The sequence below is a fragment of the Solea senegalensis genome, linkage group LG10 (assembly GCF_019176455.1).
Source record: "Solea senegalensis isolate Sse05_10M linkage group LG10, IFAPA_SoseM_1, whole genome shotgun sequence".
Taxonomy (NCBI): Eukaryota; Metazoa; Chordata; class Actinopteri; order Pleuronectiformes; family Soleidae; genus Solea; species Solea senegalensis.
Window position 1 is genome coordinate 24,764,986 of NC_058030.1, and position 133,608 is coordinate 24,898,593.

The 133,608-nt window shown below is 42.5% G+C and overlaps 10 protein-coding genes across 23 annotated transcripts in view; 6 read left to right on the top strand and 4 right to left on the bottom strand.

Annotated features, from left to right (window-relative positions):
- Positions 1-11,794: 11,794 nt before the first annotated feature.
- Positions 11,795-36,310, bottom strand: LOC122775614 (NLR family CARD domain-containing protein 3-like). 7 transcript variants are annotated; one of them, XM_044035643.1, is made up of 8 exons: positions 36,231-36,310; positions 31,947-32,036; positions 31,594-31,780; positions 22,481-22,698; positions 20,257-22,087; positions 18,915-19,091; positions 14,449-14,622; positions 11,795-12,947 (listed from the first exon to the last, which is right to left on the bottom strand). In XM_044035643.1, the coding sequence occupies exons 3-8, from the start codon at positions 31,740-31,742 to the stop codon at positions 12,932-12,934; spliced, it is 2,565 nt and encodes an 854-aa protein (XP_043891578.1). In that variant the 5' UTR covers positions 31,743-31,780; positions 31,947-32,036; positions 36,231-36,310; the 3' UTR covers positions 11,795-12,931. The 7 variants fall into 7 exon arrangements, with proteins under 7 accessions (XP_043891578.1, XP_043891577.1, XP_043891583.1 ...); XM_044035642.1 differs by having other exon boundaries at positions 31,908-32,036; XM_044035648.1 differs by lacking the exon at positions 36,231-36,310 and adding an exon at positions 35,934-35,948 and having other exon boundaries at positions 31,908-32,036.
- A 1,941-nt stretch (positions 36,311-38,251) lies between these two features.
- On the top strand, positions 38,252-64,203 carry vps9d1 (VPS9 domain containing 1). 3 transcript variants are annotated; one of them, XM_044035652.1, is made up of 17 exons: positions 38,252-38,388; positions 39,357-39,429; positions 39,943-40,125; positions 40,312-40,447; positions 41,334-41,445; positions 43,938-44,000; positions 44,444-44,496; positions 46,654-46,741; positions 47,881-47,966; positions 48,271-48,419; positions 50,532-50,861; positions 53,119-53,248; positions 53,409-53,614; positions 53,687-53,771; positions 59,519-59,623; positions 61,167-61,283; positions 62,040-64,203. In XM_044035652.1, the coding sequence occupies exons 1-16, from the start codon at positions 38,287-38,289 to the stop codon at positions 61,276-61,278; spliced, it is 2,013 nt and encodes a 670-aa protein (XP_043891587.1). In that variant the 5' UTR covers positions 38,252-38,286; the 3' UTR covers positions 61,279-61,283; positions 62,040-64,203. The 3 variants fall into 3 exon arrangements, with proteins under 3 accessions (XP_043891587.1, XP_043891588.1, XP_043891589.1); XM_044035653.1 differs by having other exon boundaries at positions 62,514-64,203; XM_044035654.1 differs by lacking the exon at positions 38,252-38,388 and having other exon boundaries at positions 39,371-39,429; positions 39,948-40,125.
- Positions 64,204-65,768: 1,565 nt separating this feature from the next.
- On the bottom strand, positions 65,769-68,778 carry si:dkey-238o13.4 (uncharacterized protein LOC560780 homolog). Its single transcript, XM_044035658.1, has 6 exons — positions 68,618-68,778; positions 68,031-68,138; positions 67,039-67,178; positions 66,635-66,731; positions 66,335-66,456; positions 65,769-66,217 (listed from the first exon to the last, which is right to left on the bottom strand). The coding sequence occupies exons 1-6, from the start codon at positions 68,700-68,702 to the stop codon at positions 66,041-66,043; spliced, it is 729 nt and encodes a 242-aa protein (XP_043891593.1). The 5' UTR covers positions 68,703-68,778; the 3' UTR covers positions 65,769-66,040.
- Positions 68,779-69,529: 751 nt separating this feature from the next.
- Positions 69,530-73,980, top strand: spata2l (spermatogenesis associated 2-like). Its single transcript, XM_044035655.1, has 4 exons — positions 69,530-69,672; positions 70,748-71,112; positions 71,367-71,660; positions 72,635-73,980. Exons 2-4 carry the CDS (start codon positions 70,756-70,758, stop codon positions 73,589-73,591), a joined length of 1,608 nt encoding a protein of 535 aa, XP_043891590.1. The 5' UTR covers positions 69,530-69,672; positions 70,748-70,755; the 3' UTR covers positions 73,592-73,980.
- A 1,039-nt stretch (positions 73,981-75,019) lies between these two features.
- pdf (peptide deformylase, mitochondrial) lies at positions 75,020-77,256 on the bottom strand. 2 transcript variants are annotated; one of them, XM_044035657.1, is made up of 3 exons: positions 76,882-77,256; positions 75,867-76,491; positions 75,020-75,506 (listed from the first exon to the last, which is right to left on the bottom strand). In XM_044035657.1, the coding sequence occupies exons 2-3, from the start codon at positions 76,459-76,461 to the stop codon at positions 75,349-75,351; spliced, it is 753 nt and encodes a 250-aa protein (XP_043891592.1). In that variant the 5' UTR covers positions 76,462-76,491; positions 76,882-77,256; the 3' UTR covers positions 75,020-75,348. The 2 variants fall into 2 exon arrangements, with proteins under 2 accessions (XP_043891592.1, XP_043891591.1); XM_044035656.1 differs by having other exon boundaries at positions 76,834-77,256.
- On the top strand, positions 77,237-86,354 carry LOC122775616. Of its 3 annotated transcripts, none has more exons than XM_044035649.1 (7): positions 77,237-77,860; positions 78,657-78,880; positions 79,341-79,442; positions 79,552-79,653; positions 81,282-81,395; positions 84,057-84,165; positions 84,581-86,354. In XM_044035649.1, the coding sequence occupies exons 1-7, from the start codon at positions 77,695-77,697 to the stop codon at positions 86,005-86,007; spliced, it is 2,244 nt and encodes a 747-aa protein (XP_043891584.1). In that variant the 5' UTR covers positions 77,237-77,694; the 3' UTR covers positions 86,008-86,354. The 3 variants fall into 3 exon arrangements, with proteins under 3 accessions (XP_043891584.1, XP_043891585.1, XP_043891586.1); XM_044035651.1 differs by having other exon boundaries at positions 77,665-77,744; XM_044035650.1 differs by lacking the exon at positions 79,341-79,442.
- A 5,240-nt stretch (positions 86,355-91,594) lies between these two features.
- On the top strand, positions 91,595-103,845 carry tat (tyrosine aminotransferase). The gene is made up of 13 exons (XM_044035438.1): positions 91,595-91,730; positions 92,166-92,206; positions 93,442-93,734; positions 95,279-95,383; positions 95,472-95,539; positions 96,268-96,426; positions 97,014-97,152; positions 97,357-97,409; positions 100,620-100,772; positions 100,840-100,968; positions 101,059-101,142; positions 101,223-101,321; positions 102,623-103,845. The coding sequence occupies exons 3-13, from the start codon at positions 93,449-93,451 to the stop codon at positions 102,761-102,763; spliced, it is 1,416 nt and encodes a 471-aa protein (XP_043891373.1). The 5' UTR covers positions 91,595-91,730; positions 92,166-92,206; positions 93,442-93,448; the 3' UTR covers positions 102,764-103,845.
- A 3,441-nt stretch (positions 103,846-107,286) lies between these two features.
- Positions 107,287-114,747, top strand: zgc:56622 (uncharacterized protein LOC326033 homolog). 2 transcript variants are annotated; one of them, XM_044036425.1, is made up of 10 exons: positions 107,287-107,526; positions 108,325-108,501; positions 108,582-108,698; positions 110,080-110,157; positions 110,378-110,494; positions 111,046-111,158; positions 111,879-111,966; positions 112,762-112,845; positions 114,031-114,109; positions 114,204-114,747. In XM_044036425.1, exons 1-10 carry the CDS (start codon positions 107,428-107,430, stop codon positions 114,389-114,391), a joined length of 1,140 nt encoding a protein of 379 aa, XP_043892360.1. In that variant the 5' UTR covers positions 107,287-107,427; the 3' UTR covers positions 114,392-114,747. The 2 variants fall into 2 exon arrangements, with proteins under 2 accessions (XP_043892360.1, XP_043892361.1); XM_044036426.1 differs by having other exon boundaries at positions 107,288-107,526; positions 114,031-114,113; positions 114,204-114,326.
- On the bottom strand, positions 114,639-122,075 carry klhl36 (kelch-like family member 36). Of its 2 annotated transcripts, none has more exons than XM_044036424.1 (9): positions 121,475-122,075; positions 120,897-120,972; positions 120,600-120,800; positions 120,061-120,183; positions 119,757-119,978; positions 116,602-116,892; positions 115,708-115,935; positions 115,467-115,624; positions 114,639-115,330 (listed from the first exon to the last, which is right to left on the bottom strand). In XM_044036424.1, the coding sequence occupies exons 2-9, from the start codon at positions 120,954-120,956 to the stop codon at positions 114,748-114,750; spliced, it is 1,866 nt and encodes a 621-aa protein (XP_043892359.1). In that variant the 5' UTR covers positions 120,957-120,972; positions 121,475-122,075; the 3' UTR covers positions 114,639-114,747. The 2 variants fall into 2 exon arrangements, with proteins under 2 accessions (XP_043892359.1, XP_043892358.1); XM_044036423.1 differs by having other exon boundaries at positions 121,494-122,074.
- Positions 122,076-128,141: 6,066 nt separating this feature from the next.
- Positions 128,142-133,608, top strand: part of cotl1 (coactosin-like F-actin binding protein 1) — a 6,729-nt gene continuing 1,262 nt past the window's right edge. Inside the window, exons 1-4 of the mRNA XM_044036493.1 lie at positions 128,142-128,536; positions 129,613-129,695; positions 132,593-132,750; positions 132,889-133,608. The exon at positions 132,889-133,608 is cut by the window's right edge and continues 1,262 nt beyond it. Coding sequence (XP_043892428.1) covers positions 128,460-128,536; positions 129,613-129,695; positions 132,593-132,750; positions 132,889-132,999 — 429 coding nt within the window. The 5' untranslated portion in view covers positions 128,142-128,459 and the 3' untranslated portion in view covers positions 133,000-133,608. The remainder of the gene's footprint in view (positions 128,537-129,612; positions 129,696-132,592; positions 132,751-132,888) is intronic.

Consider the following 133,608-nt stretch of genomic DNA (forward strand, 5'->3'; position numbering starts at 1 on the left):
TGTATAAATATGAAAGATAACTATGGAAATTACTTTATTTAAATAAATATATTACTTCATTGCCATCTGTCTCTGTTTCTAATTAGTCATGGCCTATGACATATATGACCTATATGACATCATGGACACCCCCATGTGATCAGCTCAACTCCTTTGCATAATATGTGGCGATGCTGGAACTAATCACAAATGACTAGAGGACATAAATGTTACCTCTCTGCAAACAGTTGCCTTGCTTAACTTCTCAGCATCACCAACACTGTAGAGAAATGTACCGCTGGCAAAGAACCGCAGTGCAATACAGACTGACTGCACAGTGGTCAGAGACTGGCTGCGGCGAGTGACCCTCATAATGTGTGGTTCAAGCAAACTGCATAAATACACAATGCTTTGCCTGCTGAACCGGTACCTCTCCCACAGGTACGCATCTGTGTGGGTCAACGGGTTGGTCCTGTCCTGGAAGACCCTTGGTGCTGGTGGTGGTAGGAAGGCCCGTCGAATTATCCGGGCCTCTTCATTCACTGGGTTGTCAATGAATGGGCATGCCATGTTGAAATGTTTCACTCAATCTCTCTTTCTCTTTGTCTGTCTGTGTCCCTCTCCCTCTCTTGAATGCACTGCTTATATGTCTTGACCTTTGTCAATTGACCTTAATTGGCTTTGGCTTTGTCAGCCAATAGGAGGCAAGGAGGGTGTGTGGGGGTGGAGATTGGAGGGCATTTACATCTAATTGTGGTTTGGAGTACATATTCAATCTTTTATTTTCAATGCCTCAATTTCCTTTTATCATATTTTTTGGCCAATTATTTTAATTTATTTGTGTCTTATTTTTATTTTATTTTATGTTGGTGATAATGTTCTTTCATGTACTTACATATAATATATAATTATTAGTATAAATCATTTCTTTAATACATTTTATTATATAATTTATGTTTTACATATTATTTTATTATTCCATGACAGTTGTGTGTCTCTGTTTCTGTCTATTGGACATTCTTTGATCATAGATGGTGCTAAGCTTCACTTTTAGCCTGCTACAGACCCGGTTTGCCCTGCAGCATAAGTTATCATGGTTACTTGGCTGGCATTCACATTAGCCACCTTGGTGGAACAAGGTTGAGGCTTAGATTGATGGAACGGAAACCTGAGCCACAGTTATGGCTTAGCCATGGTTGAGGCTTAGCCAGAGTCATAGTTTCCATGGTTACTGAGTTGGGGCTAATCTCAGCCTCTTTGATGGAACCGAACTCTCACTAATATTAGCCAGACTTGGCCATTTAAGCTTGGCTTTGCCTTTAGCCTGCTTGATGGAATACCCCTCTGGTGTCCAGGTGTATGTGCACGTTATTTGATCACTTAAGCGTCAGACGACAAGGTCTTCATCTGAAAAGGTTGGTAAAATACCATACTTTGGGTACTCCCACCTGAGGGCACTCGGGGAAATTCGGGATGGCTCGCCCATGGTACTTGGTTGCACTCGGGTAAATCCGGGAGATTTAAGGGCTTTGGGTAAATTCGGGGAAGGGTTGGGGTTTTTAAGGTCGAGCCCATCCCCTCTGAAGAGAGGACAGGCAGGTGCACGCTCCATGCTCCAGGGAAACTGTATGTGCCCCGAGCCTTCAGGTAAGTAAATGTTGTTTGAGATATTCCCGTAGTTTAGGGTTAATAATTATGTAATAGTGCCTAATTATTAATCTCTTTTTTTCCACAGGTGGTTCCAGCTAAGTGGGTATCAATTAGGTAAGGTAAGTATTTTTGTACATTTCAGGTGTCAATTAGTGTTTCGTGTAAGTATCTCCATACTTCTGAAGAGGGTTTGTTTGACCCTTGAATGAATAAAGATCCGGTTTTTCAAAACATTTGTGTCTGCTTCTGCCTACTGTCTGCGTAAACAAAAACAAACACATTATCGTTGTTATGGCCAAAAGTGTACCTGGGTTGCTCTGTTTTCAACCTGTATGGGACTTCTTCAGGCCCCAGGTACACAAAATTACACACACATCATCACTCAGTAGGGAGGTGTTTCCCCTTTGCCTGTCAGGTGTGGACTGACGTGAATGCACTTTTGTGCCTCTATTTATACCCTCTGGCTTTCCAAATTCCATGGCCCGGATTTTGAATTTTTACGGATTGGAGTTTCAAATTCGCCTAATTTCACCTTACTGGAATCCAATGCCATCCTGTGGGAAACTGTTGAAGAGGAAAATCAAACATGACTTTTCAATTTTGTCAATATCGAATGGGTTATTTCCCTTCGTTATTTTTTGTTTTTTGAGGGGGTCAAAGGTCATTGTGGTTCACGTCAGATACTTTAGTTTGCAAGAGGGTTAAGATTAAGGCCTGGACCCCAACTGGTTAAGGTTAGGGCATATGTTTGGGGCTAGGGCTATTTTGCCTTTTATACGAAGCATTTTCCATTACTCTCGTGCCCCCCTGAGGTCAGTCCAAAGTTTATAGTTCCTGAAGTTGGTCCCGACGCCCCAAATCTCTAAATTCCCACCTCAAATTTCCCCAAAACGGTGACCATTAGACCTTAACCTGGTCTCGTCATCGGGCTGGGGACCCGAGGCGCTGCCCCCGGAGCAGGCACTGGCTGGTAAGGTTTTTTAAGGTTGAGCCCGTCCCCTCCGAAGAGAGGACAGGCAGGTGCACGCTTCATTCTCCAGGGAAACTGTATGTGCCCCGAGCTGTCCAGCCTTCAGGTGAGTATATGTGATTTAAGATATTCCCATAGTTTAGGGTTAATTATTATGTAATTATTAATCTCTTTTCTCTTTTTCAGGTTTTTCCACAGGTGGTTCCAGGTTCCAGGTAAGCAGGTCTCAACTGGAATTTAAGGTAAGTGTTTTCGTAGTTTTAGGTTTTAATTGTTGTTTGAAGTACGTATTTTTGTACATTTCTGGTGTCAATTAGTGTTTCAGGTAAGTATCTCCATACTTCTGAAGAGAGTTTGTTTGACCTTGAAATGAATAAGGATCTGGTTTTCAAAAAATTTGTGTCTGCTTCCGTTTACTGTCCGCGTAAACAATAAACCAAAACACCACACATTTTTGTTGGGTTAGGGTTAGGGCTAGGGCTGGGGCTATTTTTCTGCTTGACACCAGAACCTGAACTTCATCCAGACTGGAAAAAAAACTGACAAGTGTGAGCAAGTGTCAGCACAGGTAGGCCATCATAATATTGTTGTCCACCCAGGTCAGACGGCCCACCTGAGGTTCCCAGTGCCTGCTGATTTCACACACTCCCTTGCTCTCTTTGAAATCTGCCCTGGTGATCCACAGCTTGAGCAGTTTTATATGGGGGATTTTCTGGTCAAAGTGCATCACACAGTGTGGGGCAGCAGTTCAGTTTCGGCAGGGTGTGTTCAGGGAGGTACTCATTGTATTCGGGGATGCCGAAGAAACCTCAACATCACGTCTCTGTCTCTCTTCGTTTGTGCTGTTTTCCAGCTTTCCAGTTTTATCCAGTGAGCCAGAATTTCACATATTTAATTATTAACTGTAAACACGGTCTCCGTTCTGGGACCTGTAACACAGGTTCTGTTGTAGGCACAGAACTGGACAGCCTGACATCCATAGCTGAGCGATGCACACTCAACAGGCTCCTGTCCATCATAGATAATCCACACCATCCACTAAACAGCACCATACACAGACAGAGGAGCAGCTTCAGTGACAGAATGCTGTCAATGTCCTGCTCCACAGACTGAGATCATTCCTCCCCATGCCATTAGACCCTTCAACCTGCATCATACATGACACATACACACACACGTACATGTGCATGCTAACACTCACCTTGCACTGTTTTATAATTCATTTCTTTTTCCTTCCGGCTCAGCTCCTTTTTCGTCACAACCGTGCAGTAAAGCGAATGCAGTACCGCACCAACCGCTCCGATTCTCCGGTCCATCTCCCGCTCCCTCGTCCCCTCACTCGCGAACAAGATCCCGAGATACTTGAACTCCTTCACCTGGGGCAAGGAGTCATTCCCTACCCGGAGAAGGCAATCCACCGGTTTCCTGCTAAGAGCCATGGCCTCAGACTTAGAGGTGCTGATCCTCATCCCGACCGCTTCACACTCGGCCACAAACCGATCCAGTGAGCGCTGAAGGTCACAGGCCCGACGAAGCCATGAGGACCACGTCATCTGCAAAAAGCAGCGACTCGATCTCAAGCCCGCCAAACCACAACCCCTCTCCCTTACGACTACACCTCGATATCCTGTCCATGAAAATCACAAAGAGGGTTGGTGATAAAGCGCAGCCCTGGCAAAGGCCAACACCCACAGGAAATAGGCCTGATTTAGTGCCGAGAACCCTGACACAGCTCATACTTTGGGCGTATAGGGATTGGATGGTCCTAAGTAGTGCCCCCCTCATCCCATACTCCCGCAGCACCTCCCACAGTATCTCCCTGGGAACCCGATCATACGCCTTCTCCAGGTCCACAAAACACATGTAGACCGGATGGGCGTACTCACAGTCCCCCTCCAGGATCCCTGCAAGAGTAAAGAGCTGGTCCATTGTTCCACGACCAGGACGGAATCCGCATTGTTCCTCTTGAATCCGAGGTTCGACTGCCGGTCAAACCCTCCTTTCCAGTACCTTGGAGTAAACCTTACCAGGGAGGCTGAGAAGTGTGATGCCCCGGTAATTGGCACACACTCTCAGGTCCCCCTTTTTGAAAAGGGGGGCCAGCACCCCAGTTTGCCACTCCTTCGGCAGTGACCCCGACCTCCATGCAATGTTGAAGAGACGTGTCATCCAAGACAGCCCCTCCACACCCAGAGCCTTCAGCATTTCTGGGCGGATCTCATCAACCCCTGGGGCCTTGTCACTGTGGAGTTGTTTAACCACCTCAGTGACCTCCCTCAGGGAGATTGACAATGATCCCCCATCAGCTTCCCTCTCTGCCTCCACCACAGAGGGCGCAGATGTCGGATTCAGGAGTTCCTCAAAGTGTTCCTTCCACCGTCCGGTTACCTCCTCAGTCGAGGTCAACAGTATCCCATCCTTACTGTACACAGCTTGGATGGTCCCCCACTTTCCCCTCCTGAGGCCCCGAATGGTTTTCCAGAAACACCTTGGTGCTGACCGATAGTCCTTCTCCATGTCCTCTTCGAACTTCTCCCATACCCACTGCTTAGCGTCTGCCACAGCAGAGGCTGCCGCCCTTCGGGCCCGTCGATACCTTGCAACTGCCTCAGGAGTCCTCCGGGATAACATATCCCGGAAACACTCCTTCTTCAGTCGGACAGCTTCCCTGACCACCGGTGTCCACCATGATGTTCGAGAGTTACTGCCCCTTGAGGCACCTAAAGCCCTGGAGCCACAGCTCTCCACTACAGCTTTCACAATAGAGTCTTTGAACACTGCCCATTCAGGTTCAATGTCCCCAGCCTCCACAGGGATACAGGAAAAGCTTTGCTGGATGTGAGAGTTGAAGGCCTCCCGGACAGGGGCATCCTCCAGACGTTCCCAGTTCATCCGCACACCATGTTTGGGTTTACCAGGTTTATCCAGAGTCCTCCCCCATCCTCTGACCCAACTCACCACCAGATGGTGATCAGTTGACAGCTCTGCCCCTCTCTTCACCCGAGTGTCACATGCAGCCTCAGATCCGATGAAACAATCACAAAATCGATCATCGACCTTCGGCCAAGGACACTTATGAGCGTCCTTATGCTCGAACATGGTGTTTGTTATGGATAGTCCATGACTTGCACAGAAATCCAACAACAAACGACCACTCTGATTTAGATCAGGTAGGCCGTTCTTCCCAATCTCGCCTCTCCAGGTTTCCCCATCGCAGGTGCATTGAAATCTCCCAGCAGAACTATGGAGTCCCCTGACGGAGCCCCTTGCAGGACTCCATCTAGGGCCTCCAAGAAGGCCGGATACTCTGAGCTGCTGTTCGGTGCATAAGCACAAACAGCAGTCAGGGCTTCCCCCCCGCAACCCTAAGGTCTCGTCCACCGGGGTAAACTCCAACACAGCGGCGCTCAGCCGGGGGCTTGTGAGTATCCCCACACCCGCCCAGCGCCTTACACCCTGGGCAACTCCAGAGAAGAAGAACTTCCAACCCCTATCCAGGAATGTGGTTCCAGAGCCAAGGCTGTGCGTGGAGGTAAGGTAACTGGTAGCGCTCCATCTCTCGCACAAGCTCCGACTCTTTCCCCCACAGCGAGGTGGCGTTCCACGTCCCCAGAACCAGCTTCTGCCGCCCAGGTCCAGTACGTCGAGACCCCCGACCTTCACTGCCACCCATATGGCAAAACATTATAATTACAATTTATGGTAAATATAATCATCAAATATTAAAATAAAGTCAGGCCAGAAAACCTGCAGAATCATGATCATATTATTAGGAACAATAACAACGTGTCAAACGTAATTTAATAACTCCAGATTCTTTCACTTTAATTCATGTGCTCATCACATTTATGAACAGAGAGTGACGATAAGACATCAGTGGTGAAGTGAGCGCAGGTCTCAGGTCATCACGCGGTCACAGTTCCACAGTCCACACCGTCATCTGCCCCATCTTCACGATGTCAGTATGAATCCACACAGCAACTTGTTAATACATCGATAATAAGTTTGAAAATAAATGAACGACGAATAAATTACTAAAACCTGCTTTGTCCTAATATTTAAAAAAATGTAAAAGAAAACCCATCATTGCCTTCATTTATTCACATTTCTCATAAAGTTTTCGTACGGTTCCCTGAAAGTCGCTGCTCCCGAGACATCACATGACCGCGCTTTGCTGTGCTTGTACACACCTGTGACATCACTCTGGGGAATAAGATGTTTCTGGGCCGTTTATGGCCTTTAGGAAGGTTTTACAAATGTGAAACTCCATGAATTAAAAATATAGAATATAAAGATCTATACATGTCTGTGTCCATGTCACCAGGTGTCCTGTAAACAGTTTTATAATCGTCTCTTTTACTATTGTGGTCAATGGGAAAATAGCTTTTTGTCCTGCCCCTCGAAAAATCCCACCACACCATGATGATGACTACCAGGGCTAGCCTGCGACATAAGTGAACTAAGAGCATGAATGAATTAATGAATTTTTCAATTTAACTTCGGTAAACCATACTAAGTGCTTCACTTTGAATATGAAAGTTTAAAATAAATGTGTGATCTCAGTTAGGTTAAAAGGTGTCTGGTTTGGTGTAAGTAGTGACTATATTAATACAGGGGACAAGGGCCACAAGTCTAGAGGGGAGCCCCAAAACATTGTTGGCATGTGAGCAAGGATGGATTAATGAATGAGCTGACCAAACCCAAGAGGTCAAGGGGCCCTGAAGCCCAAGTCATGACATTAATAAGTCAAAAAACACATTTATGAACACATTTATGTATTGCCCTTCTCCAGCTCTCAGAAATGCACCAGAACCACTTCCGGTGGTGATGAGGTAGGCGACGGTCGCGCGAAAGAGGTCTCTCGGTTGAACTTTTAATATATACCTGTAAACGCCACACCCGACTTGAAAATTTGCACTGGACAACGATATAGCAGTTATAGTTTTCTCCGGGCCGTGAAATGAGTGGTTCTAAATCTAAAACGAGCAGCACGCCGAGTTGCCCAGTTACGCGGGGTGGTGCGGCTACTGTGGCTAGCAAACTTGCTAAAATGGCGAGTGCTAGCTCTGAGGCTCACAACTCACCTGGACTTGTTGAAGAACTCCCGGACACTTTGTCAATGAGCCAGCTGGTTTCTGAATTAGAGAAGCAACGAGCCTCGCTCCGGAGCGACTTGTCTACATTAATCCAGGAGTCTGTTAAACCGCTACAGACCTCGGTTGACACACTTCACGAGACTGTGACTCACTTAAACGGCCGCCTCGCTGCTGCAGAATCCCTGGCGGGGGACAACTTTGAGCACATAACAAGCACCGAAAAAACAGTGAAGTTTCTGCAGGCCCAAAATAAGTCTCTCCAGGACCGCCTCGACGATCTTGAAAACAGATCCCGTAGAGTCAACCTCCGTATAATAAACATCCCTGAGGGCAGTGAAAAAGGTCGGGACCCGATCGAGTTCATATCTACCCTGCTGATGGAAAACCTTGGTCCCGGTGTTTTCTCTAACCCCCCGAATCTGGAGAGGGCACATCGCTCCCTAGCCCAGAAACCTGGACCGGGAGGTAAACCCAGAGCTTTTGTGATTTGCTTTCATCGTTTTCAAGAGAGGGGAGAAGGTGCTTCGCTGGGCCAGACTTAAGTACTTAAGTGCGACGGAGCAACGCTGCGAGTGTATCCTGATGTCAGCCCTGTCACTGCAAAGAAACGTGCTGTGTTCAACAAAATCAAGCAAGCTCTCTACCAGAAGGGAGTGAAGTTCAGGCTTCTCTTTCCTGCTCGCCTGCAAGTTTCGTTTGAAGATAATACGTTCACTTTTGAGACTCCGGAGGACGCACACGCATTCTACAGTGAGTAAATAATGGACAAATTATAGAGAGCATATTGGCGTTTCCAGCTGCCTTCATGCTGGGTTTTTTCTTTTCTGTTTGAATGAGGCAGTTTGCCCCTTCTACTGTACGATACACTGTGGACTTGTGATTGCGATTACCTTCAATGGGCGTCATGGTATCCATGAAAATGGGTAAGCGCATGTTCTGTGTTTACTCTAGTCATGCTTTTGCGGTGATGTGCTTATACTTCTTGTATTATGCCCTGTTTTATTGGCAACATATTCCCTAATTTTACATTTTTGATGCCTTTTTTTTTTTTTTGTGTACCGGATATCCCACTGCATGAAAGTATTGTAGGGTGTGCTGTTTCTTCATTTGTGCTAAATACTTTTACATTCTTACTGTTGGTCTACTTACGGTGGCTAGCTTTGAAAGCTGTAATTGTTTTTCTATTTATTTTTTTATTTTTATTTATGTTCACTTTTTCATAGTCGGATGTTGTTTGGAGTGGTGTATGAGATTGCATTACTAAGCCGTTTGACCTCTTGAGCGAGAAGCGATTGTGGAAGTAGAAAGTTTTATCCTGTTGGGATTGATGTGGATATGTTCGGTTTGTGTATGGGGAGGGGGGGTGGGAGAATTGTGGAGGGATGCTTTGATAATTTGTTTCGTTCGTGTCTTTTCTCTTTGTCGTTTTGTTTTGTGTGTGTTTCTTTCATTTTTTACATTATTTTTTATTTATTTTTTTTTATTTTTTTTTCCCCTTCCCCTTTGGCTCAGGAATCACATCAGGTTTGGGAGTGGTTGTGACTCTTTTTAGATATGATGACTCAGGGTAAGAATCTTCGCTTTATTTCTTGGAATCTGAAAGGTGCCAACCAACCCATTAAGCGTAATAAAGTTATGGCTCATTTAAAGCATCTTGGGGGGTGATATTTTCTTTTTACAAGAAACTCACCTCTGCTCTTCGGAGCTTAACTCTATCAAACGGCCTTGGATAGGGGAGATGTTTCACTCTAAATTTCCAGTGAGGGCAAGGGGTGCAGCTATCCTAATACGCAAGAGTGTTCCATTTGAATTATCAGATTTTATTGAGGATCCTAATGGTCAATTTGTAATTATTTCTGGTAAATTATCTGGCATGCCTGTGGTTATGGCTTGTGTTCATGCACCTACATGGGATGACAGTAATTTCATTACAAGCTTTTTTTCCTTTCTTCCTAAAGTTGATGACCACTATTTGATTATTGGCGGCGATTTTAATCTGGTTCAAGACCCCTCCCTGGACAGATCTTCTTCTAATGCTCAGGTGCTGTCCAAGTCAGCCAAAGTACTTGATACATACAAAATCAGTTTAGGTTTATTTGACCCATGGAGGGCTAAATTTCATTCGGACAAAGTTTTTTCCTTTTTTTCGCATGTCCACTATTCATATTCTCGGATAGATTTTTTCCTATTGGATAATTATTTTTTACCGGCGGTTCGTTCATGTGAATACCATAGTATTGTTATTTCGGATCATGCCCCCGTATCTGTTGATATTGGCATTCCTGGTCGTGTCCCTCTCTCCAGACAATGGAGACTTAATTCCTCTTTGTTAGCCCAGACTGCTTTTGGAGAATTTCTTCAGGCACAGATCTCCTTGTTCTTTGATACCAATGATTCTGCGGAGATTCCTAGACGCACTTTATGGGAAGCTTTTAAGGCATTTATGCGTGGGCAAATTATTTCGTATATTTCATCACTAAGGAAGATGGAAAAGTTGGAGTTGGAGGCAATTGCTAAGGAGGTTTCTAGAGTTGACAATTTGTACGCTTCAGCCCCTACCCCTGCTCTTTATATAGAACGACTTCAGCTTCAGTCCAAATTTGACTTATTATCTACGAGTAAAACTCAGAAGCAGTTATTCTTGGCTAAACAGCACTTTTTTGAGACAGGGGATAAAGCGGGCAGACTATTGGCACACCAGGCGCGTGCAGCTTCTCTATCTAGATTGATCCCTAAGATCAAATCTGTGTCTGGTGAAGTCACTTCAGACCCCACTGAGATTAATAAGACATTTCGTTCTTTTTACTCTGACCTCTATTCCTCCCAATGTCCCTTGGATGTTTGGGACGGAGAAAACCCTTTGGATAGGATTGTTTTTCCTAATGTAGACAAGGATTTGTGTAAGGAGCTGGGCAGTCCAATCTCTATCAAGGAAGTGCAGGAGGCAATTGTGACGCTTCAGAGCGGTAAGACTCCGGGCCCTGATGGGTTCACTGTTGAGTTTTTTAAACTATTTTCTGCCGCCATTGCACCAGCCCTTCGGAATATGTACAACGAGTCTTTCACTGAGGGTCGTCTGCCCCCCACCCTGTCGGAGGCCTCGATTTCTCTCCTGCTTAAGAGTGATAAAGACCCTCTTCTCTGCGGAAGCTATAGGCCCATTTCCCTCTTGAATGTTGACCTTAAAATCCTGTCAAAAATTTTGGCCCAACGCCTTCAACGGGTCTTATCAAGTATTATATCAATTGATCAAACAGGATTCATGCTTGGGAGACACTCATTTCATAATACTAGGAGGCTTTTAAATATTATTAGCTCCCCTGGTTCTGACACTCCTGAGGTGATAGTCTCATTAGATGCTGAGAAGGCCTTCGACAGGGTGGAGTGGAGATTTCTTTTTTTTGTTTTGCAGAAATTTGGTTTTGATTCTGATTTTATATCTTGGATTAAGTTGCTTTATACTAGCCCAGTGGCTTCAGTCCACACAAATGGACTCCAATCTGCCCCATTTCCCCTTTATCGAGGAACCAGACAGGGCTGCCACCTTTCCCCCCTCTTATTTGCTTTAGCTATTGAACCTCTAGCTATCTGAGCTTATCACCTCCGACAAATGTCACTGCCAAATTATAAATACATCATATCTTAATACACAAACCACATGTTTGAATTCTAAATGACTAATTTCTTGCCTCAAATGATGTTAAAACTTTGTTCCGGGACACAGAAAAATATTTATTTCAGATTTATGTTTCTATTATCTGTTGCTATGCTCCGCCGAAATGTATTCTGGGATACATGGCCATCCCAAGTACGCTTAAGTCACCTCCGATGCATACTTGGTAAAAATGGGCGGAGCGAGAACACTTCCGGGTTTGAGAACGTCCTTGCTGTTCGCTTACTTGAGAATTGGAACAGCACTTCGACTGAGGCTGATGACTTTTTCACAAGTACGGGAGTACGTAAGTACGCACAAGTACGCACAAGTATGGATATTGAGAAGCAGCCAATGTAACATTATAGTGTGACGTGTTATTCTGCCCTCCCTTAACGTTGGCTTTTAGTTTGGCAGTTAAACAGTTCTCCAAATGAGACAAAGAACTTCCAGGTTCAGCTGGTTTATTTACTGCATCCCAAAAGAAGGTACTGTAAAACTAAAATATACACAAGAAAATCACATTTAAATCACAAACAGTGATATACAAAACCATCTACAACATTTACAGTATGACATAAAGTCTAAACCTTGTCAAATATAGCCAACAAAGCTGCTATAGGCATATGAAAAACTCTGTTAGCTTGATGCTAACACATAATGGAAAACGCCATTGACGGGCTAACGAAATTAGCATTGCGATCATGGTAAAATTAAACTAAACAAACGATCGTTTTCCTTAACATGTTTAACATAAAACAACGTGTGACAACATGTTGTTTTATGTTAAACTCTTTAAATGTTCTGTATAACATTTAACATTTAACATTCAACATAACATTTATGTATGTTAAACTCTGTGGGAACGAAGTTATGACTGCAACTTTTCACTGCTTGTCCAGTCTGCTGCACTGCTGCTTCAGCACACAGTAACTGGCTATGGCAGCCTAAAGGTGTCACACCCAAATTGAACATGTATGCCAGGAAAGGGCATCACACATGTCAATAATTGTCAAGCACAGGTGACTCTGCATAGTTGGAGGAGGGGCCCAAATCAAATTCTGCTTAGGGCCCCTTAAAGGTTCGGGCCGGCCCTAGTCTGCAGCTCGACCTACTTGGAGAAAATGGAAAGTCTTCCGGTTAAGAAGGGAGTAATATGGAAGTAGTACTTAGCCAGCAGGGGGCGACTCCACTGGTTGACGTTTCAACTTCACGTGGAACAGCATCATATGACAGTCACACACACACAACATTATGGACAGAATATAAACTTTATAACGAAGACAGAAGGAAAATAAATAGATAACTGAACCACATTATAATAAAGAAATAATCCATAATAAATAATTATGGCACCCAAGACATGGATGAAAATCTCTGATTAATCCAGCACTCCTTAACTAATAATCCAGCATTCTTCAAATCACCAAAAATTCCTCAACAATGTCACAGGTTCAGGACGACAGGACCGAGCTGACCACATTAAAAGTGACGTCACAGAAAAACTTTTGTCCTTCAGATGATGTTTGTTCCAGATCTGCTGAAGCTGCGTCACAGAGCAGGATTTAGGATTCATCATCATCGTCACTCCTTCTTCCACCTGTTGAGAGAAGACGACAGAGGAGAAGAGTCAGAGTCTCAGCAGTGAGTCAGTGAAGCAGCAGAGACTTCAGTCCAGTTCAGAGCTGCCTCACATTCATCACTTTATTTTACATTCGCTCATTCACCAAACACTAATAGTTTAGATGATGTCATCATAGAGTAACTGTGTATTTTTGAATGTATACAATAGTTGGTGTGAGCGCCCTCTGCCTTCAGACCAGCATCAGTTCTTCTGTAGGATTAGAGTCAGGTGTTTGATTCACCCATAAGACTGAACAGTGGATGAGCAACAGCCACACTCTGCTACCAATGTGAGGTTGTGGAAGACGTTTTCATGTCACAGGTCAAACACTATGGCGACACTGACAAGAGCAACAAGACACAAGGTCGTTGAGCGACATCAGCAAAGACTTCAGAGCAGACTGAGGTTTCAACGTGTGCTGTTCAACATCTTTGGAAGAAGCACAAAGACACGGGCGACGTTGACCATCATGGACGCGGTGTGCGGCCAAGGACACTTGATGTGGCAGATGAAAGACACGTCCTGCTAACTTCCTTTTTTAAATGTCCAGCAGTGTCATCAGCTCACAACTGGCAGAATAAATCTGTCTAGACACGTGTGACCACAAGTGGTCTTCATGGAAGAACTGCGTCCAAAAAACCAAACCACAGATGTGTGTGTGAGCAGAAGCCACACAGCGAGCCACGCTAGCTCAAGCTGCTAAAACATTATTTCATTAACCAGCGCCACCTGTCGAATTTCAACAGCCTCCATTTGTTAATTATACCCCAAAAACCAGCCATGCCAAGTGTTTCTGTATTTTAAACATGTCCTGAAGCTCACATGCTAATCCAAAATAGTGAAAACAAGGGGGGTGTTCTCTGAAGACACGCTGTTACCTGTGAAACATAGATGCTCTAAAAACACCAACATTAGCACTTGGTACATTCCTCCTGATGAAATTAACCTGGCCATTAACATGTTGAAGGTTAAAATTGATGTAACCATTGGTTAATAATAAATGGGTCAGTTTGTCTCATACCTACTGTTGCTGACTATTGTTATCTGTTTAAGTAATATCACTTGATCAAGCCTATTCTAACATTCCATACTACAAAATGAGTCATTAAAGTTTGTATGATTCGTGCTGATATCGTATCGGATCAATATCGGTATAGGCCAATATTGAGTATTGGCCGATACCGATATTGATCCGATGCAATATTGGTATATTATCAGAAGTGAAAAAGTTGTATCAGTCTCATCCCTACTACAAACAGCTGATGGACGTCATCATGTCAGGCGGTCAGCTCTAGTCTGTGATCACATGATCACCAGCAGCTCGTGGCTCGTCTGATTGGCCGAATGTTGTCTCTCTGTGTCTTTGTGTCCAACCATGAAGCCTGTCACTACTCTGCTCTCACAGCTTCACTGAGGAAACACTGGATCTTTGTTCTGATTGTGATTAGAACAACACTGACTCTAACACTCTACTCACCTCACAGTCTCCAGTCTGTAGTCTGGACTCTGCACAAGATCACACAGAGGCTTCAGTGCTGAATCATGCAGACCGTTCTCACTCAGGTCCAGGTCTCTCAGGTGGGAGGAGTTGGACTTCAGAACTGAGATCAGAGAAGAACAGCTGATCTCTGACAATCTGCAGCGACTCAACCTGGAAAAACAATAAAACAAGAGTTTTATAAATTCTGGATGACCGCCAGAGACAGTATGAAATACCTGGATATCCATCACGCGCATGCCAAGATCGAGACTTAATACCAACAAATTCACGTGACCTGGGTGACACAAGCGACCTGTATAAAGAAGGTTGGCACCCTGAGATCGTCTCTTACAGAATCCTCTCTTCAAAATTCCGAGTGACAACAAACTCTGGCGGTCATCCAGAATTCATAGTTACATCCGTAACTCTCGTTCTATTTCATTCTTCCTGACCGCCAAAGACGGTATGATATACCTGGATGACCCGTACCAACAAAGTCACAAGGAATCCACACACACTGAAATTCAGTTGCAGACCGATGGAACAGACAGGACAGCCGTCGCCACAGGATGGGGCGTGGCCACATTAACCCTGTAGAAGCGGGCAAAGGTGCAGGAACAAGCTGCAGCACAGATCATTCAGTGGAACACCCTTCAAAGCAGCCCACGACGTGGAGATGCTTCTGGTCGAGTGACATTTCACTGGAGGCATAAGAAATAGCATCAACAACCCAATGCAAGAGCCTCTGTTTGGACAAGGCAGAGCCCTTCCTGTGCCCACCATGACACACAAATAGAGCGTCGAATTACGAAACCCAGCCGAAACCTCTATGTACTGTCTCAGAGCTCGAACAGGACAGCGTAAGCTGGAATCAGAATGTAGACCCTCCGCCCTGACTCCTGGGCAAAGTCTGTCAAACTGATAGGTTGGTTAACATGAAAAGCAGAAAGCCTCTTAGGAAGGAAAGAGGGGTTTGGCCACATGGTAACTCCTGATCCATCAGCATCTAGCAATGAACAGGGCTTGAATCTCACCAACCCGCTTTGCAGATGTAATGGCAAGAAGAAAAGCAGTCTTACCAGACAGCCATCTGTGATCAGCATGTTCCAGGGGCTCAAAGGGGGGAGAACACAGGGCTTCCAGGAAGACCAACACATCCCATGAATCACTCGAACAACATGTGGAGGCTGCAACTGGAGTGCACCCTTCAAAAACCTGTTCACAAGAACATTTGAGCCAACAGGTCGACCATTCACATGGGCATGTCAAGCCGAGATAGCAGCCAACTTTGCCAGAAGATACTGTCTCAGTAGAAGAGGCCAGAGGGGGCTTTTGGCGAGACAGCATATCCACAGCCACGTTCTGTACCCCAGGCAAATGCATTGCTCTGAGGCTCGCAAGGCGAGGTGAGGCCCATTGAAGGAATCTCTGAGCCTCCCATAGGGAATGACTGGATCTGGTTCCCCCTTGGTGTTATCCGACCGGACAAGGACATGCCTTCCTTCCAAAAAAGCTAAATATCCGAGGAGCAAGTGAAAGCCCGAAGGGGAGCACACAAAACTGGTATGCCTGACCCCCAAAGGCAAAACAAAGGAACTGCCAGTGGTGGGGTGCTATTGGCACATGAAAATAAGCATCTTTCAGTCTGACGTTTGTGAACCAGACATCAACGGGGACCAGACCAGACAAGAACATCTGTTGAGCGAAGCATGTGAAAACGAAGAACTTTTATGAACTTGTTCAACCGTCTTAGATCGAGGATGAGGCGAAAGCCACCTTTCTTTTTTTGGAACAAGAAAATACTTCGAGTAGAACCCTCTTGATTGATCTGAACTCTATACACACTCTATGGCGCCCTTCACAAGAAGCACTGAAATCTCCTGCTCTAGAGCCAAAGACTTTAGGGGGTCCTTTACAATAGTCATCCTGACCCCGTTGAACTGAATCAACGTCTGAACTGAATCCCTTGGAAAGAGTTGAAAATAGAACAGAATAGCCTTTATTGTCATTGTATTGTGTACAACGAAATTGGAGGGCAACTCCCTTTGGTGCAATTTGCAGTCAGCAGTATTTAACATTTAAAATTTTGTTAAAATTAAATTATAAAAAAGAAAAAAAGACTGTCCAGGAAGAAAAACAATACATAACTATTTATACACCATTGCAGCAAACATATGTAAACAATTCCAGTGCCAACAAGAAAAATGGCGAATCAAAAAAAAAGTGTAAACCTGAGCACAGAAGTGTAAACATGAGCATAGAACAGCAGTTATTGCACTTTTCAGCAGTTATTGCACTTGGTACACCTGTTTACCTTGTCCATTTATTGCACTTGATCACTGTGATCAACGTGATCAGTATATGTGAATATATGCAGGTTATCTGGTTTTATTTTTGTTTACCTCAGTGATAGCTCTGGGAAAAAAGCTATCCCTGAGTCTGTTTATCCTGGCTTTGTGTGACCTGTACCGCACAGGTCACACAAAGCCAGGACGAACAGACTCACAGTCCCCGTTGATGTACAGTGGGGCCGGGTCCACTCTGCCCTTCCTGAAGTCCAGTATTATTTCTTTTGTTTTTGTGGTGTTCAGTTTGAGGTTATTAACTGAAACCCACGCTGTCAGTCTGTTGACCTCAACTCTGTAGTCAGACTCATTCCCCCCGAGATGAGCCCTACCACGGTGGTATTATCCACAAACTTGATGATGCTGTTTGAGAAATGGGTCGGGGAGCAGTCGTATGTATAGGGAGTGAAGAGGAGGGGACTCAATACACATCCTTGTGGGGAGCCATTGCTGAATCTGATGGTGCTGGAGAGGTGTGGATCAAGTCTGACAGACTGCAGATGATCTGACAGGAAGTCCAGAGGCAGGTGGGGTTGGAGAGACCCAGGTTTGAAAGCTTCTTGACCAGGATCTCCAGTAGGATGTGGTTGAATGCGGAGCTGAAGTCCAGGAAAGCATCCTGACGTAGCTCCCCCGGTGCTCCAGGTGACTCAGCACGGTGTGGAGCGCTATGGTGATAGCGTCCTCTGTGGATCGGTCCAGGGTGGGAGGCAGACAGGCCCTGATGTGCTAGGAGACCAATCTCTCAAAGCACTTCATGACTACAGGCATAAGTGCAACAGGCCTGTAGTCATTGGGGCTGTCCACTGCTGTCTTCTTGGGAACTGGAATTATGGTTTTGAGGCAGGGTGGAATGATGGCCTGCGATAGGGACAGATTGAAGATTCTTTTGAAGACTCCAGTCAGTTGGTCAGCGCAGGCTCTGAGTACCTTACCAGGTACTCCATCGGGACTGGCCACCTTCCTGGGGTTCACTGTCCTCAGCACATGTCTCACTTGCTGGGGGGAGGTGGGAATGCTGTGGCTGCTGAGGGCCTGTCTGTCTCAAAGCGGGCAAAGAAGCTGTTTAGTTCCTATGTCAGTCCACGTCTGCTCCACTGACCCTCAACACTGGCACATCACATATCTGAGCCTGGTTCTGTCAGAGATTTCTTCCTGTTAAGAGGTTTTTCTCCACTGATGCCTAGTGCTTGCTCATTGTGTGAACTGTTGGGGTTCTCTGCTCTCCTTGATGTTGTCTATGTACAGTGCCTTGAGATAATGTATGTTATGATTTGGCACTATACAAATAAAATTTAATTTAATTTAATTTAATTGATGCTGCTTCATTAACACCTGACACATGACCTCGCTCAAATTCTCCCACTCTCCATTTTCTCCTGCATTAGATCCAAAATACTGTCAAAATGACCAGCTTGCATTTTTCTGAGCAATTAAGTTTGTCATCATGTCGCTGTATCAAGCGCTTCGTGCATCACGCAGACAAATTCACTTCCACAGGGGTTTTCCTGGGCCTGCACCCATGGGGCCCGGCCGGGGACAGCCCAAAGAGGCAACGTGGGTCCCCCTTCCCATGGGCTCACCACCTGTGGAAGGGTCCATGGAGTTTGGGTGTAGTGCGAGGACAATGGTGGTCTGACCTTCGGTCCCTGTACGACCAGTGTCAGAGCTTGGTTTGCATTGCCGGCAGTAAGTCAGATCCGTTTCCAGTTGGACTCCGCCAGGGCCTTTGTCACTGATTCTGTTGATAACCTTCATGAACAGAATTACTACACAGTCAGGGCATTCAGGTAGTCCGGTTTGGTTCCCATTCTCACCTATTGTCACAAGCTGTGGGTAGTGACTGAAAGAACAAATTTGCGGATACAAGTGGCCGAAATGGGTTTCCTCGGCAGGGTGTCTGGGATCTCCCTTAGAGATAGGGTAAGAAGTTTGATCATCCAGGAGACGCTAAGAGTAGAGCTCGAGAGGAGCCAGATGAGGTGGCTCGGGCACCTGGTTGCTGATGGCAAATATCGTGATCGATATACGATAATATCAAATAATGACCAAGACTAGTTTAATGTCAATGAAATTAAAGTTTAAAAAAACAACAGCAGTTTCAGTCAGTGAACTCACCCCAGAGTCTTCACTCTACAATGTGGACTCTCCAGTCCAGAACACAGCAGCTTCACTCCTGAATCACGCAGACCATAGTTCTCACTCAGGTCCAGGTCTCTCAGATGGGAGGAGTTGGACTTCAGAACTGAGACCAGAAAAGGACAGCTGATCTCTGACAAACTGCAGCGTCTCAACCTGAATAAAAAATAAAAGATGACAAGTTGCTGCTTGAAACCAGTCAGTGTTTGATCATGTGTTCAGAGCTGAGACCAGGACTTCACATGGAGTCTCTGAGAGTTCACAATGATCCAGTCTGTGATTCTAGAAAAATATTTAAAAAAAACAACACACATGAGAAGACATGTTGACATTTTCATCAACATCTTCTCTTGTTGTGTTTGACATGAAACATATTTCATGTTCTACATCAGGGGTGGGCAATTATTTTCCCCAAGGGGCCACATGAGAAACAAAAAATATTGCCGAGGGCCAGGCAAAATTTGAATCAGTTTGAATTTCATTTTATCTCTTCTGTCTAAAAAAGCAATACATTGTATTGTTTTGGTGTAAATTTGGCAGCATACAAACACACACAATAAACACAATTACTAACCAACTCTATTAAATAATATTAAATTACTACACTTAAAATGAATACTATTATACTATACTACTGTGGTGTAGTGCAGTGAACACAACCCCCTCACCCCCCACCCCGCACAAAGCGCACCTGCAAGGTTACGCACGCACACATGCTGCAATCACACCGGGTGAGTTTACATACGAGTAACGGTGCTTCGCTGGTTTGATAATAAGATAATAAACAGGGCGATAATGATAACTTCTGAACTTAAACCGAGACACTTATAGAAGAAAGGTACCACAGACCTCGTTCTTAACTTTGTCTTCGACTCCTTTACACACTCTTCATCAGATAAGTTCTTGTATGGTTTGGTCACATATTGGCGTTTCAGATTGTTATCCTTAAACACAGCGACTTGTGTACCACAAACTAAGCACACGGCTTTACCTTTGACACCTGTAAAGAAATATTTAGCAGTCCATGTCTTGTTGAAAACACGCCATTCGGATTTAACTTTTCTTTTTTTAATGTGAGCCAACATTTTTAGGGGGCCAGGGGTAATGGCTAGCATCACCTGTCGCTGTGCAGACAGACGCAGATACGTCAGGCTTTTCAAAATAAAAGCAACATAGTTGTATTGCATGCGCAGCATAAATACTTGTTCATCTGTGTTTATGACTGACCTACCGCGGGCCGGACAGGGAACGTGAGAAGAATGAGAAGAATATTTGATAATCATCACTGACTGATGATGTTATTGATCATGTCTGAACTTACACAGCCTTCCTGCAGTTCCTCACAGCTGGAATCAGTCTGTGTTTTCCCTCATCTGTTGTGTAGTACTTGTCCAGGTCCAACTCATCCAGAACCTCCTCAGACATCTGCAGCATGTAAGCCAGAGCTGAGCAGTGGATCTCAGAGAGTCTCTGTTCTCTATCCTTTGACTTCATGAACTCTTGGATCTCCTGATGCACTGATTGGTCGTTCATCTCTGTCAGACAGTGGAAGATGTTGATGCTTCTGTCAGGTGAGATGTTGCTTGTGTACATCTCCTTCAGGTTCTCGATGACACTCTGGATGATTTCTGGACTGTTCTTAGTCTGACCCAGCAGACCTCCTAAGAGTCTCTGGTTGGATTCCAGACAGAGTCCATGAAGGAAGCGAACAAAAAGGTCCAGGTGACCATTTTCACTTTGAAGTGATTTCTTCATGGCTGCGTTCAGGAACACATCCAGAGAAGTGTAACCACCATCATCACTATCACCACCAGCATCTTCATCATCACTGTCATCTTCTTGTCTGAAGAAGTCCTGCAGTACCTCTGTCTTTCTGTTGGTGAAACAGTGGAACATGTAGACTGCAGCCAGAAACTCCTGAATGCTCAGATGAACAAAGCAGTAGACCGTTTTCTGGAAGATCACACTCTCTCTTCTGAAGATCTCTGTACAAACTCCCGAGTACACCGAGGCCTCTGTCACACTAAGACCACACCGCTCCAGGTCTTCTTGGTAGAACATGATGTCTCCTTTCTGCAGATGTTCAAAGGCCAGCCTCCCCAGCTTCAGAAGAACGTCCCTGTCAGCCTCCATCAGCTCCTGTGGACTCGTCTCATGTCCTTTATCGTACTTGTTCTTCTTCCTCTTTGTCTGAACCAGCAGGAAGTGTGAGTACAGGTCTGTCAGGGTCTTGGGCAGCTCTCCTCTCTGCTCTGTGGTCAACATGTGCTCCAGAACTGTAGCACTGATCCAGCAGAAGACTGGGATTTGACACATGATGTGGAGGCTCCTAGACGTCTTGATGTGTGAGATGATTCTGCTGGCCAGATCTTCAGTTCTGGATCTCTTCCTGAAGTACTCGTCCTTCTGGTCGTCAGTGAAGCCTCGTACTTCTGTTACCCTGTCAACACATGTAGGAGGGATCTGATTGGCCGCTGCAGGTCGAGAAGTTATCCAGACGAGAGCCGAGGGAAGCAGATTCCCCTGGATGAGGTTGGTCAGCAGCACGTTGACTGATGATCTGTGTGTGACGTCAGAAACCAGAGTCCTGCTACTGAAGTCCAGTGAGAGTCGGCTTTCATCCAGGCCGTCAAAGATGAACAAAGGTTTACAGACAGCGAGCTTCTCTGCTCTGACCTTCTCTAATGTTGGATGGAAAACATGGAGCAGCGTGAGAAGACTGTGCAGCTGATCTCTGATCAGGTTCAGCTCCCTGAACGAAAGCACAATAAGCAGATTCACATCCTGGTTTTCCAAACCCTGGGCCCAGTCCAGAGTGAACTTCTGCACCGAGAAGGTTTTTCCAACACCAGCGACGCCGTTGGTCAGGACGACTCTGATGCTCCCCTGCTGGTCAGGTAAGGCTTTAAAGATGTCGCAGCACTTGATGGGAGTGTCCTGGACCATCTTCTTCTTAGAGGTCGTCTCCAGCTGCATCACCTCATGTTGAGTATTGATCTCTTCAATCTGTCCCTCTGTGATGTAGAGCTCAGTGAAGATCCTGTTCAGGAGGGTTCTACTTCCTCTTGCATCAGTTCCTTCAGTCACATGTTCAAATCTCCCCCTCAGACTGATCTTATGTTCATCTAGAACCTCCTGCAGACCAACATCTGCTGAAAGACAAGAGACAAAGAATCTGAGCAGCTGAGGATTATTTTCTTCAGTGTCATGTTTTTCTGTGACGTTGTTTTATGTTGTTTGTTGTAAAACTACATTTTCACTGTAATGAAATGAATAACTTTATTCTGAAAGACTGAATCATTCTAGAAGAACTGTGATGATTGTGAAGGAGACTATCATCTGCATACAAGAGAACAATCATGAGAGAAAAGCAGCAAAATGAGGGTAAACCTTAATTTCTTCAACCTGCAGGGGGCAGCAGCGAGTTAAACTCCATCATCGAGTTAACATGAGTAACATTTTTAACTTTTAAACTGTTTTCTCCAGTTTTTCCATTTCTAAAGTCTGCTAGTGCTGATGGGAGCTGCTCTACTTATGAGTCTTACTCTGTACACTGATGCTCTGTGGTCCACGTACTGTCCTGGGTCTTTGTCCACACTGGGGACAGCAGGAGTCTCCTGGTGGAGCAGACTGGTCCCAGTATGAGGAGATGCAGTGTCTGCAGAACCGGTGACCACAGCTGGTGGAGACTGGATCCTTCAGGACGTCCTGACACAGATGACAGCAGGACGTGTGCTTGTCCACAGAAACAGCAAACTTGTCTCTGTGAAGACATTTCTTTATTACTAACATGTCAGTGTTACGACCATTTTAAAGCGGTAGAGGAAGTAACATAAAAAACAGATGTTTTACGGTTAAACAAAGATATTTATTAATTATAATTTCAAATTGCTTCAATTAACAAAAGGAGGTGAGGTATTAACGGGAAACAAAGGGCGAGTGGATGCTGCTTAAATCAATCAATAAATAGAACAAAAGGAGAACTCTCTAACCTGGAGCCTAGATTAACAAAAAAAAAGAAACGAAAAAGGAAAACCTCACTACTATACTGCTCCCTAAAAACCGAAATACACATGAGAACACCCCTAACCTAATGTGGGACACAGAAGAGTCAAAGTGTAAAACAGTGTTTGTCAACTGCGCTTCTCCCTGTTACAAATGAGGCGAGCACAGACACACACAACATGAGCCGCCACGTTGCTCCGATGACTGCAGGTTAAATAAAGGAAGTCACGGCATCACAGCAATTGGGCTCCTCACATATGAAGTCTTCTCGCTATATTGGTCCTAGAGCTATATATGACTTTAATTTGAGATTGCTGGATGTGGTTGGAGCAGTTTTTAGCCAACCTCTTTCATTGAATTGTCTTACTGAAAACCTCAACAAGGCGCTCTTGAATCTTCTTGACGTGGTGGCTCCAGTAAAATCCTGGGGGTGTCCACATAAAAATCCTTCACCTTGGCTTAGTGATCTTTTAATTTCACTGAGAAAGAGCTGCAGAAAACATGAACACCAGTGGCGTAGCACAAAGTTGGAAGTTCACTATCAAATGTGGCATGATAGTCTGACTACTTATCAGTCTGGGATGTCTGCGGCAAAGGCTGCCTACTTTTCCAAAATAATTACATTACATGTAATTTAGCAGATGCTTTTGACCAAAGCGACTTACAATGGAATTGAGTACAATCAGCGAGGGGTGGAGTCGAACTTGCGACCATTGCGACCATGATGTCTTTCGCACTTAGGGTACCGGTCTTAACCACTGAGCCACTCCACCCCACATTCATAATAATCATGAATAACAAAAACAATCCAAGATTCTTATTTGATACTGTTTCCCGGCTAACTCAAGATCAGCAGCCAGACTTCCATACTAATCTCACTTGACCACTTTAATAACAGAGTAGAGGATATTAGTGGCAAAAATACCACAATATTCAGTTGGTGGTGGATTAAATTGTAGTGCCACTATGCCCAGTGTTTAAGGTCACTATTTTTCTGACTTTGAACTAATTTCCTTGCTTACATTAACTAAAATGCTGAATGCTGCTCGAAGTACTACTTGCTCTCTGGACCCTTTGCATGCATGGGTGATCAAGGAGTCTTGGTCAATATTAGGACCCTATGTTCTTAACATCATTAACTTTCACTTTTCAGTGGGGTTTGCCCTGTCTCTTTCAAAGATGCTGTGGTCAAACCATTGTTGAAGAAACCTAATCTAGACACAAACACCTTGGCTAATTACAGATCTGTCCCAAATCTTGCTTTTTTATCGAAATTGTTGGAGGAAGTGGTTTCCACTCAAATTTTAAATTTTCTATCTTTAAATAATTTATTTGAGCCACTCCAATCTGCCTTTCGTGTCCAGCACTCTACAGAGACAGCATTAACCAAAGTATTTAATGACTTACTACTGGCCCTTTCCTGCTTCTGTTAAATCTTAGAAGTGGTCGACAGATATGGGTTTTTTATGGCCGATGCCGATTCCGATTTTTTTGACATCAGCCTTAGCCAATGTCCGATACGTGCTGCCGATTTTTTTTATGCCAATATTGCTTTTTTTTCAGCCATTGAGCCATATAAATGAAACATTTTGTTTGTTTTTCTACATGAAATAAAATGTTTTATTATTTCGCCTTTTATGCAAAGACAACACACTAGAGAGAGACAGAGAGAGAGAGAGAGACAGCGATAGACAGACAGACAGAGAGAAACACACAGACAGAGAGAGAAGAGAGAGAGAGAGCGCAAGAGAGACAGACAGAAATGCGCACACGCACATATACAGCACTGCGGTGGCTACTCCGCTCCGCTCAGCTCCGCTCAGCTCCGCTCAGCTCCGCTTTCAGTTTTCTCTTTGGCCAAAACTCACGTTTCTTTTTACACAGTCTATGGTTTAAACCCGCTAACTTCTGACGGCAGTGGGACCCGTGTCGCGACTCACACTCCAACATGTCACAGTGAGAAAAAAGAGCTTCTCATGTTCCGTGGGGTGAAAGAGGAGATCACCGCTGCAGTGTGGACTATATTTTATGTGAAGTTAGATGCTGTTTAAACATGTAGTGATAGGTAATTGTTTTCATGTGCATACTGATAAATGTGTCGTATTCTGTAGCCATGGCACGCAAAGACACGCAGCGGTGCCATCTCACCAGCTGGAGATCAGACGTGTTTTCTTAGCCAGTGGGAAAGAAAGGGGCCCTATGACGACTGTAAGCAACTCGACCAGAGTTTTTAAAAAAAACAGCTTCGACCCGCGTGTGGCAGAGAGAAAGAGAAAGAAACACACACCAACCGCGGTGATGTAGACCCGGTTGATGTGGAGTGGCTGGATGTTGTGTCTCTTTTTCTTGTCAACAAACAGCTCCTTGGTCACGGCACCACACTGTCAGTCGCTCCACCTCCTTTCTGTAGGCAGACTCCCCTGAGATGAGCCCCACTACTGTGGTGTCGTCAGCAAACTTACGATGGTTTTGCTGTGGTGGGTCGGGAAAAGTCCTTAATCCAAAGGCAGGTGGAGTGTGGTAGCCCAATGTTCGACAGCTTGGTAACCAGTCAGTGGGGGAGGATGGTGTTGAAGGCTGAGCAAAAGTCTATAAGGAGCATCCATGCATAGCTCCCCTGATGTTCTAGGTGAGACAGGGCAGCGTGGAGAGCAGTGATCACAGCGTCCTCTGGAGACCTGTTAGCTCTGTAGGCAAACTGGTGTGATAGCACAGAGGGCCATCTCCCCAACCCTCGAGCATGAGGGGGGGATGAAAGTCATGATGTGGTTCCTGATGAGCTTCTCGAAGCACTTCTTTACCTGGCTTGTAGTCATTGAGGCTGTCAATAGGGAGAGGGACTATGAAGGATGATTTAAGACAGGACGGGACAGTGGACTGGCACAAGGACTGGTTAAAAATCCTGGTGAGGACCCCAGCCTGCACAGTCCTTCAGTACACGCCCTGAGATGCCATTGGGTCTGGCTGCTTTCCGTGGGTTGATGGACCGCAGTGTTCGCCTCACCTCATGCTCCTCCACCCTGAAGGTGGAGTTGTCTGGTAGTTGCCTGGAAAGATGGTTTTGTAGTTTACAAAAAAGCCCTACACAAAGCTAGAGTTGCCTATTATTCTTCTCTAATTGAAGAAAATAAGAATAATCATAGATTTCTTTTCAGCACTGTAGCCAGGCTGACACAGAGCCACAGCTCCACTGAACCATCTATTCCTTTAACACTGAGCAGTGATGACTTTATGAACTTTTTTGTGAATAAAATAACAACAATTAGAGAAAAAATTGATCATCTCCTCCCTCATATTGGGACTGACTCATCTTTTAGCACAAGAGCTTTAGAAGCACCAGGTGCACAGTTAGACAGTTTCTCCCCTATAGATCTCCCTGAGTTAACATCATTAGTTTCATCATCTAAGCCATCAACCTGTCAGTTAGATCCTATCCCCACCAAACTGTTTAAAGATGTGTTTCCTTTAATTAACAACTCTATATTAACCCAAATTAATCTATCCTTATTAACTGGATATGTGCCCCAAACGTTTAAAGTAGCAGTTATTAAACCCCTTCTAAAAAAAACGACCCTTGACCCAGATATTTTAGCTAATTACTGACCTATATCTAATCTTCCCTTTGTCTCTAAAATCTTAGAAAAGGCAGTTGCTAATCAATTATGTGAATATTTGCACATTAATGGCTTGTTTGAAGATTTTCAGTCAGGTTTTAGATTAAACCATAGCACAGAAACAGCACTAGTTAAAGTTAGTAATGATCTTCTCTTGGCGTCAGATAATAGTCTAGTTTCTTTACTTGTCCTGTTAGATCTTAGTGCTGCATTTGACACCATTGATCATGATATTCTACTGCAGAGATTGGAGCAGACTCTTGGTATCACAGGTGCTGCCCTCTGCTGGTTTAAATCATACTTATCTGATAGATTCCAGTTTGTTCACGTTAATGATAAAGCCTCACTACAAACAAAAGTTAATTGTGGAGTTCCACAAGGCTCAGTGCTTGGGCCTATACTTTTTACCTTATATATGCTTCCTCTAGGGAACATTATTAGAAAGCATAACATACATTTTCATTGTTATGCAGATGACACACAGCTATATTTATCGATGAGGCCGGATGAAATAAATCAGGTTGTTCAACTCCAGGAATGTCTCAGAGACATTAAGTCCTGGATGACCTGTAACTTTCTACTTTTAAACTTTTATACTCGGCCCTAAACACCTCAGAGAAAAACTTTCCGATCACATTGTCACTTTAGATGACATCACCCTGGCTTCCAGTTCCACTGTGAGGAACCTTGGAGTTACTTTTGACCAGGAAATGTCTTTTGATTCACACATAAAACTAATTTCCAGAACAGCCTTCTTCCACCTGCGGAACATTATGAAAATTAGCAACATTCTGTCCTTAAAGGATGCTGAAAAACTAGTTCATGCTTTTGTTACATCTAGATTAGATTACTGTAACTCCTTATTATCAGGATGTTCCAACAAGTCTGTTAGAACCCTTCAGTTAATTCAAAATGCTGCAGCACGAGTTCTGACAGGAACTAGAAAGAGAGACCATATAACTCCAGTGTTAGCTTCTCTACACTGGCTCCCCGTACAGTTTAGAATTAAATTTAAAATCCTCCTCCTCACGTACAAAGCACTTAATGGTCAGGCCCCTTCATACCTGAAAGACCTAGTCTTACCCTATCACCCTAATAGACCACTTAGGTCACAAAATACAGGTTTACTTGTGGTTCCCAGAGTCTGTAAGAATAGAATGGGAGGCAGAGCCTTTAGTTACCAGGCTCCTCCTCTCCTGTGGAACCAGCTTCCAATGATAGTTCGGGAGGCGGAGCCTCTCTCTGTATTTAAAGTTAAACTTAAAACTTCCTTTTTGATAAAGCTTATAGTTAGAGCTGGTTCAGGGAAACCTGGACCATCTCTTAGTTATGCTGCTATAGAACTAAACTGCTGGGGGATTTTCCTGTGGTACACGTACATTCACTCTCTCACACTCAGGATATGATTATGACTTTTTATATGTCATTAACCTTGTCTCTCTCTCTCCCTAGTTTGTGTCTTTCCTTCCTTCCCTCTCTCTCTCTCTGTATTCTCATCATGCAGGTTGCAGGATCAAGATCCAGTTTTCGAGGCTACGCTTATCATCACCATTATTATTTTGTAATTAAAAAGTCGATATCAGTAACTGTATAAACTTGTAACCTGATACAGTTGTTGTGTATCTGCTGCTGGTCTCCCTCTCTCTCTTCTGTCTCTACCTCATCTCCCTCTAGTCTTTTCTCTCCCCCCATTTTCTGTCCCCCACCTCTCCACTGTCCCCCATTTTTCCTTTCATTGTGTGAACTGTTGGGGTTCTCTGCTCTCCTTGATGTTGTCTATGTACAGTGCCTTGAGATAATGTATGTTATGATTTGGGGCTATACAAATAAAATTGAATTGAATTGAATTGAATTGTCACTGAACACCTCCAGGTCTGGATGTTCAAAAATACCCCAGTTGGTTCCCCTGAAACAGTCCTGTAGCTGCTAGGAGGCTCCCTCTGGCCAGGTTTTAACTGTCTTTGTAGTAGTGGGAGCAGTTTTCCTGAGTGGGGTGTATGCCAGGATCAGGAACAGTGATACATGGTCAGCCTGGCCCAGGTGCAGTAATGGCTTAGCCCTGTAGCCATGCATAATGTTCGTGAAGACTTTATCCAGTGTGTTGGATCCTCTGGTGGCACACTTCACATGCTGGTGGAATTTGGGGAGCACTGGTTTTTAATCCACATGATTAAAGTCCCCCGTGACGATGTGCACGTCCGAGTGTCTGGTCTGCTGGATGCTAATGCCACGGTGAAGCAATCCGGTGGCTGTGCTGGCGTTAGCATCTGGTGCTATGTAATCAAGACCGCGGTAAACTGTCTAGGAAGATATATGGGCCTGCATTTTACAAAACAACAACTGGTTCTGACCTCTGCAAACACAAACATCATATCCATCACTGATGATGTTCTCTTTAAAGACACTTGGATCAGAAAGCAGCCTCAGTGTCAGTGTGACCTCCACAGTGATGTTGATAGTCCTGCATCTTTCAGGCAAATCATTCCGAAAGGACACATTTACCTCACCGTCGTTGCGTCGATGGGACGCTCACTGTATCCAGCCCGTTCGCCCCCCTCCCCCCAGTCTCCGCTACAGTGCACTTAAAGTAATTGCCCCATTGCAACAGAGCCTCCATTATAACCAATGTTATAACAATAGGTATCAACTTTCCAATACATGCAAATATCCATGGAAACCTTCATCATTATGCGGGAGCCTCTGTGCTGTGCTACACCACAGTGAAACCGCTGCCGCCATTGACAAACGGATTGACGTAATGCGAGTGCTGTTTTGTACAGGGGTCTCAGACAGCAATTTCCTGAACATCAGCTCAATGTGAAAAACATTTAATGACTCAATATCCTTAAATAACTGGTTTCTGCTTCTGATTTAGTGATTACGCAGGATCACATGACCTATATTTAAACACAGAACCAACTTTATGAGGCACTTGACCACTGGAAACAGGTCAAGAGAAGGAAGATGTACACGATGACTTACAAAAAAAGCTTTATTTTTCACTTCGCTACAGTCTTATTTGAACTCTTAATGCACAACAGACTCTATGGAATTAGATTTGTGTCAATATTTTCAAACAACACTTTTCACGAAGCAAAAATATCAATTTAATCATTCAAAAATATTGTATTTTATTGTTTTAAAATACACTTGTTCTTTGCACTGTGGGTTTTTGTTAGTGGGCAGGCCTTAGGAAGCTGCCTGCTGATTGGCTACTGAGTTTTGGAGTGACAGCTCAATGGACCGGACGTCGTCACCGGCTTAACGTCACTGTCCGCCTGGAACTCGTTCCCCAAGTTTTCCCCGTCGACATCCGACAAAATATTTGTCATATCTAACGTTTAGAATCTGACAAATGTTAGATAATTAGACATTTTATCGAATGTCAAAGGGAAAAAACTTTGGGAGCGAGTTTTAGACGGACAGCGACTCCAAGCCTGTGACAACTTCTGGTCCATTATTTCAGAAATATGAAGAATGAGTTGAAATGACTAAGTAAGTCCATGTCAGCTTTATTTTCTCTCTTTGATAATTATTAGTAATTAATTTCACGGATTCTAATTTAATTCATAAGATGAGCCCGACCTTCTGTTTGTATTTGTTCATATTCATAAACTGATCAATGGCAAAAGTAGTGACATTGTTCAAGAAAGGGGACATACACGAATTTACTAATTACAGACCAGTCTCAATACTGCCACAAATGTCAAAAATTCTGGAAAAACTATTTAACGATAGGCTAGACAACTTTATAACAAACACAATCTGCTATACGATAGCCAATATGGATTCAGAAGAAACCACTCGACGGCGCTGGCTTTAACTGATTCTGTGGAAACCATTACTGATGCTATTGACCAGAAATTAGGAACTTAGGAACATACTTTCCCAGGAGGAAAGTATGACAAAAGTGGAAGCAAATGTAACCAAACAAAAACAAGAAGCGAATGTACCCAAAACAACAGCTGACATTGAGAAGCACAAATGTCAACACTTGAGAAGTATTTAGCTGCCCCTGTGAATCGAGTCACTACGGGGAATCAATTGATCCAAGATCGAACTGCTAAGCTGGTCACTGAATGCGATCGACAGAGTGTTCTCAACAAGAAGTGCAGGTTCTGGTGAACCTAGTTGCCCAGATGGGACCTTCATGGCTGGCTACATTTGGGACGGATGGGATAAGTGGAAAGTCGTATGCCTTGCCACACTGGATGTGGAGGATGTCGAGGATGCGTACATATTCACATTCATGACAGTTGGAATGTGATGTGGTGTGGTATGTTCATGCAATATCGGAAACTGATCGGCAATGAGCTGATCAATGGGTAGGTGGAAAGCGCAATAGCACAGAGGGCCATCTCCCCAACCCTCGAGCACATGAAAAGAATGGAGAAGCGAAGAGAGGCGAATTCTACAGATGAGATGGATAACTAAAGGAAAAAAAAAAAACATAACCGGGCTCTCACACCATCCAAGTTAGTTGTTAACCTGATGAATTGACCTCTTTTGGGACGTTGAACATGCCAGGCAACAAGTCGAGACTGTCACTCACGACGGAATATTATGGACACATGTACAGACACACATGGAGTCTGATTGACTACATCTCTGAGTGCTACCTGATGGTGAAACATGTTTTGTCAAAATGTCATAAGAAAAGAATAATTATGCATTGTATGATGAAAATATGTATTCTGTGGATAATGGGGGCGGGACTAGATAAGCTTTTTGCTTCTCCCGCTTTCCCTTTCGGTTATGTATATTGTGTGAACTACACTACGATGATGCGTGATGAGTGATCTAACTGACATGACCGAAATAAAGATATAAATAAATACTATTATTTTCATTTATTCTATTTTTTGCATTTGTGTTTATCACACAACCAAGTGTGTTGTTGTCTTGTTCTAAGTGCATTGATTACAAGTTTCCTCATAATCAAAGTTTTTATGACAGTCGATCAAACAGCTGAATGATGCATTACTGCCACCTGGAATGATCTGCTGCTAACACGCTTCACTGGACACACTGTCTCTTACTTTGTCTCTGAGGCTCCAGGTTCATGACTGAAGCCTGGAGGTTCTCCCATAGACCGGTCACTCTTTACAGACAGACCACTGGGTCCTGGAGACTCTGCTCTGTCCTTGTCTTCCTCCACACAATCACTCATCTGCTGGACTTCAGTCATTCTGAGAGAGAAACAGACTGTCTGTCTGTCTGTGTCAGCTCACAGACAGACAGACACTTACAGAGTGAAATAACTTGTTTTATACTGTACACTGTAAACTGTAAACATTATTTATAAAAAGCATTTTTTTTCTCTTTGTTGTTGTCATTAGTTTTCCTAACTTACTTATCACTGCATCATATTCAAAGCACTTTAAAGAGTTACTTCTCAGTTGATTGAAAATCTCCTTCCTGTTTCCTGGAGGACGTCTGATGTGGATCTGTGTTGTCCAGTGACCAATCACACGAGAGAAAACTGTAACACAACAGCAGTTTTCTGTTAGAGAAGGTGTTTTATCAAATCTGATCAGATGGTGCTAGGCTACTCTGTATGTTATTAAAGGGCTGTTGTCTGCATTAAAGTCAGCTGAATGGAAGATAAAGTTTCATGTGTTGATATCATGGATGTATTATAAGAACTGGATAGAGCTCCGCCCCCTCTGCTTTGAAGACAATAATGTCATGGTGGCCCCTCGTGGTACTGCAACAATAAATACTTAAAGGGGACATATTATACCCTATTTCGCCAAGTTAAACTAGTTCCCTGGTGTCCTAATGAACATGTCAGTGGTGGTCAAAATACCATAAGGATGAAGCATCATAGCAGTTCAATAACCCTGCTAAACCCGCCCTTTTCAGAACCCTCTGTTTTGTGCGTGGTCCCTTTAAATGATCGCCACCGCTGAGTAAGTCAAGAAAGCAGACGGATCGTTCACATAGCCCAGATGCATTATGGGAGTAACACTACTGCACATGCTCTATGAGCCACACAACCAGGACATAAACCAGGAAGTCATATATTTTTTGGCATATATTTATGTGCTGAGTGAGCAACTCCATAGAAATGAACAAGGTTCAAGGGTTTTTTTTAGGTTCAAGGCAGACAGTCCAGGCACATTGGAAATCTTGTGCGGGTTCGACGAGTCAGTTTTAGGAAACAGAAACACAAACTCAAGTATAAATATAAATATAAAGCTCAAATTAAAATCTATACAGAGTATAAAAATATTAAAAGAATGTAAAAGAAAAAAAAATATACAAATATACAGCACCTGTATATATCTATATATATGTATATGTATATATATATATGTACATATACATATATATGTGTGTGTGTAAATGAGAGAGAGAGAATTCCAGTATTGCACTGGGATGTATTGCACATTTATCAGGAAGTGAAATTGCACAGAATATTGCACATGGTTACGGTGAGGTAGTGTCTGGTTGTTTTACAGAGAGTTTAGTGGTTTTGATTTGCCATCAGTCTGACTGTGGCCGGGAAAAAGCTGTTAAAAAAGCGAGTTCTGTGTTATAATGCTGTCCGCTCTGCTGTGCCTCAGGTTGTACTTGCAGCGTTTGTGTTTGAGCAGAGAGTGAGCGGGGTGGAGTGAGTCTCTGATCATTCCCTCTGCTCTTTTCCTACAAAATCTGTAGCTGTCTGTCCTCTCCACCTCGGTCCCACTAATGAATAGAGGCTGTAGAGGGGGGGCTTTCTTTCTGAAGTCCAGGATTAATTCCTTGGTCTTGTCTGTGTTGAGGAGGAGGTCTCCTCTCCATAGACAACGATTTTGTTGACCAGGGCCCTGTATCCTGACTCATCTCCCCCTTGATGAGCCCCAGGATGGTGGTGTCATCAGCATATTTAATGCTGACGCGTCGTCCACTGATCGGTTAGGGCGGTAGGCGAACTGGAGGGAGTCGACAGTATCTGAAACCATGTTGTTGATGTGGGTGAGGACTAGTTTTTCCACGCACTTCATGGCGACTGGTGTGCCACTGGCCTGAAGTCATTTAGGGTGGTTGTGCCTGGTCTTTTAAGGACTTGTATGATGGTGGAGGTTTTGACGATACGGGGGGACTACAGCCTGAGATAGTGATGTGTTGAAGATATCAGTATATACACCGGCCAGTTGTTCTCCACAGGCCTTCAGTACTCTGGGAGGCACTCCGTCGGGTCCCGAAGGCAGTGTCTGTGGGGTCACAGGGGGTTTTTGAGGGTGTGTCTGCGTTCAGCCTGTCGAACCTCACATAGAAGTTGTTCAGGCTGTCTGTGTCTGTGGTTGTTGTGGTCCTCCTGTAGTTTGTGACAGACTGGATTCCCTGCCACATGCTGCGTGTGTTGTGGTTGAGGTAGTAGCCTTCAAGCTTTTGGGAGTGAGGCCTTTTTGCTGCTCTGATGGCTCTGACGGTACTGCAGCTCGTACCGGGCTCTCTTGTACTCCCCGTGGTCTCCTGACTTGAAGGCCTCCCGCCTCTTCCTTATTTTCCGCTTTATGTCCCCATTAAACCAGGGTTTTTGGTTGGGGAACATACGCACAGTCCTGGGGGGTAGCAATGATCCAATATTTTGTTTTCCCTGGTGGGAAAGTTCACAAACTGATGCAATTTGGGCATAGTTTCCCGGAGATTACAGTGGTTGATATCTCCCAAGATAATAACAGCAGCATCAGGATATGTTTCTTCATGCCCACTGATCATGTTATGTAGCTCCTTCAGTGCAGCCTCCTCTTTGGCAGAGGAGGGGATATACACAACACTCACAATAATGCATTGCAGTTCTCTGGGCAAATAAAATGGTCTTAGTCTCAAAGTGAGATATTCCACATTTTCAGAGCAGGATCTCGAGATGATCTTACTGTCAGTACACCAGGATTGTGTACTGACAGTAGGGCGGCCGTACCTCCTCCGCAAATCTTGCCACTCTCTGCAGCGCTGCGGTCCTCTCTGAAGACCGTGTAGCCGTCAGGTATTACCGCCTCATTGGGTGTCCTCAGTCATGTTTAGCAGAAACACCGTATGGAGCAATCCTGTATGTCCTTCTCGGCGGATATCCTGGCTTGAAGTTCGTCCATTTTATTTGCCAGTGACTGGGCATTAGCAAACAGTATGATCGGGAGGGTTAGCCTGCCGATGCTAATCAAGCACGTTCGGGTCGAAAAGTCCGAAATTGCTGCACTCTCTCAGCTGTAGTAAGATTGCCCGATTGTGGACACTCTTTGCAGTGTGTGCCTTAACTCGGCATAAAAAAGTAGCAAGTATAAAGAAGAAAAGAAACAACAGGACTCGGAGAGCTCCGTGACGTCGCACACTGGGGCGCGCCATCTTGGCCACACTGAGCCAAAGATGCGGAGCTACATCCAGTTCTTATAATATATCCATGGTTGATATGCAGAGATATCACAAACATATGAGTCTCTGACTTTATCAGCAAATCCTGCCTTTCCAAATCCTGCCAGATTTTCCATGTGTCCATTTGAAGATTAGAAAATGCCACAGAGTAAAAGTACTTCATGCTACTGTGCATGAAGTAAATAAAGTACTTTTTCCAATAAAATTGAAACCATGAACTATAAATACAAATTGTGAATTTTATCTCACATCAATTTTTGACAAAAAGTCAGAATCTTGTTCAGTTTAAGGAACTTTTAACTTTAAGTTTTTGGATTTTCCAAAAGTACAATTAAAAATTACTACTTGTGCATGAAGTACAAAAAGTACTAAGTAGAATTAGATTTAAATCATAAACTACTAATGAAAATTGTGGCATTCAAAGTACTTCAAATATAGATAGATATTTTAATTTTTGTTTCCAAATGCGAAATATGACCCTGGATTTCTCCAAAACATACAGTAAAAGTACTTCATACTATCTGTGAATTAAGTACTTACAGTACTTAAAACCTATTAAATGATGTCATTATTTTTCCAATTAAATACAACTTTACTAATGCGTTTCATTTGACATAATTATTTTATTTTTAATCTAAATGATCATTTATAATTGTTTGGATTATTTCATCTAATTTAACATCATGTTCGCATTGGACAGGACTTTATTTTGAAAACTGGAAATGCAACACTTGGTACAGACCGTTTAGTTTGAGTAGTTTTGCATCACGTGCATCTCCACAATATCATAGTCCATAATTTCCGAAAATATACTCTGTCAACTAGTGATCTCAACACAAGAACTGTTGAGGAATATTTAGATGATTTGTCTATGTTCAGAGACACTGAACATTGGATTAATTAAATAAAATTAAAATGAAATTAAACCACCAGACATTCTTTAATCTATCTGTCTCTAGTGCGTTGGGCTAATCCAAAATAGTGAAAACAAGGGGGGTGTTCTCTGAAGACATGCGGTTACCTGACAAACAGGCGTGCTCTGAAAACACTTGGTACTTTCCTCCTGATGAAATTATGAAATGAACACGGCAAAAATCAGAATTTTGGTAGAGCCAGAATGTATCGACCAATAAATCGAACAGTCAACGGGGAGTTTACAGCTTTAAGACTTTTACTTGAGTAATATTATAAAAAGTGACTTCAGTCATTTCCTGGTCACATACTTGTACATTTACTCAAGTATCATTTTAAGGTACTTCACACACGCACCAAATCATCATATATAATCATATATTATTATAATCACGTCAACACTCACCATTATGTCTTTGTGCTGCGCAGTTAAAATGACGACTGAAGCAAAGTCACAGAATAATTTCACTTTCACTCTGGAAACCACAATAGTTTCCTGTGCAGTTCAGTCATGAACAGCCTGAGACAACTCTGTCTTAGATAGACGTGGGTGGAGTAGCTAAAAACATTACTCAAGTAAAAGTATGCTTACTTTAAGATAATAATTACTCAAGTAGAAGTAAAAGTACTCATGATAATAGTTACTCGAGTAAGAGTAAAAAAGTATGCAGTGAAAAGACTACTCAAGTACTCAAGAGTACAAGTACTGAGTTTCTTTGGATTTATTTTTGAAATATTCAGAGCAACACAAACAGTACAAAATAGACACAATATAGTATAAAACAGCAATGTTCAAATGAAGATATCTTAAATAATAATATTTTAAATTAAACAATAAATATGGTCTTTATAATAAAATAAATAACTTTTGAACTAAAACAATAATATATTAATTATTTGGGAAATTAAATACATCACCATTTAACTAAAAGTACAATAAATTTGGATTATCCAATTATCGGCACGGTAAAAGTATTGGTAGACCGCTCAGCTGACAGCTGAAAGAACTAAGAGACAGGAGACCAGAAACCGGAGACCAGAGCCTCGGTGTCAGACACATTAACAACGAGCTGCTGGTGTGTATTAAGTCCACTTGGAGACAAAATCTGCGGCGAACAGCTGGTGCCGCGGCACGGAGTCAACTGGCTGCATTTGATCGGTAAGATTTTGTCAGCTATAGCCCACAGGGAGAGAAATAGGTCATGCATGTAATTAAAAAAATAAAGATATTAAAAAATAGTAACGACGAAGTAACGACCGTCACTTAGCCAAATGGAACTGCATAAAGTACAGTTCTTTCTTCAAATATATACTCAAGTAAAAGTATAAGTCAGTCAGTCATCATCTAACCGCTTTATCCTCCACCAGAGGGTTGCGGGGGGTGCTGTGCCAATCTCAGCTACATCGAGCGATAGGCGGAGTACACCCTGGACAGTTCACCAGTCCATCGCAGGGCCACACACAACTAGAGACAAACAACCATTCACTCTCACACTCACTCCTACGGTCAATTTAGAGTGTCCAATTCACCTAATCCCCACACTGCATGTTTTTGGACTGTGGGAGGAAGCCGGAGAACCCGGAGAGAAAACCCACGCACACACAAGGAGAACATGCAAACTCCATGCAGAAAGGCCCTTGTTCCAACCGGGAACCCGGCGAGAGTGCTAACCACTATACCACCGTGTGGCCCCATTTTTAGCAGTATTTAACCTTTAAAACCTAAATAAATTAGGTTTTAAAGGTTAATTCCACCTAAATATTACTGTCTAAATAAATAAATAACGTTTTAAAGATTCATTCCTACGGAGCCCCGGACATGACATGGTTAAAAAAAACAAAAATAAAAAAATAAAAAATTGCATGAATAAATTGTGAACAATTTATTTTATTTTTTACCATGTCATGTCCGGGGCTCCGTACATTCCACCTAAATATTACTGTGTCTAAATAAACAAACTTTTAAAGGTTCTTCATTCCACCTAAATATTACTGTGTCTAAACAAACAAATAAATAACGTTTTAAAGGTTACTGAGCCATTTTGCACCACTTTTAAAAAAATATATTTAGCTTATTTTATAAAATGTTTCACGACTAATTTGCATGCCTGAAAAATGTGATACTTTTTGGAAGACAATAAATAAATTCCAGGAATTTCAACAAGTCCTTGCACCAATTATTATATTATTAAACATACTAAACATATTAAACAAACATTATACATGTTAAACATCATTGTATGTACTTTAATTTTTGATGTGTTTAAAAAAATTGGATCATACATTATTATTATTTTTATTATTATTATAATAACTATAACATAATATGACAAAATATGACGTTTTTTCAGGCGAAGTCGTTGCTTCACTGCCACTCCGGTAGAGTAGGGGGCAGTAGACACGTGTTTACTGAGAGGAGGAGGAGGAGGAGGAAGAGGAAGGATCAGGAAGTGGAGGTAAACATGGCTGCAGCTGCTGCTGACAGTTGTGGAGGAAAACCTCTTCAAAACGCCATGAAAATGGCCAAAGAAGCGATTCAGCTGGACGCGGGGAGCAAATACAAGGTAAATAAAGAGACTCACGCGTCGTTAGACAGGAAACACGGCGGTGTAGTGACGGGAACGCACGGAGGTGGCGCTGTTAGCTTCTTGTCTATGTACTCACAGACTGTAAATACATGGATTCTAAAGAAAAAACAAAGGTTTTAAAAGAATCTTCATAAATATACAGCTTTATCATCATTGAAACGTGCGCAAAATTAAAAAAAATATATCATAGTTTTATTGTAGGATAGGATATTTGTGTTTGTAATGATTTTAAACTAACTTTAAGTACATTTCATTTATATATACACATATTTAAGTATATACATATATTTGTGTGTATATATATTTATGTATATACTTACATACACATATACAGTATATACATATATATATATACATACATATATGTGTCTAAGTTGAGTATAATGCTAATTTCTATCCGTGTAAGTTGCTAAATTGACCCTTAATAAAGAGAAGGACAGACAGATGGGTGGATGCATGGATTTATTTGAATTATTTCACTGTATTTTGTTTTTAACCTTTGTTTTTCTCGAACGTCAGACTGAGATTAGAGTCAGTGGTAAGGTTAGGGTTCATTCATTAATGTCACTCAATGCTGTTTTAAGCCTTTAATGTGAATGAGTGAGTAAAATTACACTGCACGCACATGCAGTAGATGTACTACTGTGTGAAAGTGTGAGTGAATGAGTGAATGGCTGTAAACTGTAGTGTAAAGCAGCTTTGAGTTGTCATCACGCGATATAAATACAGACCATTTATTTATTATCAATGTTCTGGTTAACTTAAGTTAAAAAATCAAATCAAACAGGATTTCAATCTTTGTGTTTTTCTTGTTAAAACAAATGACAAAGAGGTCAAAACAGTTAAATGTGGATCATCGTTACATTTCTGATCATCACATCGCTGCAATTTTTATAGGAAAAATAGCCATTTTAGGTCATTGTGTGTGTGTGGTCTCTCTGCAGGAAGCCTACTGTGAATACCTGCGCACCATCAACTACATCTCACATGCACTTTTGGATGAAGCTGAGTCACAAAGTAAGAAACACTGTCTTTATGTCACTGTTAAACTGAAGTTTGTAAAGCACTCACTCTCCCACACCAAAGCCCACAGAGAACATCACACACACAGGAGTTGTTGATCCACTGCTGCCTGATTCACTAAGTTCAAACATCGTATATTGTTATTTCAGCTTTTAAAATAATCCGTTCAGATTGACCTCAGTCACCCACGCCACACACACTCATTATAAAATCTGAAACTGTACAAAAAAGTACAGAACTTAAACTGCAATTGTTTAAAAAACATATAATACTTATCAAAACTTTGACTTAGGAGAGAAACATCTTGAGTCTTGTGACCCGTTTAAAGTTTCACCACGTCTCTACGTTAAAGTACGACGACACTGCGAGGCTCCAAAGTGGGCTGGGTCCTGATCTTTTTCGACCGTTTCCCATTCATGTGTATGTGGAAATTATTTGCATTGCTGAGAAGGCAAAAAAAAGAACAGATGCTGACGTGTGCTGTCTGTCCTTGTGTCCTCACGTCAGAGCAGAGGGACATGGAGGTGGTGGAGGTGGAGCGGATGTTGACGCTCGCAGAGCAGTGCGTGGAACGAGCCAAGTCCTTCGTTGATAAGAGCGCTGACCCCTCTGACCTTTCTGCTTCCACTTCCACTTCAACTGCACAATCAGAGTCTTATCAGGAGCCCGGCGTCGCCGCCGCAGACACTGGTGAACACACACATCCACTCACCTCCAACATCAAACCGCTCAGTCACTGTGACACCAGAGGTCACAGGTCAAAACGGACCAATGTACAACCTCAGGGGTTTTGTCCTGAAAACCAATCAGCACGTGTCTCTCTCTCTCTCTCTCTCCCTTTGTCTCTCTGTCTCTCTGTCTCTCTCTCTGATACAGGGTGTCAATCATCCAGCCCGACAAAGACCGGTCACTGCCGGGTGTTGTCAGATGGGGGCGGGGAACACTCCCCCTTTCTCCCCCCGGAGGTTTTCCAGCAAATACAAACAGAGGAGTCACATGACACGAGCAAAAAGTAAGATTGGATGCGCTGCATGACCACGGTGACACATCGTCAAAAGTTGACATCGGAGCTCGGAAATACGACCAACTTGGAAACACCTCGGAGGCGCGGTCACTCCCAGTTCCCACTTCCGGGTTCCGATGTAACTGGAACGCATTAGGAACTGCCACTTAGCAAAAGACGTCAGATGAGTAAAGTTTGTAAACCACTCACTCTCCCGCACCAAAGCCCATAGAGAAAATCAGTGATTTTAACATCACGGTGCACAGGGGTTGTAGATCCACTGCTGCCTCCATTACTAAGTTCTAATGTCTGATTTTATGAATTCGGCTTTTGAAATATTTAATTTAGACTTAACTCAGTGACACAAAGTGACCACATGAGGCAGCAGTAGACCAGCAGCTCCTGTGTCCCCGTGAGCTAAAATCACTGATTTTCTCTATGGGATTTGGTGTGAGAGAGTGAGTGGATTACAGACTTCACTTCCCTGTTGGAAAAGTCTGTCTCACAGTGAGATAAAGACGTGGACATGTTCTTAAAGACATCGTAGACTTAATTATTATGTAAGTGAACGTTTTAACTGAGAGGGTGTGTCTTGTCGACAGCAGGGGGCGCTCACAGCGCCAACAGCTCTGTGCGTCAGTCAAAATTAACGGTTGGTAGGAAGACTTTGAATAACCCTTGACATGCTACTACTAGCTGCCAGCTAAACCAGGAACAGCCCCAGTGCTTACAAGCTGAAAGAAGACGTATCGCCACCTAGTGTCGCGGAGGCTGTCACTTGTTTGTGTACTGGGACAAAAACAGTACAACAATTACAAACCATAGCTTGACTTAACTGTTCAACATACACACCTCATACAACCTCCCTGTGTGTGCGTGTGTGTGTATTTTGTAGGGAGCTGACACCCATTGAACAAGCGTCACGTCTGAACCAGAAGCTGAAAGCCACTTATGAAGCTCGTTTGGCGAGACTTGCACCTGGTCAGGCCTATCAGAAAACCTCTCTGGTAAGTGTGTCTGTGTGTGTGTAATAAATACACGTCTTTATGTATGGTAGTGCTCGTGTGTGTGTGTGTCTGTCTGTGTGTGATAAAATACATGCTTTTATTTTTGTGTGTACAGTATGTGTGTGTGTATGTAATAAAATACATGTCTTTATGTATGTGTGTTCTTGTGCGTGTGTGTACATGCGCGTGTGTGTAATAAAATACACGTCTTTATGTATGGCGGTGTGTGTCTCTGCATGTGTGTGTGTATAATAAAATACAGGTCTTTATGTTTGTGTGTGTGGAAGTGCTTGTATGTATGTGTTCTTGTGTCTGTGTGTGTAATAAAATACATGTTATGTGTGTGTGGAAGTGCTTGTATGTGTGTTCCTGTGTCTGTGTGTGTGTAATAAAATACATGTCTTTATGTTTGTGTGTGTGTGGAAGTGCTTGTGTGTGTGTGTAATAAAATACACGTCTTTATGTTTGTGTGTGTGTGTGTGGAAGTGTGTGTATGCGTGCGTGTAATAAAATACTTGCTTTATGTTATCTTTCATTTTAGTAGTTATTCTTTCAAAATAAAAGACATGTTTTTAGAACCTAGTCTATTCCCATAAATCAAACACCCCTGGTAGATATTGTGTAATTTCACTCAAATAGAAGTTAAAATATATAAAACTATATTTCGTAAATACATGTTGTAATTGTAAGTGATTTGACTGTTTGACATAAATCAAACAATATTTTTGCCCAAATATTTTATTTTTCCTGTCGGGTTTTGTTTTGAAATTAGTTTTTCCTTACTTCCGGTTTGAGGCGTTCGTCAGCCTGACGCACCTGGCGATGATGACGCATACCTGAGTCGACAGAGAGTGCGTGTTTGTTCGAGAACTCCGGTCCGTGCGTCGTGTTTGTTCGTCAACGAAAAGGGATTTTTTTTAAAAAATAAAGAAAAGATGGTAAGAAGCGCAACGGAAGAAAGTGCTTTTAAACAGTCTATCCACCGCGAAAATAATAATAATAAACGTAAACCTGTCGTTCAGAAACGGAACATGTTCCGGCATCGCGTGCAGCTGCGTACGTACTGGAGGAAACTGAAGGCGTTCGTCAAGGTAACGTTTATGTCGACCAGAGCTAATGCTGTGTTAGCATTAGCACGAGTTTACGCTGTAAAAAAAAACAGCTCGTAAAATCTCTCTTGTGACCTTTTTGTTTCAAATATGACAGTAAATCAATGTTTAACCACTCTTTTTGTTCTGGAGTGGTGCAACTAACACTTATTTAAAATAAAATGTCAATTATTTTCTCCAGTAATCTGTGTTGTCGTTTGGAAAAATCATCGTTTTTAAAAATTCTAATCACTTTTCTTTGTCAGTGAGTAGCAAAGCGTGGAAAATTCAAAAATGATTGATTAGTTCATTCATGTTTGTAGGTTGATTTTTTTTTTTTTTCCATCTGAAATACATATTTAGAGCTTTGTTATGTGGCGCAAAGAAACCAGAAAATATTCACATTTACAAAGCTGAAGCTTATTTTTAAGGAATAAACATTTTAACTAAACCAAACACTTAAATGTGACTTTTCTCCACTTTAAATGAAATTGAATGCGGAGTTGTCGATATTTCAAGTCCAAGCCTGTTGTAAAATGTTAAATATCATTACACCCTTAAAATTAAAATGAATACATCCCTACACCCTTCAAAGTAAAATGAAAATGATAATTACACCCTTCAAGTTAAAATAAACAAATCTCTACACCGTTCAAAGTAAAATGTTATCATTACACCCTTAAAATTTAAATGAAAAAAAATCATTACACTCGTCGAATTTAAATGAAAAAAAAATGACTATCTACATATTAAAAGAAAAAAATCAACATGCCCTTCACAATAAAATTAATATAAAGTTCATTATACCCTTCAAAGTAAAATTTAATTCATTGCACCCTTCAAAATAAAATTAAGTCACAACACCCTTCAAAGTAAAATGAAAAATAATTACACCCTTCAAAGTAAAATGAAAACAATCAACACGCCCTTCAAAATAAAGTTAATAGGAAATTGTTGCACTCTTCAAAGTAAAAATATTAAATCTCGTCAGATTTAATGGGAAAGAAAAACCATTACACCCTTTCAGAGTAAAATAAATAATTCATTACACACACACATTGTGATGATTTGAAGAAGAATTTTTTTTCCTTAGGGAAATTATTCCTCTGCATTTGTACCATCCTAGAATTAGGAGCAGTGGGCTGCCACACTGAGTAGCGCCCGGGGAGCAATGGCGGTTGGGTACCTTGCTCAGGGGTATCCCAGCCCTTTTGGCCAGATTTGAACCGGCAACCCTCCGGTTACAAGCCAAGTTCCCTTTCCACTTGGCCACGGGCTGATTTCCTGTGTTTACGGGCGGAGCTTTGACATCAGAGCTTATTTATTTAAATAAAAATGTTTTGTCTGTTTAATGTTTTCTTCAATTTGACAGATTATTATTATTTTCTGTTTTCTGTGATGCAGAAGCTCTCGCTGCAGCGGCAGATGATGGAGAACCTCATCATCGCTAAAGCCAGACAGGATGCTGTATCCTTCAAGGAAAATATGAAATAATATTATTGAAATATTACATTTTAAAGGAAAACCTAATCTGAAATTCAACAAGGAGCTCAATGTGCATTAACAAGTCTGGAGCAGAGAACGGGTATACGTTTATATTCATTCATTTATTTGTAAGTGCAATTTTTCATAGTCGATAATCACGATTTATAAATATTTTAACCGATTTGCCTTGTGGGAAAAAATCTTGTGATTTTGCTATTTGCGGTGTTTCAAATTTTGAATTTGGAAATGTTTCGTAAAGAATTTTACAGAATATTTTACAATTGCTCGCAGGCGTCGCAAACACGAAACGTCCAGTTTTTCTTTCAAAGTAAAAACTGATTGTTTTATATTGGTGGATTTGATTGTTGTTCCTGTGACGACTAAACGGTTTGTGAAGGTTTCCATGACGTTTGTCGAAACTTTAGCTGCAGCGGAAGATGGAGGAGAGAAGACTGAGGCTACAGGAAGAGGCTAACAGGTAATGCTAACTGACCTCACGGTCACCCTAACCCTTACTGAGGCTAAAGAAAATCATTACCCCCTTCAAAATAACATTTTAAAATTCATCATGCCCTTGTAAGTAAAATTTTAAAATTCATTACCCCCTTCAAAGTTAAATTTTAAAATTCTTATCCCCTTCAAAGTAAAATTTTAAAATCCTTATCCCCTTCAAGGTAACATTATAAAATTCATTATAACCTTCAAAGTAAAATTTTAAAATCCTTATCTCCTTCAAGGTAGCATTTTAAAATTCATTGTACCCTTTTAAGTAAAATTTAAAAATTCATTATTCCCTTCAAAGTAAAATAAAAATAATGACACCCTTCGATGTAAAATTAAAAAAATTACACCCTTCAAAGTAAAATTAAAAGAAATCATGTTGCACCCTACAAAGTAAAATTAAAAGAAATCATGTTGCACCCTACAAAGTAAAATTAAAAATTATTACACCTTTCAAGGTAAAATAAAAAAAATCATGCCCTTCAAAGTATGATTTTAAAATTCATTAAACCCTTCAAAATAAAATGAAGTCATAACACCCTTCAAAGTAAAAATTAAAAAAATTCTCCTAAATTTCTTCAAAATTGCAAAATTGCACTTTTTTTGCAGCAGTTTGTGTGTGAGTCGTTGCCTCTGATGTGAGAACAGTGGAGCTCTGACTCACTAATCTTAATCAGATAAGATTACACTCAGGCTGGATATTTACATTTTTAATCAACCGTGTCTGTTTTTATTTGTTTTTATCCTTTTCCTGCTTTTATTCTGTGCTTCATTTTGTGTATATTTTGATTTTACAATGGAAGGAACCGCATTTTTTGAAAAGTGTTATACATATAAAGTTGTTGTCATTATTATTATTATTATTATTATTATCATCAATAGTCCAAGTTTAAAAACACGCTGCTGACTGTGTTAGTTTGCAAACGCTCTGGGGCAAAGTTTTTGTGTGGACACAAAGTGAAGCCTTTGAAAGGAACGACTCTGTGACTCTGTTCACTGATTGTTTCCTTATCAGTTACAAGTAGACTTATCAGCCGCAAACAAACGGCTCGTCCTCAAAAACTTTGTTTCAGTTGATCGTTGTAAAAATGTTGATCAGTGTTTGTTAGAAACTGTAAATGATGACGTCCTCAAATGCTTTGTTTTGTCCACAAACTGAAAATGATGTCAGTTTTAATGAATTGCAAAGAAACAAAATTACATTTTAGAAGCTGGAAAATCACACAAACTGTTTTTTTTAATTATTTAAAACCTTTAGTAATTTCAGTTATAGTCTTGAAATAAGAAAAATAATCAAAATATTGATTTGATTTTATAAAAACATTTTTAAGTAGGACTGCAAGCGGTCATGATAGGGCCCTGCTGTCCCCATGCAAGTCAGCAGTTCCATGACCTCACTTTTGAATCTGCAAAAAACCTTTCGACAACTTTTTACCTTTGATGTGTCTCGCTCATTTAAAAAAGGGTACAAATTGCCAAAATTCAAAATTGCAGACTTCCTGTTGTGTTGAGGCCATGGTTACTGTTGATTTTTTTGTTCGTCTTGGCCTATAAAATCTTCCCAGCAAGTTTCGGGAAATTCGGTGTAACTCAATTTTGCCTCTGTTTTCACCTTAGGAGGCGCCATAGGGCCCTTGAGCAACACACAGGTCCGGGAAACTATGTCAATATCACATTTTCGCCAAACCTAACCTCCATGCTATCCATTCACTGTACACAAGAATCTTGTGTACAGTGAATGGATAATTTTTTTTTTTCATGTTGTGGATCAATTTAATAACCAATTAATTATTGCGGTGGTTAAAGATATAAATTTAACTTTGTCAAATCAACTTTTAGATGAAAACATTGTATTTTAAGCAGCATTTATCCAGTTTCTGAAAGGGAAAAGATTTTTAGACTCAAATGTAACAGTACTAATGTATTGGGGAATAAGACCGCAAAAAAAATTTAAATTCTTTTTTTGTTACGGTGCAGCAAAACTAGTGATTTGAAAAAGTTTGAATGAGGACATTTTTGTGCGTAAGGTGTGTTAGTGTGGGTGTTTTTAGTTAAGTTTAGTTAGCGCTGTTTAAAACAACACTGACACGCACAGATTTGCACTAATGGACGTGTTTTTATTTGAATATTTCAGGAGATTCGTGGCCTCCGGTGCAATGACAGCAGAGGAGCAAGAACAACGGACACTTTACACCAACGTCCTGGAATATGAACAAGACCATGTGAGTAAGACCGAGTGGCAGCTCATCATAATATGTAATGACACGGGCTGCGTTGCCCGTGTCAGTAAACCTAGTTCCTATTTAAATCCTATTTTATCACATTTTAAGTCCCATTTCTGACATTTGAGGACGTCGTCGTTCCCAGGGTTTGAAGAATGCTGATTAGGGCTGGGTATCGATCAAAAAATTTCAATACCAATACAATTTCAATTTCAGTACCAATACCGATACCTTCATTTCGATACCGGTTCCTGATCGATACTTTTTCTGATACCAGTTTTTCATTTCTAAAAAAGTAAATTAAGTTTCTTTTCATTTAGTTAGCTATATATCCATAACATAAAACTACACACTCATATCTTAAGTTAGTGTTCAAGCACATATTACGCTGCAGTAACGTTAACTTCAGTAAACAAACATACAACACATAAACTTACCTGTTGAAATCCCGACACAGCGCCGTCAGTACTCTGTACTTGTCATTGATGAAGATTTTAAATAGTTCTGGCTCTGTAACATCCACAGTAGAGCTGTGGTTGAGAGGAGGTGGATGTCTGCGCTCCGCTCTTCTTACATTCAAATACTGAGCAACTTCCTGCTCTGAGGTCGATGCCGGGCGCGTTCGGGTGCTTCGTTAAATTTGTCGTGTTGCTGACCTTAGTGGGAGCCACACTTTGGACCTCGGTGGCATTTTTAGCCCCTTTGTCACAACACACTTACGTGTAGTTAACGACACAGACACGTGAACCCGGTCTGTGGGCGTAACCGCATTGTATTCCGCATTCTGCATGCCGCAACCATGTGTAACGTTACAGCCAATCACCGGCAGCTTATCAGATCTTGATCACGTGATTAACTCTGAAGGTATCGAAACTTAGGACCAAAAAACTCGACACCGGGTAGTATCGAAGCATTTCGGTCGGTGCCATAGAAGAACCAAAGTACCGCACCCAGCCCTATCACTGATTGATATTTTTCCACATTTTGTGAAACAAACGAGTCATGGATTAAATAGTCAGGTTATGAAAATAGTGATTATTTTCAAAATCGATTAATCCATCTACTTTCATGTATATTTTAAAAGGTGGAAAAATCAGCAAATGACGTTTTTACATATTTTCTATTGTGTGAATAAAAAGGATTGGCCCAAACTGTGGAAAGCCAGCATGAAGGAGAATCCTGCTGATGTCACGCTGGTGTCACGTCTCGTCTCCTACCTGCTCAGGTAAGTCAGGAACCTTTGAAACTTAACCCGGTTGGACGTGACGCTCCTTGAAAATATTAAAATAAAAGGGCACAGTTAGTTTCAGATTTGACATCAGTGTTGACACTTTTAATGTGACCTGCTGTTGCTTGATGCAGTCACTAGATGGCAGCATGGAATCGTCTAGGACTTGTCTTAGTTTTTATGGCTTGGTCCCAGTTGATGAAAATAAGAAACATTGGTTTGTCCTGTCCAAAAATCTTCTTCATCTATGTATCTGTATTTGACGGCATGATGGAAACATCCTTTTTTTGTGTGTCCTCAGTCGCTCCGACCACCCGGTGGTGAAGCTGCTGAGGAAACATCAGAACCGTGTCTACAACAGGCTCTACCCCATCGTCAGCAAAGGCCTCCCCCAGAGTCCAGCTCTGCTGCTGAGAACGTCTCGCAGCTCTCACAGTCTCCTTCATCCAGGTAAGAAAATGTTGTGCAGCCACGTTAGAAAATGTCCTTCAGCCATGTTAGAAAATGTCCTGCAGCCATGCTGGAATATGTCCTGGAGCTACGTTAGAAAATGTCCTTCAGCCACATTAGAAAATGTCCTGCAGCCATGTTAGAAAATGTCCTTCATCCAGCTAAGAAAATGTCCTGGAGCCACATTGGAAAATGTCCTTCAGCCACATTAGAAAATGTCCTTCAGCCACATTAGAAAATGTCCTTCAGCCACATTAGAAAATTTCCTTCAGCCACGTTAGAAAATTCCTTCAGCCACGTTAGGAAAGTCTGTTTGACAGTGAGATAAAGACGTGACCATGTGACGTAGGTTTTATTTTCTCCTGTCCCAGTCAGCAGCCATGCTTGGGTCATATCAGAACAAAACGGCTGTCACTCACATCAGGAATAAAAACACTCTTGAAAACAAGGTGCTATATACAGTGGGTACGGAAAGTATTCAGACCCCTTTAAAATTTTCACTCTTTGTTTCATTTCAGCCATTTGCTAAAATCAAAAATGTTCATTTTATTTCTCATTAATGTACACTCAGCACCCCAGCTTGACAGAAAATAAGTAGTCAGACCCTTTGCTCAGTATTGAGTAGAAGCACCCCTTTGAGCTAGTACAGCCATGAGTCCTCTTGGGAATGATGCAACCTGGATTTGGGGATCCTCTGCCATTCTTCCTTGCAGATCCTCTCCAGTTCTGTCAGGTACGATGGTGAACGTTGGTGGACAGCTATTTTCAGGTCTCTCCAGAGATGCTCAATTGGGTTTAGGTCAGGGCTCTGGTTGGGCCAGTCAAGAATGGTCACAGAGTTGTTCCGAAGCCACTCCTTCGTTATTTTAGCTGTGTGCTTACATTACATTACATGTCATTTAGCAGACGCTTTTATCCAAAGCGACTTACAATGGAATTGAGTACAATCAGCCAGGGGTGGAGTCGAACTTGCGACCATGATGTCTTTCGCACACAGGGTACCGGTCTTAACCACTGAGCCACTCCACCCCCTCAATGCTTAGGGTCATTGTCTTGTTGGAAGGTGAACCTTCGGCCCAGTCTGAGGTCCTGAGCACTCTGGAAGAGGTTTTCTTCCAGGATATCTCTGTACTTGGCCACATTCATCTTTCCTTCAATTGCAACCAGTCGTCCTGTCCCTGCAGCTGAAAAACACCCCCATAGCATGATGCTGCCACCACCATGTTTCACTGTTGGGATTGTATTAGGCAGGTGATGAGCAGTGTCTGGTTTTCTCCACACATACCGCTTAGAATTAACACCAAAAAGTTAAATCTTGGTCTCATCAGACCAGAGAATCTTATTTCTTACCGTCAGGGAGTCCTTCATGTGTTTCTTGGCAAACTCTATGTGGGCTTTCATATGTCTTGCACTGAGGAGAGGCTTAAAACCAGAGTGGCTTTATGGCAGAGTGGCCCGACGGAGGGCTGCAGTGATAGTTGACTTTGGGGAACTTTCTCCCTTCTTCCTACTGCATCTCTGGAGCTCATCCACAGTGATCTTTACCTCTCTCACCAAGGCTCTTCTCCCACGATTGCTCAGTTTAGCTGGACGGCCAGGTCTAGGAAGAGTTCTGGTCGTCCCAAACGTCTTCCATTTAAGGATTATGGAGGCCACAGGAACCTTGAGTGCTGCAGAAATTATTTTTGTACCTTGGCCTGATCTGTGCCTTGCCACAATTCTGTCTCTGAGCTCCTTGGGCAGTTCCTGGACTCCAATGAAGGAGCAGAACCATCTCAAGGACAATCAGAAGAAATGAACAGCATGTGAGTTAAATATGAGTGTCACAGCAAAGGGTCTGAATACTTATGACCATGTGATATTTCAGTTTTTCTTTTTTAATAAATTTGCAAAAATTTCTACATTTCTGTTTTTTTTCTGTCAAGATGTGGTGCTGACTGTACATTAATGAGAAATAAAATGAACTTTTTTGATTTTAGCAAATGGCTGCAATGAAACAAAGAGTGAAAAATTTAAAGGGGTCTGAATACTTTCCGTACCCACTGTAAATCTAAGTTATTATTATTATTATTATTACCATTAATTAACTATCTCTTTATTTTGTCTGCACAGAGATTCAGAGGAGGCCGGCCAGCACCGGGAGCAGCAGCGTCGGCATCGGTTACTCGCCTCTGCCCTCTCACGACCTCCACACACACTGTGATGACGAGGAGGAGGGGGAGGAGCCTCACACACAGGTGACAGTGGACCGGGAGAACTCATTTGAAGACCTGGAGCAGTTCCTCACCCACCTGGACTGGATCCCAGCAGACGACACATGCTCCGATTTGGAGGTGACCTCTGACCCCACCATGCTGAATGAGGAGCATGTTCAGGAGCTGGAGATGAGGGCGCTGAAGGAGCATCTGAAGGTCGTTGTCAAAGACGTCCACATCGCCATTGGTGAGTGTGTTTTCTGACAGTGTGTGTGTGTGTTTGTCTGTGTTTGTCTGTGTCTGTGTGTGTGTGCATGTGTGTGTCTGTTTGTTTGTCTGTGTGTGCATGTGTTTGTCTGTGTTTGTGCATGTGTTTGTGTGTGTGTGCATGTGTTTGTGTGTGTGTGTGCTTGTTTGTGTGTGTGCATGTGTGTATGCATGTGGTTGTCTGTCCGTGTGTGTGTGCGTGCGTGTTTTCTGCTGCTGTTTTATAACAAGTGTGTGTGTGTGCATGCATGCGTATGTGCATGTTTTCTGCTGCTGGTTATAATATGTGTGTGTTTTCGGCTGCTGTTTTATAATAAGTGTGTGTGCGTGCGTGCTTTCTGCTGCTGTTTTATAATAAGTGCGTGTGCGTGCATGTGCATGCGTGTTTCCTATGAGGGGCATTTTATGCCAGCACACTATACTAAAACGCCTTAAGCGCGTCGCCTACGCTGCATGAAGACTGAAAAACATGCGTGTGATACACGTGTGTACAGACACGCATATTGCAAGTACACCAAATAATGAAGGGTGACGGGTGGTAAGTGTCATGCTACGTGCGAACACAGCGGACGCCCGTGCACACGCTCGTCTCAATGTACAAATAATTATTTAGTATTTAATTTAATTTAATATTATTAATTATTTATTTTTATTAAAATAAAATTATTTATTTTAAGTAATAATTTAATTAATTAATATTTTTTTATTATTTTAATTATTTATTTATTTATTTACGGAATAATTTCAGCTACTTTAAAAATAAAAAATATCCTGACAGCTCTGATGGGGCTTGGGATTCATCTATAAGTTCTGCTTTCTTCTCAACAATCCTGTATGAACCTGAGACTATATGTGTAACAGCTGATCTGTGTAGATAGAAAATGAATAACGGTCAGGTCCTGATGATCCAGTGTAACTCGTGCGTAAATGCGCACAGCCTCTTCCTCACCTCACAGTTTGGCACCTGTGCAATGGTTCAGTCCCTGATAGACCTCAACATCCTGTTATAGGCGTGCATACGCTATAGGTCGTTAACGCGTGTGTGACTATTGTACTAAAGCCAACGCTTCAGACGCCTTAACGTGTGCACGTGTGACTGAAATAAACTGTCACATCGCTCTCTCTTGGTAATACATGGACCAGACCCGTCGCCAGACCTCAGTTTTAAGGGGGGCATATGAAATGCAAAATATACGTACTGTTATTAGCCTACAGTACGTATATTTTTTATCATCCTATACTCTATTCGCGCAGCATGTAATCATGACGTTAAACATAACCAACAGCAATATGACGAGGTATAGCCTACAACCAGCGTGTCATTTGTAAATCATAAGGTGCCGGAACGCAAAGTTTACATATGACAGTGCAGGGACTGCACTTACAAATGTGAATTCTAACAAGTGAGAAAATGTGTTGACGAACAGAAATTGAATCCGCTCTTGAAATTACAGATAAAAGCCCTTTTATTTTTTTTTATTTATAACTCAATCGAAATTAATTATTTCTTTAAACTTAAAACTGTTTAATTAAGATATCAATATTAAATCATTTCACTTCTCTCTTGCCATCCTGTTGGGGCTCACGTTCCACGACGTGTCAGGCTTTTATGCTCATGTGGACAGAACGCAGTTACATTACATTACATGTCATTTAGCAGACGCTTTTATCCAAAGCGACTTACAATGGAATTGAGTACAGTCAGCAAGGAATTGAGTACAGTCAGCAGTTCAGTTGTGAGGCGCACGATGAAGTTTCTTCATGTCATCAAAGCATTTTTTTTATAAAGAACTGAGGATATTACAATACACTGGTCATCTGCATGAGTTTTGTCCTGGTAGACAGTGAGTTATGCGTTGTCACTTTTAAGCTCCTGTGTGATGAACAGTGGCAACAACGCGTGTGCAGTGTCTGCGCGAAGCATACGTGGCGCCCGTCTGTCCATTGAAAGTGAATGGAAATTACACGTGCACGTTAGAGGTTTGATTTCATCGCAGAGACGCTGTACACATGTTTGTAGTATAGTGTGCTGGCATAAAATGCCCCTGATAGTTCTCTGCTGCTGTTTTATAATAAGTGTGTGTGTGTGTGTGTGCATAATGTGTGTGTGTGTGTGTGTGTGTGTGTGTGTGTGTGTGTGTGTGCATGCGCGTGCGCATGCATGTGCGTGTTTTCTGCTGCTGTTTTATAATAAGTGTGTGTGCGTGTGTGCGTGTGTGCGTGTGTGCGTGTTTCAGATCAGCTCCTGTCTCTGTGTCTCTTGTCCTTCGAGTGTTTAAACACAGCCTCCTCTAAAGATCTGTGTCTGGCCAGCATCGAGGAGGCCTTCTTCACGCCTCTGTGGAGCGCCCTGGTGGCCCTCTTCAGGTACTGCAGCACACATCCACTGACACCGTATTGTTATAAGTCACCGGCTGTACTTGAGAGGATGAAAATAACGAAAGACAAAAAATAAAATGTCATAAAACATCAATCACAACTTTATCTTTTTGATTTTTACCTTCACAAACATGGTTTGTTATGACAGGAAGGTGAATGCAGAACATGAGCAGGCCTTTGAGATGAGTGTCAAACTCTACCAGGAGGCTTCACCCAGAGACGTCGGCGTTCCCGCAAAACTCTTCCCCCAAGAACCCGGAGTGCTGCAAGGTTCCTACCCCTACGAGTCTGCTGTGGAGGAGCTGAAGCTTCTGGTGAACGACTGCTGTCCACAGAAGAAGCTGGAGTGTATCGGTGAGTCTGTTGATCTTCTCTTCTTCTGAACATGTTGATGGAACCTGTAAATGATGTCTGGTTTTGTTCCAGTTCGGACTCTGCGTATGATCTGTGTGTGTGCCGAGGACTACAGGTGCCTGAACGAGCTCGACTCCTCCCCAAAAACTGCTGCCATGTAAGTTCTCACCTCATCCCCTGGGGTTTTTACTTTAAATTACCACAAACGTTTGCAGCGCGACTCAAGTGTCTGATACAACACCAACATCAGTCTGACACAGTCTTTAAACGCAACACACAGGTGTGCTGATGCCATTAGCTGCCATTTCAAAATAAAGCTCCAGCTAGAGGAAGTCAACTCATTAATCAGGCCCATATTTACCATTTTTTTTATGATCTGTATTTACCAATCATTTTTTTATTAGTCGTCAATTACTACAAGGTCAAAGGTCATCGTTAATTTGTTTTGTTTTTGTAGCAAGAACCCTGAAAATATTCACATTTAAGAAGCTGAAAAATGACAGAAAGTAGAAAATATTCACATTTAAGAAGCTGAAAAATGACAGAAAGTAGAAAATATTCACATTGAAGAAGCTGAAAAATGACAGAAAGTAGAAAAATTGACAGAAAGTAGAAAATATTGACATTAAAGATGAAAAATGAATTTAAGAAGCTGAAAAATGACAAAGTTGAAGAAAAAAACATTTAAGAAGCTGAAAAATGACAGAAAGTAGAAAAATATCACATTTAAGAAGCTGAAAAATGACAGAAAGTAGAAAATATTCACATTTAAGAAGCTGAAAAATGACAGAAAGTAGAAAATATTCACATTTAAGAAGCTGAAAAATGACAGAAAGTAGAAAATATTCACATTTAAGAAGCTGAAAATGACAGAAAGTAGAAAATATTCACATTTAAGAAGCTGAAAAATGACAGAAAGTAGAAAATATTCACATTTAAGCTGAAAATTACAGAAAGTAGAAAATATTCACATTTAAGAAGCTGAAAATGACAGAAAGTAGAAAATATTCACATTAAGAAGCTGAAAATGACAGAAAGTAGAAAATATTGAAAAATGACAGAAAGTAGAAAATATTCACATTTAAGAAAAATGACAAAGTACAAAATATTTACATATAAGAAGCTGAAAAATTACAGAGTTGAAAATATTCACATTTAAGAAGCTGAAAAATGACAGAAAGTAGAAAATATTCACATTTAAGAAGCTGGAAAATGACAGAAAGTAGAAAATATTCACATTTAAGAAGCTGAAAAATGACAGAAAGTAGAAAATATTGACAGTTAAGAAGCTGAAAAATGACAGAAAGTACAAAATATTTACATATAAGAAGCTGAAAATGACAAAAAAATATTCACATTAAGAAAAAATGAAAGTAGAAAATATTTTAAGAAGCTGAAAATGACAGAAAGTAAAATATTTACATTAAGAAGCTGAAAATTACAAAGTAGAAAATATTCACATTTAAGAAAGAAAATGACAAAGTAGAAAATATTCACATTTAAGAAAAAATGAAAGAAGAAGCTGAAAAAGAAAATATTCACATTTAGAAGCAGAAAAATGACAGAAAGTAGAAAATATTCACGTTTAAGTAGCTGAAAATGACAGAAAGTAGAATATATTCACATTAAAAAACCTGAAAAATGACAAAAGTAGAAAATATTGACGTTTAAGAAGCTGAAAAATGACAAAAGTAAAAATATTTCATATAAGAAGCTGAAAATTACAAAGTTGAAAATATTCACATTTAGAAGCTGAAAATGACAGAAAGTAGAAAATATTGACATTTAAGAAGCTGAAAATGACAGAAAGTAGAAAATATTCACATTTAAGAAGCTGAAAATGACAAAGGAAGCTGAAAAATTACAGAAAGTAGAACATATTCACATTTAAGAAGCTGAAAAATTACTGAGTGTAGAAAATATTCACATTTAAGAACCTTAAAAATGACAGAAAGTAGAACATAATCACATTTAAGCTGAAAATTACAGAAAGTACAAAATATTCACATTTAAGAAGCTAAAAAATTACAGAAAGTAGAAAATATTCACATTTAAGCTGAAAAATGACAAAGTAGAAAATATTCACATTTAAGAAGCTAAAAAATTACAGAAAGTAGAAAATATTGACAGTTAAGAAGCTGAAAATGACAAAGTACAAAATATTTACATATAAGAAGCTGAAAAATTACAAAGTTGAAAATATTGACAGTTAAGAAGCTGAAAAATGACAGAAAGTAGAAAATATTCACATTTAAGAAGCTGAAAAATGACAGAAAGTAGAAAATATTCACATTTAAGAAAGCTATTTTAATTGTTTAAAAAATCACTTAAACTGATGAATAGATGATCAAAGTAGTTGCCAAATGATTAATATTCAATTCATTCGATTCATCTTTTTATTTATCTTCAAAATAAGAGCCTGTTTTTTTATTGATTAAAGTAAATAAAAAAAAACAAGCCCACTCATTGTGTAAAACAGTTTGTGTCAGCTCTCATCACTCAGTTCTGACACAGCAGGAAATCATGGAGCTCCGTTTCCCTGCCTGAACTCTTTCTCTCCCTGTCCAGACCTGTAAGTGGGTCGATCTGTCTGGGTTTGATTCAAACTTACAACCGAAAACAAACCAGAGAAAGACACGCGACCATGAATAAAGGCTCAGTGAGTCACAGCAGTGAGTCACAGCAGAACCTGCATAGACTGTGGACTCAACTTAAAATGTTATATAAACGCAAACAGTTAAATGTCAATATTTTCTACTTTCTGTCATTTTTCAGCTTCTTAAATGGGAATATTTTCTACTTTCTGTCATTTTTCAGCTTCTTAAATGGGAATATTTTCTATTTTCTGTCATTTTTCAGCTTCTTAAATGTCAATATTTTCTACATTCTCTGTTTAAATGTCAATATTTTCTACTTTCTTTTTTTTTCTTAAATGTCAATATTTTCTACTTTCTGTCGTTTTTTAGCTTCTTAAATGTCAATATTTTCTACATTCTGTCTTTTTTTGCTTCTTAAATGTCAATATTTTCTACTTTCTGTCTTTTTATTCTTAATGTCAATATTTTCTACTTTCTGTCATTTTTAGCTTCTTAAATGTCAATATTTTCTGTCTTTTTTGCTTCTTAAATATCAATATTTTCTACTTTCTGTCTTCTTTTTAGCTTCTTAAATGTCAATATTTTCTACTTTCTGTCATTTTTCAGCTTCTTAAATGTCAATATTTTCTACTTTCTGTCTTTTTTCTTCTTAAATGTCAATATTTTCTACTTTCTGTCTTTTTTTTTCTTCTTAAATGTCAATATTTTCTACTTTCTGTCATTTTTTTTGCTTCTTAAATGTCAATATTTTCTACTTTGTCATTTTTCAGCTTCTTAAATGTCAATATTTCCTGGTTTCTTTGCTCCATAAAACAAAGAAATCATTCAAACTGAATCATTTTGTTTGAGGACAAAAACAAAGACATATCCGAACGTTATCATTTAACTACATACTGTAGTTTTCTTTTTTTTTTGTCTTGTTTTTGGATATTGAGACAAAGACTGAAACAAATGTTATTTTAAATGTGTTCAAATTTAAAATCGTGTAACACTAATAATACATTTTATTTAAATTTATTATTAAATAAATACATTTAAATAAAGACACTACTGTGTCTTTTTGTTTTTCTTCATTTGAAATTGTTAATTCACTACTTTAACGTGCAATGAATTATAAATAACTGCCAGATATTGAACGTTATTCTGGAAAAATGGGCAATAGCACATTTTCTGGCCCTTTTTATGATTAAAATAAGCAACAAAAAAAGTCCAGACGGACATTTTGATGCTTTAAGAAATGCACATAAATGAATGGATAAAAATACATCCAACATCTGATGGGATGAATCTGATCCCATGTATTTTTCTTAATAAATGAACTTCTAGTTTAATCAGTCAAATTCTTACTGTTCTCATTAAAGGGATGAGTGGTTAATCACAAACATCGTCACACTGATTTACTGTGCTTTTGTTACCTGGAAACACTCTCTGTCTCAAACAGCTGTTTCTGTTCCATCTCGGACCCATTTCATTTATTTGATTTTTATTTATTTCTGTCTGGTGAAAGCCACTCACCACTGACATCATCAGTTCAACAAAGCGCTGGCTCAGAATTGGATCTTGAAGGCAGTAAATTTGGACTCAGTGTTGATTTTCTGCCCGGATCATTTTTCATTATAAACTAACATGTTGCTGCTTTTCTTCTTCTTCTGTGTAAACACAGGCCGCGGGTCTGACTCATTCTGTCTCACTTCCTTCATCTCCAGTAAAGTTTTAAATCAGGGATCATTGCATTTCTCAGGTTAACATTTATTTTGGAAACCTTTCGGGGTAAAGAAATGACACTTGTTTAGTGCTTTTAATGTGGAGACATTTATTTTGAAAATCCTGGGGTTGCTTTTTTAGTGTAAACAAGCAGAAGCTGAGACTTTAATTTTGAAAATCCTGAGGTTGCTTTTTAACATAAACAAGCTGAAACAGCAACTTTAATTTTGATGATCCTGAGTTTGCTTTTTTAGTGTAAACAAGCACAAGCTGAGACTTTAATTTTGAAAATCCTGGGGCTGCTTTTTAACATAAACAAGCGGAAAGACTGACTTTTAATTTTGAAAATCCTGGGGTTGCTTTTTTTTAGTGTAAACAAGCAGAAGGTGAGACTTTAATTTTGAAAATCCAGGGGTTAACATAAACAAGGGGTTCCTTTTTAAACGTAAACAAGCAGAAAGTGAGACTTTAATTTTGAAAATCCTGGGCTTACTTTTTAAGCAGAAACCTTCATTTTGAAACACTTCTCAACATTTTTCTGACATTTGATTTAAATCAGTTAACCTAAATGCAGATTAGACGTATTAGAGAAACCATAATTGTAAATAAAACATTGATTTCATGTGAAGTTTTCAGCGCTCGTCATAAAACTCGTGACTTCACTTTAGATTTACGTGTTTATTGGTCAGAGTATCTGTTGATGTGTTGCCGCGCCTCGACTGTAAATCACGTTTGGATGAAGCGAGTTTGTGCATCATTGGTTTTTATATAATCACTCTCTCTCACACACACACACACGCTGCGATGCACTCGCTGCCCTCCGCTCTTTGTCCACGTCTCAACTGGAGGCTCGTTTGTCCTCTTTTGTCCACTCTGCTATTGTTCGGCTTAAATTGGTCACAACTTTTCCTCCATTTCCTGTTTAATTAAGGAGCCGCGCTGGATCAAAGCGTTTAAACGTAACGTAATAATGCTTGCCTCGGCTGTTTATGACCTCTCTGAGTGAATTATGGAGGACATAATTGAGCCTAATCTCCGTCAAATCACTATTTATGTGTGGGAAGAAGGCATTGTGTCCTTGGAATGCAGAGACGCCAGTTTTCGTGTGAGCGGAGCGTCGTGTGTGTGTTTACAGTAGATTATAATTCAGGGATATGACTGTTAGTGTGTGTGTGCTGAGGTTACATGAGCCTGTCCGCACCTTCCAGAACCTGCAGAAACACAGTATCCAGTTACACGGGGCCCGGGTCAGTCGAGGGCCAGCACAACTGCCTTCTCACGCAAGGCAACAAGCGAGCGGCCGGGGCCTGCGTGCGTGTCAGCGGCGATAAACAAACGGTCAGTGTCTGCATACAGGGAGAACACTATCAGGCCGCCGTCATCTCCCGGCCGGCAATTTGTCCTCCCAGCAGATCAGAGAGGGAGAGAAGAAGCGTCCCTGAACACGCAGCCCATTAAGAGCTGCATTTGGTTTTAGTTTCCACTCAGTTCCCCCCGGGGAGCACAGCGGCATCGCGCTCTGCAAATGTCACTCTTTTTCTTTCCCCTTGTGCTTGATTTATTTACTTGTGTTTTTTTTTCCCCTCTGTTGTTTGTGTGTCAGTGGTGCCGACGACCTGCTGCCCATCCTGTCCTACGTGGCCCTGCGCAGCCAGTGTCCTCGGCTGGTGTCCGAGTGCGCGGCGCTGGAAGAGTTCATTCATGAAGGGTGAGTCACGACGGTTTCCAGCTGTTTGTACCGAAAACACGAGGAGACACCGGCTACCGGCTGGTGTCACGCACACACATCTGTGACAGTTCGGCCTACACGTGTGGTCGTCGTCCACACTCGCACGTTACCATAGCAACGCGTGCCTGTGGCCTCACCGCTCCACAGACGCTTAGAAACGGCTGAACTTGATTTAGTCTGAATACTGAAGGGTTTTTCAGACTAAACAAACAGAAACTTTAACTTTGAAAACTGCAGGAGGTTCTGTTCTGAAAAAAATTTTATTTTTAAAACTTATTCGGTTTTTTGAACAGAAGTATGAAATGTGATTGGTGCTTTTTAGTGTGGACGAACAGAAACTGAGCCTTATTCTGAAAATTGTGGGGTTGCATTTTAATGTAAACAAACGTGAGACGTCATTCTTGAAAACTTTGAACAGAAATTGAAACTTTCAATTTGAAATGTGATTGATGCTCTTTAGTGTGGACAAACATGAACTGACTTGTTTTTTCTGATAGTGCACAGTTGTTTTGTGTGGACAAAACAGCAATTCAGACTTTTAATTTAAAAACTCTGGGGGTATGGATTAAGTGTGGACAAACAGAAAGCTTGTGTTTTAGTGTGGATGAACCCAAACTGAAAAGAAATAGTGGGTTTTGTTTTAATGTGGATGGACAGAAACTGAGAATTTTATTTTGAAAACTGCAGCATTGTTTCTAGAGTCTTGATTTGAAAACCTTGGGGTTTTGTTTTAGTGTGGACCAATAGAAACTGACACTTTAGTAAACAATGACGTTCACATTCTCTTCCTGACTGCTTTGTTTTCAGTCACAACGGTAAACAAACACTTGCTAACACTTCCTGTCGCTATCGGCTCCACATCTCCGTCGCACCAACAAAACAAATCCTCACTCCTAACTTTTCACTGTGGCTGTTCCTGGTGTAGATTGTTTCTCTGTCACCTAGCAACCAACAGCAGAGGCGATAATCTGCTTCTTAAAGCCACAGAGTAACGGCACCAGCCACACTGGTGGTGCCCGAGATACTGCGCCCTACCACGTATCGACATTTGTGCAATTAAAACCACACCCGAGAGATCAACCCACAGCCGAAACAGCAGCTGCTCAGATTAGCTATGGTTAAGGAATGTTGGGATATTTGGGATTTTCTTTGACCATAAAACTCAAAAATGAAGTCTCACTTGGACATTGAAGACACTGAGTGGGTGGGAAGAGTTTGAAATGAATGGGAGAGGCTACAGCAGAGTGAACAGGCTGTGGTCAACTCAATCAACAAAACAAAACACATGATGAGAATGAAAACAAACCAGCTCAGGCCATTTTTAGTCTCTGGTACCACAGGAAAGATTCTAAAGCTCAAAGTTCCTTCGTCACAGCTCAAAGTTCCTTCATCGCAGCTCAAAGTTCCTTCATCACAGCTCAAAGTTCCTTCATCGCAGCTCAAAGTTCCTTCATCGCAGCTCAAAGTTCCTTCATCGCAGCTCAAAGTTCCTCATCGTCGTGTTTGCACTGGTGTGTTTCAGGTTTCTGATCGGAGAGGAGGGTTACTGTCTGACATCGCTGCAGAGCGCTCTGGCTTACGTCGAGTCTCTGCACACAGAAGGAACTCAGCTTCCTGCAGACAAACTCATCTGAGGGAGGTAAAGATCATGTGATCATCATGACATGAATGTGATGTTTCCAGTGTGGACAGGATCACGCTCTGTGACGACAATTCACAACAATGTAATCTACGTTAGCTTCAAAACACTCACTCTCCCACACCAAAGGCCACAGAGAAAATCAGTGATTTTAGCCGCGGGGACAGAGGAGCTGCTGGTCCTCTGCTGCCTCGTGTGGTCACTTTGTGTCACAGAGGTCAGTCTGAACAAAGTACTTCAAACGCTGAAGTGACAAACATCCGACATTAGAAATTAGTGATAGAGGCAGCAGAGGATCAACAACTCCTGCGTTTGTGTGATGTTAAAATCACTGATTTTCTCTATGGACTTTGGTGTGGGAGATTGAGTGGTTTACAAACAGTATAACACAGATTTTAGCCACTTAGATGAAGACTCGGCTAATAAAATCCACATCAGCTTTAGTCTGCAATATCTGAAGAACGTCTGTTCACGTCTTTCTAAGTGACCACACGAGGCAGCAGAGGGCCAACAGCTAAAATCACTGATTTTCTCTTTGAGGTTTGGTGTGTGAGAGTGAGTGGTTTACAAACGTCTGTCTCACAGTGAGACAAAGACGTGGACGTGTTCTTAAAGACATCGTCGATTTTATCACAAGTCTTTTGTTAAATCTCTAAAATCAGTGTCACAATAATTACAATAACACAAATAAGTGAATATAAATAAAGATGCTCCGTGTTGATGTTTACGTAACTCAGACATTTTTTTGTGTCCCAGGCTGAAAGTAAACCTTTCCAACACTGAACTGTGCGCTGCAGCGCCCCACAGAGGCGACAGCTGAACCTGCACACGTGTGTCTGCTCTGAGGTTTAACTGTGGCTCAAATATTTTAATTTATACTCAAACCTCACATCGACATCAACCACATATATTACATGTTCTCTCTTTTACGCGCAGGAAATTATACAGAAATGTGTCAAGTTGAGCTGATGCCCCCGAAATTACAGGGGGAAGTCGGGATGAAATATTCTCCCACTTCCTCATGACTTCACTTTAAATGGAAAGACCTCTGCTGGGGTGTAGCGTCAGGGCAAAGGTCACACTGAACTGGTCAAAACCAGGAGAAGAGAAAGTGGAATAGAAACTCCGAAATAGTTGTTTTTTATTGTTTGGAATTTTTTTAGTTTTAATATAAAAAAAAAATTGTGTGTGTGTGTTTATTTTACAATGGTGGCCAAATCTCCTCCACAGACTTAAGTGATTGCACTTTGGGTGGTGATGCGTTCAGGGACCGCACTCTGGCTCCGTGTCATGGCGACAGCGAGGCGCCGCAGGGGTCAAAGGTCGACATAGTCCCAGTGAATGTTAACGTCGTGTTTATTTTTAAGTTTTAACACTGTTGCACTTTGTTAGTTTGCGCCATCTTTTAAGTGTGTGTGTGAGTGAGTGTGTGTGTTTGTGTGTCGGATCACTTTTTCAAACAACCAAGTTCTCACACAACTTGGTTTCTCCTCCACCTCCTCCTCCTCCTCCTCCTGCTGCTGCTGCTGTTTTTTGTTGTTTTGTTGTCGTTACAAAGTCGGGCAGTGACACTCGCTGCTCTTCTTCAGGCCACGCCCCCCTGCCTGGCACGAAGTGACGTGTATGTGCAAATTCTCTGTCGCTCTGTCTCTGTCAGATTTTTTGTAAAAGAATCAACGCCATTACAGGACGAGAACCAAGAATAAACAAACCACTGGAGCGGCGTTAAAGGGACAGGTGTGTGTTTTTTATTATTGTTTGTGTGGTTTTGACATATGAAGACGCCGCAGACATTTGTTTCATCTCTTCCAGACAGTTATTCATTTTATTGATTTTACAGAGGAATGAAAATCGTTTTGTTGAAATTTCATCAAACATCTACAACATGTGGAAATAAAGTGTGTTTTGGATAAATGTGGTGTGGACGAGGTTCAGGTTTATCAGTGTAGTTGTGTGAGACACTCATGTGAAAACACAAGACTGTGAATAAACTACGTCCGTTCATGTTTTCATGTCTCTATCTCACTGTGAGACAGACTTCTGTAAACCACTCACTCTCCCACTCCAAACCTCATAGAGAAAACCAGTGATTTTGACATCACACACACAGGAGTTGTTGATCCACTGCTGCCTCCATCACTAAGTTCTAATGTCTTATTTTGTCATTTTCGGCTTTCAAAATCCTTCATTCGCATTTACTTCGGTGACACAAAGTGACCACACGAGGCAGCAGTAGACCAGCATCTCTTGTGTCCCCACAGCTAAAATCACTGATTTTCTATATGAGGTTTGGTGTGGGAGAGTGAGTGGTTTACAAACTTCAGTTTCCTGTTGATAAAAGTCTGTCTGACAGTGAGATAAAGACGTGAACGTGTTCTTAAAGACTCCACCACCTTCTATGAAACGCGCTGCTGTAGAAAAAGCTCTTGCAACTGCACTTTAGAAACCCGAACTGTCCCTTTAATTCTGTGAAAAATGGAAACTGGTTGCAGCCGCAAGAGGGAAAACACTTTCAGATAGACAGTGATTACATTATGAGCTAAAACATGTAAAAAAAAACACAGTCAAGCTTCAAACTCTATTTTTTTTTTGTTTGTTTTTTAATGTCATTTTATTTTATGTTGTATTTGTTTGCTTGATTTCAGATTTTATGTTTGTTTTTTTGTTAGTTTTGGGTCCAAAAGATGTGAAACCGACAAGTCGCTCTAATAAATGTTGTTCTAATTGTAAATTCTAATTGTCATTGTCGGGAAAGTGCGTTTTCTTTTTTTGCAAAGTGGATTAAACCACTACGTTAATATCAACGACAGTTTGTAAGGATGTGAACGTTGTCACGATTGTTATTAAAACTCTGAACTGTGAACGCTGGAGAACGAAAGACTGACGAGAGAAGAGTCAATAAAGAGAACTGAAATATCAACGTCGCGTTTGTCGTCATTGTCGTCGTGGGAGAGAGAAGTGAAATAAACTTAAAAAAGGATCATATTTAAAATGTACTCAGAATAAATGTTACTTACTTTTTAACAAGGTCTTACAAAAAGGACAAGGGAACAAATCTCACATGAACGTTTTTTAATTAAAGACAAGTTTACAAAATAAAATATGTAAACAATGTGTCAGTCAACGTGGGTCAAAGGTCGTAAATCTCACTCCCTCAGGGACCTGGATTAACAACAATTCACCTGTCCTCACTATCACCTGTTTGTCCTTATCATTCACCTGTCCTCATCATTCACCTGTCATCATGGTTACTCGAAGCGCTTAGAAGAGAAGGATCCTTCAACTGCTGAAAAACGTCGTCTCGCCTGAACTGTAGCTCGCTCGTTTGTTTCCAGTATTTCTTGTGATTTATGTCTGTAATCTAATCTCACCACATCTAATCCCTTCCTCTGAAATAACCTTCACAAACTAACTGTTTCAGTTTCTCTGTGAAACGTCTGAAACATCACAGACACACATTCTTAAATGTCCCGTCGTCTGTTAAAGTGTGTGCGTGTTTAAAGGGGACACACCCCGGTGGAGCTAGCGTGACTGCAGATGTGTGCCTGTTGTTTTTTGTCGTGACCTCATAGCTGTTGACACCACCACGACCTCGCCAGCGTTTCAGCTCGTTATCAATCATTTGCAGGAGGAGCGTCTCTGTGAGGACGATCGCCCCCGTGTCCCCTGTCCCCCTGTCCCCTGACCTGCTGCTGTGAGTCTCAGAGAACGAGACTGTCCTGAGTGTGCGTCAGATCAGAGACTCTGCTCCAGTCTTTAATCTCCTCGCTCGCTCGCTGCCAGACGTGTGTACGAGGAGGCAAACATCAGGCAACATTTTTTAATCACTCACTCGCCTCTTATTCACTCGAATGACCCGGGTACGGTGGCCCTGAAGGCTCCACTCGCCTCGGCTCACGTTACTGATGAATCTGACAATGACTGTGTTTACAACTCTATTTATGTGCATCAGGATCACATTAACTCCTCGTTTGTGGAGGTTTTTCTTCATATTACTGAACATAACTGGCTGATAATAACATACACGTCTGCTTCAGAACGTGTTAAAACTGAAGTCTGGAAACCGCTCACTCTCCCACACCAAAGTCCATCGAGAAAATCACACACACAGGAGTTGACCATCCACTGCCGCCTCCATCACTGAGATCAAATGACTTATTTTGTCATTTACAGCTTTTAAAATAATCCGTTCAGATTGACGTCAGTGACACAAAGTGACCACACGAGGCAGCAGAGGACCAGCAGCTCCTGTGTCCCTGTGAGCTAAAATCACTGATTGTCTCTATGGGATTTGGTGTGGGAGAGTGAGTGGTTTACAAACTTGAGTTTCTGACCAATTCCAACTACCTGAATCTTTAAGGAGCCTCTCCAGCACCACACGCTGTCAAAAAACTTATCCAGGACCTTTAAATCCAGAATTATATACAAATACATGATCAGAAATCTACAATCAAATGTCTGAATAAATCCATCCTGAGCCTGAGATTTAGTTTAGTTTCAGGTTTAATCAGCAAATCCAGAGAAATTAGGTTTCATGACGTCCAGAGAAAGAAGATATTTATGTAGAAGCAATGAGCAGGTGTTCTATATATACATGTACATACATACATACATATATCTGTATATATACATACAGTATATATACACAGATTAAAGTTAAAGAGGAAACAACCACGTAAACATTTCATCATCAGTGAGAAGCATAAATGTGTTGCTGGGACGTCAGCGTCGCGTCGGTGGACGACGAGTTTCCACGTCTACAGTTTTCTGTCCAGCAGCACGGTCTTTAAGTCTGCGGGACAGCTGACGGTGAAGACGGAGTGGGAGGAGTTTGGCTTTTCCACGAGGCTGGCGACGGCCACGCCCAGGTCCAGGTGGTCCAGGTAACCAGGCGCCATGCGATCGGGAGCAGCCACACCTGCGTTGATCTTCACCTGCCAGAGGAACAACGTGGTCACATTAAAGGATTCACCTTTTTTATATTTTCTGATTTTAGATCAGTCAGGTAAACGTGGAGAGGAGGAATGCGAGTGGGAGGTCAAAGGTCGCACCTGGTTGAGTTTACAGGGCAGTTCAGGATATTCTTCTCTCAGGATCTGACAGAAGGACAGAGCACTGGCTGCTCCCACTGTGAGGAAACCTGTTCCAGGCATCAGCAGCTTTTCTGCTCCTCCTGCAGAACAAGCAGCAGAGACGATAAACCACTCACTCTCCCAAACCAAACCCCATAGAGAAAATCACAGCACACAGGAGCTGCTGCTGCCTCGTGTGGTCACTTTGTGTCACTGAGGTCAATCTGAATGAAGGAGTGTCTGGAAACACCCCTGAATGTTTCAGACAGACGCACTCACCTGTGATGAAGGTGTACGTGCAGCTGGAGTCGTCGCGCACCAGAGGGAAAAAAGCCTTCCACGACACAAACGTGCTGTAAAGTAACGTGTCAATCACCTGCACACAGGAAGTGAACACAAGACAGACAGAAAATTACATTCAATTACAGTAAAGTAGCATTTTTCTGTCATAAACACAGACATTGTCAGGACCAGTAGTCCTCATGGAGACCAAAACCTGGTTCTAATGTGGTTCGGAACCTCACTTCTGAGGAACTGGTTAAGATTAGAGCTAAGATTTGAATTGTGGTTCTGGTTAAGGTTTAAGTAAGTCTCCAGGAAAAAATGAAGGTAAGTCTATGTAATGTCCTCTGTAGTCATGGAAACCGGACTGTGTGTGTGTGTGTGTGTGTGTGTGTGCTCACCCAGTGCAGGTCTTTGAGGGTCTGGCTGTGTGGAGGTCCTCCCTGCCACCAGCTGAAGCCCAGAGATGAAACCACGTCCGTCACCTTCCCCACTGACTCCAGCAGCTCCTTCTTGGCCTGCTCCGCTCCGTCCTCTGACCCTGCAACCACAGGTCAAAGGTCAAAGACTCACTCCTGGACAACAACTGTAACATGAAGTCTTTTCATCGTAAGTGACGATGTGTGAAGCACTCACACGTAGTTAGTGTCTTAAATACAGCGGACATGAAGACTACAGGAAACAACTCAAACCAAAACACTCATTATATAATCTGCATCAGTCTAAGTCTACAACGTCTTTAAGGACACGTCCACGTCTTTGTCTCACTGTGAGACAGACGTTTGTAAACCACTCACTCTCTCACACCAAACCTCAGAGAGAAAATCAGTGATTTTAGCTGCTGGTCCTCTGCTGCCCCGTGTGGTCACTTAGTGTCACTGACGTCAATGTAAAGGTGTCATGAGAAGAAATCAGACATGAGAAGTGAGTGATGGAGGAACAACATCATCACTGGTGTTCTCTATAAACTTCACTTTAGTGCAGTTCACAACTCTGTGTTCATGTTTTCACAGAGAGTGAGTGAACTCTGTGTTCATGTTTTCACAGAGAGTGAGTGAACTCTGTGTTCTCAGCAGCAGGGGGCGCTCACAGTGAAGTCAGCTCTGACTGTGTTAGTACCTCATACAACCAGAACTATGGATTATGGATGGGTGTATGAGTGGATGGATGGATGATGACTGGATGAATTAATGACTTATGGATGGATGAATGGATAGATGATTGATGGATGGATGGATGAATGGATAGATGATTGATGGATGGATGAATGGATGGATAGATAGATGATAGCTGGATGGGTGAGTGGATAGATGATGGATGGATGGATTATGGATAGGTAGATGATAGATGGATGGATGAATGAATGGATAGATGAATGAATGAATGGACTCACCCACATTCCCCACTATAGTGAAGAGGTTGTCTTTAGTGTTTGGGGAGATGAACGTCCTCAGTCTGTCCAGTCGGCCGTTGTCTCTGGAGATGACTGCCACTTTAAACCCTGCACGCACACACACACACACACACATGCACACACACACACACACACACACACGCACACACACAGACTGTACATTCATCTATAGAGCAGACATTTATCAGAGCTAATCCCTGTCACGTGACAATGATGTTGTGTTTATGAAGGTCACAGTGAGATGAGGCACAGCTGTCAACAACAGCACAATAAACACACACACGCACGCACACGTTTCCTGTTGGAAAAGTGTCTGACTGTCCCTTTAACCTCCCACCTGTTGCATCATAAATCATTTAATGACCTAAAGTCTAAATGTCTTAAAAACGTCTTTATGAAAGTTACTGTTAATCACGAGGAGCTCACGTGCCGTGGAAACTACGCACCTCCAATTAACACATGAGCATGAAAAATGAAAGAAAAGAAGACGAGGAGATGAAAGAGTGACTGCAGCTGATCACGAGACACTTCACATCCTGTCCAAATGTCTGTCCACAGTGTCTCACCTTTGTCCAGCAGAGCTTTGACAATCCCGGAGCCAACTGTCCCCGCTCCTCCCAGCGCCAGCACCAGCCTGTCCGAGTTTGACATCCTCCTCAGCCGGGATGAAAGGATGAATGGATGGATGAATGGATGGATGAATGGGAGTACTCACTTGTGTCTGCGCAGGGACCCCCAACGCTTTTAAATAAACCCAGGGGCCGTTAGGTCCTGCCCACATCACGCGAATGTCACTGAAACCACGCCCACACGTCAACAAAACAAGCTCACGTCGCGTGTGTGATGATGGGACCTGTTGTCCTCATGGAGACCAAAACCTGGTCTTAATGAGGCAGAGGAACTTGTTAAAGTTTAGGACTAAGATTTGAGTTAAGGTCAGTGTTAGTTATTAACTGGTTATGGTAAAGGTTAGTGATGAGACTTTGTTTAGTCTCTGTGTGTGTGTGTGTGTGTGTGTGTGTGAGAGAGAGAGAGAGAGGGCGAATATTTCATGTTGTGATGAATGTGATGAATCATAAGCTTTAGAATGAAATGCTGCCATCTCGTGGACGGACATGGTATTACTCACATAGACACATGGAAAGTGAAGAGCACAGAAAACTTTCCCTGGTACTTTGTTGTGATCGGTTCTGGATCACAGTGGATCACAAACCTGGTCCTCAGTCTATCTTCATCTCCAGGAAATTAAACGACAAACAACAAGAAGAGAGAGAGAGAGGGGGAGAACACATAATGTTACGTGTCGCTACAAGCTGATTTTAAATCACGGAAAAATGTATTTGCTCCTTTAAAATTCTAAAATCTAAAATAAATTTAAATATTAAATTTTAATTTTAATTTTCTAATTTTAATGACAAATGACTTTCCTTTACTGTCCCCACCCCGCCGGCTCTTCCTGGTCATCCTAACACGCGCACCTGTGTGAATCTTGGGAACAATCCGTGCCACGTGACGATGTTTACTTTAATGTGGCGAAAATCGAGCAGCTCTCACTTTTGATGCTGTCACCGGAAATGTTTTCAAAGATTTCACTGATGAGCACATGAACGTCCAGGCTCAGGTGAGGCAGTGAATAACAATAATAATAATAATAATCATAATAAGTGCATAATCTCCGTGTCCAACTGTGTCTGCTGTTGTTGCTAGCTAAATTAGCCTAGCTTTCTTCCTCACCGCGAGATCGCGTTCACAATTGTGTTGATTTATTGTTGATTTGTGTGTCGGTTAAAGATTGTGTCTCCTAAAATGCGAACCACCGCGTACAATTAATTATTTCCACTGCGGACTGTAATTCGGCGATAGTCACAGACAACACAAAACTATCCATCACTTTACATCTGTTGTTTTCTGAATCAACCTGATGCTACTTCCCGAGTGTGTTCCCACAGATTCCACAGTGGCGCGTGACCGTGTGGCTTTCAGCCGTCTCTCGTGTTTCTTAAAAACTTTTCCAGTGGGATATTTATTTACAAACCCGCGTCTTTCAGGTAAAGTAAGAGCTAAAGTAAGAGAAGAAGTTTGGTGTGACGTCATTGTCGTTACAAAGCACACAACAGGGCTAGCTAGACAGTGTAGATATGACAAGCTAACGCTAAACTCTGTCTAAAAGTGTTAAACTAAGAAAGTGATTTACATAAATAAGAATTGTGTGTATATACATATATATGTATATATATATATATGTGTGTGTATATATATATAGATATATAGAAAGTGTTCCATATATTTCACTTTATTTCAGAGAACTAGTTTCATGTAATGACAAAGTTTCACTTTCAGATTTGACTTCACTTCACCATTTTTTCACGGTTTTACATAATTATGTTTTTAATGTTGATTATTTTTTACTAAAGCGCAGTAAACAAACTGACAAAGGTAAGAATATAGAAGGAATATAGTACAGAAAAATGTTTTTCTGAATTAATGAGATAATTTTTCCTGATGTTTTGTTTTTTTCAAAGGATGAATTCATGAAAAAAATATTGGGTCTGAATTAACAACTTTTTTTTTTCCAAGGACAAATTTGGGAAGTTTGTTTTCAGTTCCGATTTCTGGTCGGAATTTACAAGAAAAAAAAAATGGGTCTGAATTTGTTTCTGTTGGGTCAGAATTGAGAAGATTTGTTTGTGTGTCAGTGACAGAGATGAGCGTCTCCAGGCAGACGGTCAGGGACCTGCTGACGGCCTACGATCGCAGCCTGGAGCAGCAGATCGTGAGCGGCGGCTCCAGCCTGGTGTGTCGAGACGAGGAGCTGTGGAATCAGGTGGAGGAGCTGCTGAGGGACGGAGATGCTCAGGAGACTCACTGTCTGGGTCTGGATCCTCTGGCTGTGATGGAGGAGTCGCTGAAGGCAGCTGCGGCGTCGACTGCAGGCAGCGGTGGAGGGAAGGTCCGAGCCAGAGGAGGACTCAGAAGCCTGGACAAAGCTTTTGAGGTTCTGGAGCAGGCGGCTCTGAACCTCTACCTCACTCCCTGGAGGGAAGAGTATAAAGTCGTCAAGGTATATAGTTCAGGTTTCTGTCTGCAGGTCTGAGGTCCACAAGTCCACAGAAGAATCAGTGATTTTAACATCACACATACAGGAGTTGTTCAAATGTCTGATTTTGTCACTTCACTAAATTCAGATTTATCTCAGTGAAAAAGTAAAATCAGTGATTTTCTCTATGGGCTTTGGTGTGGGAGAGTGAGTGGTTTCTTTTGAACGTCCGCTTTAACGATGTATTTTAAAGTTCCGATTTCCCTCTTGTGTCTCAGATGTATTCTGGTCCATTCACTCATTACATCAAACCAGTGCTGTCGGTGCCACAGATTGAGAAGCTCTTTGGTCTGTTGGGATACCACAGCAGCTCGCCTCAGCACCAGCAGCATTGTCTCCAGCTGCTCAGGATCAGTCCGTCCTCTGTGGACGACCTCCTCCGCCTGTCGTGTGCCTTCTACCTGGCTCGGTGTGAGTGTCGCCTCCTGCAGGCAGCACTGGGGAAGCACGCCGGTGAGGCGCAGTGGGAGCTGAGGCTGGTGAGAGAGAGGCAGCGAGGACACGCCGTTCAGGTACGTTGGACGAGGTCGTGAGAATTACATTCTTTAACTGATGATGTTGTCAGACGTCTGATCTAATACATATGAACTAATAAGTTCAATTAATAAGTGTCTCACAGTGAGATAAAGACGTCGTACACTTCAACTGACGTAGATTTTGTCCCTCACCCAATCTGCTGGTCCTCTGCTGCCTCGTGTGGTCACTTTGTGTCACTGATGTTAAGTCTGAGTGAAGGAATGTAAAAGCTGAAGTAACAAAATCAGACATTTGAAGTGAGTGATGGAGGCAGCAGTGGATCAACAACACCTGTGTGTGTGTGTGTGTGTGTGTGTGTGTGTGTGTGTGTGTGTGTGTGATAAAATCACTGGTTTTCTCTGTGGACTTTGGTGTGGGAGAGTGAGTGGTTTACAGACGTTATTATTTGTCAGGACCTCAGACCAAACTGTTGGTAATATTAAAAAAAACCACTCCTTTTATTCAGCTGAACCTGCTGATATTTAAAGATTTATTCGATCACAATATCGTACAATACTGCGATTAATGACCAAGTCAAAACTATTTAAACATGTTAAACTATAACAGTGTTTCTGTCAAAATTGGTTTGTTATTCTTTTGTCAATCTTATTTTATTAATTTTTTTACAATTCAATTCTAATTAATTCTCTTGTGCTCTGTTTGATTCTCTATCTTTTTATAACTGTTGCAGCATGTCAATAAATTCTAATCTCATCTGAAAATCTGGATTTTTAATCCAGTCAAATTGTGAATAACCTTCATATTTTCAGTCTAATTGAGGATTAATGTGCTTTTGTTTTTTGTTCATTGAAAATGAATGTGAATCAATTCAAAGCAGCTACAGCAACTAATCAACCAATCAACTAATCTATCACTGAACGTTTTTATGTTTATAATAAATGTTTGCTCCACATAAGAAAACCTGAATAATTGAGTTGCTGCTCTAAAGACGTCAACATTGTGTCAACAGGTTGCCGTGGACAACGCCATGAAGACACTGAGGGTGGACAGGCCACTGATGCAGCCGTTTGACGGCGAGGCAGACGTGGATCTGTACACGGACGATCACGTTAACGGGGGACAGACGGAGGCGGCGGCCGGTGACAACAAAACCTGGCTGACGCAAATGAGCGCGTCTCCCCCTGCTGGCAAAACACATGGCGAAGAAATGGCGTCCTCGTCCACGCCGCCGCCCGCCAGAGAGAGCGTCTGCGTCTCCACGTTTAACTGCCAGTTGAGCGCGGCGGCGCCCGCGGAGCCGGCACTGGGATCCTCGGACGTCAAGAAGCAGAGCAGACGTTCCTGCGACAAACCCGACGCCGAACCACAGCCGAGTCGTCTGTCGTCGGAGACGGCGGGGCTCTGCGCGCACGACGCCGACGTGGACCGCCTCTGCAGCTGCCTCCAGTCTCCGCACGTTTACCTGCAGCGCTGCATGGACTGTAAATCTCTGCACAGCATCACCTGCGCTCTGCTCCGCCTCTGCGAGATGCAGAAGCACTGTGTGCTGTCTCTGCACGCGACCGCCGACGACGTGAAGGAAGTGGGAGCCTCCGCCGCGTCGCTGCAGAGCGAGAGTCTCGGTGTGAGCGACGTGAGGGGGGCGGCCCGTGACGACCCCGCCTCCGCGTCCCCTCCCCTCCGTGCCATCACGTACCACGACTGCTGCGACCTGGCCCTGCTGGACCCTCAGCTCCTGTGTCGCAGCTGCGGCGTCTTCCACTGCGGCTCCTGCCGGGACGTGGACGTCTGTCAGCGGCACCACAGCGTCCAGCAGCTGGGCGTGTGCGTGTGCGGGAAGCCGTGTGCCAGGAAGCCGCTGGTTCTGTGCAGATACTGTGGCAACGAGTTCTGTCGCGCGTGCTGGTACAGAAGTCCCGTGTTCTGCACGTGTGGCCAAACGTTCGACCAGTCGTCCTCCGTGTGACGGCGAGAGAGTGAAGTGCCTTCATATACTGACTCGTCCAGTCCAGTCCAGTCGCACCCAGATGTTGCCTTGACTGCTCCACTTTTTCTATTAGGAACATTGTTACCACGGAGACTGTGGACACTGCCATTTAAGGCCTTGTTCTCTGACTCCGCCCCCCTCAGACCCCCTTTTTTTAAATGTTAAAATTTGCCACAGAAACACACGAGCAGCACACGACGACGTTCACAGAATACTCTGAATCAAGTGCAGTGACAGGGAGAGGTCAGAGTGTGTTTGTGGCCGTCACACACACACTTTAGCAACATCAACAAAAGCCTGCGACGTCTTCAGAAACACGTCCACGTCTTTATCTCACTGTCGGACAGACGTTTGTAAACCGCTCACTCTCTCACACCAAAGTCCAGAGAGAAAATCAGTGATTTTAACATCACACACACACACACACACACACAGCAGTCACTAAGTTCAAATGTCTGATTTTGTGACTGCAGTGTTTAAAATCTTCCTTCTGGTTTACTGAAATGACACAAAGTGACCACAGGAGGCAGCAGAGGACCAGCAGCTCCTGTGTCCCCGCAGCTAAAATCACTGAGTTTCTCTGTGGACTTTGGTGTGGGAGAGTGACTTAACTATGCTACTATGTTACTATGTTACCGTCTTTATAACGGTGATAACACAGCATAGTAACTTGTTAAAAAGCACACACTGTGGCCGTTTGTTGTGTTTGTGTCACACTGAGCGTGTTGTGTCTCCACATCACAGTTACACTGACGCTGTCATGCTGCATCGTTGGGTCCCGCCCAGCGTCTGTCTCCCCCTACAGGAGACACATGGTCAGTGCAGCCAGGGTCACAGTGGCAGTGACGAGTGTTGTGTTGTTGAGATTTCAGTGTAAATTGGTGCAAAACGACTCGTGCGTTCATGTGTTTGTTTCAGACTAAAGTAAAAAAGGGACATTCTGCCATTTTTCTGTTAAATGTTTTCTCATAAATGAATAATTGATCACTTTGTATTAACAAATTGATTCAGTCATTAAAAGTCAATCAAATCATTTTCTTAAAATATTTAATGTCTTAGTATTTTTTCTCTTTAAAGTCTTTTTCATATTTGATGATTTTAACTGCTGGTCCTCTGCTGCCTCGTGTGGTCACTTAGTGTCACTGAGGTCAATCCAAATGGTCACATTATTTTTATTTTACAAGCATTTTCCCCTCGTTTCTTACACCGTGTCGTGATGATATTGATTTGTTTTTAGTGACAAAACATAAATCGGCCATTTCAACCTCTTTTAATCATTTAAATGCACAGAACATGATTTCTGCCACTAGGAGTCCCTCTAAGTCAGATCAATGCAGCGAGGGATCACAAGCTTCTGTTTCCATTTGTTTGTTTTATTGTGAAATAAGTGCGGGTCCAGCTTCACTCTGATGAGTCCTGACATTTTATTAACATTTAAAAGTGTATTAAAGCCCTAAAAGACGACTTTCATTGATGACGCGGTCGGTGACCTTTGAAATAAATACGCATATCTCAGATTTTGGGCTAACGTGTGTTAACCAGTCAAACATCAATGACATAAGTGAGGGTTGTTTTTGATGTTTTGATGCAGAAATGTTCAGAAAAACCCTTGAACTGTTCTCAATGAGCCTTTTATTCTCAACGACCTCCATTTCTTCACAGGAAGCAGTCTGTCCGTCACCGTCTCACGGCGTCCTGTGAAAGTTCGGCGTCTCCTCGCCGCGTCTGTCCCCTCGTTACTCGTTGTGCTCCTGCCACTTGATGTTAATGAAGGTCCTGCTGTCCATGCGGTCGATGTAGAGGACGCCGTCCAGGTGGTCCATCTCGTGCTGGAGGATGCGAGCTGGCCAGCCGCTCGCCTGCCACGTGACCGCTTCACCTTTCTCATTCAGACCTGGAGGGGGAGGGGAGAGAGGTGACGCTAGTAAATGTTAACGACTTTCCTTTAATGACGCTAACAGTCCCCGTGCTTTGCATCAATATATCAATATATAAGGAAACAGTTTATTAGTGAAGTGTGGTCGTACGAGGTCAGAGGTGACTGTCAGACTGTTGGTCCTCTGCTGCCTTCACAAACTTCACTTTCCTGTTCTTAAGATGAAGTAGATTTTATTAGGCGAGAAGTTTGTTAATGGACTAAAATTGGTTTTAATCAAATCTAGTGATGTTGACCAGAGTCACATAACCAAGACACTAAATGATTATTTGACCTCTTCCTTAAGAATAAGTCGCGCGTTTGTGTCAAATGACAAACCTGACACTTCCACAGACAGGAAACGAGGAACTGCGGCAGAGAAGCCTGAGAGGCTCTCGCAGGCTTCCCGGAAGAGGACAGTGTGTCCGTCCAGAACCCTCAGGGCTGGGTTGATGAAGATCCTCAGGGGCTGAGCGGAGAGACCGCGGGCCTCCCTCGACGCAGCCGAGCTCTCCCGCAACATCTGCTCGGGATATTCCAGCGCCACGATGCGGAGCGGGACCCCGATCTGAGGAGCACTGAGTCCCACACAGTCCTGTTTCCGCATCACCTTCACCATGGTCTTGATGACCTTTTGGATCTCGGGGTCCGCTATCGCCGCAGGGTCGACGTTTGCGGCGTGCGAGCGCAGGACCGGGTCCCCCACCTGGCACACGTGACTGTACGGTGGTGTGGGAGGGGCTATGATCTTGTTTTTGATGTAGTGCAGATAGGAGCGCCTTTTGATGGAGCTGCAGTAGGAGCGGGAGCAGGACGCTGGGGTGCGTGGGAGACCACGGGAGGGCGCTGCTGTTAGAATGCAGGCTCCGCCTCTGAGCTGCACCACTCTGGAGACGGAGGACAGCAGCACGGACGCACGCGGTCTCATGTTCATGATGAAGCTGCAGCCTGGACCGCGACGATCCTGAGGAAACATCACACCAGAGAAGACACTCTCAGACTCACTACCTTCAACTGACGCTGCGTTCTATTTACATCGGAACTGGGAGTGACGCCATCTTCGAGTTACTCGTATTGGAATGGGTCTCATAAATAATTACCCGATTTTTGCCTATACGCAGCCTTTTAGCAACACATTTACACAGTTTTAACATCGTAACAACAAAACTACAGTTATTTAAATTGTTCTGGCAAATTCTAATTTTTCAGCATCTTAAATTTTTTATTTCTTTTTTGTCACACTACAGCTTTACATTTAGAAATCAGCATTTTACAAATACACTTTTTTTGCTTGTTCTTTCCTGACCTTGTGTCAGGTGACTGTTTTGGTCCAATCAGGATTGAATGATCACACCTGTGCGAGTCGAAGTGAAACAGGTTTAACCCGGGAGTTTGGAGCTCGCTCCTGCACGGAAGTCCGTGGACGTGGGGAATCACAACAGCCTCAAATAACCCACAACTGACGCGCAGAGTCACCACTGGGAGTGTTTGTTTGGTCCTGAGCTCGACTCACACCAAACACCGCCGACGGGACACGCTGGTGAGAAGAAACAGGCGTTCCCCCTCCACAACAACAACGGAAGTGACCAGTAAAAGAATGAAATCCCGTTTTTTTTATAGTTTCTGTCGCAGAGTTTTTAAACCTGATATCGATGTTTTGAACCGATAAAACCCTTCAACGCGTTCAGCACGGAGGACGAAACTCGACCGTCACGGTGCAGACAACGACTTCCGGTTCAACAGCGTCACAAGGCCGAATGTCCTTCACAATAAAAGTCTGCCGATTTAAATTTTACTCAATTATCTTTTTCCGATTTTAATCGACATTTGCGCGTCGGAATGTTAATGTGTGCTCTTAGCGTGAAAACGTGACCAGGATTTTGTCGTGAATTTGTTAATTGTCTGCAATAAATTTCGCGTAAATGTGAACTGCACATATGTATTTTAATGTGTTACATTTCTTTTAAACGCTCATTGGAGAATTTGATTATATGTTTAAAAATGTTCTTAAATAACGGACATTTTTTATTATTTTTCAAATCACACTGATCTTTATTTTGGTGACAGCAGAGGACATCTGCATGTGACACGGAAGTGATTATCAGGGCTTTTTTTAGACAGGAGGAGGAGCCTGTGCTTGAAGTTGAACTTTTTGACTTGCCGGTACATGTTCGGCAACTCGGTGCGCGGTGCGGACGATGAACCGGCTTATAAACGGTACGTTGGCGCGTCGTCGCCGGTATTTTCTTCCTGTCACGTGATGTCTGCGGGCCGAGAGCTCGCGCTGTGGGTCGTGGAGTATATTTGGGCTCACGGGACCATGGATTTACACGGTTGGTGTTTTTTGTTGTTGTTTTTGTTTGCGTTTCATCTTCATTTGGTAAAGTGACCCGAGCTTTTTTGTATGGTAATGTTTTGTTGCGTTGTGTTGTCGTTTGTATTTGTGTATATAGTGAGTCAATAAATCAGTGACTACATATTGTTTTGATCAAAAGTGTTAGGGCACAGTGTGAACCAAGACATCAGCTTTATTTTTATTTGATGTAAATCTGTCTAAATTTAAAGTTGAAAATAATGGTTAAATGGTTTATTCAAAGTTTTTCCTAAACATATGTGAAAGTTATGAATACTACTTGAGGCTTTGATCATATTTTGTATTGGATGTATAGTTTTGTAGTGTATTAGTTTTGAAGTCGTATGTTTTTGTGTTGAAAATGTTGATCAGTGTTTGTCAAACGTGGAAATGATGACGTTCTCTAATGTCTTTGTTTATGTCCACAAACTGAGAATGATTTCTTTGTCTTTATGGAGCTAAGAAAGAACATTGAAAGGTTTTTATGTTTCAATCCTGGAGTAAGACTGTGAAACAGCATGAGTGTTGTGTTGAGACAATGTACAAGCGCGACTCACTTCAAAAAGAGGTTTAAACAAGGGATTTTTATAAAGTGCAAAGAGGAAGAAAGAAGCCCGTAATCGAAGATTATAAGATGTAATAAATAAATAAATAAAATATTCACATTTAAGAAGCTGAAAAATGACAGAAACTTGGTTTTAATTATTAAAATAAGAATGGTGTACAGATGTAACAGATGAAGGCCTTTTTCACATGGTTTTTTTTTCTTCCCTCAGTCATCGACCTCTCTGAATGGCCGCATCTGGACACACGACCTCTGACCCTCGAGGACTCGTGGAGGCTGCGAGTGGCGTCGGCGCAGGCCTCGAACATCGTGAAGAGCAGAGACGTTGAGAACTTTGAGAGAGTGATGCAGTTTGTTGAAGCCACTCACAGACTCGTGCCCACACTGGTGACGCCCATCAAACACATGAAGCTCGTGTTTGGACTGAAAACCATGGTACGTGCATTACAACCAGGGCCGGCTCAAGCCTTTACGGGGCCCTATGGTGCTTTTCCAACACACAGTGCCGGCAAGGCTCACTCTATCTTTTTTAGTTCCTGCTCTGACCAGGCTCAGCTTAGCCGATGATAAAATGTCACTGATCGGTCAGAGAGTGTCGTCACTGAAGAGTCATGAGTGTGACGTATTTACGGTGTATTTACAGTGTATTTACAGATTATTTTACAGTGTATTTAGGCTATATTTACAGTGTATTTAGGTTGTATTTACAGTGTGTATATAGGGTGTATTTTACAGTGTATTGTCACAGAAACAAAGCTGTGTGCAGCTTTATATCCACATATATCTCCTTTATATCAGGACATGGACTCAAACATACACACATGTTATTTATGTCACTCACTCACTCACTCATCAGCACTAATTTAGATTTAAATGTGTGATTCTGTGTCTCCAGGTCATCATGTGGATGCTCCGTCAGGACGCAGGAGTTGTTGACATCGTGTTTAAAATCAAACAGTTCTTCCCAAATAAACTGCCTCAGTATGAAGATCAGTGTGTGAGTGAACGACTGTTCTGCATGTGTGCGACGTGTCCGCACGACTTCCTGTCCAAACAATTTTGGACAGGAATTTTAAATTGCGTTGTCTGTTTTGTTCTGTGAGCAGACTCAGCGTGAGATGTTCCTCATGAGGAGAAACAATCTGGACTTCCGGGTTCTGACACAGTCGCTGGCTCTGGACAAGGACAAATGTGACCATTATATGAAGGTAAAAAGGTTAATCTGTGTTTTTATTTCATGGCTGAGGAGACTCAGGAGACATGTTCAGAAGATATTGTACACTTATAACTGATTTTATATGGTTTTCCAACAGGAAAGTGAAGTTTGTAACCCACTCACTCTCCCACACCAAAGTCCATAGAGAAAATCAGTGATTTTAGATTTTAGCTGGTGGGGACACAGGAGCTGCTGGTCTACTGCTGCCTCTTGTGGTCACTTTGTGTCACTGAAGTAAATGAGAATGAAGGGCTTTAAAAGCCGAACATTACAAAATCAGACTATTGGAACTTAGTGACAACTCGTCAGTGTCAGTGTGTGTGTGTGTGTGTGTGTGTGTGTGTGTCAGGTATTACTAATGTTGTGGGGACCTAAACCTGTTTACACAGTCACATTATGGGGACTTGTCTTCCTTGTGGGGACAAAAAGCAAGTCCCCATAACGTAAATTACTACATTTTAAGGTGAAGGTATGTTTTAAGGTTAGGCTGAGATTGAGATTAGGGTTAGGGTTAGGATTAGGATTAGGCAGTAGTAATTGTGGTTAGGGTAAGTCTCCAGGAAATGAATGTAAGTCAATGCAATGTCCCCTCATGTCATGAATGTCGAACTGTGTGTGTGTGTGTGTGTGTGTGTGTGTTAAAATCAATGATTCTCTGGACTTTGGTGTGGGGGAGTGAGTGGTTTACTAACTTCACTTTCCTGAAGTCACTTAAACTTTTGTGTGTTTAGTGGTTGATGTATTACTTATTTACTTTCTGTCTTTGTTCCTTTGAATAACTGATCAATAACTGATCATTTTGTTGGAACTGTTTTGAGCCACAGTCAAGAAACGAAATCCGGGATCAAACAGCCACTGAATGTCATGTATTAATGTTGTCACGTTAAGTTTCCAGCTGCCTTTTCCGTCCAGCAGGGGGCAGCGCTGCGCCTCTGTGTTCACACAGCTGTCCATGTTAGGTTTTTCATGTTGAGCTGTGATTACTCACTCGTTCGTCATCTACTAAATTCATTGTCAACTATTTTGACCATCAATCAATCAGTAAAAAAAAAGAAATTAAAAGTTTGTGTGATTCTTTTTTTTTTAATATTTATTAAGTGACTTTAATTAAATATAGTTTTATCCATCCCATGTATTTTTTGTAATCTAGTGTGCATAATCAGATTATTTCAGTGGGCACAATCTGATTATTCTTGTGAATGTGTTTACCAGATTACCGGGCTGGGTGAAAGCAGATTATTTGGGCAGTCTGACAATCCGGCTCCTTCAGTCGATGCAATCAGATGATATTGTTTTACGTCGCCATCATTCATTGATCCAGCGCTCTAAATCAGATTATGTGAGTGTATAATCCAGTTATTTTAGTGTACACAATCAGATTGTTTCAGTCGACTCAATTGGATTATTCTTGTGGATGTATTTAGATTACACAGCTGTTTGTAATCAGATAATTCTCACTTTATTTCTTTAAATAGAGCAGATGATGTTTCTCAAAGTTTCCATAAGTTCACCTTTTATTTTCATTTGCTTTGAAGAAACGATCAAAACTAGAAGAATGACCCACTGTAAATTGTAGATACATAATCTGTGTGATCTGATCATGTGACACGCCTGTTTCAGACACAGATGGAGACGGAGTACGGAGGACGTTACGCTCAGAGAGTGGAGGACAGGCTGCTGCACTATCTGCAGCAGCTGCAGCTCGTCTTACCTGAGCACACGTTCATCGACCAGGTGTGTTTGCACTTTCAAACTGTGATTCTCACCAAATATGACTGGATTACACTCACTCAAGTACTCTGATTAAGACCTCTGAATTAATCTGATTATGTATATACACACACACATAAATGTAATCTGAATATGTACACCAAAATAATCTGATTGTGTCCCCTGAAATAATATGATTATACAAAAGTAACTGAATTAGATGCACTCAAATAATCTGATTAAAACCATTGAATGAAGGACTGTCCGAGTGCACCTGCTGAAGTAATCCGATTCTAGCTGCGCCAGTAATCTGTTTTCATACACCAAACATAATCTGAATACATTCACAAAAATTAATCTGATTGGACCAATTGAAGTAATCTAAATACATTTCCTTGAATAATCTGATTATTTAACTAAGGTTATGGAATTAGATACACTCAAATAATCTTATTATAACCACTGAATAATCTGTTTACAAAAACTGTCCCTTTTTTGCTGCGTCCATATTTTTTTCATTCAACAAAGTAATCTGATCACACGAATTTCAGTAATCTGAATACATTCCCCCAAAGTAATCTGTGTCCACTGAAATAATCTGACAGGGTTCATACAGAGCCTTGAAAGTCTGGAAAAGGTTTTCAAGGTTTGAAATTTGAGCACTGTGCTGGAAAATGCTGGATTTACTATATTCTGACCAGTGTCGTAATAAAAAAGTGTCTCGTGAGCGTTGCTCCCGTGTTTTCTTTCCTTGCACACGCCCCTCACCTGGCGATCGCGTCAGGAATTATCCAGAACCACTTCGCTGCTCTTTGTAAGTTACAACAAATTCCAAGTTGTGTGTTTATTGACTTGTCGATAAAAAGACATAGTATACTTAATTGACGCTCAGAGCCGTTAGCAATTAGCTGGTCAGCCAAATGCATGTTGTTAGCTAGATGGCATTAGCTCGTCTCACTCACTGAGAGTGCCAGTCACGCTTTTTGCTCTTTTGTCACGCACTCCCGCCACACATTATATTTCTCACGCTGAAAAAAAAACATAATATAAAGTTGTCTGGTGCGCCGCTATCGCTATGGAAACTGTTCTCATACACATGTGCTCGCCTGTTTACTCCTGAGCGGTGCTCACTTTAGTTGATACTCCATCTTGTGGCCAAAAGGATAAACCACACCTCTCTGTATATGCTACTTTTCATCACAGAAACTATTTTGTGAGCTACAGTACATAAAAACTGGACATATAGGAAGGGGTGTGGCTTTTTCTGTTATAATATCTTCTCCTTAAACTAGTGTAGTCTTATTTCCATAATCTGTTTTTGATGTTGTTTCTTTTCTTTTTGAAATAACAATTTGAAGTGTAGTTGCAGTAAATACCATTTCATTGTTAGGGTTAGGGTTATAGTCCATTTTAGTCAGGAAGCTACTTTTAGTTGTAATACTACATTTTTAGATTTTATAGTACTGTGCAGAAGTCTTAGACCACCATTAGATTTGTTGTTTCAGCAATGCTATAACGACAATAGCGGATCATTATTTCTATTTCACTTTACTGGAACACATCCAGAAAATATGTATGCAGTTTTTTGTTGTTTTTATTAAAAAAAAAACACAACATCGTCCACAGATGTCAAGTATTTAGCGTGATGTACCCTTACACTTGAACAATAACACAGCTCTGTTAATACTGGAGTGGAACCTTCATCCATGTTACTGGTAAATCCTGTGTCTGTCATTCATAAAAGATTGTTCCCTTGCTATGTAAATTGGGATATATCTGCAAAAGAGCAACAGTAAAACATAAATCAATGTAAACAGGGAGGATTATTTCTACTCTTAAAAAAGCTGTACGAACCCTGATCTGATTATGAATATACTAAAGTAACTGAACTGAGATACACTCAAATAATCTGATTAAAGCCACTGAATTAATCTGGTTCATCCAGCAAGGTAATCTGAATGTGTACACCAAAAATAATGTGATTACACAAATTGAAATAATCTGACTACGTTGACAAAAACTGTCTGATTGCACCAATTGAAGTAATCTGTATACATTTCCCTGAATAATCTGATTTTATATACTAAAGTAAGGAATTGGATAAACTGATTCTACTGTAGCTGCGTCAGTAATCCATTTTCATACACCAAGAATAATCTGAATATATTCGCAAAAAATAATCTGATTGCACCAATTGAAGTAATCTGAATGCATTTCCCTGAATAATCTGATTATGTGTACCAAAGTAACTAAAGTAGATCGACTCAAGACACCCAAAAAAGAGAAGAACAGCCGACTCCTGCTGTGAGGCTGCAGTACCACTAATGGACACAGAGGGAGACAGAGAGCCCGACTGGAGCTAAACTAGCTCTGCGTTTGTGGACCCAGAGCTGTCGTTAAATTGACGCCAAATATGAGGACGTTTACGTCAAAATATTCCGTACAAACACCGCCGTTGGCAGACTTTGTCCTCACTAAAGCGCGTAAACCAGTACGAGTGTGAGACTGAAGCGGCTGAACAGGAAGTTTAATAATGCAGCGTTTGCGTTAATGTTCCGTACTAAAACACACAAACGGCCATGTTTGCGAACTTTGCTCCTCACTAAAGTGCCACATTTCTCTGAGGAGACAAACTAAGAAGACGTGTGAATGTAACGGGACATTTGTTTGTGTTTGTGTCTTCAGATACTGAAGAAGAAAAGTCCCGTCACTGAGGACGAGAAGCTGCTGGTGGACATCGTCACCTCAGACTCTGTAACCATAGCAACGACACTGAGGAGGCTGCTGCACTGTGGTAACACACACACACAATACACACACACACACACACACACACAGGTTTGTTTCTCTGGACTCATGAAAAGTTTGAGAGTGACAATGCACTGTAAATATACACTGTAAATGTATGTAATCCAGTTATTTTAGTATACATAATCAGATTATTTCAACAAGACAAAGTCGAGCTTTGTTGTGGGTGGAGCTAAATCGTATCATATCAGTGTGCCAAAGAATGGAACAGTTGGTTAATCTGGTTAATCTTGGTTCTATTCCGAATGGAAAAACATTTCGTAGTGAAACAAACTGAACGTTCCACATCTCCTCTGGCAAAATCAAATCTTAACAAATTCCGCCTGATTCTGTCCTCGTTTTGCTGAAATCATAGTCCTGTGTGGCTGCTGACAAAGTGCATTACCTTTTCTGTCCTGTAGATGCTGCTTCCTGTCATGCAGGTGATGTTTCTCCATCATTGGAGCAAAGAGCGACTGGAGAGGAAACTGAAGAGTCTGCTCCGTTTGGCAGCTCCTCGAGAGTTTCCAAAGACGGACTTTCTCTGAGGGAGAACAGCGATAATTCAGATGTTCAAAGGCATCAACGGGCAGAAGAGGGTGGTGAGATAATCCTCAGGGTTGAGGAGAAGAGCGGCAGGAAACGTGCCTCCTCTCCACAGTTTTGCTCCAAACATCAGCGATGGGTGAAGAACATGCTTCAGGAGTGTCCTGACGAGTGTTCACAAGAACCTCGGGCCAACAGGTCCTCATCTCCACCACTGTTCCAGTCATCTTCATCCACCTCTTCTTCACAGGACCTCACCCCTTCAGGCCTCATCCTGTGTCCCACCGAGCAACAGAATCCACCCCCACAGATGACGGCTGCTCCGGGACAAGAAAACCCCAACGACGAGCAGAGAGCTCCGTCAACGAGTCAAACCTCTCCAACTGAACAGCCCTCATCCACAGAAGCTCTTCTGCCCTCGCTGTCGCTGCTGTCCCCGGTGGTACGTCTCATAGACATTGCCTCCATCAGATGGAGTTGCCCTCATTTTGAACCCCAACAAGCCTCTTCAAATCCTTCAATCGTGTCCAGAAACAAACAAGCAGCTTCCATCTCTGGTCCTCAGACAACACCCTCTCCCTGCTGTCCTACCTCGAGGAGCAAGGACTCTTCATTGGATCAGTTCGAAAGTGTTGCCCCGACAAGTCCCCCAAATCCAACCAACAACCTGCAAACTGCTCCTGTAGCTCAGGAGGCATCAACTCATCCAACACCACCAAGGACGCACAGAAGGACTTTAGCTGCCGTCAGACACGCACAGACTCTGGAGACTACCCGTCCGCCCTTATCCAACCTCAGTATCTCTTGTCCTTCTGTCAAATTCGAGGCGTTATCTTCAGCCTGTAACCAAATCCGTTCATCTCTCAGATCTTCTCGAAAAAGTGTCTTGGAGAACTCTTCCACCTCCAGCTCTGACCGTATTGCGGTCAGGTCTGAGATTTGCAGAGTCCAGGCCAGGTTGTCTCTGCTGACCCAGACGCTGCTGCTGCAGTCCTCACTCCTGCAGCCTTACGTGAGTCTTACCAGGCTGAACACTCAGGGCTGTTCCCAAGCAACCGAACCCAGATCCTCAGACCAACATGAGGAGGAGCTGGTGTCTGAAGGGATTAATGATGAGGAGAGGAGCCAGGAGGACAATCTGGATTCTTCTTTTGATGTGAACTCTCTTTACTCCGGTCACTCTTCGAGCAGTGATGGCGAGGACTGCGACCCGGACTACAAACCCAGCATGAAAAAGAAAAGACTACTCTTAAGCACAGGACACACCAGCCCAACGGTTAGCCACCTAGCAGTTGATCTATAGCCCTCACTGGGGCGTGTTTGTTTTACCATTGGGTCTTCTCATCATAGATGATGTTGATGATCTGATTCCATGGAGCCTGCAGGAGGCGGGACACTCACCCATTCACTCATGGTGGATTATCCGGACAAAATTTCCTGCCGCTTCTATTTCGTGAGCTAACGCAGGCAGTACCTGGAGATCGGCTTCCCGAGAATGTGGATCTCCAGAATCATAAGAACAGAGTGGCGTGAGAAAATAATGGGACACGACTGTAACATCTTCAGTCACGCTTCAGATGTCGTATACAATGATGTCTATTACATTTGACATTTTTGCCTTTTTAATAATCAACATGGGGCCACACGGTGGTGTAGTGGTGAGCACTCTCGCCTTGCAGCGAGAAGACCCGGGTTCGAGCCCCGGTTGGAACAAGGGCCTTTCTGCATGGAGTTTGCATGTTCTCCCCGTGTGTGCGTGGGTTCTCTCCGGGTTCTCCGGCTTCCTCCCACAGTCCAAAAACATGCAATGTGGGGATTAGGTAAATTGGACACTCTAAATTGACCGTAGGAGTGAGTGTGAGAGTGAATGGTTGTTTGTCTCTATCTGTGTGTGGCCCTGCGATGGACTGGCGAACTGTCCAGGGTGTACCCCGCCTATCGCCCGATGTAGCTGAGATTGGCACAGCACCCCCCGCGACCCTCTGGTGGAGGATAAAGCGGTTAGATGATGACTGAATAATCGACATGTTCCTGCCCTCTGGTGGACAAATCGGGCAAAGGTTAACATTTGTCCAGATGATCTGTTTCATATTTTTGCACTGAACTTTGTTGTTGTTCACGGCAGAGACGTCTATACTGCAATAAATCTGCAATAAAAAAAGCTGCTGTGCTTTTAAAAACTTTCGAGTGTCAGTCATTATGAGTCCTGCAGGGATGGGTTTTGGTTATTGAAGTGTGTTATAATGACAGACACATTTTACGTCCGTTTAAGTCTTTATCACGTCTTTATCTCACTGTCGGACAGACTTTTCCAACAGGAAACTGAAGTTTGTAAACCACTCACTCGCCCACACCAAAGCCCATAGAGAAAATCAGTGATTTTTGCTGCCTCGTGTGGTCACTTTGTGTCACTGAGGTCAATCTGAACAAAGATTTGAAATGCCGACATGTCAAAATAAGACCTTTGATCTCAGTGATGGAGGCAACAGTGGATCAACTCCTGTGTGCTGTGATGTTAAAATCACTGATTTTCTGTATGAGGTTTGGTGTGGGAGAGCGAGTGGTTTACAAACATCTGTCTCACAGTGAGATGAAGACATGAACGTCTTCTGAAGACATCGTAGACTTAAACTGGCGTAGGTTTTAAATATGGAGTCTTCTGTGATGTGGGAAAAATCAATTTTTCTTTGCTGTTTTGTTGTGTTTTGAGTGTGAGCTCGAAAAACAAACAAACCCTGAACTCTCACTTTTTAAAAAGATAATAAACCCCTCCCAAATTAAAGAGGAGTATGTGTGTGTGTGTTCAGCTCCAGGATGGACTAACCTGTGTCCACTTGTCTGTTGAGGTTGGGGGACGTTGACCCCGGCATCACACTCAGACCTGTGCTGTGTGTGTTGTCGCTCGCTCAGCTCTCTGTGATTGGCTGTGCAGCTGCAGCTCTCCGTCATGGAGTAACAGAGAATCACTGAAGGTCAGCGCAGAGGTCAACTGCACCTCCTCTGTTTGCAGAGCAGTGTTTACTCAAGTTCTTGGTCGAGGTAAAATTAGGACACTAGTTAATGGCTTTTGATCGATGAGGAAACAAGTCCTTCAATGATAAAACCTGGACTTTTGATTTATGGTTTAAGGCTGAAGTAGAAACTGATTTTCCCCTAAATTTAACAACAACAACAATAATAATAACAATAATAATAACACATCAAATTTCTCTACTGCTTTTCCAGACGTTCAAAGGTGCAATGACTAAATGTCCTCACTTTGTCTTAATGTCCTCACTCTGACTAAATGTTATTCATTAAATAAAATGAACTTATGGGACAGGGGACAGAATGTTGTTAAAGCTGTAGTACGTAACCTTTAAACATAAACTACACTTGTGTGTCGCTGCACACAGGAAGTGTGAGGCAACGCTGAGCTCATCAGAGTAAGACGGCTGAAACAAAAGAAGCGTCCACAGAAAGTTTATTTTAAAAAACAAAATATGAATTTCCTGTTTACAAGAATAATCCTCAAAATTTCCACACATTAAGTGTAAACTGTATCTTTAAGAACACGTCCACGTCTTTGTCTCACTGTGAGACAGACTTTTGTAAACCACTCACTCTCTCGCACCAAACCTCATAGAGAAAATCAGTGATTTTAGCTGTTGGCCCTCTGCTGCCTCGTGTGGTCACTTTGTGTCACTGACGTGCATCTGAACAAAGGATTTTAAAAGCCGAATTCACTAAAATCAGACATTAAGACATTAAAGACTTCGTGATGGAGGCAGCAGTGGATCAACAACTCCTGTGTGTGTGTGTGTGATGTTAAAATCGCTGCTTTTCTCTATGAGGTTTGGTGTGAGTGAGTGAGTGAGTGAGTGAGTCACAGGCACACGTTTGCTCTTATGTTCAGTTGTTTGTGTTGAATCGTGGTCGTGTGTTGTGTTTGTGCACAGTTGACGTCAGAGGACACAATGACAAAGTACATTGTGTGTGTGTGTGTGTGTGTGTGTGAGTTCTCGTGTCAATTTGTTTTGTACATTTCCACAATGTCGACTCTAGAAGTGAGAAGTGTTTGCGTTGCATCGTCACTGACTCTCTTCTGTTTTTCACGTCGTCAGTGAAAACGTGTTTTTATTTGTTTAAACTCAATGTTTTTTTCCTCACATCACTGTTGCATCACACACACACACTCACACGCACTCTCTCTCTCTCTCACACACATGCACTCTCTCTCCCTCTCTCTCTCACACACACGCACCTCACTATCTCTCTCTCACACACACTCTCTCTCTCACACATACACCCCTCACACACACACACCCCCTCTCTCTCAGCCCCTCACACACACACACACATTCTCACACACACACACACCGTCTCGCCTCTCCTCACACACACGCGACTCCCCACACACACTTCCGCTTCTCACACGCATTAACGCACTCTCTCACACACACACACACACTCTCTCAGCTTCTCTTTCTCGCCACACACACACACACACTCTCTCTCACACATGCCATACCACACTTTCACACACACACACACACATGCACTCTCACACACACACACTTTCTGCTCTCTCTCTCTCTCTCACACGACTCTCTCTCACACACACACACTCTCTCTCTCTCTCTCTCTCACACGACATGCACTCTCTTCTCACACACACACACTCTCTCTCAGCTCTCTTTCTACACACACACACATTACCCTCTCTCACACACACACACGCATTACCCCTCACACACACACACACACGCACCTCACACACACACACTCTCGCTCTCTCTCTCTCTCACACGCACTCTCACACACACACACACACTCTCACACACACACACACACTTCACACACACACACGCACTCTCTCTCTCACACACACACTCTCTTGCTCACACACACACACTCTCTCACAGACACACGCACTCTCTCACACACACACACACTCCCTCTCACAGACACACACTCATTCTCTCTCACACACACACACACTCTCACATACACACACTCCACTCTCTCTCTCACACACACACACACTCTCACACACACACACGCATTCCCCTCTCTCTCTCTCACACACACTCTCACACACACACGCACTCTCTCTTCTCACACACACACACTCTCACACACACACACGCACTCTCTCTCTCACACACACACTCTCACACGCACACACACAGATTGCTCTAAAGAGAAACAGATGCTGATGTAACGTGTTTAACAACAGCAGTTGACACAGTCTCTCTGTGTGTCTTTGTCTCTGTCTCTCTCTGTGTCTGTCTCTCTCTGTGTCTCTCTGTGTCTTTGTCTCTCTCTGTGTCTCTCTGTGTCTTAATCAGTCCACACAAACTCTGATGATGGTGTAAATGTAATGTTCATATTTAAAAACATAAACTACCTTTAAATCTAAAATGTTATAACACACACACACACACACACACACACACTCCATGCTTGACCCGTGTGATTTACCCGTGTGTCCAAAGTGATGGAGGACAACACCATGACTGTGCTTTTCTGGAGGAACTCTGGGGGTCAAAGGTCAGGGCCTCACAAGTCGCAGTCACAACGCGGTCTCACAAAAACGGCCTGAACCTCTGCCCGTCTGTCCACAGAACATCTGTCCACTGTCTGTCCACAGAACATTTGTCCACTGTCTGTCCACAGAACATTTGTCCACTGTCTGTCCACAGAACATCTGTCCACAGAACATTGTCCACCGTCTGTCCATGAACATCTGTCCACAGAACATTTGTCCACCGTTCGTCCACAGAACATCTGTCCTCTGGTTCACAGAACATCTGTCCACTAAACAGCTGTCCCACCATCTGTCCTTCTGTCCACAGAACATCTGGTTCACTGCTCCGTCCACTGAACATCTGTCTACTGTCCTGTCTGGCTAATGAACATCTGTCCACTGTTCGTCCATTGGTGAACGCCCGGTCCTCCTGTCCACTGAACATCTGTTCACTGTCCCCGTTCGTCCACAGAACATCTGTCCACAGAACATTTGTCCACCGTCTGTCCACAGAACATTCGTCCACCGTCTGTCCTTCATCTGTCCACAGAACATTCGTCCACTGGCTCCGTCCACAGAACATTCGTCCTCTGCTCGCTCACGAACAGCGTCCACTGAACAGCTGTCCCACTGTCTGTCCTCTGTCCACAGAACATCTGTCCACTATCTGTCCACTGAACATCTGTCTACTGAACATCTGTCTAATGTCCTGTCTGTCCAGTGAACATCTGTCCACTGTCTGTCCACAGAACGTCTGCCCTCTGTCTATCCACAGAATGTCTGTCCTCTGTCTGTCCACTGTCTTTCCACAGAATGTCTGTCCACTGAACATCTGTCCACTGAACATCTGTCCACTGTCTGTCCACAGAATGTCTGTCCACTGAACATCTGTCCACTGTCTGTCCACAGATCATCTTTCCACTGTCTGTCATCTGTCTACAGAACATGCTTGTGGTTCCTCTCTGCACTTTTATCTGTTAAAGGTGATCTATGTCAGATAAGATTTGCTCTTCTTCTCCCTTTAGGGGGCGCCACACTGACTAAGAGACAGTCAGACGACTTGCAGAGTCTTGAGTTTACATGAGGAGGACAATGGATTTATTGTACGTGTGACGCCACCTCTGTAGGTGGCGCTGTGTTCTGTATGTTTGGTACCTGCTGTAAATGTGAGATGGACATGTCTCTTCTCTCCTCCTCCTCCTCCTCCTCCTCCTCCTGCTGCTCCTCCTGGGCGTGTGTGTGTTTGAGGAGGTGCAGGTTGTGGTTGATGATGTAAGAGGGGAGTAAATGGCTCAGCCCTCAGTTTCCACCAATGAAAGTTTGGGCCGTGTTCAACACCCATTTTTGAGGAATCTGCCATAAAAGCCGGCAGAGTTTGTGTCCGAGGTTCACTTCACTCTGACTCTGAGTCACACGTTCATCACTGAGGTTCAGTCACACGTTCATCACTGAGGTTCAGTCACACGTTCATCACTGAGGTTCAATCACACGTTCATCACTGAGGTTCAATCACTGAGGTGAGTTCAGTGACACCTTAACTTTCCTCAATATTTGTCAATTAGTTTCATTTATGTGGCTGATTTTGATTTAAATATCGATAAATGTCTTTTTAATGTTTATGTTTCATTTTTACTAAGTCAGTCATCAACTCATTTTATAATCAATTAGTCGCTTTGAGTGTTTTTTGTTTTTTAAAAAATTAAATCGAGTTTCTGTGATCTTTCAGCATCTTAAATGTGAATATTTTCTTCTTTCTGACATTTTTCAACTTCTTAAATGTGAATATTTTCTACTTTCTGTCATTTTTCAGCTTCTTAAATGTGAATATTTTCTACTTTCTGTCAAAATGTGAATATTTTCTACTTTCTGTCATTTTTCAGCTTCTTAAATGTGAATATTTTCTTCTTTCTGTCATTTTTCAGCTTAAATGTGAATATTTTCTACTTTTTTAGTGTGTGGACAAAACGAGACGTCACAACTTCATCATTTCCAGGTTTGATCAACATTTTCCACATTTTCTGACATTTTCTGAACCAAATGACCTATTGATTAATGGATTAGTTTGACTCTCAGAATTATAAAATGAAATGACTGTTTATTGTTAACTAAAAACCTTTAGCGAAAACAAAAACATTTAAAATATATAATTTTAAAGTCAGAATGTTTTGAGAAGCAGTCATGTTTTATTTTATTAAGAGAAGATAAAATAATCCTTAATTTGTCCCCCAGTCTGGACATGTAATGTATTTGTTATTTCACTTTTCAGGTACACGGCAAAAAAAAGTGTCAAATTACAATAATAGGGAACAGATGTGCTGCATATGGATTCTTAGCCAAGGCTCGTTGCCATGTGTGAGGCTGAAAAAGGACATTATGTAACAGTTGCATCTTTTCCATTTAAGTTCGTTCATGAGGGAGAATTCCAACTCGGACAAAATATTCATTATACACCTTTAAAATAATAACGCCTAATGCAAGAATTAGACCTGAAAAAATATTAATGGCTTTAAATGTGTGTTTTACTTTTGAAAATTCTGCCTTTATTCTCAGAATACCAACTTTTTTCTCAAACTTTAATCTCAGAATTCTGACTTTATTCTCTGAATTACAACTTTTTTTCTCAAACTTTAATCTTGGAATTATGCCTTTATTCTCAGAATTCTGACTTTATTCTAAGAATTCCGACTTTCTAATCTCAGAATTCATGCAGTTTTTTTTTGTTTTTTTTACTTTATTTATGTGGCCCTTATATTGTTCTGTGAAAAAGGTCCAAATCAAACGTTTCAGAGTGCAGTTTACTAAAGGATTAATAATCCCAGTTAAGAACCAAATAAAAGCAGTCTACACTGTTAAGTGCTTAGTCATGTGTGACTGCGTCCAGGTTATGTAATCCATTCATAAAATCTGTTCAGATTAATTGACAAACAATAAACTAAGAAAATCTCTTTCTTTCTCTTTCTAATCTCAGAATTCATGCAGTTTTTTTTTGTTTTTTTTTACTTTATTTATGTGGCCCTTATATTGTTCTGTGAAAAAGGTCCAAATCAAACTTTTCAGAGTGCAGTTTACTAAAGGATTAATAATCCCAATTAAGAACCAAATAAAAGCAGTCTACACTGATAAGTGCTTAGTCATGTGTGACTGCGTCCAGGTTATGTAATCCATTCATAAAATCTGTTCAGATTAATTGACAAACAACAAACTAAGAAAATCTTTTCTCCATTGCAGTTCCAGGATGGATAACAAGTCTTACTTGGTGAAAATGAACGGGAATGGCGTCTGCGGCAAATCCACGCTCAACGGTAAAAGCCTGAGCGGGAATGCGGTGAACGGCAATGGCCTCGGCCACGTCACCACGAACGGCAGCTCGTATCCCGCCAAAGTGGCGAAGAGCCGCAGGCTGAAGTGGGAGGTGAAGCCGTCGGAGATGGCCAACAACACGCTCAACCCCATCAGGTCCATCGTGGACGAGATGAAACTCACGCCAAACCCCGACAAACCCATGATCGCACTTTCTATAGGTGACTTCACGTGTTTAATTTGAAAATATATATGTTTGTATATGAAAATTAAACAGTCAGAACGATAGTGTTCAGTCAATGTCGTCCGGCTGAGCCTGTCATAGAGTGAATTACAGTAGTCCAACAGTGTTTTCATCATGGTACAGTATGGTATGGTTTGGAATGGTAAAGCCCTCGGTCAGACTCCTGTTTCAGTACCTTTACTCGGTGGACGAACGACCACATTGAACGTGACAACAAGACAGAGTCAAGATTTCAATGAGAACACACTGCGGGCATCGAAGAAACACCGGCCTCAGGGGAGTGACTGTCGTGGGTCTGGCTCCACCTATGCCGCACCGTACCATTTCTCTGGTAATCCAAGGGAAGGAACCGAATGGATTCAAATCTCCAAGTGATGCCAAGAATTAAATGGTTTAAGCTTTGACAAGTTGAGCTGAGAACTTTGGGTAATGACCAAAAGTACGAGCTTCCTCCGCAGGGTAGGGTGAGGAGCTCGGTCACCCCGGAAGGGCTCAGAGGACGACTGCTGCACTTCCACGTCGAGAGGAGCTGGCAGAGGTGGTTCGGGCATCTGGTAAGCATGCCTCCTGGACGCCTACCTGGGGAGGTGTTTCAGGCATGTCCTTTGGGGGGAGATCCCAGGTCCAACGCAGGACACGTAGGAAGGATTATATCTATATCCCCACAGAGGGAGCTGGTGGAAGTGGCTAGGGAGACGGATGTCTGGGCTTCCATGCTAAGGCTGCTGCCCCCGGGAGCCAGACCCGGATAAGCAGAAGACAGTGGAACGGATTTTTCTCACTTTTCTACATTACATTAATGTATGTCTTACATTAATGTCTCACTTGAAAGAAGCTGGATTGGACAAGTTTAAGATCCCTGTCCAGTCTTACACCCAGGTTTGTTGCTCTAGGTGTCAAACATTGGCTCAACAACATTGGAACCCAGAGCCATGTGAACCTTGGAGGTGTCATTAGACCCAAGGTTTGTTGACATCCATGCCCTTGATTTTTGCAACACAATGGATGGACTTCAGGTGAAACCAAAGAGAAGTGAGTTCCAGACATCCAAGGAAGTCTACAAGGATAGGGTGCTATCGAGGAGGACACCCAGACCTGAGGGGAGCGAGAAACTGAGGAATTTTCAATGGAAATGGAAAAACTGTCAAGTTTTTTTCAGGGGATTTTGTGCCAGTGAGAAGAACCTCGGTTATATCACTGTTAAATATGAGAGAACCAGCATTTGATTTCATGAAGACAGTCGTAGGTTGAGTGGTGTTAGGTTTGGTAGAACTGGGTGTCATCTGCATAGCAATGAATGATGCTAAAGCTAGTCTGCTTTGCCCACCCTGTTGCACCCCCTGCTGGAAAGACGCAGATAAAATATGTCTAGATGATAAAACAGGACTGATTTACGAGCTGGTAAACGAGCGTGATCCCTCGTGTATTTTGTTCTGTTTGCTCTTCAGTCCTCACCTCGTGTTTGTCCATGTTTGTCCACGTGTTGCTCTTGGACTCACTGTCCTCTCCTGTGTCCTGCAGGAGACCCCACTGTGTTTGGAAACCTGCCCACAGACGATTCGGTGCTTCAGGCCATGAAAGACGCCATCGACTCCCACAAATACAACGGCTATGCTCCCTCTGTTGGTGAGTCTGAGCAACTGACTGTCAGTTCCATTTTTACAGCACTTACGTCATTGTCCAGAGATGAATGTTTTCATGTGTTCATCTGCAGGTTACGTGAAGAGCAGAGAGGCAGTGGCAAACTTTTACAGCTGCCCCGAGGCTCCACTGGAGGCAGAGGTGCTCACTCACTCACTCTTTTCACACCAATCAAAATTCACTTTATGTCATCCTCTAAACCTAGAACTCAGATTACAGTAAATACACATGCCACAATTTAAAGGGAAATTTCAGGTTACTTGGTTTGTAGCGCCCCCTGCTGCCGAGAACCACCTTTAAACAGACAGGCACTTACTCCTGATATCTTAAGAACATGTTCACGTCTTTATCTCACAGTCAGACAGACTTTTCCAACAGGACACTGAGGTTTGTAAACCACTCACTCTCCCACACCAAAGTCCAAAGAGAAAATCAGTGATTTTAACATCACACACACAGGAGTTGTTGATCCACTGCTGCCTCTATCACTAAGTTCAAATGTCTTATTTCGGCATTTGAAATCTTTCGTTTACATTTAGTTCAGTGACACAAAGTGACCACACGAGGCAGCAGAGGACCAGCAGCTCCTATGAGGTTTGGTGTGGGAGAGTGAGTGGTTTACAAACCTCAGTGTCCCGTTGGGAAAGTCTGTCTGACTGTGAGATAAAGACGTGAACATGTTCTTAAAGATATCGCAGACTTAAACTGATGTAGATTCAGTGTTTTCCTGCTGTGTCTTAGGTTACTTCTCAGTGGACCATGTGTCCGTACGCCAACAACCACACTTCCACTGACCTGAACTTTAATCACACACACACACAGACTTAGTATCTGAAATTCACAGAAGTGAATGTCCTCGTTTTTCCCAGGATGTGATTCTGACCAGCGGCTGCAGTCATGCCATTGACCTGGCTATCAGTGTCCTCTGTAACCCGGGCGACAACATCCTGGTCCCACGTCCAGGCTTCTCCTTATACAAGACCCTGGCCGTCTCCATGGGCATCAAGGTCAAGTTCTACGACCTGCTGGTGAGTGGAGACAAACCATACGATGAAAGCACAATGAAAGCAGAAAAGGTGGCAGTGTTTGTATGAGTGGGACGCACCGTGTTATTAATGTTCAAACAAAAGAAGTCGTCACAGATGCACAAAACAACACATATGATGTTTAAAAAAGTATGTTTTTAATGTTTAGACCAATATTTCTTCTCTTATACATAAATAGTTAAATCTAAGTGTTATTTTACACCTAAATGTTTAATGTTTAACCTAAATATAAAATTTCTAAACGTTAAATATAAATGTTCTGCCTGTCTGACAGTCTTTTATTTTGGTACTTCTGGTTACTGACTGTGTGAATTTGTATATTAGCTATTTATATTTAGAGTAAACATTTATATTTAAATGTAACATTTATATTTATATTTAAATTTCAGGTGTAACATTTAACATTTATACAGTATTTAAGTACCTAATATATGTGTAAGTGAACAAAAAACTTTTATTTTTAGCCACTTTTACAAACAGCTCCTCACAGTTTTGGACGTGTGGCCGTAGGAGGAACTGCAGGTGAGTTTCTTCTCTCGTCACATGACTCTTGTGTGTTTGATCTCCAGCCGGAGAAGGAGTGGGAGGTGGACCTGCAGCACATGGAGAGTCTGATCGACGAGAGCACTTCCTGTCTGATCGTCACCAACCCGTCCAACCCGTGTGGCTCCGTCTTCAGCAAAGACCACCTGCAGAAGATCCTCAAAGGTTAGCCACGCCCCCTCCTCCCACAGACTTCAATCATATGCTGCGTCAGCTTAGCTCTACGATATCATAATATAATAATATAAGTTTAAAAACAGGAAAGTGAAGTTTGTAAGCCACTCCCACACCAAAGTCCAGAGAGAAATTCAGTGATTTTGACATTACAACTCTGTTCACTCATAATATGTTGACTTGTTGTTTTCTCAGTTGCCTCCAGACACCGTGTTCCCATCCTGGCGGACGAAATCTACAGCGACATGGTGAGTTTCCATTTCATTTTGCATCATTAGACCAACATTTAATTTGTTCACAGATGTTGTGATGATGGAGTGTCGTGACATCATTTTAAGGTCATAAGGTCGTTCACCAGTCCTTATAGTAATAATAATTACTTTACAAATGAAATTTAAATGTTCCCTAAAATAAACCCAAACAAACAAACGTGAAATCATCCATGTAAATCCAATACATTAAAATAAAACTTTATCTTCAGCTACCAAAACTTGTTATATGACTGAATGATATTTATTTATTTTGGTTTGTTTTATTCTTGAGGGAAAAAAAGCCACAATAACATATCATTTGTATTTTCTGTCTGTGTAACGTGCTACAGGAATAAAATGTACTCACAATTTATACATAAACAAACAAATTCATTCATTTCAGTATAGTTTTAAGCTTGGAATCAGATTTCCTTGTTTTATTGAGTAAAATCATACTCACAATTAAATTATAATTAATAAAAAAAGATTGAGCCAAAAATGAGGATCATAAAACACACACACAGTTTTATCAGCTCTTTTAAAAACAAGGGTAAAATCACTCACTCACTCACTCACTCACTCACTCACTCTCCTTCACCGAACCCCATAGAGAAAATCAGTGATTTAACATCACACACACACACAGTAGTTGTTGATCCACTGCTGCCTCCATCACTAAGTTCAAATGTCTTATTTTGTGATTTCGGCTTTTAAAATTCTTTGTTCAGATTGACCTCAGTGACACAAAGTGAAAATCACTGATTTTCTCTGGGCTTTGGTGTGGGAGAGTGAGTGGTTTACAAACTCTGTCTAACAGTGAGATAAAGACGTGTACGCGTTGTTTAAGACGTCATAGCAGCAGCAGGCGGGTCATGCCCCCCTGCTTTCATTGGCTAAAGTTTAGCCTATCAAGTGTTGGGCGTTTTACAGGATGAGTGAAACTCAGAGTTAATTCATTCACATGAAGACAACAGAAGAATGACTGACGACGCAGAAGGGAAACATAAAAAAAAGAATGGGCTTTTAATCGTGTTGCAGCCGCAGATGTCGTGAGTGGAAGTGTTCAGAGTCGAGGTTGTTGAGTGCATCCAGAAGCCCCGCCCACCCACCCCACCCCCCATCTGTCAAAGTCACGTCTTTGGACCGGAGCGGAGCCGCAATGACTGTGCACTTTTCTTGAAGCTACATGTGGTTACACTTATCTCTGATGACGGCTTTGAGAGAACGTGGCAGAACCAGGGGGCGTGTGGTGGGAGGAGGGATGTGAGGGGGTGAGGGGGGGAGGTGATTTTCTTTTATGACCTGAACGAGGGGCCACGATGCCTGTGAACCTCAGCAGGGGCCTCAGAAAACTTCACAGTGTAATTATAAATCTAAATAAATGAAATAACGTGTTTAAAAAACCACACAAACAGACAAGACTGAAACAAGACCAAATAAAATCATTACCAAAAAACTTAATTTGTGCAGAATAAAGAAGAACTTTATATAATTTAAACCAGAGAGAAGAAAAAGCACGTTTGACAAATGTAAGGAATAATCCAAAAATAAAAAGATCAAAGAATTTCACACTTTTAAATCACATCAGCCACTTATTTAGTTTACTGCGGCTGTTGTGTCTAAATTAACATCATTTGAATGAGAATTCTGACTTTAATCTGAGAATTCTGACTTTATTATGAGAATTCTGACTTTATATGAGAATTCTGAATTTAATCTGAGAATTCTGAATTTATAAGAGAATTCTGACTTTAATCTAGGAATCCTGACTTCTATCTGAGAATTCTGACTTTAATCAGAGAATTTAATCTGAGAATTCTTTCTTTAATCCTGAATTAATCTCAGAATTCTTACTTTAATCCTGAATTAATCTCAGAATTCTTACTTTAATCCTGAATCTGAGAATTCTGTCTTTTATCTGAGAATTCTGACTTTAATCTGAGAATTCTCACTTTATTATGAGAATTCTGACTTTATATGAGAATTCTGAATTTAATCTGAGAATTTTGAATTTAATCTGAGAATTCTGAATTTATAAGAGAATTCTGACTTTAATCTAGGAATTCTGACTTCTATCTGAGAATTTAATCTGAGAATTGAGAATTCTTACTTTAATCCTGAATTAATCTCAGAATTCTTACTTTAATCCTGAATCTAAGAATTCTGACTTTAATCTTGAAATAATCTCAGAATTCTGACTTTAATCTAAGAATTCATGCTGTTTTATTACATGTGGCCTAGGCCTTTCTCTCACTGATCATTATGGGATTTTTGTGTGCGTGTGTATGTGTCATATGATCCGCGCCAGTCTGACCAGAAGATTGTGTCCAGGATTCTGTCGTTTTAATGAGAACCAGCTTCTCTCGCTCTCACTCATTCTCTCCTTTGTTTCTCCCTCACTTCACTTGGATAAAATCCAAATTCATTGACGATGTTTTCGTAGAATTCACTTAAATCTCAGAATGTTTTTCTGTTCTTTTTCTCTGACTTTAATCTCAGAATTCTGACTATAATATCAGAATTCTGACTTAAATCTCAGAATTCTGTCTTTAATTCTGACTTTAATCTCAGAATTCTGACTTTAATCTCAGAATTCAGACTTTAATCTCAGAATTCTGATTTATCTCAGAATTCAGACTATAATATCAGAATTCACTTTAATCTAAGAATTCTGTCTTTAATTTTGACTTTAATCTCAGAATTCTGTCTTTAATTCTGACTTTAATCTCAGAATTCTGACTTTTTTATCAGAATTACAAAACCACAGTTTAAAAAAACATCACTAAATCAAAAGAATGTATCGTAGACTAATGCACCACATACAGTGACTCTGGGATTAATATTTAACATTTTTAACGTGTTTTACTCATGTGTTTGTAACATGTTTAAATGTGTTTTTAACGTGTTTTGACATGTTTGTTACATGGTTGAATGTGTTTTTAACGTGTTTTGACATGTTTGTTACATGGTTAAATGTGTTTTTAACGTGTTTTGACATGTTTGTTACATGGTTAAATGTGTTTTTAAACGTGTTTTGACATGTTTGTTACATGGTTAAATGTGTTTTTAACGTGTTTTGACATGTTTGTTACATGGTTAAATGTGTTTTTAATGTGTTTTGACATGTTTGTTACATGGTTAAATGTGTTTTTAATGTGTTTTTTACATGTTTAACATGTTTTTAACGTGTGAATATTGGGTGTGCAGGTCTTGCCGGGCTGCAGCTCTCCTTCCATGGCGTCTCTCAGCAGCGACGTTCCCATCATGTCCTGCGGTGGTTTGGCTAAACGCTGGCTGGTCCCGGGTTGGAGAATGGGATGGGTGCTAATCCATGACCGGAATAATGTGTTTGGATCTGCGGTATGTTTCTAAAACTTAAAAACAAACGTGTAGATAGACTGGTGTTGATCGCGTGTGTCGTCCACAGATTCGTCAGGGTTTGGTGAAACTGAGTCAACGCATTCTGGGAGCCTGCAGCCTGGTGCAGGGGGCGCTAGAGGGCATCCTCAATAACACACCACAGAGCTTCTACAGCAACACTATCAGTTTACTGAAGGTCACTCACTCACTCGCTCGCTCGCTCACTCACTCGCTCGCTCGCTCGCTCACTCGCTCACTCACTCATAAATGTCTTTGTCGTCCTCAGACTAACTCAGAGATCTGTTTTAATGAACTCTCCTCCGTCCCTGGACTGAACCCCGTCAGGACCTCAGGAGCCATGTACCTCATGGTCAGTTCAGTGTGTGTGTGTGTGTGTGTGTGTGTGTGTGTGTGTAATGTTACATAATAAACAGTCAAACATTTCTCCAGGTCGGAATCGACTTGGATCATTTTCCAGGTTTTGAGAATGACGTGGACTTCACTGAGCGCATGGTCACCGAGCAGTCTGTCTTCTGTTTACCAACCTCAGTAAGACAACCTGTCCTGTCCTAAGGGTCACTCACTCACTCAGTCACTCAGTCAGACAGACACTCACTCAGACACTCAGTCACTCACTAAGTCACTTACCCACTCAGTCAGTCAGTCAGACACTCAGTCAGTCAGTCACTCACTCACTCAGTCATTCATTCACTCAGTCACTCATTCACTCAGTCAGACGGTCACTCAGTCATTCATTCACTCAGTCACTCATTCACTCAGTCACGGACACCAGTCACTCATTCACTCAGTCAGACGGACACTCAGTCAGACAGACACTCAGTCAGTCAGTCATTCATTCAGTCACTCAAGCAGTCAGTCAGTCAATCACTCACTGAGTCAGACAGAGAGACACTCACTCACTCACTCAGTCATTCAGTCACTCACTCAGTCAGTCACTCACTCAGTCACTTACTGAGGCAGACACTCAGTCACTCACTCAGGCAGTCAGACAGACAGACACTCACTCACTCAGACACTCACTCACACAGTCAGACAGACATTCACTCAGTCACTCACTCAGTCAGACATTCACTCAGTCACTCACGCAGTCATTCACCCAGTCACTCACCACCAGTCACACTCACCTCAGTCAGACACTCACTCAGTCAGTCATTCACTCACTCACTCACTCAATCAATCAGTCATTCACTCACTAACTCACTCAGACAGACACTCACTCAGTCAGACACTCAATCACTCACTCACTCACTCACTGATCAGACACTCAGTCACTCACTAAGTCACTTACTCAGTAAGTCAGTCAGTCAGTCAGACGGACACTCAGTCAGTCAGTCATTCACTCATTCATTCACTTACTCATTCAGTCAGTCACTCAAGCAGTCAGTCAGTCAATCACTCACTCACTCACTCACTGAGTCAGACAGACAGACACTCCCTCACTCACTCAGTCAGTCACTCACTCACTGAGTCAGACATACAGACACTCCCTCACTCACTCAGTCAGTCACTCACTCACTCAATCAGTCATTCACTCACTCACTCAGTCACTTACTGAGTCATTCACTCACTCACTCAATCAGTCATTCACTCACTCAATCAGACAGTCACTCAGTCATTCATTCACTCAGTCACTCACTCAGACACTCAGTCAGTCATTCACTCACTCAGTCAGTCAGACAGTCACTCAGTCAGTCACTCATTCATTCACTCAGTCATTCAGTCACTCAGTCAGTCATTCATTCACTCAGTCATGCATTCGGTCAGTCACTCAGTCATTCACTCAGTCATGCATTCACTCAGTCATTCACTCAGTCACCGTTGTGTTGCAGGCCTTTGAGTTTCCTAACTTCTTCCGTGTGGTGCTGACGGTGCCGGAGCAGATGATGGTCGAGGCCTGTGTTCGGATCAGACAGTTCTGTTTGTGTCACTATCAGCATCACAGTCGTCACGGCAACCAACTGGACCAGTGACACGGACACACACACACACACGAGACAAAAGCACCTGGACTCTCACAGAAGGTATCACATTTCAGAACCCGACCAGGGTCAGAACTTTCTGCGATGTGGTCTCCAGAATCCACTCATATAGACGTGTTAAAGGGTTAGTTAGAGTTTTTAAAGTGTGCTCTTATGTGAACTCTCACTAAAGTGTGACTTTTGTCTGTGGACTTTGATGAGAGCCAGGAAAATGGCTGATTTTAGACACTGAACTAAAGACTCACCCAGTGAAATCGGCAAAGTCTACGTCACACGTTCACGTCTTTATCTCACTGTGAGACAGACGTTTGTAAACCACTCACTCTCCCACAGCTAAAATCACTTATTTTCTCTATGGGGTTTGGTGTGAGAGAGTGAGGGGTTTACAAACTTCAGTTTCCTGTTGGAACATCATAGTTTTTCATTAAATGGCTAAATCACACCACCGATCAAGAAAATCAGGGGAAAGCAAAGAGTAAAATGAAATCATTACTATTGTTTATGTTTGTTTTTGTAAATAACCAGCTGTGTTTTTGTGTACGTATCAGAGCGTTAATCCAGGTTCAAAGTACTCTCACAATATATCGTCGTTATCACGCAGCGTCTGGAACAAATGGAATTCTAACTGAAGACACCATGTGTTTGTTCGCTTTTATTTTGACAAACAAACAAACAAACTCTATACCGGTCGATTTCATTTTGACACAAAACCATTTCGCCACGGCCTGCGTGTCAATGTTTTGGCTCACTGAGCTGGAAGTTGTTTTTGTCGTCGTTGCCGTGGCGACGGGAGGCCCCGCCCCTCATGCTGTAATTTTGTGATGTAAACCATTTGAACAGACTGAATATTTATATTTTATATGAACGACTTGTATTAACCCTTATGGTGTTTGTGTATTTATATAATTTGTAATGTAACACCTCTGATATGAGCACACACACACACACACGCACACACACACACACACTTTCAATAATGACAAACATATCAATGATTTTTTTTCTGACTGTAACTTTATCTGTACAATTCTTTGTATGTTGAATAAATACCTAATAAATGAACATAAACATGTCGACATGACCGGTGTTTGTTCATATTTGGAAAATAAATATATAACATTTTTGGTAACCCTTTATTTTACAGTACGCTAATTACCTGGTATTTTACTAAGAAACTAGATGGTAACAAAATGTAGTTAATAGGAAAGTTCCAAAATAACTTTATGTAATTAGTAAGTTATTACCTAGTAAGTACGTGCTAGGAAACTAGATGTAATACAATCTATGTACTAAGAAAGTACCCATCTAAAAGCATAGTAAGTACTATGTTATTACTAAATAAGCACATTAAAACCTTCAAGGAAACTAGATGGTACTACGTACTGAGAAAGAACCCATACGGAATGGATGTAAGTACCAAGTTATAACATACTAAGTACATGGTTGCGAGCTGAGGCAATGCTCTATTTACACTGCTCTGGCTCCGCCTACTTTGAACTTCGATGCTAATCGTTGTGAAAGTGAGCTAACACCCAGAAGAATCTGCAAAACTCTAACTGTAAGTTGAAATATTGTAATAATATGGGAATTGTATTATTATTTTGGGGCAAGTTATAGTAGTTTGCGTTACTTTAGTTGGAGAACAAGTTATCTAAAACTCAAAGTTAATGTATGGAAATTACAAACATTTTGTCTTACTTTTATTGTGGTAGGTCATCTGTGCAAAAGTGATGCTTTTATTTTGAAAGGCTAAAATACCGGAAGTAGTAAAAAAGCGTCTCAAGCACTTGTGGTGATTTATTTTATGACAGGACACAAGGTGTGTATATGTTTTATTTGGTATTATGTGTGTTGTTGTTTTTAATCTCAGTTAGTACTTCATAGACTTTCATGTGAATGTTATGCTAGTAGCATCTCTTCATTATTAATTAATTAGCATCTAGGCTAGTTAGGCTAGCTAGTTAGCTAGTACAAGGTATACACACGTTACTAACGTTTATTGCTGTATATATGTAAATAGTGTTAAGTGTCTGTCCCTGAACTGTACACAGTTAAACAATGTTCTTCTAACAACGGTTATATTTCTAAAAAATGGTTCTAATTGTTATCATTCATACTTCAGGGGACGTATTTCACCGACGTACACACATTTTTAAGAAAAGGTCAAATAGAGCTCATAACTGACCATTCTGACACGTCCTAATTAAAAATATTTGTTCAGTACGTCCTCCATGACCGGAGCACAGACTCAGTCTGATACAGTCACATACAGCAGCTGTTTATGCAGCTCGCCGCTGGTGATCAGCTGTGGCGTCCCCAAGTATCCATGTGTCGGAGGTCTCTTCCTGTGACGGCACTCTCCGTGAAAATCAGTTAAAAAGTCATACAGTCATCGGTCTGTATCAGTGACTGTATGCTCCGGAGCAGGCGATCAGTGGTGCTGTCCCTAAGTGTTTTTAACTGATTTACAGTTGGACAGTGTTCGGCTCGATCCTTATGTAGGACGTCTCTTCCTGTGACGGCACTCTCGCTGTTTTCCGCGCAAGCTGCCATGTTGATATTGTCAGAGAACTAGTGGAGGGAGGGGGGGAGGAATGGAGCTGAGGAACAGGAGCTGAGCGAGTGAGCGCTGTAAAGAGGACAAATCAGAAACCCCCTGGAAGAAGTGGGTGTGTGTTTGCCTGTGTCTCATTTGAATGTAAAGGGACCATGCACAAAACCGAGCGTTCTGAAAGGGGCGGGTTTAGCAGGGTTATTAAACTGCTATGGTGCTTCATCCTTATGGTATTTTGACCAGAGCATGTCACTGACATGTTCATTAGGACACCAGGGAACTAGTTTAATGGGGGAAATAGCGTATAATATGCCCCCTTTAAAGTTTTTGTGAGAAAACGGTTCTTTTAAATGATTGTTTTGGTTTGCACGTCCATGCAGGTGGATGGTTGTTGTTTTCCAGTCTCTTCCCCTGTATTCACAATACAATAAGTAATTAAAGCCAGTGAAACAAGGGGTGATTTAATGAAGAAGTGTAAATGTTAAAGAAGACTGATGGTTTAATAAATCTAACCATTTTAAGGTATATACATGTACATATTGTGGTGTTTATTAGTAGAACAACTTAGTGCTCCCTAAACATTTATTGGAGTATCTTCCTAAAGAGGATATTTTTACCATATCTTCCTAGTATGTTTCCATGTACCTAATAGATAATAGCTTTGAACTTCCTATCCTATTAGTATGGGTACTTTACTAATACATATCCACCTAAAGGTTGACTATGTTTATTTGGTAAGAAAGTACTCTGTATTTATAGGGAATTATGCGCTGCTTTATTTTACAGTCCTAGTACATGTTACGTACACAGAAAGTGATATTTTAGTACCGGGAAAGAACATGGCACTTTCACAGTTCATTAAGCCAGAACAGAATACTTCAAATTGGCAGTAAATGTTATTTAAATGTAAGTAACTGGCACTCACCAATGTATTGTAGGTACTTACTAGGTAATAACTTAACCTTAATATGTGTATTGTATTACCATCTAATTTCCTAGTACATTTCCATGTACTTACTAAGTAATAAAGTAGTACTTACTATTCTTTCTGTATGGGTACTTTCTTAATACATAAATTGTATTACCCTCTAGTTTCTTGGTAGTTTTTCATCTATTTACCAAGTAATAACATAGTACTTAGTATCCTTTCTGTATGGGCACTTTCTTAATACATAGATTGTATTACTATCTAGTTTCCTAGCATGTTTCCATGTACTTACTAGGTAATAACTTAGTAATTACAATTAAAGTAATTTTGGAACTTTCCTATTAACTGTGTTTTGTTACCATCTAGTTTCTTCATAAATACCAGATAATTAGCGGATTGTAAAATAAGGGGTTAGCAAATTTTGTTTTACAGTAAATCCTGATGATTTGTAAACCACTCACTCTCCCACACCAAAGTCCAGAGAGAAAATCAGTGATTTTAACATCACACACACACACAGGGGTTGTTGATCCACTGTTGCCTTCATTTGAGACTTCAGTGTTTGAAATCCTTTGTTCAGATTAACCTCAGTGACACAAAGTGACCACATGAGGCAGCAGAGGACCAGCAGCTCCTGTGTCCCTGGTTTGGTGTGGGAGAGTGAGTGTTTTACAAACGTCAAAAGTCTGTCTCACAGTTTTTATAGCACTATTCATACACAGGGCGACTCACGCGTGCTTGATCAGCTCTTTGTTTGCTGTGTCTCTTCTGTCAGAGGGTGAGTGAACTGTGTGTTCTCAGCAGCAGGGGGCGCTCACTGTGTCACTCACTCACACACTGAAGGTTAGGGTTAACCATTAACTAGTTATGGTTCAGGACATGTGTGTGTGTGTAGGTGTGTACGTGTGTGCGCCCTTATGGAAACCCTGTGTCGTTAGCAGCAGTGACCTTTGTGACATTGCCCCTCCTCACTCACTGAGTGTACATGTAAATACTCGGTGGTGAAATCTTCATGTTGTCCAATCATTAACCACAGAGCTGATAAGGACACGAGGACACAGTGAGGACAGGACAGCAACATCAGCACAGAAAAAGGAAGGACAGTGTTAGAGAAGAGGAAGCTGTGTGACCGAGTGTGTGTGTGTGTGTGTTTGTGTGCTTCTTCTTTTTAAAATGTCCTCAGTGGACATGGAGGACACTCAGGTGACCAGAAGCTTAGAGCTGAACGACGGCTTGTCACACATGCCTGTGTTGGGTTTGGGGACATGGAAGGTATCTGCAGCTCTCACTCCTGTATCGACCGCTTCTGTATCTGCAGCTCTCACTCCTGTATCGACTGCTTCTGTATCTGCAACTCTCACTCCTGTATCGGCTGCTTCTGTATCTGCAGCTCTCACTCCCGTATCTGCAGCTCTCACTACTCTATCTGCTGCTCTCACTCTTCTTATCTTCAGCTCTCACCCTGTATCTGCAGCTCTCACCCCTGTCTGTGCTGCTTCTGTATCTGCAGCCTCACCCTGCATCTGCTGCTCTGTATCTGCAGCTCTCACTCCTGTATCTGCTGCTTCTGTATCTGCAGCTCTCACCTGTGTCTGCTGCTGCTTCTGCTCTGCAGCCTGTATTCTGCATGTGCAGCTCTCACCCTCATCTGCTGCTTCTGTATGTGCAGCTCTACTCCTGTATCTGCTGCTTCTGTATCTGCAGCTCTCACCCCTGTCTGTGCTGCTCTGCATCTGCAGCTCTCACTCCTGTATCTGCTGCTTCTGTATGTGCAGCTCTCACTCCTGTATCTGCTGCTCTGTATGCAGCTCCCTGTATCTGCTGCTCTGTATCTGCAGCCTGTCTGTGCTTCTGTATCTGCAGCTCTCACCCTCTGTTGCTGTATCAGCCTGTATCTGCTGCTTCTGTATGTGCATCACTCCTGTATCTGCTGCTCATCTGCAGCTCACCCCTGTCTGTGCTGCTTCTGTATCTGCAGCTCTCACTCCTGTATCTGCTGCTTCTGTATCTGCTGCTCTCACTCCTGTATCTGCAACTCTCACTCTCCTGGCGTGTTTTTACTCGCTCTAGTCTTCCCCTCTGCCCCGGACCTCCATCCAGGCCGCCGTGGAGGCCGCCATCGCTGCTGGCTACCGCCACATAGACACCGCCTACTGCTACTACAATGAGGTGGACATTGGCAAAGCTCTGAGCGCCAAGATGCGGCAGGGAATCATCAGACGCCAGGACATGTTCATCGTCAGTAAGGTCTGCAGTGTTTCCACGTGTTGGCCATGATTTCTATGTGAATGTAATAAAGGTTTAAAAGTGGTTGTTTTGTTTTCTAGCTGTGCTCCACACACCATGCTCCCGAGGACATCCCCGTCTGCCTGGACAAATCCCTCCACGATCTCCAGCTCGACTACCTGGATCTCTACCTCGTTCATTTCCCAGTCGCCCTGAAGGTCGATCATGTCATTCTCAAGGCACCGTTCAGTGTTCAGTGATCTTAAAGTGTGTCTGTATGAGGTTCTGACAAACAAACTGAAACTACACACACTGGAAAACACTGACAAACTGAAGGACAAGAACATCTACGTCAGCTTAAGTCTACGATATCTACGCCACGCGTCCACGTCTTCATCTCACTGTGAGACAGACTTTTGTAAAGCACTCACTCTCCCACACCAAACCTCATAGAGAAAATCAGTCCCCGGAGGTCCGGGGCAGAGGGGAAGACTAGATCGAGTAAAAACACGCCAGGAGAGTGAGAGCTGCAGATACAGGAGTGAGAGCTGCAGATACAGGAGTAAGAGCTGCAGATATAGGAGTGAGGGCTGCAGATGCAGGAGAGAGAGCTGCAGATACAGGAGGAGAGCTGCATATACGGGAGTGAGAGCTGCAGATACAGGAGTGAGAGCTGCATATACAGGAGTGAGAGCTGCAGATACAGGAGTGAGAGCTGCAGATACAGGAGTGAGGCTGCAGATACAGGGAGTGAGGGCTGCAGATGCAGGGAGGAGGGCTGCAGATACAGGATGCAGATACAGGAGGAGGGCTGAGATACAGGAGTGAGAGAGATACAGGAGTGAGAGCTGCAGACACAGGAGTGAGCTGCAGATACAGGAGGAGAGCTGCAGATACAGGAGGAGGGCTGAGATAAGGAGTGGGCTGCAGATAGATGCAGACAGGAGGAGAGCTGATATACGGAGAGCTGCAGATACAGGGAGTGAGAGCTGCATACAGGAGTGAGAGCTGCAGATACAGGAGTGAGAGCTGCAGATACAGGAGTGAGAGATACAGGAGTGAGAGCTGCAGATACAGGAGTGAGAGCTGCAGATACAGGAGTGAGAGCTGCATATACAGGAGTGAGAGCTGCAGATACAGGAGTGAGAGCTGCAGATACAGGAGTGAGAGCTGCAGCATCACACACACAGGAGTTGTTGATCCACTGCTGCCTCCATCACTAAGTTCAAATGTCTTATTTTAGTGAATTCGGCTTTTAAAATCCTTCGTTCAGGTGTACGTCAGTGACACAAAGTGACCACACGAGGCAGCAGAGGACCAGCAGCTCCAGCTAAAATCACTGATTTTCTCTATGAGTTTGGTTTGAGAGAGTGAGTGTTTTACAAACTTGAGTTTCCTGTTGGAAAAGTCTGTCTCACAGTGAGATAAAGACGTGGACGTGTTCTGAAGACAACATACTCTCAAACTGACTCTGAAATAATAAAGAAAGCTCCTTTTAACAGATTCAAAATTGACATTAAAATGAATTATAATACACATTTAAATATAAAAGCTCTGTTGTAATTGTGTTTGACTGTGATGATTTGAATGTGTCCATAGAAAGTGGGCGATGAGCTTTTCCCGGAAAAGGACGGACAGCCGCTGACCTCTGACATCGACTATGTGGACGTGTGGAGGGTAAGAACGGAGGGTCATGTGACTCGCGTCGCTGTGCTCTTCCATTCACCTGCATTTATTCCCCCGACAGAACACAGTGTGACGCAGTGGTGAAATGTTTTGAAATGTCACCTTCAAAGAAGGATTTCAGTTTATCGTGGAGAAGAATGTAAACTGTGAATTGGTTTCTTTTTAAAGACTCTTATTTGACCGTTGAACGGCGTGTGGTGCGTGTTTGCAGGGCATGGAAGCTCTGCAGGCTTCAGGGAAGGTGAGAAGCATCGGCGTGTCCAACTTCAACATCCTGCAGCTGCAGAGGCTGCTGGCTCTGTGCAGGGTGCCCCCTGCTGTCAATCAGGTGCAGCACACGAGTGACACCAACTTCACTGTGCCTTTAAAACATCAGTGGTCTGAGTGCGGCTTGTATAAGTTACTGATTCTATGATGTGTAAAGAACATGCTCACGTCTTTGTCTCACTGTGAGACACACGTCTGTAAAACACTCACTCTCTCACACCAAATAGAGAAAATCATTGATTTTTGCTGTGGGGTCACAGGAGCTGCTGGTCCTCTGCTGCCTCGTGTGGTCACTTTGTGTCACTGACGTCAATGTGAACCAAGAATTTCAAATGCCGAAATCACTAAAAAGAGACAGCTCCTGTGTGTGTGTGTGTGTGTGTGTGTGTGATGGGCTTTGGTGTGGGAGAGTGAGTGGTTTACAAACAGCCGTTATTGTTATTGCTGTGTTCAGAGTCAACAATAACACATATGTGATGCTCAGAGCAGCCATGTTGCCTGGTAAATTCAGGCTGTTGACAGTTTGGAATTCGAATTTATTAAAGGTTGCTGCAGTTTAAACGTCTGGAAGTGAAAAACAAACACAGACTCTATTCTCATGTCGTCCTGCAGGTGGAGCTACATCCTTACCTCGTGCAGACGGAGATGATCGAGTTTTGCAAATCCAAGAACATTATTCTGACTGCGCACAGTCCGTTTGGTTCCCCTGGACGACCCTCACACATGTGAGACACACACACACACAGCACGCACGCCACACACGCTTCAAACATATATAACAAGACACATGCACAGGCCATGGCCACACACGCCACACACACACACACATAGCAAACGCACACTTCACACACATATACATATTATAATAATACACGCCACACACATATACACATGCACACACACGCACACGCATGCACGCACACACACATACACGCACACACACGCACGCACGAAACAGTGATTTTAGCCACTTTAACAAAAGACTCAGCCTACGATGTCTTTAAGAACACGTCCACGTCTTTGTCTCACTGTGAGACAGACATTTGTAAACCACTCACTCTCACACACCAAAGTCCAAAGAGAAAAGCAGTGATTTTAACATCACACACATGTTGATCCACTGCTGCCTCCATCACTAAGTTCTAATGTCTTACTGTATGTGGGGTGGAGTGGCTCAGTGGTTAAGACATCATGGTCTCAAGTTGGACTCCACCCCTGGCTGATTGTACTCAGTTCCATTGTAAGTGCTCAATGACATTTAATGTATTTTGTTACTTCAGTGTTTGAAAATTTTCATTTGGATTCACAGAGATTACACAAACCTACCACATGAGGCAGCAGAGGACCAGCAGCTCCTGTGTCCCTGCAGCTAAAATCACTGATTTTCTCTGTGGACTTTGGTGTGGGAGAGTGAGTGGTTTACAAACCTTTTCATCCTGTTTCAGGGTCACAGGAGACACTGATCCACAGAATCTGCTCCAGGACCCAGTTGTTGCAGAAATATCCAGAAAGCACAGACGCTCCGCTGCACAGGTCAGTGTGTGTGTGCGTGTGTGTGTGAGTGAGTGTGAGTGTGTGTGTGTATGTGGAGGAGTGAGTGTGTGTGCATGTGTGTGCATAGGCAGGTGAGTGCACATGTGCATGTGTGTGGCGCGGCGGTGTGTGTAGAGTGTGTGTATATGTGTGTGTGTATGTGTGTGCATGTGTGCGTGTGTGAGTGTGTATATGTGTGTGTGCATGTGTGTGCGCAGTGTGTGTGTGTTTGAGTGTGCGGTGTGAGTGTGTGTGATTGTGCATGTGTGTGTGTGATTGTGTATGTGTGTGTATGTGTGAGTGAGTGTGTGTGATTGTGTGTGTGTGTGTGTGTGTGGTGTGTGAGCGGAGTGTGTGTGTGATTGTGTATGTGTGTGTGTGTGTGTGTGTATGTGTGAGTGTGTGTGCATGTGTGTGTGCATGTGTGCGGTGTGAGTGTGTGATTGTGGTATGTGTGTGTGATTGTGTATGTGTGTGTATGTGTGAGTGTATGTGTGTGTGCATGTGTGGTGAGTGAGTGTGTGTGTGTGATTGTGTATGTGTGTGTGGCGTGTGTGTGTGAGTGAGTGTGTGTGTGTGTGTGTGTATGTGTGGGTGAGTGAGTGTGTGTGCATGTGTGTGTGTGGTGTGAGGTGTGTGTGAGTGGGTGTGTGTGTATGCTGTAAGTGAGTGTGTGTGTGTGTGTGTGTGTGTATATGTGTGAGTGTGTGTGCTGGGTCAGTATGTGTGTGTGTGTGTGTGTGTGTGTGTGAGTGTGCGCCTTTGTTAGATTCACTGACGATGATCATCTTGCAGGTGTTGCTCAGGTATCACGTGCAGCAGGGCATCACGGTCATCCCTAAGAGTGACAAGTCTCATCATATTCTTGAAAACACAAAGGTAAATCTTTTTATTCGTCCATTTTTAACGTTTAACCGAAAAAGTTATAGGCTGAAGCCAAGGCTTATTTTTGCATATGTTGTGCAATCCATAAAATAACCCAAAATATCAGTTCTACAAATCAGAAGAAAAAAACTAAAAAAAAATAACAAAATTTACTCTAAATTCTTACTTGTTAATCATTTTACATTGTAAGTATTTTACCTTTCAATGTTTTTTTGAAACTCAACAGTGTTCTACACAATTTCAGTTCATCACTAAGTCCATCCCATAATTTAACTCCCAAAAATGAAACACATATATATTTAACATTAGTTCTCACTTTATACATTTCAAAGACACACAACCCTCTTCAATTCTACTTTTTTTCTCTCAGTTTAATAAAATTGAAATAAAATGTCTAATGTTTTTATATGTACAATGTCTAACAATTGTAAGACTTTATAAATCATTTATTAGTGTATTTGTTAATTATTCTGATGACTCTTTTCTGGAGTTTAATTATAGGGTCTATATATGTCCTGCATGTATTTCCCCAAACCTCAACACAATATGACATATATGGCATTGTAAGTGAAAAGTATATTATACGCAGACATTTATTGTTCAACAAATCCCCTACTTTATAAATAATTAATTTAACCCTAAGACCATAGATTTTGTTTTATTTGTATTTAATGATAACTTATTAATATCAAACCATTATTCTACTGTTGTCTTTAATGTCTAACCCTGAACAAAATAAAGTTGTATCATCCGCAAATGTAATGAATTTCAACTCAGTAAATACTGTACAAATATCATTCAAATAAAGTATAAATAACTCAGGTCCCAATACCGATCCCTGTGGTACACCACAAGTTACTTTTCCAAGATGTGACACTGAATTATTCATTTCAGTACATTCAGAAACCTATTATTTAAATAACACTCCAATGATTCATTCAAACGCTTCACGTCAACAAAAACACCTCCAGCATATTTTTTCTTATCTATGGCCGTAGCCACGTGATCATGAGACTCTTCATCTGAAGCTGTTGCAAAGTTGCTATTTTCACTTTTCACTAGTGTGGTCGCGTGGTTTCACCCTCTCACGTACGACTCCACAAAGACTCGTTCACTCATTCAGTCTGTTCATTATTCTTTTATTATGAGAAATAACCCACCGAGTTGTGCACTGTGCAGATATTTGACTTCAAACTCTGTGACGACGACATGAAGGCACTGAGAGGACTGGACCGAGGCTGGAGGGCCTGCGCGCTCAGTGAGTGAGTGAACACAGCCGCGCTGCTCAGTGAATGAGTGAACGTCTGCGACGTCGTCTCACTCGTTCAATAACCGTGTCTTGTTTGTTTCAGATTCAAATCTCACCCGTACTATCCTTTTGAATGAAGCTGCCAGAAACTGTGGAATCAACCTTCACAGAGAGGTGCTCCTCCTCCTCCTCCTCCATCACAGAGAGGTGCTCCTCCTCCTCCTCCTCCATCACAGGGAGGTGCTGCTCCTCCTCCTCCTCCATCACAGGGAGGTGCAAATACGATGCTGAGAACACAACACTCACTCGTTTTGTTTCAGTGGTTCTTCTCAGGCAGATGAAAACATGAATGAATCACGGCCCACAGAGAAAACCAGTGATTTTAGCTGCTGGTCCTCTGCTGCCTCGTGTGGTCACTTTGTGTCATCAAAGGATTTTAAAAGCAAAGTGACAAAATCAGACGTTAAGACTGAGTGATGGAGGCAGCAGTGGATCAACAACTCCTGTGTGTGTGATGGACTTTGGTGTGGGAGAGTGAGCGAGACCACTTTTTAAAACAAATAAATTTCCCTTTCAAAATAAATGAAAGGGAAAAATAAATGTGATTTTATTGTGATGCTTCTTATAAATAAAGACTTCTCCTCTCATTAGAAGCCTCTGAAGTCCCTGGTCTGTCCTCTCACACTCTGTCCCGTCGTCTTGTCCTCCGGTGAAGACGAAGACGGCGAGGACTTTACAGTTAAGACGCATGCAGACGCTCCTGCGATGCGCTTCGGTAAGTCGGGTCCTCTGGACCAGGAACCTGTGTCGGGGTCAAAGACCTGGGTGGCTCTGGAGAAGACCATGTTCTCCCAGCCGTAGCCCCCCAGCACGTAGATCCGCCCCGCCCACACCGCAAGCCCCGCCTCACTGTTAGGCAGCAGCAGCGGCGCCACTCGCGTCCACTGTCCGCCGCGCGGGTCGTAGGACTCCACCTGCAGGACGTCGAAGCGCTCGGCGGTGTCCTCGTGGTCGTCGCTGCCCCCGATGGCGTAGATGAGGTGGTGGAGCGAGGCCATGCAGTGGCGCCCTCGAGCCACAGACATGGGCCGTCGCTCCGCCCACGCGTCCCCGTCACGTGACGCGTCGTAGCTCAGGACGTCTCTGCGGTACGGTCCAATCTGATAGTCGTGTCCGCCTGAGATGTAGACCTCGCCGCGGTGGACCGTCCCGGCGTGACCGTACGTGAACCTGGAAACAACGATAAAGAAATATGACTCTGCAGCCGCGATATGAAGTCTACGACGTCTTTGGTGTGGGAGAGTGAGTGGTTTACAAACTATCACGTGAAGACATCGCAGACTTTAGCTGATGTAGTCATTATTACCTGGGCAGTCCTGCTGTGTAGGACCAGCAGTCCTCAGAGGGACAATAAACCTCCACAGAGGACAGAGCTCCGCCGTCGTTCCTGCCGCCGACGGCGATCAGACGCTGACCCACTGCCCCCAGGTAAAAATCCACTCTCCTCTGGTTCATGGAAGCCCCCTGACATGAAACACCGCACTGTCACCGAGTCTGACAACAAGCACGAGGACGTACACGTGAAACGGCGCCGCTCTCTGTCGTACCCTGGTCCACTGGTTGTGTCGGGGGTCGTATCTGTACAGCAGGTCGGAGGCGGCGTCTCCGCCGTCGTCTCTGGACGAGCTGCCGCCCGCGACGAAGACGAAGCCTCCCAGCACGGCGAGGCAGTGGTGGCTCCGCTGGGACGGCAGCTGTGTTTCCACCACCCAGCTTCCTGTTTCGCCGTCCAGGCGGCAAACGTTGGCGCTCAGCTCCTCGCCGACTTCAGACACCTGAAGAAGACGAGCAGAAATCTCACGAGCTTCTGTTCCGACACAGACGTGGATCAGTAATGGTTCACGCAGACTGGGTCAGGACCCGCCCACAGATTGTGTTGTGGTTTATTAAATAACACATTCATAAAACTCAGCTGGGATTTATTTATCAAACACATTTGACTTGGAAATGAACGGTTTACCTGTTCAAAATATCAGGTGTGACAGAAAGTCAGTGATTTTAGCCTGCGTGGTCTACTGCTGCCCCCGTGTGGTCACTCTGTGTCACTGAGGTCAATCTGGGACATTTCAGCTTTCATTGTGTGAGTCTCTTGGTAAAGCTGCAGTGTGTAACTTCTCTTGGTTTGTAAACCACTCACTCTCACACACCAAAGTCCACAGAGAAGTGTGATTTTCTCTGTGGACTTTGGTGTGGGAGAGTGAGTGGTTTACACACTTGAGTGTCTCACAGTGAGACAGAGACATGGACGTGTTGTGAAGACACTGTTGACTTACACTGACGTAGATTTTAGGAGTCAAGTCTTATGTTAAGTGACTAAAATCCTGTTTTTCTCATGCTGCTCATCAAGAACACCTGACTATGCCTTTAACTCCACCAGCAACTTTAACTTTCTTCCAAAAAAACCCAAACAGCCGTGAAATGAAAATGTCCGATGATGTCACCTCTCCTCCCATCAGCAGCAGCTGCTCGGCCCCGCCCCTCAGCGCCGTGCGTCCCGTCTGCAGGAGTGGCTGTGCGCTGGGGCTGGCGTGGTACTCCAGCGCCTCCTCCACCAGCGCCGCGCAGTCGGCCTCCCGCACGGCCGGCAGCACGCGGCTCAGCAGCTCGTCCACCGGCATCAGCGGGAAGTGGATGTGGGAGAGGAGCTGTGCGGCGTGGGCCCGCCTCTCAGGAGACTGAGCGAGCCACTGCAGCGCCGCCCGCAGGAGACACTGCTCACTGTTGTGCTGCACCTGAAACACAACAACACCCACAACGTGAATCTACGGGTCAGTGTTGAGTTGAGGCCGTGGTCCAGAGGAACTCTTGAGCGGTGACATGTTTCCACCAAAGTTTTTGACCTTTTCTTTATCTGGATTTCACCTCAGGGGGCGCTACTGAGCCATTTGGCGCCACATGTTTCCTTCATTTGATAAACGTTTCCTGACCCGCGCGTCCATTTCATCCAACACTGATGTTAAGTTCATTTTTGTCATGGTTATAAGTGTTTATTTTATTTTGAAACAATAATGCTCATGCTTTTACTTTGAAACAACTTGCCAAGTGTAACTCAGAGAAGTACCACAAACGTTGATGGAGAGAAACACGTGCACTGTACAAGGTCAAAAATAAGATTTATGGTGTAGTTTTTTTTTGGTTACTTAAGGTTCATCAGCACCCGGTTGATAAGGGAACAAGGTTGGTATAGAGTTTGTTAAGTTAAATGTGTGTTCATCTACTTTTCATGGACTTTATCTGCTTTGTGTAATGACACCTTTTTCACCCACTAGAGGGTGCTATTGCATTTCAGTAAAGCCATGTTTAGCACATTGATTTCAAGGTTTAAAGTGGACATATTATACCCTATTTCCCCCATTAAAATAGTTCCCTGGTGTCCTAATGAACATGTCAGTGACATGCTCTGGTCAAAATACCATAAGGATGAAGAATCATAGTAGTTCAATAACCCTGCTAAACCCGCCCCTTTCAGAACGCTCGGTTTTTGTGCATGGTCCCTTTATATGCAAATGAGACACAGGCAAACACACCCACTTCTTCCAGGGGGTTTCTGATTTGTCCTCTTTACAGCGCTTTACAGCTCTATTCCTTCCCCCCTTCCCTCCACTAGTTCTCTGACAATATCAACATGGCAGCGTGCGCAGAAAACAGCGAGAGTGCCGTCACAGGAAGAGACGTCCTACATAAGGATCGAGCCGAACACTGTCCAACTGTAAATCAGTTAAAAACACTTAGTAACAGCACTGCTGATTGCCACCGCAGATCGCCAGCGGCGCGCGGCGAGCTGAATAAACTGCCGCTGTATGTATCAGACCGGAGACTGTGCTCCGGAGACCTCGCCACCGCTGACCAGCTCCGGTGCTCCGGTGAGCTGGCGATCAGCGGTGCTGCACAGAGAGTGCAGCACCGCTGATCACCAGTGTCGAGCTGCATAAACAGCTGCTGTATGTGACTGTATCAGACTGAGTCTGTGCTCCGGTCATGGAGGACGTACTGAACAAATATTTTTAATTAGGACGTGTCAGAATGGTCAGTTATGAGCTCTATTTGACCTTTTCTTAACAATGTGTGTGTTTGTACGTCGGTGAAATACGTCCCCTGACTAAATACGGCGACCGCTGGCCGCAGTCTGATGCGAAGTGGTGTGAACACACAAGCACATGTTTGCTGACTTTATCCGGCACATTAGCTTCATGTTCCCTTTTAAGTTAATTGTTATGTGAAGTGAAAGGCAACGTATTTATTGTACAGATATATGATTAAAAGGGACAAAGTTGAAAGGGTTTGTAAATACATAGGAAGGTAAATATTAGTTTAAGGCAATTCATTTAAGGTAATAAATATGGTAAAAGGTTAAAGGGGACATATTATGCAAAATCAACTTTTTAACCATTTTAATACTTATATTTGGGACTCTGGAGGCCCTACCAGTCACCAAAGTGTGGAAAAAGAATACTCAGTCATGTTTTCGTGGTCCCCCTTAGTGTAAGTATAGGCGATAAAATGCTCGATGTTGAATTTCCTTGCGCTTATGACGGCAGCATGCACATTTCACCGCGAATGTTACCGCCCCACCAGTAAGTTTACTTCGCGAGCTCCACCTTAGCTCCACCTTGTCCCTGCGAGAGTGCAGGCGAGGGAGGAAGAGCGGTATTATGTCAACGCGGAGGGACAAGTGTGCTGTTGGTGGCTGCACAGTGGAGCACAGTGTTTTACAGAGGATTTTATATATGAAGCTAATGTGCCGGATAAAGTCAGCAAACGTGTGTTCGTACCACTTCGCATCAGACTGCGGCCAGCGGTCGCCGTATTTAGTCAGGAGAATATTTCACCGACGTACAAACACACACATTGTTAAGAAAAGATCACACAGAGCTCATAACTGACCATTCTGACACGTCCTAATTAAAAATATTTGTTCAGTACGTCCTCCATGACCGGAGCACAGACTCAGTCTGATACAGTGGCAGTGTGATGCTTAAATATTGAGATTTTAGACATTTCCCTGGTAATTATCGGATATTAACCCACGTTTTTAGGATTGTTAAGTGTTTTTAACTGATTTACAGTTGGACAGTGTTCGGCTCGATCCTTATGTAGGACGTCTCTTCCTGTTACGGCACTCTCGCTGTTTTCTGCGCTGCCATGTTGATATTGTCAGAGAACTAGTGGAGGGAGGGGGAGACGAACAGAGCTGAAAGCGGTGTAAAAAGGACAAATCAGAAACCCCCTGGAAGAAGTGGGTGTGTGTTTGCCTGTGTCTCATTTGCATGTAAAGGGACCAGGCACAAAACCGAGCGTTCTGAAAGGGGCGGGTTTAGCAGGGTTATTGAACTGCTATGATTCTTCATCCTTATGGTATTTTGAGCAAAGCATGTCACTGACATGTTCATTAGGACACCAGGGAACTAGTTTAACTTGGAGAAATAGGGTATAATATGTCTCCTTTAAAGGTAAAACCATGCAGTCAAGAGTTGCTCATTGTTTACATTGTAGCTCTTACGGTGTGTTGTCATGCAAGGTTAAATAAAGGTTGTGAACCATAAGTTCGAGAGACCATCTTTTCGACCACGGCTGCTACAACCCCTGCTGCCTTTACCTGCTCACTGGCGAGGTAGGACATGAGCTTGCGTACAGGAACGTTGTGTAGAAAGTCGGCAGTGAACGAGAGCGCGGCGAAGCGTGCCAGAATGAAGCGGTCGATGAAGGCGTCCAGGCGCTCCAGACTGTAGAACAGAGCCAGCTCCTGCAGGTACAGGTAGTTCTCCTCGCTCACCTCCTGCTCCAGGTACTGGCAGCACAAGTCCACCACACGCCATGCCTGCACAACAACACCAGGGGGCGAGGTTTAGCTTCACTCTGATCTTCACATTTAATTTGAAGTCTTAAAAAAACAAGTGTACCTGAAGAAGGTGAGCAGCTTCCAGAACAGAGTCGATGTTTCCTCCATCGAGTGGCAGCTCACCGCTGTACAGGAAGTCCACGACTGCCTTCAGACCCACGTAGGACATTCCAACCAGCTCCACCTGTGGACAAGAAGAGGACAATATGATATTCATCCAGGTGATCTCACGGACTCCACTGTTAATAACTGTTAATAACTGATTAACGTGAAATCGAACATGTCCACGTCTGTATCTCACTGTCAGACAGACTTTTATAAACCACTCCCACACCAAAGTCCATAGAGAAAACCAGAGATTTTAGCTGCGGGGACACAGGAGCTGCTGGTCCTCTGCTGCCTCGTGTGGTCACTTTGTGTCACTGATTTAAATCTGAATGATCCTGTGTGTGTGATGTTAAACTCAGTGGTTTTCTCTCTGGACTTTGGTGTGGGAGAGTGAGCGGTTTACAAAAATCTGTCTCACAGTGAGATAAAACACTCAACTATCTCTTTAAGGTTGTATGAGACAGAGGAAGTCGTGTGTGATCACTGGTGTACCTCCTCCTGATGCTCCTCCCTCATGCCCAGGGTGAACATGGCGTGGAAGTACGGGCTGGAGACGGCGAGCAGGGCGCGGTGACCGGGAACCCTCTGGTCATCAGCCACGAGCACCACGTCACAGAAGTGACTGTGCTGCTGCTGCCGCTGCTCATCGAGGCCCCGCAACACCTCCACAGCTCCATCCCTCCAACGGAACACCTGACCACATCAAGGCACGGACTCAGGTTTTTGTAAATGGCGGAGTTTTGACCCTCGGGGGCCACCATAGAAACTCACACTCACTAACAAACAGACCTTTGATGATTGACTGATGCACGGAGGACGACACGCACGGCTTGGTTTGACGTCGTCCATCACGTTAATGTCTGAACTGTCAACACACAACACCAGAGGTTTAACAGAACCTGAACCATTCTAAACTCAATGTACGAAGTCTACGTCACATGTTCACGTCTGTATCTCACTGTCAGACACTCGTCTGTAAACCACTCACTCTCCAACACCAAAGCCCACAGAGAAAATCAGTGATTTTAGACAGTGACATAAAGACGTGAACATGTGACATTTTAGACTTAAGATGATAAGTTGGCAGCTGGTTGTCAGTGTAGGGGGCGCTCACAGGTTAGTCTCTCACACACACACACTCTCTCATACTCACACACACTCTATCTCTCTCTCTCACACACACACATCTCTCATACTCACACACGCCTCTCTCTCACACACACACTCTCTCCTCACACACACACACACACACCTCTTTCTCTCACACACACACTCTCATACTCACACACACACTCACTCACACTCTCTCTCTGTCACACACACACACACACACACTCTCTCTCACCCACATACTCTCTCTCTCTCACTGTGTGTGTGTTGCATCACCAGTCGTCTTTTTTCCACGGTCACATCGTCACCATCTTCAGCTTCTGTCGCAGTTTTTAGCAACGAATAAAGACACGTTAATGTTAACAAAGACACGTTAATGTCAGTAAAGACACGTTAAAGACACGTTAATGTCAACAAAGACACGTTAAAGACACGTTCAAGACACGTTAATATCAGGACAGTTGATCGGACACAAAAAAAGATGCACCGCTTCCTGTCATCCGGGTAAACAGACGCACTTCCGGTTTGGATTTTCAGAATAAGTCCCTTAGTCAAGCGATTAAAATAATTAAATAAAACACGTAATTGTCAGTACATTAAAATTAACCCAGTCGGCAGTGTGTGTGGACAGCACTGAAATCTTAGGAATGTTGATAAAATGATATCTTTGCGTCGTTTTGAATTTCTACACCTCCTTTTATTTTGAAGCTAAAATCATTTCATCCGGATACTGGGACAAGGAAATGAGCTGCAGCTGAACGGACCAATCACAGCGTGTGTTTACACGTTTATTATCATTATACGGTATTTATTATCAAAACATATATTAATAACAATAATAAAAATCTACTTTTTTTTAATAAGCTTTGACAAAAAAACGTTATTGTATTGTTCTCTTGTTGGGATTTTTTTTAAGCTCATAATCTCTACTTTCGTTTTAAAATTCACATGTTTAACCTCACAATTTCAGTTGATATCGAATAGTTTTGAATTTTGTTATAACAGGAAATTTTTAAATCTCAAAATTACGAGATGATTATAACTTTTATTGCATAATATTGACTTACAATTTTATTGCACACATTTTATTATTATTGAAAAAAGTATGCATCTTTTTAAATTTATCTCATAGTTGTGCCTTTTTACTTCATAATCATTACGTTTGAACGTTTTGATCGTCTCATAATTACAACATTTCTACCATAGATTGTGATGTTTTATATATATATATATATATATATGTATATATATATATATGTATATATATATATACATATATATATTCTGTTGCATATTCAAGTTTATTCTATATTAAATTTATAATTATGGCTTCATTTCATACGTATTACTTTCATCTATAAATGATGACCTTTAATCCTATAATTATTTTTTTTTTTATCGCATAATTACTTGTCATTTTCCTGAACCTGTGTGTGATGTTTGTTGAGGACCAGCAGGTGGTGCTGCGATGCAGACATACTATTGGCCAAACTCAGCTCTCTGTGGAGATGGGAGGTGACCTTTGACCTCTGTGCTGGTCCAGCCTTGTCCTTCACTACAGAACCTGAACTGCACTTTTTATTCTCACTGAAGTAAAATAAAAAAACTACTGTAACTAAAAACTGACGGAATTAAACTCGACTTGATTTGATTGAAAGAAACACGGAAGTAGCTATTTCTCCTTCAGAATAAAAGCCATGACCCGGGGGGAAATAAATAATAAATGTTTACCACACTATAACAACAAGTAAATGAATGATAAAGACAGGTGAATGAATGAATGATGAGGACAGGTGAATGATGAGGACAGATGGGATGAATGTATGATGAGGACAAATGAATGAATGAATGATGAGGAATGATGAGATGAATGAATGATGAGGACAGATGAATGAATGGTGTGGACAGGTGAATGACGAGGACAGGTGAATGTATTATGAGGACAGGTGACTGAATGATGAGATTAGATGAATGAATGATGACAGGTGAATGAATGATGTGGAGACGAATGACGAGGACAGGTGAATGAATGATGAGGATAGGTGAATAAATGATGAGGACAGATGAATGAATGATGAGGACAGGTGAATGAATGATGACGGCAGATGAATGAATGATGAGGACAGGTGTAAGAAAGATGAAGACAGGTGAATGAATGATGAGGACAGGTGAATGAATGATGAGGATAGGTGAATGCATGATGAGGACAGGTGAGATGAATGAATGATTCAATTCAATTAAATTCAATTTTTTTTATTTGTATAGCGCCAAATCATAACATACATTATCTCAAGGCACTGTACATAGATAACATCAAAGAGAGCAGAGAACCCCAACAGTTCACACAATGAGCAAGCACTAAGCATCAGTGGAGAGAAAAAACTCCCTCTTAACAGGAAGAAATCTCTGACAGAACCAGGCTCAGAGATGTGCGGTCATCTGCCTCGACCGGTTGGGGTGAAAAATGGGGGACAGTGGAGAGGTGGGGGACAGAAAATGGGGGGAGAGAAAGGACAAGAGGGAGATGAGGGAGAGACAGAAGAGAGAGAGGGAGACCAGCAGCAGATACACAACAACTGTATCAGGTTACAAGTTTATACAGTTACTGATATCGACTTTTTAATTACAAAATAATAATAATGGTGATGATAAGCGTAGCCTCGAAAACTGGATCTTGATCCTGCAACCTGCATGATGAGAATACAGAGAGAGAGAGAGGGAAGGAAGGAAAGACACAAACTAGGGAGAGAAAGAGACAAGGTTAATGAAAAGTCATAATCATATCCTGAGTGTGAGAGAGTGAATGTACGTGTACCACAGGAAAATCCCCCAGCAGTCTAGGTATATAGCAGCATAACTAAGAGATGGTCCAGGTTTCCCTGAACCAGCTCTAACTATAAGCTTTATCAAAAAGTTTAACTTTAAATACAGAGAGAGTGTCCGCCTCCCGAACTATCATTGGGAGCTGGTTCCACAGGACAGGAGCCTGGTAACTAAAGGCTCTGCCTCCCACGACAGGTGAATGAATGATGAGAACAGGTGAATGATGAGGACAGGTGAATGAATGATGAGGATAGGTGAATGCATGTGGACAGATGAATGAATAATGAGGACAGATGGAGATGAATGATGAGGACAGATGAATGAATGATGAGGACAGGTGAATGAATGATGAGGACAGATGAGATGAATAAATGATGAGGAAAGATGAGATGAATGATGAGGACAGATGAATGAATGATGAAGACAGGTGAATGAATGATGAAGGCAGATGAATGAATGATGAGGACAGGTGAATGAATGATGAGGATAGGTGAATGCATGAGGACAGATGAATGAATGATGAGGACAGATGAGATGAATAAATGATGAGAGATGATGAATGATGAGGACAGGTGAATGAATGATGAGGACAGAATGAATAAATGATGAGGAAAGATGAGATGAATGAGACAGATGAATGAAGACAGGTGAATGAATGATGAAGGCAGATGAATGAATGATGAGGACAGGTGAATGAATGATGAGGATAGGTGAATGCATGAGGACAGGTGAGGTGAATGATGAGGACAGGTGAATGAAGATGACAGATGAGATGAATGATGAGGAAAGATGAGATGAATGATGAGGACGGATGAATGAATGATGAAGACAGGTGAATGAATGATGAAACAGATGAATGAATGATGAGGACAGGTGAATGAATGATGAAGATGAAGATGAAGGACATGAATGAATGATGAGGACAGTGAGGTGAATGAATGATGAGGACAGGTGAATGAATGATGAGGATAGGTGAATGCAGGACAGATGAATGAATGCATGAGGACAGATGAATGAATGATGACGGATGAGATGAATGATGAGGACAGATGAGATGAATGATGAGGACAGATGAATGAATAATGAAGACAGGTGAATGAATGATGAAGACAGATGAATGAATGAGGACAGGTGAAAGAAAGATGAAGACAGGTGAATGAATAATGAGGACAGATGAATGAATGATGAGGACAGGTGAAAGAAAGATGAAGACAGGTGAATGAATGATAAGGACAGGTGAATGAATGATGAGACAGATGAATGAATGATGAGGACAGGTGAATGAATGATGAGGACAGATGATGAATGATGAGGACAGGTGAATGAATGATGAGGACAGATGAATGAATGATGAGGACAGGTGAATGAATGATGAGTGCAGCTGAATGAATGAATGATGAGGAAAGATGAGATGAATGAATGATGAGGACAGGTGAATGAATGATGAGGACAGGTGAATGAATGATGAAGACAGGTGAATGAATGATGAGGACAGATGAATGAATAATGAGGACAGATGAGATGAATAAATGATGAGGACAGATGAATGAACGAAGACAGGTGAATGAATGATGAAGACAGATAAATGAATGAATGATGAGGACAGGTGAATGAATGATGAGGACAGAGGAATGAATGATGAGGATAGGTGAATGAATGATGAGGATAGGTGAATGCATGATGAGGACAGGTTAGATGAATGAATGATGAGGACAGATGAATGAATGATGAGGACAGGTGAATGAATGAGGAGGATAGGTGAATGAATGATGAGATGAAATGAATGTATGATGAGGACAGGTGACTGAATGATGAGGACAGGTGAATGAATGCTGAGGATAGGTGAATAAAAGATGAGGACAGATGAGATGAATGAATGATGAGGATAGGTGAATAAAATGATGAGGACAGATGAATGAATGATGAGGGAGGGTTAATGAATGATAGGATAGATGAATGAATGATGAGGACAGATGAAATGAATGAATGATGAGGTGAATGAATGTTGAGGACAGATGAATGAATAATGAGGACAGATGAGGATGAATGATGAGGACAGATGAATGAATGATGAGGATAGGTCAATGAATGAAGAGGACAGATGAGATGAATAAATGATGAGGAGAGATGAGATTAATGATGAGGACAGATGAATAAAATGATGAGGAGAGATGAGATTAATGATGAGGACAGATGACTGAATGATGAAGACAGGTGAATGAATGATGAAGGCAGATGAATGAATGATGAGGATAGGTGAATGCATGATGAGGACAGGTGAGGTGAATGAATGATGACATGAATGATGAGGATAGGTGAATGCATGAGGACAGATGAATGAATGATGAGGACAGATGAGAAGAATAAATGATGAGGAGATGAGATGAAAGGACAGATGAATGAATGAGGAGGACAGGTGAATGAATGATGAGGACAGGTGAATGAATGATGAGGACAGATGAGATGAATGTATGATGAGGAAAGATGAGATGAATGATGAGGACAGATGAATGAATGATGAAGACAGGTGAATGAATGATGAAGACAGACGAATGAATAATGAGGACAGATGAATGAATGTGAAGATGAAGAACAGGTGAATGAATGATGAGGACAGATGAATGAATGATGAGGACAGATGAATGAATGATGAGGACAGGTGAATGAATGATGAGGACAGATGAATGAATGATCAAGACAGGTGAATGAATGATGAGACTGAGGACAAAAGAAAGATGAAGACAGGTGAAATGATGAGAGAGTGAATGAATGATGATGACATGAATGAATGATGAGGACAGATGAATGAATGATGAGGACAGGTGAATGAATGATGAGGACAGATGAATGAATGATGAAGACAGGTGAATGAAGATGAATGAATGAATGAATGAATGATGAGGAAGTGAATGAATGATGAGGACAGATGAATGAATGATGAGGATAGTGAATGGAAATGAGGATAGTGAATGCATGATGAGGACAGGTTAGATGAATGAATGATGAGGACAGATGAATGAATGATGAGGACAGGTGAATGAATGAGGATAGTGAAAGAAAGAAGAAGGTGAATGAATGATGAGGACAGATGAGATGAGTAAATGATGAGGAATGAATGATGAAGACAGATGAGATGAATAAATGATGAGAGATGAATGAATGATGAAGACAGATGAGATGAATAAATGATGAGGACAGATGAATGAATGATGAGGTGAATGAATGATGAAGACAGATGAATGAATGAATGTATGATGAGGACAGGTGAATGAATGATGAGGATAGGTGAATGAATGATGAGTGAATGATGAGGACAGGTTAGATGAATGAATGATGAGGACAGATGAATGAATGATGAGGACAGGTGAATGAATGAGGATAGGTGAATGAATGATGAGATGAAATGAATGAATGATGAGGACAGGTGAATGAATGATGTGGACAGGCTAATACGAGGACAGGTGAACGATGATGAGGACAGGTGACTGAATGATGAGGACAGGTGAATGAATGCTGAGGATAGGTGAATAAAAGATGAGGACAGATGAGATGAATGAATGATGAGGATAGGTGAATAAATGATAGGTGAGATGAATGAATGATGAGGACAGGTTAATGAATGATAAGGACAGAAATGATGAATGAAATGAATGAATGTGAATGATGAGGACGGATGAATGAATGATGAGGATAGGTGAATGAATGAATGATGAGGACAGATGAATGAATGATGTAAATGGATAGGTGAATGAATGAAGAGGACAGGTGAGATGAATGAATGATGAGGGACAGCTGAATGATGTGGACAGGTGAATGAATGATGAGGACAGGTGAATGAATGATGTGGACAGGTGAATGATGAGGATAGGGGAATGATTGATAAGGACATGTAAATGAATGATGAGGACAGGTGAACTGAATAGTGCGGACAGATGAATGAATGACGAGGGCAGATGAATGAATGATAAGGGCAGATTAATGAATATTTGCAATATATACACAACCACTTTATTTTGAAAGTCCGTACCGGAAACTGTCACTGTCGGTAATTTTGGCCTTGACGGCAGCCCTTAAAATGGGGAGGAGGGAAACACTCTTCACTCCCTCCCTCTCTTTTTCTCGGTGTGATCTGGCCTCAGTCTCTCATCACCACCGCCCTCACCGTGGAATCGTCCAGGAAATTAACCGAGCCGCAGGAGAAGCCGCCGCCTCATCCCGTTCACTGTGACCGGCTCTGCTGCTGCTCCGCGCCGCCGTGCTCTTTTTGGAGGAAAGCCTAGCGACGTCACTGGTGTAGTTATCTGATGCTCAGCTGCAGCACCAGCCGCAGAAGTTAGTTGCTTTGTCACTGTGGAGCTAGCGCCCCCTGCTTTTTTCCTCCCAATTTTTAACACTTTACTGCCCGCGGTCACCACAGACATGGAATCCCAGATCGATAAGGACGGTTGTAGAGTCGCTTACGAAGACGTGAGGGACGACAACACGGACTCTAACTGGTGAGTGTGAGGAGAAAGGTTGCTGCTCCAGATCTCGTTCGGAAATCACACCATTATACATTTTTATGTCAATATGCAAAATGTCATGCGTCACACATTCGAACCATGATTTCTTTAGGTTTGTCACGGTCTAATATTCACGTCGGCATGAATATAACGCGTCGAGCATTCTGTGTTTTTGTGCTTATTTCATGTAAAATGATTTACCTCATACAGACTGGTGCCGCCCTGCTGCTGCGCTGTTTGTGAACAAGGCTGCGAAAATAGGAGGTGTCCTAACAAAACTAGGCATTTTCTTATTTAAATGCGGAGGGCTTCTATGTCAGAATATACGCCGATTGAAAGACGAGCTTCTTAAAATATAAGTCGTGATTTTAATTGTATTTTACACTTTATGGAGTGTGACAGAAAGACAAATCACATTAAATTGATGATTTTTTTAACGTAGTTCAACCTGCTTTTCACGAATTCGCGCTACAGTGACACACCGCATTTGAGACGTTCGTTTCACATATTCATGCGCGAAACTATAAGTGTGTGTGTGTGTGTGTGATTATATCACAGTGATGATGTGATGAAAACAGAACGCGCAGTCTCACTCTGTGTGTGTGCGTGTGTGTGTGTGTGTGTTGCTCAGTAATCAGGCCCAGTAGGGCAGAAGTAATTTCCTTTGTCCTGTATTCACAGACGGATCACGTCATGTTCGTGACACTTCCACGCGGACCACACTGTCACACAGCAGCATCCACAGCGCGTGCGCATCTTTTGGAGCATTTTTTTTTTAATGGCGCACATTTTACATACAGTAGTCGCAAACGCACAGATCACGTGATTGGATGACGAACACCAGTGAGGATTTTCGATTCACGATATTATCGCTTTATTATCACGCTCATTACACCTATAGCACGTTTTTACGTTGCTGTAAATGTTACAATTGCGAACTTTCTGAAGTACAATAAGAACCTCTGAGATTGGTACAGGCTCGTTGGAAATATGAACAGTTTTCCTCATTTCACGATTAGCCCAAAAATGATAACAATCAACTGCATTTCTTCTTCTTCTTCTTCTTTCAGGGCTGTGTTTAAATACGAAGGCTCAACGATTGTACCTGCGGGTCAAGGCACCGACTATGAGGAGTTCAAGAAGCTGTGCACAGGTAAAAGTGCACATTCTAATCTCACCTGAGCCTTGGTGTGTGTGTGTGTGTGTGCGTGTGTGCGTGTGCGTGCATGTCCAGTCAGGTCCAGCATCTCACAGCAGGACACTAATCTTTTAAGACTCCGTGCTCTCTAACCCGTTGGTTCTGAGCTGCGTGACTAAGCCATGAAATGACACTGTGTGTGTGTGTGTGTGTGTGTGTGTGTTGGGGTTGTGTTGATTAATTGTTTAATAATCGTTAAAATTACTTCCTGTTTATTTTAGGTTTCATTTTTCTATTTTTAATATCTTGCTAATATTCAATACCAATATATAAAGTATCTTATTTTTTCCCAGCGTCCAAGTTCAGAGAGACAATCAGTGATTTTAGCTGCAGGGACACATGAGCGGCTGGTCCTCTGCTGCCTCGTGTGGTCACCTTGTGTCACTGAGCTCGATCTGAACAAAGAATTTTAAACCTGAACGTTGCAAAATAAGAACTTAGTGACGGAGGCAGCAGTGGATCAGCTCCTGTGAGCTGTGCAAAACATTTCAAACTTAAGCTGAAGCAGATTTCATTGTGTGAGTCTCTTAAAGCTGCAGTGTGTAACTTCTCAAGTGGAGTTTGTAAACCGCTCACTCTCATAGAGAAAGTCTGTGATTGTAGCTGGCGGGGACTCCTGTGTCAGCGAGATAAAGACGTGGACGTTCATTTTATTTCCATAAAAAAAGTCAAAATGCAGCTGTGCGTCGGCTGCGTCTCCTCCAGTCCAGAGCATCTGCTCAGCTGTTGGGTGTGGCTCTGTTCTGATGCTCCCGTCTTTCAAACGTGCGCCCTCAGGGCCGCACTCATGCACCTCACATTCCTGTTGAAAGAGCTCATTTATCACTGTGCTTTACAACAGCGCTGCTGCTGCTGCTGCGTGAAAGTTGCTGTCACTTCCTGTTCAGAGATGACACGCACACACCTCTCTTGTTTTCCTTATTTAGTGTTGCAGTAGTAACTCTGAAGAGAAGAACCCGGGTGTAGGAGGAGCTGAGGCTGTAAGAGAGGAGAGAGCTGTGAATTGTGATATTTGAAGTCGGGCTGCAACGATCATTTCATCACTGAATGACTTGTCAACTATTTTTAAAGTCGATTAATCGGTTTAAGTGAAACAAAAGTTTCTTTCATTTGTCAGCTTCTTAAATGTGGGTATTATTTCCGTGTTTGATCAACGGATGGATGAGTTGTTCGGTCGTCTTTGTTTTTTTATTTTGTTTTATGGAGCAAAGAAACCAGTAAATATTCACATTTAAGGATATTTTATGAGTCTGAGAAACACGTGTGGTGATGAGTGGATGAGCGGTGGATTTCGTCATTGATTCTTAATCCGTTGGTATCTGGATAAACAGTGTTTTTCTCTCTCTCTTTTGTGCTGTATCAGCAGTGTTATAGTGTTTAAAGGTGTTGAAACACGCAGTATCCTGTGTGACTGCACTGATAAGACTCTTCAGAGCAGCAGCTCCTGTGAGTTCCTGCTCTCAACAGGAAAAGAGAAAAACAGCCACTGAAATGACCTCGCACCACGTCCATACACGTCAGTAATAACCTCCGAGTTCTTCTTTGTGTTGATGGACGGAGGCAGATGTCGTTATCATGTTCTGACAGATAAGTCAGTGCTGAGGACCAGCTGAAGTGTTCTCTGCTGCCTCGTGTGGTCACTTTGAGTCACTGACGTCAATGTGAACGAAGGATTTTAAAAGCCGAAGGGACAAAATCAGACATTTGAACTCAGTGATGGAGCAGCAGTGGATCAACTCCTGTGTGTGTGTGTGTGTGTGTGTTAAAATCACTGATTTTCTCTATGAGCTTTGGTGTGAGAGAGTGAGTTGAGTGTGATCAGATGACCAAAATAACAATGATGGGCGCGGCCACAGGGAGGTGTGTGACAGCTTACAATGTACTCGTGCTTCATGTCGTCTGATGACCTAAATGTCCACGCACACACACACATACACACCCACACGCGCGCACACACACAAGCACGCACACACGCACTTCAAAGCAACAACATGTCCTCAGTACTGTGCTGTGAAGATGAGGTCCTCACAAACACACTCACACACACCCACGCGCACACACACGCACGCACACATACCCACACACACGCAGACACACGCACACGCAGACACACACACACACTTCAAAGCAACAACATGTCCTCAGTACTGTGCTGTGAAGATGAGGTCCTCACAAAGACAGACAAACACACTCACACTCTCTTCATCAGCAGGGTAGCGTTAGCGACGTTTTGTAAAGGTTTCCCTGGGAAATGACTTCATCCACAGAACCACTCAAAGCGCTGTAGTACACATGCCAGGCCTGTAAGTGATGCTGTAACGCTACACTGTTATTACTATTTATTGTCATCTCTGATCACCTTGTTATTGTTATTTTAACCTGACACTGCATTCACACACACACACACACACACTCTCTCTCTCTCTCTCTCTCTCTCACACACACTCTCTTCTCCACACACACACTCCTCTCTCTCTCTCTCTCTCTCTCTCTCTCACTCACTCTCTCTCTCTCTCTCACTCACACTCACTCACACACACTCTCCTCACTCACACACTCTCTCTCACTCTCTCACACTCTCACTCACACTCTCTCACTCTCTCTCTCTCCTCACACACACTCTCTCTCTCTCACTCACACACACTCTCTCTCTCTCACTCACACACTCACTCTCTCTCGCTCACTCACACACACACTCTCTCTCTCTCTCACTCACACACACAGTCTCTCTTGCTCTCTCTCTCGCTCACACACGCACACAGACATATATAATATGTGTAAAGTGTGTGTGTGTGTGTTGCATGGACATGTAGCGTGTCTTCATGGTCCACTGACTCCGCCTCTTCCCTCAGACGACACTCGTCTGTACGCCTACGTCCGCGTGACGACAGGAGACGCCATGAGCCGACGCACCAAGTTCACCCTCATCACCTGGATCGGAGAGAACGTGCCTGCGCTGAAGCGCGCCAAGATCAGCATTGACAAGGCTATGGTCAAAGAAATCATGCAGGTCAGTGTGTGTGTGTCTGTGTGTGTCAGTGTGTGTCTGTGTGTGTCTGTGTGTGTGTGTCAGTGTGCGTGTTGATCACAGCTGACTTTTTATTCTACACTAAACTACGTTCAAACGTTTGTGTTTTTATTTCTGCAGAACTTTGCCAAGGAGTTCCTGGTGATGGACCAGAAGGAGCTGGAGGAGGATTACATCATCGAGGAGCTGAGGAAGGCGGGCGGAGCCAACTACGACGCTCAGGCCGAGTAGAGAAGTGCCACGGTCAACTGGAAGGGAAGGGGCGGGGTCAGGGGTGGGCTTTTTGGGGTTGGGCTTAGGGGTGGGGCTTTGGTGAGGGGTGGAATGAGTCGGGTGGGTTGGCGGGGCAGGGCTGTTACCTCTTGGGGTGAGGGGCGTGGCAAGATGGAGAGGGGCGTGGCAGGACGGAGAGGACTTTAACATTTTACTTTCAAACTGGCGTCAAGCAAATCAGCCCTTTGTGTATTTGCCAGAACAAACAAAGCAGAGGTGTCGTGTTTCGTGTGTATGAAGATGTTTCACCTCGCGTCCAGGAGGAGTCGTCTTCTTCTTCTTCTTCTTCTGTAGAACTGAAGTTCTGCACAAGAAGAAGAAGAAGCAGCTTCTTCTTCTCTTCAAGAACTTTAAGTCCAGTTGCTCATGATTCAGGCCGCGTTATTTGCTGTTTTTCATAAACGTTCCCCGTAAAGTAAAGTAAAGACGCCGTCGTTTCAGGAAATATCTGCATTCCACATGGAACCCTAACCCAGAACGCTGTAGTACACATGAGAGGACTGCAGGTGGCGCTGTAGACGTAAACTTTTGTTTATTTAAGTAAAAATAGATTTTGTTTCCTCCTGC

What these genes read in the sequence shown, in the direction of transcription:
- LOC122775614 (XM_044035643.1), bottom strand. Translation starts at nt 31,742, where the DNA reads ATGACTGAAGTCCAGCAGATGAGTGATTGTGTGGAGGAAGACAAGGAC. An exon ending in AGGAACTGCAGGAAGGCTGT is followed by an intron (nt 19,092 to 20,256) that starts GTAAGTTCAGAC and finishes TTTTTTATTCAG; the next exon opens with GTTGAGACGCTGCAGTTTGT. An exon ending in TGTAGAGTGAAGACTCTGGG is followed by an intron (nt 14,623 to 18,914) that starts GTGAGTTCACTG and finishes TTGTTTTTCCAG; the next exon opens with GTTGAGTCGCTGCAGATTGT.
- pdf (XM_044035657.1), bottom strand. Translation starts at nt 76,461, where the DNA reads ATGAACATGAGACCGCGTGCGTCCGTGCTGCTGTCCTCCGTCTCCAGA. An exon ending in CCTGTCTGTGGAAGTGTCAG is followed by an intron (nt 75,507 to 75,866) that starts GTTTGTCATTTG and finishes CTCCCCCTCCAG; the next exon opens with GTCTGAATGAGAAAGGTGAA.
- klhl36 (XM_044036424.1), bottom strand. Translation starts at nt 120,956, where the DNA reads ATGGACGACGTCAAACCAAGCCGTGCGTGTCGTCCTCCGTGCATCAGT. An exon ending in CCTACCTCGCCAGTGAGCAG is followed by an intron (nt 116,893 to 119,756) that starts GTAAAGGCAGCA and finishes GTTGTGTTTCAG; the next exon opens with GTGCAGCACAACAGTGAGCA. An exon ending in GACACAACCAGTGGACCAGG is followed by an intron (nt 115,625 to 115,707) that starts GTACGACAGAGA and finishes GTTTCATGTCAG; the next exon opens with GGGGCTTCCATGAACCAGAG.
- tat (XM_044035438.1), top strand. Translation starts at nt 93,449, where the DNA reads ATGGATAACAAGTCTTACTTGGTGAAAATGAACGGGAATGGCGTCTGC. An exon ending in AGGCTCCACTGGAGGCAGAG is followed by an intron (nt 95,540 to 96,267) that starts GTGCTCACTCAC and finishes CGTTTTTCCCAG; the next exon opens with GATGTGATTCTGACCAGCGG. An exon ending in ACGAAATCTACAGCGACATG is followed by an intron (nt 97,410 to 100,619) that starts GTGAGTTTCCAT and finishes TTGGGTGTGCAG; the next exon opens with GTCTTGCCGGGCTGCAGCTC.
- LOC122775616 (XM_044035649.1), top strand. Translation starts at nt 77,695, where the DNA reads ATGTTCGGCAACTCGGTGCGCGGTGCGGACGATGAACCGGCTTATAAA. An exon ending in CTCAGTATGAAGATCAGTGT is followed by an intron (nt 79,443 to 79,551) that starts GTGAGTGAACGA and finishes TTCTGTGAGCAG; the next exon opens with ACTCAGCGTGAGATGTTCCT. An exon ending in AATGTGACCATTATATGAAG is followed by an intron (nt 79,654 to 81,281) that starts GTAAAAAGGTTA and finishes CGCCTGTTTCAG; the next exon opens with ACACAGATGGAGACGGAGTA.
- vps9d1 (XM_044035652.1), top strand. Translation starts at nt 38,287, where the DNA reads ATGGCTGCAGCTGCTGCTGACAGTTGTGGAGGAAAACCTCTTCAAAAC. An exon ending in TCACATGACACGAGCAAAAA is followed by an intron (nt 40,448 to 41,333) that starts GTAAGATTGGAT and finishes TGTATTTTGTAG; the next exon opens with GGAGCTGACACCCATTGAAC. An exon ending in GAAGAGTTCATTCATGAAGG is followed by an intron (nt 59,624 to 61,166) that starts GTGAGTCACGAC and finishes GGTGTGTTTCAG; the next exon opens with GTTTCTGATCGGAGAGGAGG.
- zgc:56622 (XM_044036425.1), top strand. Translation starts at nt 107,428, where the DNA reads ATGTCCTCAGTGGACATGGAGGACACTCAGGTGACCAGAAGCTTAGAG. An exon ending in ACATGTTCATCGTCAGTAAG is followed by an intron (nt 108,502 to 108,581) that starts GTCTGCAGTGTT and finishes TTTGTTTTCTAG; the next exon opens with CTGTGCTCCACACACCATGC. An exon ending in ATATTCTTGAAAACACAAAG is followed by an intron (nt 112,846 to 114,030) that starts GTAAATCTTTTT and finishes TGCACTGTGCAG; the next exon opens with ATATTTGACTTCAAACTCTG.
- si:dkey-238o13.4 (XM_044035658.1), bottom strand. Translation starts at nt 68,702, where the DNA reads ATGTCAAACTCGGACAGGCTGGTGCTGGCGCTGGGAGGAGCGGGGACA. An exon ending in CCCTCAAAGACCTGCACTGG is followed by an intron (nt 66,732 to 67,038) that starts GTGAGCACACAC and finishes TCCTGTGTGCAG; the next exon opens with GTGATTGACACGTTACTTTA. An exon ending in TGCCCTGTAAACTCAACCAG is followed by an intron (nt 66,218 to 66,334) that starts GTGCGACCTTTG and finishes TTCCTCTGGCAG; the next exon opens with GTGAAGATCAACGCAGGTGT.
- spata2l (XM_044035655.1), top strand. Translation starts at nt 70,756, where the DNA reads ATGAGCGTCTCCAGGCAGACGGTCAGGGACCTGCTGACGGCCTACGAT. An exon ending in AAGAGTATAAAGTCGTCAAG is followed by an intron (nt 71,113 to 71,366) that starts GTATATAGTTCA and finishes CTTGTGTCTCAG; the next exon opens with ATGTATTCTGGTCCATTCAC. An exon ending in AGCGAGGACACGCCGTTCAG is followed by an intron (nt 71,661 to 72,634) that starts GTACGTTGGACG and finishes TTGTGTCAACAG; the next exon opens with GTTGCCGTGGACAACGCCAT.